The sequence below is a fragment of the Tasmannia lanceolata genome, unplaced genomic scaffold (genome assembly GCF_043159265.1).
Source record: "Tasmannia lanceolata isolate RefF3 unplaced genomic scaffold, GAP_Taslan_0.1 ptg000006l, whole genome shotgun sequence".
NCBI lineage: Eukaryota > Viridiplantae > Streptophyta > Magnoliopsida > Canellales > Winteraceae > Tasmannia > Tasmannia lanceolata.
In genome coordinates, this window is record NW_027518683.1 from 45,668,762 (window position 1) to 45,793,316 (window position 124,555).

The window sequence follows — 124,555 nt, forward strand, 5'->3', positions numbered from 1 at the left end:
AGTGTTTGCAGATTGTCAGAATCGAGTGCTGGCCACGGAAGGAGGTTGGTTGAGGCAAAAAGGGGGGAATGGGGGGGGAACCTGCCAAAACCCCTCTCTCTCTTAGCTCTCTCTCTCTCTCTTTCTCTCTCTCTCTCTCTCTCTCTATATTGCTCTGTTTTTTTTTTGCAAATGGAGGGGGGTTTGGGTCTTACAAATGGGTTTTGGGTAAAAACCGAAATGGGTTTGGGATTAGAAAATGGTGGATGTGGTTGTTGATGGGGGATGGGGATCGGATTCGTCGGCGGTTTTGATATGGGTTTGGAAGTGGTGGGCTTGCCGACGGCGAGGGAGGTGGTTGATGGTGGTGTGGATAAAGCAATGAGGTGGAGGAGAGGGTTTCGGTGGGTTTCGGTGGTCGATGGAGGTGGTGATATTGCAGAGGTTGTGGGTAGGTGGAGGTGACGGCTGATGGGGTTGGTTCGGGTATGGTGGAGGTGCGGCGAGGTGGGAAGAGAGGAGGGTTTAATGGGGGTGGCGGCTCGGTGGAGGAGGATGGGCGGCTGTGGAGGTGGGTGATGGTGGAGGTGTAGTTGCAGAGGTGTTGGCGAAATGGGTTTGGAGAGGGTGGTGGTTCGGTGGAGGTTTTTTTGTTTTTTTTGTTTTTTTAAAAAAAATGGGTTTTGATGTGGTGGCTGTGGAGGAGGGTGGTTTGGGTTTTGGGTTTGGAGGGAGGTGAGGGTGGAGATGGGGGAGGATTTTCGAAGTGGTGGGTGGTGGTGGCTGGAGGTGGTGGTGGCTGGTGGAGAGAAATAAAAATAAGACGACGGAGGTGGTCGGTGGTGGTGGAAAAAAAATGGGTTTTGATGTGGTGGCTGTGGAGGAGGGTGGTTTGGGTTTTTGGTTTGGAGGGAGGTGAGGGTGGAGATGGGGGAGGATTTTCGAAGTGGTGGGTGGTGGTGGCTGGTGGAGAGAAATAAAAATAAGACGACGGAGGTGGTCGGCGGTGGTGGAAAAAAAATGGGTTTCGGCAGAGGGTTTTGTAGGGAGGGAGATGGAGGTAGGGATTGTGGGTGAAAGGGGAAGGTGGAGGTGGAGATTGAAAACGAGTTGGGGGGGTGGCAGAAGGTGGCCGGTGGTGGTGGCTCAAGATAGGCTTGCCGGATTCCGGCAAGCTCACCGGAGAAGATGGTGGTGACTTTTTTTTTTTTTTTTTTTTTTAATGGTTGTTTGTTGGCTGAGGTTGGTGGTGATGGTGGTAGAAAGGAACGGAGGAGGAAGATGGAGGTGGTGGTGGGTTTTGCCGGATTTCGGCCGGAGGAAGAGGGAGGTGGTGGTGGGTTTTGCCGGATTTCGGCCGGAGGAAGAGGGAGGAAGGTGGTGGTGGCAGTAGCTCCTCCTCTCTTTCTTTTTTTTTTCTTTGTTTTTTTCTTTTGAAAATGGATGAGTTCTCCCTCCCCCCTCATGCAAGAACTCCCCTTTGTTTTATACTTAGGGTTATCCTAAGTCTAATCCTAGCCATCTATGTGGCATCCTCTTTTTTTTTTTGTTGAGATGATCTCCACCCTTGATCTCCTCCATTGCCTTTACAAACCCTAGAAAATCTCTTTCTCCCCTCATCCTACCCACACATTTTCTTTGTTGATCCTATGGCTTATAATCATTGCTTCTCAAGCAAGCAATGCGAATATCCAAAAATACCCTTAAGGATGGGTTGATTTCCTCTTTGCCCAAACCCTTATTTTGAAGAATGATATGATTGACCCCCCCCCTTTTATATTTCTTTAAGCTACGCCCGGCTCGAGCTCGAGACACGGGTTGGGATGCGACCTGGGTTGATTCATGAAGTTCGGGTTGAGATTTTCAACTGCCAATCGGGTTAGGCTCAGATTAATTCCATTTATTTTACGCCTGACCCCGGGATTTCATTCAGATACACGGGTTTAGGGCCCTGTCAAAATGGGGTGTCTACAGATGCCCCTCTTTGGCAGAGGGCGCTGGTCGCGCGAATGCCAAAGCCGAACAGACAACACATTTTGACTGGCCCAAGATTTCCAATGGAAGGGATGCAAGGGGGTGACGAGATGGATCGACGAGACAGATTCTCACCGAGAGGGGATGATAAGATGAATTGACGAGACAGATTCTCGAAAAGACTACTGAGATGGACTCTCAAGGGATAGTGAGACAGACTCTCACAAATTGCAGAATGGAATAATTAGACAGCCTCTAATTAAGCTACTCAGGGATTTGGAGATTATAAAGCGGAATGATTAGACAGCATCATGATCAAACCTGATTTAGGATTTGAGAAGACAGCATCTTGACAGATGAACAAGGCGGAATGATTAGACAGCATCATGATCAAACCTGAATTGGGATCTGAGAAGACAGCATCTTGACAGATGAACAAGGCGGAATGATTAGACAGCATCATGATCAAACCTGAATTGGGATCTGAGAAGACAGCATCTTAACAGATCGACAAGGCGGAATGATTAGACAGTTATCATGATCAAACCTAAATTGGGATCTGGGAAGACAGCATCTTGACAGATCAACACGGCGGAATGATTAGACAGTTATCATGATCAAACCTGAATTGAGATCTGAGAAGACAGCATCTTAACAGATGAACACAACAGAATGATTAGACAGCATCATGATCAAACCTGAATTGGGATCTGAGAAGACAGCATCTTGACAGATGAACGGAGCGGAATGATTAGACAGTTATCATGATCAAACCTAAATTGGGATCTGGGAAGATAGCATCTTGACAGATCAACACGGCGGAATGATTAGACTGTTATCATGATCAAACCTGAATTGGGATCTGAGAAGACAGCATCTTAACAGATGAACACAACGGAATGATTAGACAGCATCATGATCAAACCTGGATTGGGATCTGAGAAGACCGCATCTTGACAGATGAACACAGCGGAATGATTAGACAGCATCATGATCATTCCTAAATTGGGATCTGAGAAGACAGCATCTTGACAGATGAACGAAGAGGAATGGGTGCTCTCAGGGAGACTTTAGTGAGGTGCTCTCAGGGAGACTTTGGTGAGGTGCTCTCAGGGAGACTTTAGTGAGGTGCTCTCAGGGAGACTTTGGTTGGATGCTCTCAAGGGTCTTACACAGAAGGAATGCCTCAGGGGTCTTACACATAAGGGATGCCTCAGGGGTCTTACACAGAAGGGATGGATATTTCTTTTGATTTTGATTGATTGATTTATTGATTCAGATTGATTCCTTTGAAAATTGCTTTGTCTCTTGCCGAGAAAATGGGAGTGCGAGTTCTTTGCTGAGGACCAGACTCACATGATCTGCTGAGGTTCTGAGTATTGATCATTTCTTTGAGAGAATTGAATTCGGCAGGGGATTGAAGGTTGTGAGAGCAAATTCTAGACTCCGCTGTGGAAAACTGATTTTCTTGGAGAATTGACTCTTCTGAAGGGTGAACTCAACTGAGGAGTTTAGAGGTTTGGCTTGAGATGTGCTTGTACTCCTCTTATCTTAACTTGCTGGACACATTGGCACTGATTGCCTTTGTGCTTGACATCTTTTATGACACAAGTCATAAAAGATGCCCCTAGTATATTGTGTTTCCCTGACAGGAGTTTTAAGGAGGCAGGACAATGATGGTTGAAGAAAAGATGCTTCGTTTCATGAAAGCTTGAGGTTGCACAGTTTTTTGTGTATGGAGAGAGTAGGACAATCACCATGATGGCTGGGTCTGAGAATCCCTTCTTTCGCATTGCTCACTTTTGGAGGCTTAAGGTCTCTGGTAGGTTTGAACAAGATGTCTCCTGCCCCTTCTGATATCTAAACCAGGATTTACTCTGAATTTTCTTTGCATTTTGGAGGACACGCTCCCATTCTTCCAGCACCCGACAGTTTGGACTTTGCAAGACAAGGGAACACAAATATGGAGGTGGAACAGATTTCCAAGGACTCAATCAAAGAAGATTCTTGTTGTTCGAAGGACTCGATTCGCTTTCGACTCATTCTTGGATCTGATGTGTCATTTTTTAAGGGTATGGCTTAGCCACTCTCAGAGTATTTCGAAGACCGTGTCAAGAGGCACTACTCTCCTTTTTCGGTGTTTCCGTCATGGTTATTATCCCTTTCGGATTGCTCGGTTTCAATGCCCCTAGTTTAAAGGAATGTTAAAGTAAGCTTGCTGGCATTACTTGGACTCCGAGATTTTCCCTGGTTGAAGACTGTTTCTCCATCTCAATGATTCGATTTTTGTTGGAAGTCATTGCCATTGACCAGATTGCCTTTTCAGGTTTTCAATCTGACGGACCGCTTGCCCTAACTTTTGCTTGGTTCGCCCTTTCGGGTTTTCAATCCAGCGGGCTTGATACCCTAATTTTTGCCTAAGCCGACTTTTCAGTTGTCAACTTAGCGGGTGAATGACCCTAAATTTTGCCTAGACCGCCCTCTCGGGTTTTCAGCCTAGCGGGTCTTCAGACTCCATCATTTTTTCTTCTTGACTTTGAACCTCTGCTTGTTCACCAGAAAGACTTTCTAGGCGGGCTTGGGTTCAAAAGGGTTGGATATTTCTTTTGGATTTCAAAGTTTCAACCGAACCTGGATTGGTCAGGTTGCCTAAGTACTCCAAAATGGAGGATCAGGTCCGCGTAGTTCGCTGGGGTTTGGAACATAATGATTTGGCTTTAAGTTCAAAGGTTGAAAGGGAATAATTTGACTTTTACTCCAAAGGTTGACCGAACCTGAATTGATCAGGTTGCCTACGTACCCTGTAGAAAGGGATCAGGTCAGACGTAGTTCGGAACGAACTACCCCTGGTTTGTGGGTGCTTGAAAATAATGTTTGATTTTGTTGAGGCTCGAAGGTGTTTGCAAAAGGATTTTTTTTTTTTTTAACTTGGGATTTTGGCATTTAAGGCTCAGGCGTCCAAGGATGGCCTTCTGGTGTTTTGGCATACAAGCTTCTTGAATGGCTAAGGTTCAATGGCTTTGAACTTTTTCTCTTTCTCTTTTTTTTTTTTTTTTGAGGAGTCTGGCGGCATTTCCTGGCAAGACTTCATCTGCACTGTGCAAGCTAGACTGATTGAATTCCCACTTTTTCTTTGGGATCTCGCACTGATATTCGGGATTCTACGACTCTGGGTCTTCTCTAAATGCTGAAGATTTTGAAATCTTTTAGTCTATTTATCAGCTCTGCTTTTTGAGATTCTGACATTCTTGAGGAGTTGACGTGGGGCATGCTCCCTTCTCCTTTCTTCTCTGGATTCTATCCTCTTTTCTCTTTGTTCATTTTTCTTCTTTTTTCACTTGAAATGCTGGAATGCCCTTACTCTTTGATTACTTTGACTTAGAATTCTATCGGAATGTATAGCCCAAGTATTCTTTTTGGGGTTCATGTTCTATGCTCATGACTTTGTTGTCCGAAAGTCTTCTCTCAATTTTTCATTAACTTCACTTGATGTCTGGTATTCTTCGTTTGAAATTTTCGCTTTTTTCGACCTGATGTCTGAAGCTGAGGGTGACTCACGTTGAATAGTGTCAAGATACGCTTCCGGTTTATCCTCATAGGACCAAACAACACTTATTTGAACCCTCTAAATAGGTTTATCGATTCTTTGCGCTCTTCGGGAGATTTTGCCAATCCTTATTTCCCGAGTTTCGGATTTGGATACCACTATCCACGGTATCGATTTCATCTTCAAGTGGCTTTGCTCGACGCTCTTCCTCTCGTCTGATCATCTTTCAAATCTCGAGGAGAATTTCATCGGCATCCTCGTCCGAGGAGGGTGTCTTAATTTGTTTATTAACATTAGATCCAAGAGTGAACATATACAAGAATACTGACGACACTGGAATCAAATGTTCGTTGCATTGAATGTTTGAAGTACATACATTGATTTTTAACGCGCCACGATAGGCTCTCAATCAAATTCAACAAAAGATTGGACATTGGTTCACAATGAGAGAGACCAATAAACACAACGTACTTAGAATTGATATTGACATGGTTAGACTTACCAACTTTGACAGGGAGGTTGGTATACACACTTCAAAGCAAATTTCAAAGATGTGACACTTCATCGGAGGCAACGAATTGGCGCTGAAAGTTCAAGAACAACGTGCCTTCATTAATGATGATAATGATTGGAGAGAACAATCCTGGAGTTAGAATCTCAGAAGGGAGGGCCTCTTTGGTTTCTGTTGACCCAGCTCAAATTGTTCTTTAGTACCTGACCATGGCAAGGCTTTCTCTGGTATGATGTTTTCAAGGAGTTCAAGCTCTGACATTTTTCTTTTTCCTTCCCAATCATTTCCAGCCCAGAGGTGGTACAGGTAAAGGTGGCGAGATCCATGAAGGGTTGAATGGGTGAAATGGTTCCCATGGTGGGTGTAGAAGGTGCAACACGGTTAGGTGTAGGGTTCTCGGAAGCATTTGAGTTCAAGAAGAATGAGGAGATCCCTGTCTATCAGGTCATGGATATCATCGTCATCTCTCTCATTTCTCTCAAGACAAGACTTTCAGTATACTCAGCCATCTGGGCAATGTGAGAGGTGAAATGAGTGGAGCAGAATTGCGGTTAAGCCTTGAAGATGGGCGAGGCCAAATGGGTTTTGAAAAGGTGAATCTTTCGAGAGCTATGATTAACCAACCGGGTAAGATTCCTGTCATGGACATCACAAATAAGATTCCTGTCATGGACATCACAAACACTAGGTTCAATGAGAAGAAATCGCATGGCAATGTAATGTGCAAGTTGAGACAAAAGGCAGCACAAAGACATCCTTCCCTTGGATAAAAATCCGACAGCATAACAATTGTACATGAAGATGTGGTACGGCAAGTACATGGTTTGTCAATAAGCCTAAAAGGATGATGACCACACTCAAAGTATTCGGAGAAAATTCTACAGCATAACAGCTATACTATGAGATGTGGTAAGATAAGCACATGGTTGTCAACGAACCCAAAAGGATAATGATTACGCTCAAGGGTTCTGAAAAAAAAATCGGCAGCATGACGGCTATACTAGGAGGGTCTCAGCAACTAAATATGAAGAGTATGCCGTCATGGTCAAGATAAAGCAGGGCTCTCAGCAAGAACACACACTTCGGTAATGATAATGGCAAGATAGACTCATAATCGACATGCGGAGTACATCTGATCAGGATCAATCAAATGATCAAGCACATGGGAGATAGATAATGGCCAAAAGAGCCAAGCATCTGATGATAATCCACAGAATGGATAGAGAAGAATAATTGATTAGATTATGAAGGAAAACTTAACTAGGAAGTAAACCCTAATCTAATAACAAACATGTACATATATATACATATATATACATACTAACCAGAGGCACCAACCCTAGTCTAATCTAGCGGAGCCAAGGAGGTCTCAACTCGTGACAGACTGATGAGTGTACTAGGACCGCGCTGTAGCCACGCAAGGTGAGCTACCCTAGTCTACAAATTGGACAAGGCTCCTAACTCTAGGCTTCACATGTGTAAGCAACACATGTTCGTCCTCATATGAATACAATACAGATGTATATAAACACGGGTACTTCCTAGTTGGGTTTCACTAAGTCAGTAAGTATATACATAATATATAAAACAAAGTAGGGCTCCGGACTCAATCTATCGGGTACTATGCGTATGAAACATACTTAACATGTATAACAAAAGTACGCCCAATGTTATACATAGTATGTTTCATTGCCCATCGGCTGCTGTAGACAAAAGTACGCCCAATGTCTACGGCTGCAGCACCGGCGCATAGCTTGGAAATAGATTCAACAGTACCATCAGGGTGTAACAACATCCCAGTCGGGCACGCACTGAATCTATCCCGTGGAGCCAATAATGATGAAAAACAATGAAAGAAATAAAGAATAAACGATATGATAATGCATGATGTGTAGTGTGTGAATCCCTCGTTTTAATTATGCACCTACTTGGTGCCCCTGGATTTCTAACGATAAAGTTCCCATTTACCTTGGTTTTGACCCAAATTTCTTCAGAATAAATTAAAATGGCATTTTTACAGAGTTAGGCAATGTTTCAAAAAATTCCCCAGCAGAGTCGCCAGTCTGTGGACCCCGATCCGAGAGAGGCGGGGGGACGTGCCCCCCTCGCGAGTCTCCGGATCATCCACGTGAAGGAGAGCTCCGCCAAGGAACTCTCGAAAGAGTGCCCCTCACAGCATGAGCGGCGATGTGAAGTGAGATACCTCTCGATTCGGGGACCGGCCCGGATTCGAGACGCACCTTAAACAAAGAAAGAGTCGCCATCCAAGGAAGTGGGCCCTGGATCCCATGCTGTGCTCTGTCGCAACAGATAACCAGAGATATAAAAGGTCCGTGCCTGATGACGAATGGGGAAGGGGTTAGGCGCCCCCAATTCGCCCAAGTGCGAGCACCTGGTCTCTTATGCCATTTATTATTAACTTTGAAGAATTTTGGGCGAAAATCATGTGAAATGGGAACGAGCATCCCCGAGAAAACGTCTATCTAAGCATGCATGACCCGGGGATGGGCAAAAGAAAATAGACGTCCAAATCCTAACTCACCGCATCTACTCCTAACCCATCACATCTAGGAAAGCAATAACATCCGCATGCACAGCTACAACTAAACAAGCAATATCAGATATGGTAAGCAAAAAAAACAGTAAATAGCGCACAAAGAATAAGCAAGCTGAAAATAAACACACAAGGAACCAAATACAAACACACGATAAACTAAAAGATGCAAGGAAAGAAGGGATCGGAAAATAGACGGTATGCGCAAACCCAAAATGCCAGGTAAAAGAAAATGAGACATACGATAGGCTCAGAGGGCGATTCAAAGGAATCAAGCCCAGCGATCCTAATCTGCTGAAGATCGGATAAGTCTCGCGATCGTCATGACCTATCGTTGGGCTCAGCGAGGACAATCCCTGTAAAGGGGCCACGCTACGTCATCGCCCGTCCCAAAACCCGATAAAACGTCAGAAAACCGATGGAAACCGGAAAATCACGATGAAAACCGAAAATGGAATGAAAAGAGGGCTCCGAGTGACCTGGCAATCACCATCCTTGCCCATTTTTTTTGTTTTTTGTATTTTTGGGAAAAGCTTGAAAGATATTTTTGGATATTGGAAATTTTTGGAAATTGTGGAAATATTTAAAAATGGTGACTGCACTCAGGATGCCAGCAGCACGCCTGAGCTGCCTACGTACCCCTCAGCTAGGGATCAAGCCATCCGTAGTTCGGATGGAGAGGTGAGAAAAAAAAGGTTGACTGCACTCAGGATGCCAGCAGCACGCCTGAGCTGCCTACGTACCCCTCAGTTAGGGATCAAGCCATCCGTAGTTCGGAACTGGATTTCCTAACTACTCCTAATGACTCGAGTTTTTGGGATTTTTTATTTTTCAGATGTTTTTGATTTTTTCGACACAAGAGGACAGAATCCTATCATCACAAGGGGAGGACAGGCTCCTGATATCCCGCAAAGGTTGGACAGCATCCTATGCTTTGCGGGGGGGGATGAACAGAGTCACGACTCTGCAAGGGTTGGACAGCATCCTATACCTTGCAGGAGCGGACAAAATCACATGACTTGATGAGAGGGTGGACAGAATCCTAACCCCTATGATGATAAGACAGACCCCTAAAAGACTGAAGGACTGACTCCTATGCTGAAGACTGACTCTGAAAGATGGAAGGACGGAATCCTAAATTTTATGAAGGGATAGGACAGAATCCTAAACTCTACAGGGGTAGGACAGACACCTAAACCCTAGGATGGTAAAACCGACTCCTAAACTCTCTAGGACTGACTCTAAAGAGGAAGAAATCCCTTAACCTGCGAAGACTCTAAGGCAGGAAGGGAAGGGGTTGGCTCAAGATACGTTCCGTCATAGCCTCTTTCATATCCTGAAACAAACAATGAAACCCGAGCTACAATGAAGGCCCTTTTGAAACCCTTATACAGGTACGAGAAGACTGAGCCCAACAAAGATGGAACATAAACATAAACGCCAAGGGAAACATGTAGATGGAGAACAGGACCAATGGGCCATGGGCATTTTAACTGGAAACAGATGAAGTTGATGCGCCCAACAAAACAAGGTAATGCCCGTACTGCTAATGGAGAGGTTGCTATGGGCTAAAATGAAAATGGCGGTTGGGTGTAGTCCAAGATATCATTGACCAATGTTTCACAATAGCAATGAATTCAATTTAGTTCAAAATATCAAAGCAACACATGATCAGGAAAGCCCTAAGATTCGGGCCTAAAGAAAATCAAGTTACAAGGAAAGTGGAACCCGATTTTAAATATTCAAGCAACATGGATCCAAAAATTACATAAAGAAGTGAGATTACTTGGCATATTTCTTTGTAAATTGGCACAAGGGAAACGGCAAAGATGACCAGGTAGGCAATGATAGATTTCCAAGATTGAGAGCTCAAAAATATTCAAACTGAAATAAAACTATTAGGGTATGTCCTCCTATAATCTCTAGAAACTGTGAAGACAGACTTGCAACTCATGATATCAGGGCAAGCATAACGCCTCAAGAACAAATAAACACTCATAGCAGCGCCATGAACACCATGAATTTGAAAGAGAATACCATGTAAAAGCTTGAGGGGAATGAATCATACCTATGGATCGCAGGAAATTGCGCTTACAATGTAGAGTGCCAATGATTGCGAAATTTCCCAGAATGCCGAAAGTGTTTGCAGATTGTCAGAATCGAGTGCTGGCCACGGAAGGAGGTTGGTTGAGGCAAAAAGGGGGGAATGGGGGGGGAACCTGCCAAAACCCCTCTCTCTCTTAGCTCTCTCTCTCTCTCTTTCTCTCTCTCTCTCTCTATATTGCTCTGTTTTTTTTTTGCAAATGGAGGGGGGTTTGGGTCTTACAAATGGGTTTTGGGTAAAAACCGAAATGGGTTTGGGATTAGAAAATGGTGGATGTGGTTGTTGATGGGGGATGGGGATCGGATTCGTCGGCGGTTTTGATATGGGTTTGGAAGTGGTGGGCTTGCCGACGGCGAGGGAGGTGGTTGATGGTGGTGTGGATAAAGCAATGAGGTGGAGGAGAGGGTTTCGGTGGGTTTCGGTGGTCGATGGAGGTGGTGATATTGCAGAGGTTGTGGGTAGGTGGAGGTGACGGCTGATGGGGTTGGTTCGGGTATGGTGGAGGTGCGGCGAGGTGGGAAGAGAGGAGGGTTTAATGGGGGTGGCGGCTCGGTGGAGGAGGATGGGCGGCTGTGGAGGTGGGTGATGGTGGAGGTGTAGTTGCAGAGGTGTTGGCGAAATGGGTTTGGAGAGGGTGGTGGTTCGGTGGAGGTTTTTTTGTTTTTTTTGTTTTTTAAAAAAAAATGGGTTTTGATGTGGTGGCTGTGGAGGAGGGTGGTTTGGGTTTTGGGTTTGGAGGGAGGTGAGGGTGGAGATGGGGGAGGATTTTCGAAGTGGTGGGTGGTGGTGGCTGGAGGTGGTGGTGGCTGGTGGAGAGAAATAAAAATAAGACGACGGAGGTGGTCGGTGGTGGTGGAAAAAAAATGGGTTTTGATGTGGTGGCTGTGGAGGAGGGTGGTTTGGGTTTTTGGTTTGGAGGGAGGTGAGGGTGGAGATGGGGGAGGATTTTCGAAGTGGTGGGTGGTGGTGGCTGGTGGAGAGAAATAAAAATAAGACGACGGAGGTGGTCGGCGGTGGTGGAAAAAAAATGGGTTTCGGCAGAGGGTTTTGTAGGGAGGGAGATGGAGGTAGGGATTGTGGGTGAAAGGGGAAGGTGGAGGTGGAGATTGAAAACGAGTTGGTGGGGTGGCAGAAGGTGGCCGGTGGTGGTGGCTCAAGATAGGCTTGCCGGATTCCGGCAAGCTCACCGGAGAAGATGGTGGTGACTTTTTTTTTTTTTTTTTTTTTTTAATGGTTGTTTGTTGGCTGAGGTTGGTGGTGATGGTGGTAGAAAGGAACGGAGGAGGAAGATGGAGGTGGTGGTGGGTTTTGCCGGATTTCGGCCGGAGGAAGAGGGAGGTGGTGGTGGGTTTTGCCGGATTTCGGCCGGAGGAAGAGGGAGGAAGGTGGTGGTGGCAGCAGCTCCTCCTCTCTTTCTTTTTTTTTTCTTTGTTTTTTTCTTTTGAAAATGGATGAGTTCTCCCTCCCCCCTCATGCAAGAACTCCCCTTTGTTTTATACTTAGGGTTATCCTAAGTCTAATCCTAGCCATCTATGTGGCATCCTCTTTTTTTTTTTGTTGAGATGATCTCCACCCTTGATCTCCTCCATTGCCTTTACAAACCCTAGAAAATCTCTTTCTCCCCTCATCCTACCCACACATTTTCTTTGTTGATCCTATGGCTTATAATCATTGCTTCTCAAGCAAGCAATGCGAATATCCAAAAATACCCTTAAGGATGGGTTGATTTCCTCTTTGCCCAAACCCTTATTTTGAAGAATGATATGATTGACCCCCCCCCTTTTATATTTCTTTAAGCTACGCCCGGCTCGAGCTCGAGACACGGGTTGGGATGCGACCTGGGTTGATTCATGAAGTTCGGGTTGAGATTTTCAACTGCCAATCGGGTTAGGCTCAGATTAATTCCATTTATTTTACGCCTGACCCCGGGATTTCATTCAGATACACGGGTTTAGGGCCCTGTCAAAATGGGGTGTCTACACCAACCCTAACTTATTGGTTTGAGTCTAAACTGATTTGGGAAAATTATAGAGTTTTCTAAAATGATTTTCCAAAATATACGGTTTTCTCAACTAATTTGGGAAAATATAGTGTTTTCTAAACTAAATTTCTAAACCAGACTTGGAGGTTTAAACCAATAATCTGTGAAAAAATTGGGAAAAATTAGGGGTTTAAACCAAACTTTAAGGCTTTAAACCATAGATTTCTAAAAAAATTAGGGGTTTAAACAACTGAAAGGGAGAGACTACCAACCTGTGAGAGGAGGTTCACTCAGAATAAGAGGATACCGGAGAGAGGTGCACGAACCTGAGGGGCATTGTGACCCTCTAATGGACGGTTGGGATCATCCCATGAGAGAAAGAGGGCATTGTGGCCCTCTAATGGACGGTTGGGATCATCCCATGAGAGAGAGAGGGGCATTGTGACCCTCTAATAGACGGTTGGGATCATCCCATGAGAGAGAGGGGGGCATTGTGGCCCTTTAATGGACGGTTGGGATCATCCCATGAGAGAGAGGGGGGCATTGGGCCCCTCTAATGGACGGTTGGGATCATCCCACGAGAGAGAGAGAGAGAGAGAGAGAGAGAGAGAGAGAGAGAGAGAGAGAGAGAGAGAGAGAGAGAGAGAGAGGGGCATTGTGGCCCTCTAATGGACTGTTGGGATCATCCCATGAGAGAGAAAGAGAGAGGAATTGTGGCCCTCTAATAGACGGTTGGGATCATCCCATGAGAGAGAGGGGGCATTGTGGCCCTTTAATGGACGGTTGGGATCATCCCATGAGAGAGAGGGGGGCATTGGGGCCCTCTAATGGATGGTTGGGATCATCCCACGAGAGAGAGAGAGAGAGAGAGAGAGAGAGAGAGAGAGAGAGAGAGAGAGAGAGAGAGAGAGAGAGCCCTCTAATGGACTGTTGGGATCATCCCATGAGAGAGAAAGAGAGAGGAATTGTGACCCTCTAATTGATGGTTGGGATCATCCCATGAGAGAGAGAGAGAGAGAGAGAGAGAGAGAGAGAGAGAGAGAGAGAGAGAGAGGTGACGGTATTTTAAAAATGAGGGTATTTTTGTCCTAAACCCTTGCAAACCAGTCACCATCACTATAGATTGGTTATTTCCAAGTCTCCCCTCTTCATATGTCATAGTCAGTAGAAAGTCCTTTCATTTGGTCATTTTCCCTTCTTTTAATTATGCGCGTCTTATCTCATCAACATTAATTTGTATCTACTTTAAATGATGGGATTTTATTAAAAAATGAGCCAGACCACGACCGAGAGTGTCAATGCCTCAATGAGAACAAGAAAAAGCGCATACAGATACTAGAGAACAATGGGCAAGGAGATAAGTCATCAAAGAACTCTACAAACCAGTCTATTCACTCACTTGCAAGTTAGATGGTCTGCCTCTCTACTCGTAAACCTCCAAACTTGATAGAACAGACTACATGACCCTCTAAGCGGTCTAAAACCTCATTCATGAACTCTGAGAATCTCCAGAGATCACTTTAGTTTGCGTGGCATGGACTCCGAGAGTAGTGAAATAATTAGTCAAGAAGGAGGAGACAAGTATTGGATTTGCTTGAAACTTACCTTAGAGAATAGTGGCAGGTTATATTTGAGAATAGTGGCAGGTTATATTTGAGAATAGTGGTGAGTAATGTTTGGCTGTCAACTGATGCATGAGCAGTCTCTGGGCATTTTACGCCAGCCTCCATGTCTCCTTAGGGTAGGTTTTCTTTTGGTTTCAATAGTATTAGTCATGGGTTGTCGTGTTTGTATTGTTTCTTATTGCCATGTGTCTTGAATGATCATTTGCTTACAAGGGTTAATTAAGTCATTTCATATTGTAATGGGCTAGTATATAAAGTCCTATTATCTCTCATTTTAAGCACCCATTAGTGATTTAGATTTGGAGAGAAATTTTCTCTAGTATCTTCTTGTCTTGAGAAATTGGAATTGCAAGCTATTTATTATAGTTTTTTTTTTCCCCCAATTTCTCCTATATTTTCATCCCTTATTGCATGCAAGAGCCATTGCTGACGATTCCATGCTCGATCTAACCTCTTGCGTCCCTACGTTTGTAGTAAAGATAAAGATCCCTAGATAGCGTCTTATCCCCTAAAAAAAAATCCAAAAAAAAATATATAGATCAAATTTCATCAAGATCTGTGAATTTCCACTATTGCCCTCTGCGTTATCAACCTCGTAGGGTAATAGTAGGGGTTGTCATTACCAATGCGGAGAGAGAGAGAGAGAGAGAGAGAGAGAGAGAGAGAGAGAGAGAGAGAGAGAGAGAGAGAGAGAGAGAGAGTGAGTGAGTGGCTGCGGATAAAGAACCGGGAAAAAGGGAGGGAAAAAGGGAGGGCAAATTTATCAGCCCCATTTAAATATTTCAGTTGTTAGGCCCCCACTAAAATTTCATGGGAGGAGAGAGGTGTACAGGTTGTTGTGGCCTACCTCGTTCAAAGATTTAAATAATTAACTTCCCCACCAAAGGTTAACACGAGGTTATTTAAGAAAAAAAAGAAATAATAGATCACTTCCCATTAACAAACGAAAGGCATGAGGAAGCTACGCACTCAGCAATCAAAATCAAAGTGGGTGGAATTACCAATAGAGAAAAATGTTGAACCTCCTTTCGCTTCTGCACCATTTCACCCTTCCTGATAAGTAAATATTTTTCCACCCAAGGCCGAGGGTGTACATTTCACTACCCCCAATTACACGGAAATGAGAAAATTGCAGTTTCGGACAATATCGTTTGGTCATTATCTATAAATAGACTCCACTCTTCAATAGGAGGAAGCCTCGCGGAAACTTCCTCCCTCCGTATCGTCATTCACGCTTTCATTTGACAAACTCTCCGCAGTGGGATAAAGAACGCCACATTCTGACCATTTTCCTTCACAGAGTTTCTGCGGAAACCTCAGAAATCCCTGCTCCGGTAAGGATTACAAAAACTCCTCTCTTTTTCTCCCGTTTGGATTCCAGAGTAAATATTTCCGCCTGTAATCTTTTTCCTAAGAATTTTTTTCCCCTCTCCATGATTTAGACTTTAGAGGGAACTGAAAATTTAAACCACACCTACCTTAAAAGTGTAGGGATCGATGACGGAATTAACGCCCGGTATCATCTCCCCTGCGAACAGTCATGAAGGAAAATACAACATCGTCGTCATCGGCTAAACGTCGGTACCGTGGGGGTTCAGACGAGGAGTGCGGTCGAGAAATACGAGGGGCAGAGGAGGATGAGGATGAGTACACTTTTGAAATCCCTCCGCCGAAGAAAGCGGCCCCTGAGAGACTCAAAAGATGGAGGGTTGGTTAATGTGCTTGATTTTTATTTTTTTGTTTCTGTTTATTGTTTTTTTATTTCTCTTTTATGTTGTTGATAGAATGATCTTACATCTGCTTCTCTTCTTGTATTGGAGGTTTGCTAGTTGAGCGATTAGCGGATACTTGTTTTTCTAATCGTTGAATGTGATTGCGCTGCATCTAGTTTTGTACAGATGGTGTATGTTCTTTGTTTCGCACAATGTGATTGTATATCTGCTTGTTGTATGCTTGTATTGGAGGTTTGCCGATCGAGCGATTATTGTGTTCTTGTTTTTCTCCTATTTGAATGTGATTGCATTGTATCTAGTTTTGTACAGATTTTTATTTGGAAGCTATGATTAATGGGTTTGGTTGAATTGGAAAGATGTTTTTGCAGATTGGAGTCGTTAGTTTGTTTTGTTTCTCCGTTTTCTTTATTGGAAGAGATTTCGTGTCACAGGCAATGTGGAACTTTCACGTTCGCAGAAGCATTATAACCGTTTCTCTGTTTTGTTCGATTTACGCACATTTTGTTTTACAAAGCGACCGTGATGGTAAAAAAAGGAACGAGCAAAGAAAAGACCAGACCACATCTAAAAACCATCCCTGCCTGTCATCAAGATGGAAGAAAGTCAAAAGTCTCGATTCCCGTGCTTTCAACTCCGTAGTGGGAAATATTATCGGCCTCGATATTATGGTCACTTTAATATGTTGTCTATGATATAAGAGAGAGGAGGTCTCTGTCCTCCACATATTTTTTGATTCATCTCCATTTCTTCTTCATTTCATCCCATCATCGTCATCACTGATCTATCCAAACAAGCGATATAGGTGAGGTTAATGCAGTTGAGATAAGCATATTACGAGCCATGACTTAGGATAAAGCATTTTTATCTCTAGGTATTGGCAATTCATTGTATACTAGTATATGTGAGGAATGGTAAGCCCAGTTGGGTGACTTCCTTGATGATCTTAAAGAATTTTAATGTCGTGATTCAAAAATGATCTTAGAGGCCACTACAAGCATTGATATCTCTCTTTCATAGATGCCAAGGACGGCATTCAAATGAATATTTTATTCTCGATTATGAGTGGGGTTCTTTACTAAGTAAACTTTTGACACAACAACAGCATTTTGTTTCTTTCCTGGAAGTATTGATTGCCCGTGAGGAATTTGATTAAAGAAGACCGAGATGGTCAAAGTACAAGACAATAGAAAAAGCACAATTTCAAGATACATAAGCAAAACATAAATCATGGTGGGAGGGAGCCAAATAATGCTAAAGACTCTCTCAACACCCCTAATCTTGCCATGCTATTGGCCATCTCATTAGCCGAACGCCATACATGTCTAAAGGAAACTGACATAGATCTCGTACAATCACATATCTCATCAAAGAAGCTGTCAAATCTTTATGGGTGTCTTTGGGCTCCTTTCAACCATTGAATAACATTTGATGAATCTCCTTCAACCACCACATTCTCTTCACATCTAGAGGCCAATAGTTTAATGCCTTGATGAGCTGCTCTAACCTTAGCTTCTGCTGCATCTGCCACCCCAATAGGATATGCAAAGGCGCAGACTACTCCTTCTTTGTCCTTCTAGCACACCGCCGATTCCAGAGGGACCCGGATTGCCCAAGCTAGATCCATCAAAATTTAGCTTAAGACAACCTGATGGTGGCGGTTCCCATACTTGTAGAACCTTTTGCTTTTTTTTTCCCACACATGCAAACTTCTTTCCCTCCTTCCCAAAGGTCATAAGCGGATACAAATCTAAAGGGTGGAAGGGTTTTCACCCATGACATTATAAAGGCTATCACCTTCGTAAATAAAAAGGCAGGACCCCTGGAATGCCCTTTGAAAAGTCTTGCATTCCTTTCCTTCCATAAGACCCAAATGGTGGCTAAAAGAGCAATATTCCACAAAACTTTCCCTTTTTTCCTCCAAGGCACCAGCAACCACCCTTGAATAAGCTGAATTAGAGTTTCAGGGAATATCCAATGCATGCCGAACCTTGTTAGATGCTTACCCCAAACCTCCCTGGCCACTTTGCAATGAAGAGGACTTGACAAATATGTAACGATAAGACATGATGGGGCACTTCAGATGATTAGAGCTCCTATATCCCCAAGAGGTCGTCTCTTGATTGATTATTCAGACGCTAAAGTAGAGTACCAAAGCCCTCTTATACAAATAGGGGAGCATGTCACTTCATAAATATCATCTGTAGGACCGAAGTTCTAACATCTCATTTGATGACAATCAGGCATATCAAAACATTATTACATATCACATGCATCCTCGACAAACCTTTAGGCTGTTTTTGAAAATAAGTTTTTTATAACTATTTCAAGATAATGAATGTGCTTGTTCATTTAAATATGTTTGGTATCATTGCTTTCTAAATGTAGGGTAAGCTGGGTTTGGGACTCAAATACTTGCCCTCCTTTAAATTCTGATATTCTTGGCTGTTTTAGGATTTGTAAGCTTCAGTCAGCAAGCGACCCTTGTGCTAAATGCTTCTCGTCGATTTCGGTACACTTTGGACTTGAGAAAGGAAGAAGAAAAGGAAAACATAAGAAGGAAGATTAGGGCACATGCTCAAGTCATACGAGTAATGGTTTTGTAGGCAAATAAATTTGGTGTTTATACAGTTAATATTATTTTCTGTGCTTTTTGACGTAGTCTTCTTACTGCATCAGGCAGCATTTCTTTTCAAAGAGGCTGGGCAAAGAGTTCCACATGGTACTTTACTATATCTTCAAAATTCTTTCGATCAAATTGACCCATAATTCAAATTTAGAGCATATTGTTGTTCTCTTAGAATTAATAGAAGTTATCTTATAGTTAGTCATATTATTTTTATTTTTTAATTATTTTATTTTTACGAGGACACTTTTGTTTGTTTCTCTGTCATGAGAAATTATAATTGCTTAGCCGAACCTTTGTTTCCACTTGGGCTGGTTAAACAAACTCGCAGTTTCCATCACTTGATGTTCTAGACTGTTCATCTCCTTGCCCCACCTTGGATGGGTTGTGACAAAAAGTCTTCCTCAACGGGTGAAACTAGCGTCCGGATTGGTTGTAGAAGTGAACATTTAAGTAAAATATATAGTGTTCTGCATTTAGCGGCAAATATTCCATCGATTGGATGGTTAGGAATAACCTGTTGGGATCTTTCAAAAATAAAATAAAATCGCTCAGTCAGTAGATTTTGAGGCATGGTCTATCTATGCTGCGGCCTTCTTGATGAATGGCTTGGATCACTTATGCTTCGTTTGGTTGCAAGTGAAACAAAATTCCATTGAATTTTTGTGGAAAAAGGGAGGAGACAAGGGAGGGGACAAGCATTTATTAGACAAGGGTGTCATTATGAGTAGAGAGAGAGAGAGGGACGAGAGAGAAAGAGAGAGAGCACCATTCCTTAGAAAATTGCATGGGAGACTTCCAAGGTAATGCTGATGTTACCTCCCTTTTTCCACAAAAATCCAATGGATTTTTGTTTTTTACTAGCAACCAAATGAAGCATTAAAGAGAGGGTCACCTGTCTGGGTGCTCACTGTTTGTCTTGGGCCAACCATTGTATAATTATTGTTTTTAGAAATATAATGTTATTCACGATATTTGTGTTTGTTTTTGTGTAGTGGGTAGTATATTTATTTCAATCTTGCTTATTGTTTCAGGGTATTTTAGGCAGGAAATCCTTGGATTCGTGCATATTTTGTTTCTATGTCGATGAAATAATGCAAATCGAATTTAACATTGAATTTTTGCTTTCTGTTATGATGAAATCCTATGTGTTACAGAACAGAAAAAAACACCTGGGAATTATTGTCATTTAGTGATATTGTATATTGAGTGGCTTTCTTTTTACTTTTGTGCTGTGGCACATGTCCTGTATTCACATTGTACGTAGGCATAATGAGGCCTTCCCATTCACTAATAGTTGGATTTGGATTAGTTTTTTTTATTGTAGTCTCCGTACTAATTAGGGATGCTGGACTACTATGATTCTTCCCTCATGTTTTTATAATTAAAACTCTATCTTCATGGTATCAAAGCCCTAGACTAGAGTCACTGATTCAAAAGACGGTGTTACTTCAGAGTAACAAGTTCAACTCAACGGGTTTGATTGTCTCCACCAAATCTCAGATTAGGGGCTTGATATTCATTTTTTTCTTGGTGTGGTGGTGGTGGAGGATGATTTGCTGCTGACAACGCCAGTATGAACATACTTCTTATGGTAGCAAATTTGATCAGGAAAACTAGAATTTGTTAGATGAGAATTTAAAATGCATTTTGGTGGTTTTATTTGATTTTTTGGTGTTGTTTAAGGCTAGTATTAGAGCTTTTGATGTGAAAAATTGAGAAAGTACCATTTTGGATTTGAGATGTTTGGGTGTCTGCTAAGAGAAAATTACTGTAAGTCTTTAACAATTATAATGGCCAGGTGATTGGAAATTTGGAATTATTTGAAGATTCGTTTTCAAACAAATGCATCTCGCTATTGTTAGCTTTAAAAAATGTCTTCATCAGCGTTTGTATGATACACAAATGTAGATTTGAATTTGCATTTCCAAATTCGTATGACACGGATAGTGATATGGGTGTCCCATATCACGAGACAAGACACGACATGTATACATAAAATATCATAAACTTTACTAGATTCAACTTAGAAGGTGAAACTAATAATAAATTTAAAACTGCATCTATATATGACACATGTTTAAAATTATAATTGCAAATATGAGGCACTAACAAGCAAAAATTACTATAATTAATTTGAAGAGAGCAATACATGTTTCACACATTATAGTTATTTTGTACAATTAAGATATCCATGAAGTATGTGAGTATCCGAGTTCGATTATCGGTTTCATAGTGTGTCGGATACGGTATGTTGAATTATGCAAGCAAGGTTTTAAATTTCGGCCTAAATCCCGAAATTTGGGAAAAAAAAATGAATTACATTTTGAATTCAAAATTTCGGCCGAAATTACCAAAATTTCGAAAAATTTGAAAAATTGTGGAAAAAAAATTCATTTTTCCAAAATTAAGCCAAAAATTGGGAAATTTTGGGTTTTGGGGATTTCGGTTTCGGTCCCAACCGAATTCTGAAATTTCAGCCGAAATTTAAAAACATGTATGCAAGTATCCAGGTATCATAGCAGCTTATTTAGGGCAAGAAGCTTCAGAGTATTACTCTGCTCTAAACTTGATGCTTAACCATGAAGCATTGATGAATTGGAACTTCCATCCAAATATGTAGAGATGGTGAGCTCCGAAACTGAACAAGCCTAGTTATTTGCTGAATTTTCCTCATTAAAGTGATAGTTTATATTAAATTATTAATATATTGTGGTCTTCCCTTGTATGTTGGTACTTGGTGCCCAACAGTCATGGTTAAGATAGTAACTTCAAAATTTGAAATATGACTTCAGATCATTTCATTATTCATTGAGGATGTTTGTGGTAAAGTTTGGGTAAAAATTACATTATTCTTGAATTTTATGTAGTTTGAAGAGAAATGTCTATGATGCCCTTTTATTGCAATCAATAATTTAACATTTTCTACCTCCATTATGAAGTTAGATTATTTTTGGGAGAAATTATATGATGTCCGAGCGGACATGCACTCAAGGTACCGCCCTTAATATTTGATCCGACACAAGCACAATTTTTAAAACGCTGCTGTTTGAATCATATATCAAGGGCGGTACTTCCGTCGTACCTTGAATACGAGCATGTCCGCTTGGACATCATATAAGTTCTCGTATTTTTGGTCTTCATGTCATATTTGTTGTTGGGAATGATTTTCGCACTCCAATGTTTTGATATGTGCCGAATGTAGAATGTCTTTTTGTTTTTGTTAACTTACCAACTTCTCCAAAGCTTAAGCTGTTGGAGAAAGGCGTTATTTATCTTTTATACTTTAACACTCCCCCGCATATGTGGCCCACTTGGCAAACACGTGGCACATGTGGTCCCACTTTTGGGCTGACCATCGCATGTGGATTTTGGCTATCCGGGAGGTTTGAGCTTGAGACCTTTGGCTTTGATACCATGTTAACTTACCAACTTCTCCAAAAGCTTAAGCTGTTGGAGAAGGGCATTATTTATCTTTTATACTTTAACAGTTTTTAATTGGGGTTGTCAGCTTTTTCGGAACTGCAAATAACCTTCTGGCAGCCCTTTAAACACTAAAAGACAAGAAGCTTTCTCCACGTATCAAAAAAGTGGAGTGCTAAAATCATTTCCCTTGTTGTACTGGAGACCTTTTAGGTTACTACTTTCTACTAGTTTAAGATAGTCCTATTAACGTGGTACCATTTATCTAATTGCATGATTCAACATGCCCATTTTGGACACCACGGAGTCGTTTTTAAATTTGCTGCCTACGCCACTATGATTTTACCCTCACTACGCTCAGGCATGGCTTTTCACTTATCTCTAGGTACTTCAGTAGGATTACCTGTGCCCGGTGGTGGTTATGGAATTGGACTAGAGCAACTTGCTGCAATGACTATGGATCAAGATTTTTCTGCTTTACAAGAATATGGGGGGGCAAGTCCACATAACATCTTAAAACTTTTCACTTGTTTCTTCCTATTTTGTTTCCCCACTCCATCCCTTTATGTATTGCTTTTTCTAATCATGTTGCTTCATCAGGTTGAAGGGATAGGGAAATTGTTAAAAACGAACCTAGAGAAAGGATGTGGTGGTGATGATAGCGAGATATTGCGTCGAAGGAATGCATTTGGAGTAAACACATATCCTCGAAAAAAAGGACAGAGTTTCTGGGTATGCTTTGGCCTAACATGGAGTTTCTAACTGCCATTTTCGTGTCTTCATCTATGGAGATTATGTTGCTAAGTGCATTATCACGTCACTTGTTTTATTCATTGTAGATTTTCCTTTGGGAAGCTTGGCAAGACTTAACACTTATCATCTTGGTGGTAGCTGCAGCAGCGGCATAAAAACGGAGGTGAGTGTGATCTTAGCATGTTTTGTCAGTATTGACTATGTTTATTGTTTAATGGCGGCAATCTCTCAATTGGCATGAAATATCTGTATCATTGATGCAACCTTTGTCATGTTTTGCACTTTTGCATTGGTGGGTTAGTGCAGTTCAATCCTTTTGTCCATTCCGGTCTTATTTAATATGTTACTTTGTAGTAAAAATTTGTGGAGCCAACCTTTTGTCTGTTGTCAAATAACCAGCTTATAAATCATGACATAAAGGCCTTTTTTTTTCCTTGCCATCACATGACTTCTTTGTTGGTGTGTGACCCCCATTTTTATTGTAATGCAATGATAGATGCTATAGAGACCAGTGTCTAAAAGCTCATTGACTCGACTCGGAACTCGCCCGAATCGCTCCCTTTTACCCTGGCCGTGTTCCGAGTTGCACAACATCCGCATTCCGCATTTGTCCTACAAAATCAATAAAAACTCCTTTGACTCTCCCGAGTTATGATCGCGTCCGTGCCGAGTCGACAGGGATTTTCCTTGGATGCGTTCTGCGTCACATCTGCTTTTTTAAACACTGATAGAGACTCAAACCCTCATTTGTTGACATTGATTTCATTTGCTAGTCTTAGTAAGAGCTACTTTAATGTGCAACAACATGGCCATTATTGAGTTAGTTGCTAGTATACCGAGTTGTTGTATGCTTTGCTTGAGGACGACACATCACTTTGCACTGTTAAGGCGTTTAAAATGCCAAATAATTAGTTCCTGCTTCCTTAATCTTATCGGCTAGGGCCTTTGAGTCCATGTCCTATGATAAAGGATTAAGAAGGGTAAATGATTGATGCAAAAATTATTTAACGATTTCGAGACAAGTTGGCCAATATAACTACTTTTGTTGAGCTCATGCTTTATTGGCAAGTTGATGATATTATATTCATTCAACATTGTTCAGTCAAGTCTTCCTTATCTAGTAAGTTGTGCTAGTAGGATTGGCATTCTTTATTGTGGTCAATAAATTAGTAGGACGATTATGGTGAAATGTACTGTGTGGAGCTAGTGGAGTGCCAACATACTTATCCATTGTGGAAACTTTATGTTTCTTTCCCAAATGTGTCTCATATAACTACTGTTTTAGCACGAGCACAAGCTTCTACGAACAATTCAAGTGAAATAAGACTGCTGGACAGTTACTTTTGACTTGGACTTTCTTCTAAACTTTTCACATTTTTTGTATGTTATTAAATAGTACCAATGGAATTATATATATATATATATATATATATATATATATATATATATATATATATATATATATATATATATATATATATATGAGGAAAGTGAAGCTACACCACCGGTGTAGCTAACTTAGCTACACCGCCAGCTTAAAATACAATGGGCCCACATTGTTTTGGTGATCCAAACCATTCATTTGATTGGCCCTCACATAGATAGGGTGTCCACCAAAAATCAGCTCCATAGGATCAACCCAACCCTTCAAACTGTGGAGCCAAAATTGGACAAATTTGTGAAGGTTTTTACACGTTCATTTTTGCCTCCACAAATCGTAGGGTTGGGATGATCCTATGGAGCTGATTTTTGGTGGACACCCTATCTATGTGAGGGCCAATCAAATGAATTCTTTGGATCACCAAAACAATGTGGGCCCATTGTATTTTAAGCCGGCGGTGTAGCTAAGTTAGCTACACCGGTGGTGTTGCTTCACTTTCCTCTATATATATATATATATATATATATATATATATAGAGAGAGAGAGAGAGAGAGAGAGAGAGAGAGAGAGAGAGAGAGAGAGAGAGAGAGAATAGAGTTCCTAAGGTGTCACCTCATATAGCTTATATGAGGTGGTGCTCACAAAACATAAGGGGCCCACATTTTTGGGGTGATCGAAACCACTCATTTGAAAGGCCCTTAGATGGATATGGTGCCTACAAAAAATCAGGTCCATAGGATCATCCTAACCCTTCCATTTATGGAGGTTAAAAATGGGCAGATTTATGGAGGTTTATACCCATACATTTCAACCTCCACAAATGGAAGGGTTAGGATGATCCTATGAAGTTGATTTTTGGGCACACCCTATCTATGTGAGGGCCTATCATATGAATGCTTTGGATCATCCAAACAAAGTGGGCCCCTTATGTTTTTAAGCGCCACCTCATATAAGCTATATGAGGTGACACCTTAGGAACTCTATTCTCATATATATATATATATATATATATATATATATATATATATATATATATATGTGTGTGTGTGTGTGTGTGTGTGTGTGTGTGTGTGTGTGAGAGAGAGAGAGAGAGAGAGAGAGAGAGAGAGAGAGAGAGAGAGAGAGAGAGAAGAGTTCCTACTCCCTAGAGTAGATAAGCTATCTACTCCAGAGACTTCATTTAGCGCCTAAAGACTTTCCGCCGTTGGATGAGTTTCATCTGGGACATTCAAATCAAAACAAAAAAGACTCCACGCGAGGGTCTCGCAAATCCAAATCCAAATGCGAGTTCTTTTCTCTATTTGGTTCGAGGGTTTTGTCTCCACACTAGGGTTTCTACTGGTTCAAGGGTTTCCTCTCTCACGCGAAATCCCTCTGTGTTGGAGTGGTCGATTTTTGGGGCGAAAAAAGCAGACGAAAGCTCAATCTCCCTCTCTTGCTTGATTTGGGAGAAATCCAAAACCCTCACTCCCACGTGATTTGGGCGGAAAAGCTCTCTGGATCGAAGTTGCTTCTATCTTCCTCGCCGTCCCTCACCTCTCTCGGATCATTCTCAAAGAAAACATTGTAAGTACGCAAAACCTAAGCTCTTTTTTGTTGTTCATCTATTAGGATTTTTCGAGCTTTTATTTATTTTCTCATTTTATGGTTTAGGGTTTTCAGTTTTTATCATTAGGTTTTAGGGTTTTAATCTCTCTGCTCTTTTTCGCGAAAACCCTAATAGATGAAACCATTAAGAGTTCCGTTTTTGGGCATCCTATTCAGATCTGATACTAAAACCCTTAGTTGTAAACTGTATCAGAGCGATTGAGCTGATTTCTTAAAGAATCCTCACTCTATTGGAGTTTGCATTTGATTTCACTCTGTGTGCATATTTGAAATTTTGGGAGTAGTTCCTCAATCTAACCTTGCTAGGGATTGCATTCCTATTCAATTTTGTGTATAAGACCGCTTCAAACTAAAACTAGATTTGGCCATGTTTACTACTTTTCAATCTTATTGAGAGAGATTGAGCTAATCTCTCTCAAAGTCAAATTTTCCGAAACCAGCTCTGTGCTCCCATCTCCATTGGATTTTGCCCTCCCCATTCCCTTCCTTTTTGATGCCATTTTTTGCTATCATTTCTTCTCTCCTTTTTCCTTTCCTATTTTCCTCCGTTCTACCTTTGATTTCTTGTCTCCTATTTGTCACTCTTCGTAATGGCTCTTCTTTCCTCCCATGCCTGCTACACTTCATCTTCTTCCTATCACATGTTCTCCATTATCAAACTTTCGCGTGACAACTTTCTTCTATGGATTGGTCAACTTCACTCCCTGATGAACTTTTTAAAGTAAAAAAGATCAGAGGGAGAGACTAAAGGAGTTCCCACTCAAATTGGCCTTTTGCCACAGTGGGAACACAATACTGCCTATGATTCAATTAATTCCACATTGTCACCAAGGTTCTATGCTAGGTCCAAGAATTTTGGAGGGCCCTCCACTTCTATCTGGGGCGATCGGAGGCCTGATTTATACAGCTTCAGGTTGCACCACAGAACAACAAAAAGGGGAACTAACCATATACAAATATCTCATGAAGAGGAAGACCCTCTTTGATCTGTTCTCAACTATCCAACACCAGGTTGCAACCATAGATAAGGTCCGATACACACTTCAGTCCGTTGTTGCTGACTATTCTACCTTCACCAAGTCTCTTATGATTAGAAATTCCTTGATGAGGATTTTCGTGCTTTTGGATCTTCTTTTTCAGCTGGAGGGTATGATGTCTGCAACTGAGTTATTGGGTGGCTCCTTTTAAGTCCACGACTCAGATTAGTATGACATGACACCTTGGAGGTGCTCTACTCATCCAGCAACACCACCTATGGATGAGGTTGTGGCTGAGGCAATGGTTAGAGCGTGGGTATTTTCCACCCCAGTACTAGCAACCTACATTTCAGGGTGTATGACATGTTCTCTATCTTGCATGACCAGCATATGGTGGACCCCAACGCCCTCAAGGTGGGATTCTTCGTACTAATCCTCAGTTCCATTGGGCTCCAAGTACACTGAGGCCATATCGTGTCGCTTCATCGACCCCAGTATTCTATGACTGTCAAATATCTGTGGCTACCACAATCATACTGTACTGGATTGATATTATAGCTATGAGCCTCAATCATGAGGAGGCTCAACGATCGCTTTGCTCACTATATGCGAGGCATATCCCTCACTTCTCCATCATACGCTTTGGGCGCCATAGTTGGAGTGCAAACATCACATTGTCAATAACAATAACTCGGGTAACATATCCTCCATTCGTCCTTATTTCGATTCTCTTCGTATCATCACATAGGATCAATCTTCCTTTCTATCACCTTTGTTGGTACTGCATCCATTTCCACTTCTTCATGTTCCTGATTTGTATGTTGTTCCAAGTATTTCAATGCAAATCTCTTTCTGTTTCCGAATTTACATCCCATCTGGTTGCTACTTTATCCTTATCCCCACCCATGCTCTTATGACAGATTTGTGAACAGTGAAGCTCCTCGCTAAAGGTATTGTTTGTGGAAACTTGTGCTTCTTGACGGAAACTTCAGAGTTGCTGCCTTCACATGAGTGTCCTAGTGTCAAATTCTATTTTGCAACAGTCTCCTCACCTTCATTGTTGGTGTAGCATCATTGCCTGCCCCACACCAATTCTAACACCTTATGATTTCTAGTTTCTGGTCGTTTATTTCCTTCCTCATTTTAAAAAGTTTCCAGGTTTCAACTGTCCCAGTTGTCAACTAGGTATTTTAGAACATTCAAAAAAGAAAACAAAAAAAAGTTGTCAACTACTAGGTATGCATTGGGAACTTCCTTGTATTTCCAATAAAAATATTAAAATATTGTTTTCATTCTTGATATGGTTCTTGTTATTATGTTATTTTTGTTGATGATTATTTCTATTATACTTGGATTTAAGATCCCAGTTGCACTAGAAGAAGGTTGAAGTCCCATGATTAGCTTGAGAGACTGGTCTTTCGCTGAATGGAGGCACTCTGGGCTGGGAATCTCCATCATTATACGCTCAAGGAACTGAGGATCGGTAAAGGTTGTGAGATGAAATCCTCTAAATATGTAATGGATAATATAAGTAAGATAGGTTAGAGGAGGGAGGAAAGGAATCATTTGGCGTTTTGTTCTGTAAATGTACTTCATTGGTTACAGGTATACCTGTGCCAATTTTCATGTTATTCTCCTGTAATGCATCCCTGCTTGTCCCGGATGCTCTTTCTGAGAATTAATGAAATATGTCAACTTTCAAAATAAAAATAAAATTATACTTGGATTTATTTTCTTCGTCTCAAATCTGATATCTTTTCAGATTTTTCTTCTTTTCATACACTTGTTACTGAGCAATATGGCACACCTATGTTACACCTATGGTTTTAAACATTTTTTATTTTTTTAAATGGCACATCTATGGTTTTAAACTTCTACCGATACATCAATATCGGGTGACTTGCCAACTTTTGTGGTGATCGAAGTTTGAAGTTTGATTCCTTTCTATGCACTCACATAACCAAAAACCTCATTTATCTAGGAAATAGTGAAATACTAATTCTCATTCCATTAATAAGATTAATAAGCTGAAAAGTAAAAGAAATGACACCATCATCATCTTTCAAAACAAGTGAAATATTTATGTTTAGAGTGAACCTTACTTTTCTTAACATGTGCTTACATTTCATTAGGGCTCTGTTTTCTTGCAGGTATTTACCTCATAGAGTAGTGGTGTAAGTAGTCTACATGGGGGAGACAAGCCTTAGCTTTCCCTAGAGCTTACCTCGTAGTATAGTAGTAAGTAGTGTTTGGTTGTCAGCCTTGTAGAGTAGTGCCGTAGTGGTAGGGGGTGTCATTACCCATTTTGGTGGTTTTTGCTTGGATTTTGTTGGGAGGAGACAAGGGTGGCACATCACCAGACAAAGAATGATTAACCAAGAGACTTTCCTTGCTAGTCTCCAAGGGTTTCCATGCTCTATTGGCAACCAAACAACGGGTTTTGCTGACGTGGCATCCAAATGCCAAGCAAAACCTCTAAGCCATGCCGACTTTTGTGCAACCAAACAGACCCCTAGTTAAGCCATTATGGATGGTTGTCTTTCTTATGTGATGGTTTCTAGGTGTGCATTTGTGCTTATTCTAGCATTTTTAAAAGTACCCACTTCTGTGGTTTCTAAGACCAACATCGAAGTTTGATTCCTTATTTACTTTTACAAAGTGATGGTGGCCGACTACAACTCTCAAGATTTTGATCTTTCTGTCTTACACATGGCATTCACTAGCACCTGTTCCGCCTACATACATACACATGGCATTCGCTAGCCGTCCCGCCTGGTTTTAGTGACATAATCATAATAGGAGTGATAGGTCCGAGATCCAAATACATTCGATAGGAAGGACCTAGTTGGGCTGAAATACTTTCTTGGGAATAGTGATTGAAAGATCCAAGAAGAAGATATGCCTGAGCCAAAGAAGTGTGTCATAGACCTCCACAAGTTTAAAATGATGAATTGCAAGCTGGCTGGTACACCTCAACTATACCAAAAGAAGGAAATCAGTGGAAGAGGACAAGTTTCATGATCCTCACGCGTGTAAGAGCATGGTTGGAACACTCCAATATCTGACCCTCACCAGACCTAACTTAACCTATGCAGTGAATCGGTTTGTCAATATCGAATAATCCCAGTGAGAAGTATTTACAGGCTACCGAGGTACATTACAGGCACCTTGGATCATGAATTGCTCTAGAGAAAACACCATGATAAGACAGTCGGGGTGTTTGACTATTCAGACTGGGCGGATGAACCAGATACACACAGATCAATGTCAGGATATTGCATTTGTAGTGACTATCTAATGTCTTGAAGTAGCAAAAAGCAAAGGATTGTAGCTAGGTAAAGTACAGAGACAGGGTACAAGTCCATGGCATCCGCTACAGTTGAACTTACATGGTTAAGAGCAAGGTTTTAAATTTCGACCGAAATTCGAAATTTCGGTTTTCGGTTGAGACCGAAACCGAAACTGAAATTGGGTGAAATCGAAACGTTACAAAATTTCGACCGAAATTGGTCGAAATTTCGAAATTTCGATTGAAATTTCAGGCCGAAATTTAAGGAATATCTCCCAAAAATCTGATTTTAATTCATTATTTAATATTATCACGAAATTTCAGCCGAAATTACTGAAATTTCATCGAAATTATATACCCTATAAAATAGGCGTTAAGAAGATTTCGTCAGATTTCGCCAAGATTTCGGAAATTTCGGCTGAAATTTCGGTTTCGGTGAGGACCGAAACGCATTCCGAAACCGAAATTTAAAACCTTGGTTAAGAGTAATGTGCTATACTGTGATAACTAGAGTGCTATCAAACTATCTCAGAACCCATTCTTTCATGCTAGGGCAACACATTTTGATATAGACTACCATTTTATATGCGTGAAAAGTCGAGGATGGGGATATATATCCCTATTATGTATCCTGTAAAAAACAAGTAGCAGGTATTCGCAAACGGCCTTATGGTAGTAAACCACGCCAGTTTGAGGGGGAGTATTGAAAATAGATGAATTGTTTAAGGAGGGCTGAAGGGGTATGTTGGTCATTGGACCATGATATGTATAAAAGTCAGTATTCTTGTAATTATGAAACAGAGAACTGTTCTAGACTTCATCTTCCTCCTCTTCTTAATATTCTACTTAATATTGTGTTCATTATAAAGTAATTTTATTTTGAATGGTAATCTACTAATCTTAAAGTAATTTTCACAATATTTTCATGTTGATTTTTTAAATTGTTTTGGAATTAGGTCATGGAAAAACTTTATGCTGGGAAATCTTGGGCGTATTGGATCTTTAGAACATTTGCGCAGTGTAGCACTCATAGCTTGATTATAGTCATCACAATTGAAATTCCTAGCTGTTTTTTTATTGTCACGGAAAAGCTTTATGCCGGGAATCTTGGGGCCATAGGATCTTATAACATTTGCATGGAGTAACACTCATAGCTTGGCTATAGTCATTACAATTGAAATTCCTAGCCTATTTCCTATCCCAGGTTTGATCACCTCTTCTCCTATATATACCAAACCCAATAAGAAGTCAAATAAATTGGATTGGTAAGTAATACTGCTCCTAGATCCCCTAATTTGAATACACGCACGCACACACACACGCACACACACACGCGCACGCACGCATATAGAGGAAATGAAGTATGTGCAGCTGCACAGATAAACTATTTGTGCATGGCTGCACAAACCATAGTGGGGGCCACATTTTTGGGGGGATCCAAAGCATTCATTTGGAAGGCCCTTCCATGGATAGGGTGTATACCAAAAATCAGCCCTTTAGGATCATCCTAACCCTGCCATTTGTGTGTGTGTGTGTGGGGGGGGAGTGGGGAGGTAATGGGCAGAAACAATGTCTGTCCATTTTCCCCTCCAACTTTGATTGGGTTAGGATGATCCTATAGGGCTGATTTTTGGTACACAGCCTATCCATGGAAGGCCTTCCAAATGAATGCTTTGGATCCCCCCAAAAATGTGACCCCCACTATGGTTTGTGAGCCATGCACAGATAGCTTATCTGTGCAGCTGCACATACTTCATTTCCTCACACACACACACACACACACACACACACACACACACACAGATATATATATATATATATATATGAGAGAACATTTCCTACACACTTGTGTAGGTAAGTTACCTACACACTAGCTTAAAATACAGTGGGGGCCCACATTGTTTGGGTGATCCAAACAATTCATTTGAATGGTCCTCACATAGATAGGGTGTCCACAAAAAATCAGATCCATAGGATCATCCTAACTATTCAAACTATGGAGGCAAAAAATGGACTAATTTGTGAAGGTTTATACACGTCCATTTTACCTCCACAAATCGTAGGGTTGGGATGATCCTATAGATCTGATTTTTTGTTGACACCCTATCTATGTGAGGACCATTCGAATGAATTGTTTGGATCACCCAAACAATGTGGGCCCCCACTGTATTTTAAGCTAGTGTGTAGGTAACTTACCTACACAAGTGTGTAGGAAATGTTCTCTCTCTCTCTCTCTCTCTATATATATATATATATATATATATATATATTTTTTTTTTTTTTTTTCTGGTCCGTCGGACCGGATAAGTTATCTAGTCCGTTGACTAGAAATAGGATGGGCCCACTTCCATTTTAACCTCCACAAATCGAAGGGTTAGGATGATCCTATGGAGATGATTTTTTGGGCACACCCTATCTATGTCAGGGCTCATCAGATGAATGGTTTGGATCACCGAAACAACGTGGGCCCACCCTATTTTTGGTCGACGAACCATATATTTAATCTGGTCCGACGGACCAGAAACATTTTCCCCTATATGTCCGTCCGAGTTCTGTCCATGGCGAAGCATGGCTCAACTTGTTTAGGCCAATGACTTTGGTGTGGTCTAATCAAGAATGAAACGATGATTTGTGATTTCTATATGGTTAATTTTACAATTAAATAATTAAATAGAATAGGGAGAAAGCTGATACATACAAGTATCGAATGGACATAAAATAACTAAGAAATGTAAAAATTTGAAAAATTGTGAAAAAGAATTATAATCCCAACCAACAAGGGTTATCTTGTTGAGGAGCTCTAGGTGTTCTCCCAACTGCACTTTATTATGTTCCATTTCTACCTAGTTTGGCATTTTAAATCTCATCCCCACTTTGGTTATGTATATTTTAATTCTTTTCATACTTCATGGTGACAAAATATCTGACTCTGAGATTTTATATTACATTTTCAAAAGAGGTTTATGAAAGATCTCCCTAGAAGATGTCCTGATATATTTTATATTAATATTGATTTTAATTTTATTCATTTATTATTTTACTTCACTTTTTTGAAAGATTCTTCACTTTATTTATTTATATTATTTCTTTTATTCATTTATTATTTTACCTCTTCACTTTGTTTATTTATATTTTTTCTAAAAGTTTTTTCAGACTATTCTAATTAGAACCTCAAAATTTTAAAATATCTTAGGAAATTGCCAACAAAAGATGTTCTTGATAATTATCTATGACACGTTGTCTTCTCATCTCCTTTTTGTCTATTGGTTTTAATGGCTACAGAGGGTTTCTTGTTATGAATCTTCTGCATGATGCTACTTGGTGTTGTATCTTGTATGTTTCTTGTTACAACTGAAGTGTTGAATCTCTAATGATTTTTGTTTTAGGGAATCAAAGAAGCATGGTATGATGGCGGAAGCATTGCGCTTGCTGTTATTATTGTTATAGTTTTTACAGGTATGGAACTTAAGATAAGGATAACACTTGCTGGACCAGTTTGATATGCAATATCGTCCTTTTGATTTTACTGTTCAATAATTAATATTCTTGCATAATTAATATATATATATATATATATATATATATATATATATATATATATATATATATATATATATATATGTATGGCGCATCGATACATCATTATTTTCATTGATTTTGAAGTTTATGCAACTTCGTTCGATTGGATACTACCTAAACAAGTTTTTCATTGCATTACTTTGTCAGCCTACCGACGAGTGCTGGTCTAGTCACTTAATAGCACTTTTTTGTCTGATTGGTAATATAATTGTAATCTAAAGACTAAGAGAGAAGAGAAATGCATCCTAGCATCTTTCATTTGCTATTCAAGCCATACATTTTGATTGGTTGTGGAGCAAAAAACAAAAGCAACTGTTGTCTTGCATTAATAACAATCTATGATCTATGGACATGGACACGAGTGTCATGTGTTGATATGATCACGAAGTGTCGGACACGGCACCCCGCCCCACTTCCCGTCTCCACCAAAACACCAAAACAAAAAAAAAGAAAGAAACTAGAACATGGACTCGGCTAGAAGCAGGGAAAGGGGAAAATGCATTAAAGAGGAAAAAACGAACGAAAATTATATTCCATTGAAGAAGGATTAGAGAAAAAGGGAAAAATATAGAATAAAAAGAAAATGGAAAAGGGGAAAAATAGTCCATTGAAGAAGAAGAGAAACATCCCCTTAAGAACTTCAAGCAGCAACAACAAGGTCCTGCCAAGAAGAGCTTCGAGCATCAGTCTCGTACGAGGCTCCCAACATCCCAAGAGCTAAAACCAGTAGAAACGTTCATTCCCTCCAAGCAGTAACATGGTAAAAGTAACAAAACCAATTCACGTGTAAGACAAAGCCCTAAAGGCTAAAGCTAAAGCAAATGGGCAGGTGAAGTCAGACAAAGTGCTAAAGGCTAAAAGCTAAACCAAATGGGCAGGTGAAGTCAAATACTCTTATTAAATATCATATTAGATAATAATATATTAGGCCCACTTTATTAGGAAGTCAAGTATAAAGAAATAAGGAAACTTGTAGTTATTTTGCTATTTCTAGTGTGGATCTCTAAAATCATGTTCACATGTGTCCACAACAATGTCTCTGTCAACACGACTCCAGGCTCGGTGCAATGAGTGTCCTCGGTGTAGTGAATGATACCATGGACCTTTTCAGGGATTTTACAAAGGATTATTTCCTACCCTCATGCATATTTCTTCAAGCAGTAGGATATGGAGAATTCTTTGGCTCGAAAGGGTGTTCTTCGCATTTATCAATACCTAACTCTTTTTAGTTTCTTGTACTTTTTTTCCTTCTGTGCTGCTTGTCACTTTCTTAGTTTCTATTTGCTTGTTCTTGTCTTATATTTTTTACTTCCTTTCACTAAAGCATTCATCTCTATCTTCCAAGATGAAGAAATTCTAAGCTGTTTGGCTGCTTTGGTTATCTAATGGTATGAAGATCATGTAATTGAGAGAATAACATTGAGCAAACTATTGTTGCTAAGGAAACCATGGTGGGGAAGACTATCTTACATCTTGTCTGATGATTTTTCTTCATGATAGATTTTGATACATGTCAAAAGAATATTGAACACTCTAAGCTGTTGTGATAAAGAAATTGTTGGCTTTAATATACTAATTGTTGTTATTATTTTTTTCCTCGTAGCTACCAGTGATTACAGACAGTCACTTCAGTTTCAAAACTTAAATGAGGAGAAGCGGAATATTCGGTTGGAGGTGTGTGCTCTAACAACGTGAGGATGTTTTACTTGTTTTTTCTTCTTCTTATTAATGTGTTTGCTAATTTCTTTTTTTATTTTATAAATACATGTGCTGTGTCCAATATGCAGGTTATTAGAGGTGGAAGAAGAATTGATATTTCAATATTCGACATCGTTGTTGGTGATGTTGTGCCTCTCAAAATTGGTGATCAAGTAAGTGAACATTAAGTAGTATGGATTTTTTCTATTAAACATTTGCATTTTCATATTATGATTTTGCTGGCTATGTGGAAATTTTTGTCTAGGTCCCTGCGGATGGTATTTTAATTGCTGTCCACTCACTTGCGATTGATGAATCCAGTATGACTGGGGAAAGCAAGATCGTAAGCTCTTATTACTTTCTTTACTATCATCTCATAAAGAATGTGAGAAATGATTCTTAATACAATATTATATTATAGGTCCACAAGGATCAGAAGGCACCATTTCTTGTGTCCGGGTGCAAGGTGGCTGATGGCTATGGTACTATGTTGGTAAGCATTATTACAATAGTTTTCTCTTTATGACATTGCTGACTGATCGCTATACGATCTCGCATCTCGCAACTGTATGGAATATAGTTCCCGTTCCTACAATAAAGAGGGCATTTTGTTACCTACAAACGAAAAAGAGGGCTTTTTTGTGGACTTGTGTTGTCTTTAGACGCATCTTAATCTTGAACCTATGATACCTGCATACCTATTTATGCCCAACATTAACCAGTACCTGATGCTTCATGAATATTTCTATTCATCGAAGTAACTATATTTTGCTTCAGGATGTCATTCTTGTCAAATTAACTATCAATTTTCTTGTTTGTTGTGTTGCTTATTTGAAATTTAAGTTTTGAGTGAGTGCTGTATGTTATAAGATGTTATATCCGTTGTTGTTAATTACTCCTACTTTTCTACACTTACAAAAGTCGCATGTCTTATGTCTTCTATATTCATCACTTTAAAAAATAACATCATCGAATTAGCAAGCACGAGATGGGAGAAAATTGGCGGTGAGGCCCAAAATTAGAATTTAATGGAGGGGCATATTCATCACTTTAAGAAAATGTTAACTAAAAGACTGAAACTCAAGAGAAGGGTGGGAGCCACAAATAAGGGGCTAGGAATATCAACTCCCATATATTTATCTACCTGAAAATTATTGTTGGCATGTACTTCAATTCAAATCGGATGTGAGGGCTTCTTATCCATTTCTTTTCTGGTAGATCACCCCAGCATGAAAACATCTCCTTTTACATTGTAGACAATTGAGACTAATTCTGTGGTGACAAATTTCAGTCCCCCATTTTAATAGTGAAGTGTTTTGTCGAGGTTTAGTTCAGTGTTCTTATATTCAAAATAGCGGTTACAGATCATGTATTGTTTTGTAGTGATTTTTGCTGAGTCATTTAAAGATATTTCTTTAAGACCACCAGGCTCGTGTTGCACTTATTTCCAAATTCTTCTGTCCATTGTATTCTGTAAAGTCTGACTTGGAGAAGGTAGTCTCAATATTTCTTGTAGAAATAAACATTCATAGGTAGATTGAGAAAAGAAAGTGCACATTGTAGCTGTGTTCTTCACATTCATTTACAAGCCTGCGGGTGAGGAGGATGTCTTGCTATCCTGTTGGTTGGTATTTGTTTTGCGCAGTATGTTAGCACTGTGTCATGCTGTGAAAAGTATTTATGAATAATTCAGAAAAGATGTTCCTTCACTCGGACGCTTTGTCACAAATATTGTTCTCGATAATTTCTCGGCAAGGGAAAATCTCAGGATATATTGATTTTTTTTTATTTTTGTGTGTTTATATCTGGAAAAAACGATAAAAATATTTTGATATTATCGCGATATTTTATGATAAAAATGAAAATATCGCTATATTTTAAAAATCTTTGGATTATTTCTGGAGTTTGTCATTTTACCAAAATGTCATGATAAAAACATCATATTTTGAAAATATCGGAGATATTTGTGACATAGCTCTGAAGGGAGATATTTTATTCTCAATATTTCTTGTAGAAATAAACATTCATAAGTAGATTAAGAAAAGAAAGTGCACATTGTAGCTGTGTTCTTCAAATTCATTTACAAGCCTATTGGCGAGGAGGATGTATCGCTATCCTGTTGGTTGGTATTTGTTTTGCGCAGTTTGTTAGCACTGTGTCATGCTGTGAAAAGTATTTATGAATAATTCAGTAAAGATGTTCCTTCACTTGGATGCTATGTCACAAATATTGTTCTCGGGAATTTCCCGGCAAGGAAAAATCTCAGGATGTATTAATTTTTTTTATTTTTTGTGTTTATATCTGGAAAAAACGATAAAAATTCAATTATTTAAAAAATATATAATTATATAAAATTTAATAAAAAATAAAAAAAATAAAATAACGTAATATCGGGATAATATTTTGATATTATCGCGATATTTTATGATAAAAATGTAAATATCGCTATATTTTAAAATCTTGGGATTTTTTCGGTTTTGTTGTTTTACCAAAATGTCCCGATAAAAACATCATATTTTGAAAATATCGGAGATATTTGTGACATAGCTCTGAAGGGAGCAATTGCCTTGACATTAATAAGGTGTGCACCTTCAGTAGATGTCCTCCCTGCCGATTCTGCTCATTTTGATAATAACTGGAGTCACTTTTATCTTATAGATGGACTCTTATTTTTCTCATAGTTATCAGGGAGTATGACCCTGGCAGAGAGGGTGGGAACCTTAGGTAGAAGTCTTCTCACCCTATTTTGATAATAACAGGAATCACTCTATACTTTATGATGGCTGCTATTTTTCACTTGGTTATCTTTGAATATATCTTTTTCAATTTTGTATCTTCGATGATTTTAATGGTAATAACTACTACGTTCCTCTTGTGGTTTTATCATGAAAATATAAACACCTTGGCTGTTCCTGGTGTACTGAAGGTCTCTGTCTATCATGCTTATTAGCTCTTGTCTTCCACAACTGATGAAAACTCTATCCAGGTAACTGGTGTTGGAATAAATACCGAGTGGGGATTATTGATGGCCAGTATTTCTGAGGATAATGGTGAAGAAACTCCCTTACAAGTTTGTTTTTCTAATACTTTCTATTTCCTGTTCTTTTACTATCACTTCCTGTCTTGCTTTATAGGCTTTTCATTTATGTGTTAAAATAGGTCCGCTTAAATGGTGTTGCAAACAGCCGTTCATATCCTAAACCGTGTACTGAGTAAAGCTGTGGCTAAGACCCCTTATGAGTTATGGGCCGGTAAAAAGCCTAAGCTAGGATATTTGCATGTTTGGGGCTGTATGGCTGAAGCCAAAATATATAACCCACAGTTGAGAAAGCTAGACGCTAGGACCATATCTTGTTACTTCATAGGTTACCTTGAACGGTCTAAGGGTTATAGTTTCTATAGTTCTACTCATAGCACCCAGATTGTAGAGACTAGATACGCTGTATTCTTAGAGGATGGTGATCTCAGTGGGAGTTCTGTGCCTAGGTCACTTACTTTTGATGAGAATCGAGTATTTGTTCCAATACCAGTAATCCAAGAAAGAGTAGTGTCGATTCCTCCACCTGAGGATATTGATGCACCAAATGGCACATTGGAGGTTTCGCCCCACATTCCTGATGCTCAAGCGACGATTGTCGCTGAGCAACCTGTGCGTAGATCACAGAGAGAGAGGAGGGCAGCTATCTCAGATGACTGTTGTCTATCTAAACGAGTGTGACTACGGCGGTGAAATGGATAATGATCCACTTTCATTTGGTCAGGCCATAAATAGTGACCGATCAGCTCAGTGGCTTGAAGCCATAAAGGATGAGTTGCTCTTGATGGAAAAGAACCGTGTCTGGGAATTCACTGAGTTACCTAAAGGGGTCAAGCCTGTAGGCTATAAATGGGTCTTCAAGACCAAAAGAGACTCTAAGGCCGGTATTGAAAGATATAAGGCCAGACTAGTCGCTAAGGGGTTCACTCAGAAAGAGGGAATAGACTACAAAGAGACTTTCTCTCCAGTATCAAGGAAAGACTCTTTGAGGATAGTTAAGGCTTTGGTGACTCATTATGACTTAGAGTTACACCAGATGGATGTGAAGACTGCATTTTTAAATGGTGATCTTCATGATGATGTCTATATGATTCAGTCTGAAGGTTTTAAGGTTGAGAGCGAAGAGCACTTAGCATGTAGGCTTAAAAAGTCTATTTACGGACTTAAGCAGGCTTCTAGGCAGTGGTATCTGAAATTTCATGAGGTAGTGTCTAGTTTTGGGTTCAAGGAAAATGTTGTAGATCAATGCATATATCTTAAGGTTAGTGGGAGTCGATTCATCATCCTAGTGTTATATGTTGATGATATACTACTTGCTAGTAGTGACCTAGGCATGCTGAAAGAAACAAAACAATTCCTCTCAAGGAATTTTGATATGAAAGATCTTGGTGAAGCTTCCTATGTCATATGAATTGAGATTCATCGAGATAGGACTCGATGATTGCTGAGATTATCTCAGAAGACCTATATAGAGAAAATCCTTTAAGAGATTCAGCATGGATAAATGCTCCCCTAGTCCTGCCCCTATAGTTAAGGGCGATGTATTCAGTCAGTTACAATGTCCCAGGAACGCACTGGAACGGGATGAGATGAGACAGATTCCTTATGCTTCCGCTGTTGGTAGTCTCATGTATGCTCAAGTTTGTACCTGTCCAGATATTGCATTTGCAGTTGGCATGCTTGGGAGGTACCAGAGTGACCCAGGTTTGGATCACTGGAAGGCAGCCAAAAATGTTATGCGTTACCTGCGAGGGACTTCAGATTACATGCTCACATTTAGGAGATCAGATAACCTTGAGGTGATTAGCTATTCTGATTCTGACTTTGCTGGTTGTCGGGACACCCATCGTTCCACTTCTGGTTACATTTTTATGCGGTCCACTTCTGGTTACATTTTTATGTTTTCAGGAGGACCTATTTCTTGGAGAAGCGTAAAGTAGAGAATGATGGCTTCATCCACTATGGAAGTGGAGTTTATTTCATGTTCGGAGGCTTCGGCTCACGCCTTATGGTTGAGGAATTTTATTTCAGGGCTTCATTTGATTGATTCAATTGAGAGGTCGCTGAAACTTCTCTGTGATAATTCCGCTGCGATTTTCTTTTCCAAGAACAACAAGTCTGGAGACGGCTCGAAGCATATAGATCTAGAGTATCTTGTTCTGAGGGAAAGAGTTCAGAATCAGCGTGTATCTGTGGAATACATAAGCACCGCACTTTTGTTGGCGGATCCCTTGACTAAAGGTTTGTCACCAAAGCTCTTCAGAGAGCATGTAGCGCGCATGGGATTTGTTGACACTTTTGATAGCCTATGATAGTGGGAGTCTGCATTTGGTATTGAGATACACTGTTGTGATCATATTATATTTTATGATTCTGATATATATTATGATTATTTTCTACCGCTCCATTTTGTGCACATTATGTAAATGGATTGTTAATAAGAGGTAGAATGTGTCTGATGACAGTTTTGGACCATGTTTACATCTTATGCATGTATGCTTTTACATTCATATTAGTAAGAATTACTAATAATATAATCATGGGGTAGGCTATTGGGTAGAGTTGGTGACCAAATGGTTACATGGTTTATTGTTGGTAGTTTTTGCTGAACGGAATGTTGTGTTTATTATCTAACTAAGTTAAAGTTATGATCCTTATGTTTAGCTCAAAGATCTTGCTAGCCAAGTGGGAGAATGTTAGGAAATAATCCTAACGGTGGATGTGGCTTTTGCAAGATCGATGGTCGAGATCATTTGGTTAGTTAATTATTTTTGTGAAAAGTCATTAATGAAAAGACTTTATGTGAAAATGTATAAACGTTTAAAAGAGACGTTTGGGGGGGAGAGGGATCGGCACGATGAGGAGTCGCATCTCTTCCCACAAACGCTTATAAAAAGAACTCTTGGGTCCTATTTGCACACAACGAATTTGTTTCCAAACTTTGAGAATCCACGCTTGAAGAGAAAGGAAACTGGTCCCCATCACCGACTATTGTGTAGCAAAGAAAAACCTTAAGAGAAAGAAAAACAAGATTCATGGCCTCCGGTCTGTCTTTTTCTTATTTCAATTTATTCCATATTGTTATCTGTGATTTTCTCAATGTTGAATCGCTAAGATCCGTTGCCGGTGTTCATATTGTATCGAACACTAACAATGGAAACCATTTACCTTCTGCATTTTCTATTAACAGCGTTAATACATGACAATTGTTTCTTGTGCTAAGAGAACCACCAAAATTAATGGCGGATCTAGACAGATATGGAAAAAAAATAATATAAAATTCAAGAAATTCCTTCCACAAAAATTATGGTGACCAGAGTCAGACTCTAAAATCTTCATCCCAATGAAAAGCACGCATATCTTTAAAAAAAATAATTAGTTACGGGTAAAGTGGTTATAAGAAGCCTGTCCAACATTCTAAACATTCAATGTGGGACTATCTTTTTGCACTCACTTCTACTTGCTCTTGTAAAAAGTGACTTTTTCCAAAAGAAAAGTTTTTCTTTTCCAAACGCTTTAAGAAAATATTTTCCAAATGATAGTTTTGACTCAAAAAACAAGATTTTAAAAAATCAGAATTCAAACCTTGATGGAAGGGATCTAGGCACATAAAGGGGATCCATGGACATATTTCCAATCTCCACCGTAATATCCGACATATTTTTGGATCGAATCAAGACGAGCAAGAAAAAACAGTCGAGGAGTCACGATCCAAATTTTTTTTCCACAGATTCCAAAAATACCCTCAGAATATTTATAATAATAGCCATTATCTAAAGGTGTTTCTGTAAACGTTAATCGTATGGCCCTGCCCTCACCACAACCTGGACCTTGTTTGTCACAGCAGCCTTGCACTAGCCACACTACTGGTTTTACACCCCGAGCACGCGGCGTGGGCAGTGGGGTGTACTTTGCACTGTACACGTATGCATCACGATTCGCTGGTGATCCCGAGCGGGTGCCATCCGGGCCGTAGGATCATGCTCGAATAAGTCTAACGGCTAGTGCTGGATCGGGCTAAAAGTGGTGCGTTGGATCGTGCTAAAAGGCTAGTGTCCGATCGGGTATGATCCAGATCGGGTATGATCCAGACTGTTAATTGTGTTGTATCCATTCATGCTCGACGTTCCAAGGCCAATCGGGTGCGATCTGGGCCGTGGGTTGATGATCAGTCTCGAATGAATAGAAAATAATTAGGAGATGAAAGGAGAGGGTGGTGTTGTTTGTTTACGTACAGATGATTGATTAAATAACACCATCTCAAATAGCATAAACTTTTGGATTAACACCGTTTCATATTGTATCGGAGTTAGCAAAGCTTCTTTGATGTATTTTTTTAGATTTATTCACAGATGGTTTCAGGTGAGGATCTTTTCTGTGGCATTGGAAAGGTTGAGAGGCATGCCAAATTTTTTGGCGTCGACGTTGTTGGACTTGAGAACGCTGATAATGATTAACCCCTTTTTTTGTGGCTTTTTTTTTTCTTCAATCTGATTTCTTTCTCTCTCTTTTTTTGTTTAATTTTTTCTTTTTTATTGTGTAAGCCTTCTCGACGGTGGTCTCGCTGAACTCTTCACTTAGAGGCTCTCCTAACTTCACGCAAGGTGACAGTCGTGTTTGCAGAAGAAGATCCATGATCTTTTGCAACTCCGTCTCAATGTTGTTGAACCGTGCCTGATAAATTGCATCAAGTTCTTCTTTGATTTCAGCTTTCAAGGCATCCGCCGTGGAATAGATTTGGAGGTCAGTGATGCCGGAAAACTCTTTTTGATGGCGAGTCAGCATCATGCACTAGGAAAGTGCTCTGATACCAAGTTGATAGAACACCGTTCTATTAGAAAAGAAATTAAGGAAGAAGATGATAGGGAAAAGATAAAGATTGAGTTAATTCGAGGAAACTCAGGCATCCAATGAGTTAATTCGAGGAAACTCGACCTCCAATATGCAAACTGCACTTAATTTGATTATTTCTTGCTCAATAGCCATACGGCATCTACATTATATAGAAATTAGGGGAAGCAAAATAAGGAAACATAAATCAGCAAAATGTGAAAAGGGAAATAAGGAAACTCTAAATATGACAATAACCTAAATAGAAGACAATCTAAACTAACAGAATAGGAAAAAGGAAAACTGATTCTAACAGCCTTCATAAAGACTTCTCCACGATTAGCATCGTTTGTGGTTGTTCTCTCGGTCTCGAGTTGCCATCAGTCCAAATAATCAAGGCTCTGATACCAACTAGCGTAGCGGAGCAAATGAAAAATTGTAGACGAAGCGCACAATTTGCAAACCCTAGAATCCACCCGAGAAGGAGAAGAACAAGAGAGATCAAGAGATATAGAGAAAAATATCTTGTAATTGCAATAATGGAATGAATGCCTCTCACGTTCTCACATTACATATTAGCTCTATTGACATAAAGCAACTAACCAGATAAGGAAAATCATCCTATTGACTTTAAGAAACTAATAAAGTAAGAAACCATTAAAATAGGAAAACAAATCGTACAGACATAGTAACTAAGAAAATAAGGAAAAATACTCCTACTCTTAGTCCAATAAAATAAGGAAATAAATCAAAGCTTGCTATTGACTGTCAAGGCTTGCTATTAATGCTACTTTGTTGCCTTCCATGTGTTGGGATGCTACGTCAATTAGTATCTCATCCTAATTGAAACTCTAATATAAAGATAGGGTATTTTCATCATCCCCACTCCCTTTTTCGGTAAGGCCACTCGTACTAATAGATAGACATCTTTAAGCCTTGTTTTGACAGGGACATCCAAAACTCATGCTCAGTTTTGATAAGAGCACACATCTCAAAATGAGGAATGCTAAAGAGAAGGGTGCCCTTGCAAAAATAAGCACAAGAGCGCTCCCATTGGATCCATGTTGCCAAACCTCATTTATAAGCATTTATGATTCCTTTAACTTTGCCTTTTTCACTGCCATAATAAATACGGTTTTGCAAAATGGATCCAATGGGAGCACCCTTTTCCTTTATTTTTGTAAGGACGCTCTTCATTTTAACATTCCTCTTTTTTGGAAAACATTAGTTCTAAAACAGAGAGCATATACAATCCAACACGGTACTGGTTAGAATCCTAGTTCTTATTTTGGAAAACATTACTTCTAAAAAAGCAGACAAACATGCTCCAATTTTGTGTTAATGAAAATAAACAAATTATTAATTTTGTGGATGGTGAGGTAGAGGAACTGAGAGTAATCCAACAATCCATCCTTTAATCTTCATACGCTCCTTTAATCCAAAAATCGAAACCCCATCCTTTTTCTTAGTCCTTGGCTTACTTTCTTTAATGGTAGAAAATGTTTAAACAGGGAAAGTGGTCGCACCTTTGTCTAGATGACGATTACCAGCAGTTAATTCCGGGGATGTGTTGTATCTTGGGCCAATCTTGGCCGTTGTTCTTTTGACATCGTTCTTTCAATTTAGGACATCCAAAAATATACAAATATCCAAGTGTGGTGGGGAGGCCACCTTCTGGCAAGGATGATATTTCAGGACAGCAACCAATAGTTAAATGATTGAGGGATGTGAGGTTTTGCATCCCATTGGGTAAGGACTTGAGATTTTTGCAACCGCCGATGTAAAGACGGATGAGAGTGGTGGGCAGCCCATACTCATTGTTGTTATCATCAGGGAATAACGAAAAGAGTTGAGGACAGCCACTGATTTCCAACTTTGTGAGAGAGGTGAGGCTTTGCATCCCCTTGGGCAAGGACTTGAGATTAGGACAAGTGTGAATTTCTAGAGTATTGAGCTCGGTGGGCAGCCCATACCTCATCTGGAAACAAGGAATGGGGTTGAGGACATTCACGGATTACCAATTCTTTGAGAGAGGTGAGGCTTTGCATCCCCTTGGGCAAGGACATGAGATTGTCACATGAAAATATTTTGAGGATTTCAATTGTCGTGGGCAGTGCTGACTCTTGCGAGAAAAGCGGGAGTTGAGTGACAATGGATAACTCTACAAGGGAGGTGAGGTTTTCCAGTCGGGCAGGCATGGACTTGAGTTTAGGACAATAGTCAACTTCTAGAGATTTGAGCGTGGTGGGAAGCCCCCCCTCTCCGTATCACAAGGACTTTAGTCGTAGACAGCCAAAGATTTGCAAATGTTGGAGAGAGGTTAGATCTTGCAAAGAGACCTCCTCGAGAAAACACTCCAACTGATCACACCCTCCTATGCTTAACCTTTGAAGAGAGACAAGGCAAGGCGTTGTCAAGCTTAATAGCATCTTCACGCCACATCTATAGAGTTTTAAGTCTGGAATAGATGAGAGCCTCGGAAGGGCACTCAATTCTCCGCAATCATTTATATATAACTCTGTGACGGCAGGAAGGTCAGCGGGCAACGTCGTCTGCAGCTTGGGGCAGTTCTGTAAGGTAAGCTTACAAAGAGAAGGTAGCTGGCAATCAAGAGGAAAGGGATGTTCACAATTTCTACAATCCTCAACGGTAATGCAAGTCAGATTGGAGAGATGTGACATCCAACTTGGAAAACTGACACCGCTGTAGGATATTATACGTAATTTTTTGAGGTTGGCATGGGGTTGGAGGCCTTCCAATACCCCATCATCATTGACTCTTCCATCTTGTGAACTGTCAGATCGGTGCCATTTCAAACTCAACTCATTAAGGTATTTCTTATCTTTCAAATTGCCTTCTTTAGCCTCCTCTATGTTTTGCACGTCCTCGAGGCCCGAAATCTCAAGTCTTCCTTTAATGTTCCTCATGTTCTTCAACTCTCCTATCTGACAACCACTCTCTTTGCACACCTTGAATTTCAGCAATGTTTGGAGCGAAGTTAATTTTCCAATTCCTGGCACAGAAATCGAGCCCCACCGGTCCCAACTTAGAGCAATATGTCGTAGATTAACTAGATTCGTGATACCTTTGGGTAGCCCTTCAAGATTCTCGCAAGATTCCAGACCTAGCGTTTGCAAATTACAGAGACTAGTTACTGATTCAGGCAGCCCATCTATCTCCGTGTAAGAGAGGTCAAGGTAGCGTAGATGTTTCAAATGGCCAATTGAATCCAGCAACTTGTCGATTTTAGAGCTTCTCATATCCAATACACGCAAGCATCTCAACTCCATCAATGCATCACTGAGAATCTGGTTGTCAATGGACAGTCGTAAAGTGCGCAGTCTCTTAAATTTCTTCAAGGTCTCCAAAGACATTGAACCCTCTTTGACGTCAGTCCATGATAAATGACGCGCCATTTCAGGGATGGTTTGTGACGTACCATGTTCCAATATTCTCTTACATTTGTTCAAGGCCTCTACAGACATTGAACCGTTGATGTCAATCCATGATAAATGATGGGCCATTTCAGGGATGGTTTGTGACGTACCATCTTCCAATCTAAAACATTCATCACCTGAGATAGATTCTGCTGGATCATGCATGAGATCATGCATCACGTAAAATGGAGTCCCACACAATTCACTAGAATATTGAAAGAAAGACTTCAGCAATAAATCATCAAATATCTCCCCACCTATATCTTCTAGGAGTGTCCTTCCTTTGGGTTGAATGAAGCCCGCAGCCATCCATCGCCGGACCAGGAGATCCTTCTGAAACCGATGATCTTTAGGAAATGCGGCAGAGTAGGCAAAACACTGCTTTTGATTGGTTGGCAGGTAACGATAGCTCAATCTTAAAGCGGGTAATATATCACTTTTATCATCCTTCCATATTTCGCTTGTCAAGATGCTTTCCCACTCACTCACATTCCTTTTAGAAGACAAGATGCCCCCCAATGTTTTTACTGCTAAAGGAAGACCATTGCACTTTTTCACGATTTGCCTACCAATTTCCTCCAGCTCCGGATGGGCATTTGAAATCCGTCCTGCAAATGCACGCCGAGTAAACAATTCCCAACAATCATCATCTGGTAAACCCTGCAAATCGTGGGAAGGAATTGTGGCCATCGTCCTTGCAACCCTTTCATCTCGTGTAGTCATGATAATTTTACTTCCTTTCGCTCCAACTCTAAAAGGAGCTCGTAGACGGTCCCAATTATGAATTTGATTTTCACCCCAAACGTCATCGAGAACAATTAAAAATTTCTCGGCGTTGAGCTTCTCTCGGAGACAACGTTGAGCGGCATCCAGGTTTGAGAGACCACAGTTGCTTCCGCTTGCAGATTCAATAATTGCATTTGTTATTCTCAATACATCAAAATTGTCAGACACACAGGCCCAGGCTTTTAGCCCAAAATGCGTCTCTACCCTGTGATTGTTGTTGACGAATTGAGCAAGAGTAGTCTTCCCAAGCCCACCCATGCCAACTATGGGAATAACAGAGTACAATTTATGAGATGATGATGATACCAACAATTGTATGATTTTGTCTTTGTCGACTTGTCTACCAATCACATCAGATTCGTCTACCAAAGAGCTAGTTTCCCGTCGCTCTGCTCGATTTGGAGATGCCTCCCTCCATCTCTTCTTATTTCGAGATTGAGGTCATGTCTTTCCTTTGCAATCACATCTAACCTTCCACTAATCTCCCTTATCTCACGTGCTATGTCACGTTTGTTCTGGAAAATAGGGGAGATGTACTGGAAAACCCCTTACCTTCTGTCTCTTGCTTGTTTGACCTTGGTCCCTCAACGTAGATAATTGTAGAGCTTCAGTAGCAACATCGTCCAATACGTCATCAGCGTCGTAAGCAATATTCTTGAGTTCACGAAGCCAACTTCCAACAGCCTTAGAGTGAAATTGCTTTTCCTCAGCATCTTCAATCACTTCTTGAATTACTTTCACTTTCCTCTCTAACTTTTTCAGCTCCTCCTCAACACCAACACCCCATATAGATTTCATTTCTTGCGTCAAATTGCCAAGCACTGCATCAAGAAGATGGGATACAACTTTTTCAGCTAGCCAACTTACTGCCATACTTTCTCCTCTAGAAAACAAGAAAATCCCAAGAACGAACCAGATGTTTGTCTACAGTGAGAGAGAAGAAGAAGTATCAAGTTTAATCAAAAGTAATGAAGCCGACGCGGGTTAGTCAGATTTGTCGGTGGAAGTTGAGTGTGGATGGTGAGGTAGAGGAACTGACCCCTAGTTGTTCCATATTTTATAAATTATGACCAAAATATCACTTCCCAAAAAAATGTACCATATTTTATAAATTATGACCAAAATACAATCATATACAAAATACTACGTCCTCATTAGAAATGACCAAAACATTAAAATAACCAAAACACCCCTATTTCATAAAAAATAGTCAAAAGTCTCTTATCTCTTAGAAAATGACCAAAATGCCTTATCTCATAGAAAATTGACTAAAATACCCCTACCTGATGGAAAGTGTCCAAAATACCCTTGAAAAGAGAGTTTGTTTATCCACTGTAAATTTGACATAGTAAGAAAAACAAATTACAGAGGATGATTATTCTTTCCAACAATGGACCCACTGCCACATTACAGCCTTTGATCTATCAATTTATCATCCATCACAGGTTAGCTTTTAGCCACTTGATCAATGGTGATGGAAATTATATCCACTTAAGATTTATCCATGCCATTGATTCTTAATTTGCATGCTTCAATCCTGAACGTATGATCTCCATTCGGCATGTGACATGGAAAGAGTCGGTCGTCTGCACGCGATGCAACGGGGCCGCTTGAAATCTCTCTCTCTCTCTCTCTCTCTCTCTCTCGACAATTCTCTGCTCTCTCTACAATTTTCTCTCTCTACATTTCTCTCTATAAATAGTGGATTTGTGGTAGAGCCTCTGATATGTGTCTAGTGTTTCACCAACCCAAGTGTTTTTGCTCTTTTTACTACAAAAACTCTGATCTTTTTCCACCATTTTCTTCATCATCACCTTATACTCGTTCTTTTGTTATTCTGTGTTTTTTGAGAGAGATTTAGAGGAGTCATGTGTGGAATACTAGCAGTTCTAGGTTGCTCGGACGATTCTCGGTCGAAACGCGTGCGAGTTCTTGAGCTTTCTCGCAGGCAATCTCTCTTCTTCTGCTTGTTTTTTTAATCTACCAGTAATGAATTATCTTCTCTAAAAGCTTGAGAAATGCTTGTTTCTGTTATTTAGTAATGAATGTTCTTTTGTAAAATCTTGAGCTTTGACTTTTGTTTCATTGTGTTTTCCTCCTCTTTTCACCACACTCAGGTTGTTTGGTGGGTCAGGGTTGAACCTGTGACTTTTCATTTCCTATGTTGGGTGTTCTTCTTTTCTTTTGATTAGTTGGAATTTTTTTAGGGAAATGATATGAGCACGACCACCTTTTGTTATATGCGCTTGTGTTTTCTTTTTTTAATTGGCGTGTGAGAGTTTTTTTGGTAACTGTAATAACCTTTTGTTAGCTCTTTAAATACTAAGAGACAAGTGGCCAGGTTAGCGCAAATATCAAAACATGGTCGCGCAACTCGTGTTGAGATCATTTCCCTCTTTGTATAGTGACACTAGGTTGCCGGTTTTTTTTTTTTTACTCTTGCGACTTTTGTGGGATTTCCTTACAAAATCCACGTTTGGTTGGTGGGCCCAAAATAATCCCAGAACCAAAATAACCCCGCACGAAATCCGAGGAAGGAAAAATAATACTCGCAGGAACCAAAAATAAGCTTGAGAAGAATTTTGTTCTTCCCTATAGTTCAAGCAACCAAGAAAAGCATTTTTTTTGCCCACCATAGTCTGGTCAACCAAACATGGATTTTTATTTTACTGGGATACTTCTTGGACTCTTTTTTCCCACCAATCTCCTTGGATTTTTTTTCTCCCACATAAATCCCAAGAAAAAAAAAAAAAAAAAACCCAGCAACTAAATAGAGGGAATTGTTATCAGCACAACATGTTTTAATACTGGCACAAAGCCAGCTTGGCTTTTCTATTTTAATTGGCTTGTGAGAGCTTTTTGGGCACTGCTATTACCTTTGACTGCCCTTTAAATGCAAAAAGACAAGATGAGTTAGTGACAATATCAAAACATGTTTAGGCTGATATCATTTCGATTTCTTCTATACTTCTCTAATTTGTTGAAGATTCTTACAATTTCAGAAATGCTATCAACATTCAGTAGGCAAATTGTTGAGTAATTGAATATATTGTTATATGATGCATGCAAAAATTTTTGGGGCAGTTTCTAAATGATCCAAGCCATTTATCTGTTAGGCCTTCCTATAATGCTAAGGATTCAGCCTCTACAAATATTAACTTCACGATAGTTCAGGATGAGTAAGATTTTGGGGCATGGCTTGCATATATTGAAATGATATGTTCACCCCCTTTTCCAGCATTTTCACACCCACTTGTTTATTCCCACAAAAAATGGCTGTGTTTTCTTCCCTTTTGTTTGTGCTTTCCAAATATTCTTGAAAATAATCTTATTTCAAGAAAAGTTAAACCAGAAATAGGGTGAAAATCCTGAGTAAAGGGGTTGGAAATACCATTTTATACATATAATTTGCTTTTTCTAGTCATGTTACATATCTGCACTGTCCCATCATGCAAGACCCTACCTAGGATAGTTATCTCCGAAAAAAAATAAGCCTGACTTTCTGATGATGCGATACAAAATTCTTCAATAAACAACAGCCCACAAGCCTAACTATATTATTTATTTAATTTTTATCTACTTTTTCTTTCTTTCTGTTTTAGTAATAATTATGTTGATGAAAAAGCTGACGGTTTGGGAAATAGAATACACTTTATTTTGAAAATCTCTAACAAATTATTTGGCAAGTGAATTGTGTTTATGCTAAAGAAACTGTAATCTATGATGTGGGCATGGAGTAAATAATATAATAACATAAGACTATGAATTTGATCTTATGTTTTTGTATGGAAATCACATGAGTTGATGCAGATGGTTTGTTGTGGCAGATTGAAGCACAGAGGACCAGATTGGAGTGGGATCTACCAACATGGGGGCTTCTTTTTAGCCCATCAACGGCTAGCGATCATCGATCCTGCTTCCGGAGATCAACCGCTGTTTAATGAGGACAAAGTCATCGTTGTGACGGTATTTGGAAGTTAATTATTTTTGCTTGTTAATGTTGACGATTGGGAGATGTTATTGTTTCCTCATGGAAAAAATGCTTCAATTTGTTCTTTTTTGTTTTTTGCTTTTTAGAGTTCTTTTCTCAATATAATCACAATTTTCTTCTTCTTTTTTGTATTTTCAAGTGCTCGATAATTGACTAAAGGACGATGATGTTTAAAATAGGTGAATGGAGAGATTTACAACCATGAAGACCTTAGGAAACGATTGTCTAATCATGAATTCCGAACCGGTAGTGACTGCGATGTTATTGCCCATCTGGTGAGTGTTTCTGATTCCAAAGTTGATGAATTTCTAGGACTTCAGTTATCTTGCCTTATCTCCACCCCACTACTACAAAGTTTGAATTTTTGAATTCAAATGTACAAGCCCAAATGATGAATGATTAGAAGAATGGATTCAAAGTTTCAAACACAACAGTGGACCTTTCGGTTTTGATTTGGGGTGTGGAATTTTCACTTTCTTATTTGATTTCTTGGTCTTTTATTGTAAGTAACTTAGAATAATGTTCTTACTGATAGTATGAGGAATATGGAGAAGATTTTGTGGACATGTTGGATGGGATGTTGTCATTCGTGCTGTTGGACACACGTGACAACAGCTTCATCGTCGCCCGAGATGCGATCGGGATCACATCCCTCTACATTGGCTGGGGACTTGATGGTAATTAAGCATATGTTATTTCATTGCTTTGTCTCTGATCTATGTTGAGTGTTTTCTGTTTCCGAATCAAAATTCCAATTTTGACAAAGTTATTTCTCTCCTAACCTACTATGAGTTGTGACTTGTGACTGTTAACAAAAGAGCTAGGAACATAATTTCGTTTCCTCTTTCGATTCTTCATTTCTTTACAGGTTCTGTTTGGATTTCATCTGAAATGAAGGGACTGAACGATGATTGTGAACATTTTGAGAGCTTTCCTCCTGGTCACTTATATTCAAGTAAAGAAGGTGGCAGAGTTATCCCTGAGGAGCCTTTCGAGATGTTTGATTGTTTATTGAGCTCTATTTTTTGGTAACTGATTCTTTGAAATGAATGCAGGTGGCTTTCAGAGATGGTATAACCACCCTTGGTATTCAGAGGCCATTCCTTCAACTCCATACGATCCACTGGTTTTGAGAAAGGCGTTTGAAGATGTGAGCAACTCAAATTCCAATATTTTTTGAAAGATTTTCCACTGAGAAACCTTGAAATCAAATTCCATTATTGCACAAAAAAAGTAGTTAGCTTCACATATTTAGAGAAACCTAAAGTGCCATAGTAAAAAAAATTGCATATATTAATCTTGTTATGATAATAGAAGCCTACATAATAGAAATGCATGGTGTCCTTTATACATATATCTCTTATATGCTTCCTTTCTTTTTTCTTCCATCTTTGTGCGATGGGGTTTGCTCAGTGCATTCCTTAGTTTTCATGACTCTTGTTACTAAAGAAATGAATTCTTCTTGTACATTTCACAGGCTGTGATTAAGAGGCTGATGACTGATGTACCCTTTGGTGTGTTGCTCTCTGGGGGGCTTGATTCATCATTAGTTGCCGCTGTTACAGCACGTCATTTAGCTGGGACCACGGCTGCCAAGCAATGGGGAGCACAACTTCATTCCTTTTGTGTTGGACTTGAGGTTAGCATAACATGCCTTGTTATACCTTTCCCCTAAGTAGAATTTCAACTAGGGATTTACTACAAATCCAATTTCAACTAGGGATTTACTACAAATCCAATTTCCTCTGTTTATTACTCAGGGTTCACCCGATTTGAAGGCTGGGAAGGAAGTTGCAGATTATCTTGGGACCGTTTACCATGAATTTCACTTTACTGTTCAGGTACCTGAACTAGATTTGTCTTCAAGTTGTATAAAATGGATTTCATGTACATTTCTTTTTCCTTGAAGTTAAGAAATAAGGTTTTGTGGTTTCGGTAAAATGGCAGGATGGTATTGATGTCATTGAAGATGTTATCTACCATATTGAAACATATGATGTAACCACAATCAGGGCAAGCGCACCCATGTTTCTTATGTCTCGCAAGATCAAGGCCTTAGGAGTAAAGATGGTTCTCTCTGGTGAAGGTTCCGATGAGATATTTGGAGGGTACTTGTATTTTCACAAGGCTCCTAACAAGGAAGAGTTCCATCGTGAGACATGTCGCAAGGTGCATATCTGGTTCAACTCTGTGCTTTCACGTGACTGTTACATTAGCAATAGATTTTTGTTATAAATGGCGCAACTTAGCATCCCCGTTTTCATCTGAAGTAAATTCTGAGCTTGGGCTTATGTTTACAATTCTATATCTTAGCTAATGGTAGTGTAAATATTGGTTAGCATTCTCACGGTCAAATTAAGTCCCAAATTTTGCAAAGATTACTCTAATTTTGGCCTCCTTGTTGATTTTTTATTGAGATTACTCTTATTTTGGCCTCCTTGATTTTTTTATTGAAACCTTTACATTTTAATCCAATTTTCAATTGTTTGTTGCTACATTCTCTAGAAATTTGTTGTGGAATTCCTTACACGAGAAAGGTCCTTTGATGCAGTCTTTGATGTTACATGGATTTTGCAATTATGTCAGAGATTGCAATCATATAATTTTTATAACTGTGGTTAATAGACTGTTAATACTGCTGTCTCACAGATAAAGGCCCTTCATCAGTATGACTGCTTGAGAGCTAACAAAGCAACTTCTGCATGGGGTTTGGAAGCTCGTATACCATTTTTGGATAAACAATTCATAAATGTTGCAATGGATATTGATCCTGAATGGAAGATGGTACGTATGGAACTTGCATTATTATATACCATTACACATCCTTAAGAGAAACAATTGTTGGACAGTGAAAACTTTTTATCTGGGTATAGATCGTTGGTTTATATAACTAGTAAATTTCCTATAAAACTAGCAAATTCCCTATAAAACTAGCAAATTTACTGTTTCTTTTTATATCTATAGTCATTACTTCTAAATGTTTCTTAAATACAAATTTACTATTTTTATATATGTAATCATACCTTTTAAAAGCTTTTAAATGCATTTCTGTGTATGTGATTTGTGTCAGATAAAACCAGATCTTGGACGGATTGAGAAGTGGGTGTTGAGGAAAGCTTTCGATGATGAAGAAAATCCTTATCTGCCAAAGGTCAAAATCATTTTGCACATACTCATGTAAACGCTAATTATGTATGATAATCTAAAGAAAAAAGGTCTATTCCACAAGCATTGACACTTAAGATGTGATCCATGCATTATTTATTGATGTATGTGTAACTTTATGAACATAGCTAACAACGATACCTTTTTTTTTTGTTCTGCAGCATATTCTTTATAGGCAGAAAGAGCAGTTTAGTGATGGTGTGGGCTACAGCTGGATTGATGGACTCAAAGCCCATGCAGCTCAACATGTAAAGTCTCTCTCTCTCTCTCTCTCTCTCTCTCTCTCTCTCTCTCAATACTCTGTTAACTCTTTCTTTTAACTCTCTTTTATCTTTTCCAGGTGACAGATAAAATGATGCTCAATGCAAAACACATCTCTTCCCACACAATACACCTATCACCAAGGAAGCATACTACTACAGAATGATCTTTGAAAGGTTCTTCCCACAGGTAATTAGCTGAAACTAGGTTTGATTATATAGAAATATGCTATGGTGGAATTATAAAAAATTGAATTCACTTTTCTTTCAATACAGAACTCGGCAAGCTTAACAGTCCCAGGGGCTGCAAGTGTTGCTTGCAGCACAGCCAAGGCTCTTGAATGGGATGCAGAGTGGTCCAACAACCCTGACCCTTCAGGTAGAGCTGCCTTGGGAGTCCATGTCTCCGCATATGATCTGATACCTTCGTCAATTCCACTTGGGAAGGTCTCTTCTAAGATTGTTAACAAGAAGCCAAGGATGGTTGAACTGAATCCCCCATCCCTCACAATTACAACCTAGTATCTTCTATAAAATTATGTTTTAAGTTGTTAATCAAACTTGTCATGTATGAAGAAAGTATAGTTGTTTGTATACCAGTATGTACTCTTTATGTATATTTGAAATTAATTATCTAATGCATGAATGGTTTCCTATTTTCATATTGCTTACGAATATTAATAAAATAGTTGATTCCATGTATCGGGCACTCCAGGCAAACACCAATGTATGCAGTCGGTGTAGTGTTGTGGGTCTGATTTTGGCTCCTCTGTCAATTACTTCCCTTGTGATTCTATGTAAAACGATGCATGTCTGTCTATCCGGTTCTCTGAGAGTTGTGTTATGTTGATGGAGGAGACAAGAACCTTCATTTTATCAACTATACTCATCACCACATTCATCTGTCGATCGAAGCCCATCGCATAAGGCATTTCGTGGAATGGCTGTTGCACTAGAGTGCAGCCACCTCAGATGATTTAAATGAATAAGACAAAATCTGAGCCTATGTGGCTGCTCTCTCATGCAACAGCCGTTGCGTGAAATGTCTTATGCGATGGTCCCTATCAAGTCCCTCGTGGCCACGTTTGAATACCCACAAGATTTAGATTTGGATTTCTCACTTGCAGTTGAGATTTGGAACTCGATCAGATCCTTAGATTTCCAAATAAGCTACAACAGTGAAAAAAATCCGATTTTCAAATCTGTTATGTAAGACATTATTTGGAAATCAATATTTGTGGCAATTACCTTCACCCTCACTGTTCCTTCACCTTGCTGCAGCAGCAGAGTGAGATTACTCTCTCTCTCTCTCTCTCTCTCTCTCTCTCACACACACACACACACACACACACACACACACACACAACATGAGCATGAGGATGATTGATGAATTTTTGTATCCAAAACTGAAATCCAAATCCAAATACAAAAGCATGAGGTATCCAAACGTAGCCTATATGAATTGAAGGCCCCGCTTTTAAACTTCGTAGGTTTGATTTTCAACATCTAAGACGAATGGCTTAGTTATTAGCGTTATTTTACTTTCAAAGGATAACAATAATAAGTAAAGAAAGATTTGGTATGACAACCATTGAAACTTCTAGTACCACAATGCTTGGGAAAGAAAAATGTACAGGAAGAAGAGACTACAAATTATGGGTCTTGCTTCCTTCTCATTATTCAGAGACAAGTTTTCATATTATGTGAAGTCCTGTGACAAGCTTTGGCAGAACACAAAATTGAAGTTAGTAGATAAACAGTTTGGACCTGCTTCTGAATGGAAAATGCTACAAACCATGTTCCGCCAAATGTCATTGAGAACACCTTCATTGGATGATCCAACACCCTTGATGCATAAGCCTCATTTATGTTACGACCAAGAAATGATAATCCATTGATTTTTGTAGTTCTTTATCTTGGGCATGGGATGTCATTTGGGATGGGACCACGACCATGTGGGTCACCTCATGATGCCCAATGATCTTTGATTTCACATACATGTCCATGTGTGAGACCCAAAAATTGCTTGTTACCATTCACCGCGAAAATGACTTCTACCTAGTCATTTTTCGTGAAAAATATGGCATTCATGGTTTTTTTATTCTTCTTCTTGGTGATGGAAAAATGAGGTGGAGCTCATCCTTGTATCTCTTCTACTCTACCATGAGGAATGTTAGTCTTTTTATGACGTAGGACAATAGATTACTATTTATTTGGTTTTTTACTCTTTGGAAAGCTAGTAATGAGTTAGTTTATTAGGATTTGTTTCCTAAGTGTAGTAGGATTACACTTCTAATTATAGGTGTTCTAATTTTAGGGCTTTCTTTTAAGAAAAGTTTACTAAGTTGGAAATTGAATTTCTTTTATATAAGACATTGTACGCTGTAGTTTTAAATGAATCATGGAATAATATCAAAGATGTTTGTCTCTCTCTATCTCTCTCTTCTTCTTCTTCCCTTTCCTAGTGGATTCTAGGGTTCTTCTTCCTCTTCCTATAGTGGATTCTAGGGCAATTATCGGATTGTATGCTTCGGATGCGATTCCACGTTTGATTCGCTGCGTTATTTTAGTACCAACTGTGGTAGTAGTTATAGTTTTCTTGGTGGGTTGTTTCCGCGTAATTCATCAACTGCTGGAAAAGGGATGCTAAGGAAACTCATCAAAAATTGCCTAGTTCATCAACTGCAAAGGAAACTTGCCCAAAATTACCTATAGAAAGTATTTCAATTTCTTCATTTCACATCCCCCTCTACATTGAACCCTTCTTCCAGCATATGGGATTAACTTCAACAGAATCTGAGCCTAACTTGGGCCCTCATACAAAGTGGAGCCTTGGAAAAGGTTCCCACAGTAAATCAATCAATCCAGGTTGAGTGATGGAGCTAATCCAAACAATCACACATTTTATATAATAGGATAGGACATGTAAATAAAAAATAACCCAATACAAAACATGAGGTAATCATAAATTACAGAAAAGATAAAGAGAGCGTACAAAATACCACTTGGAGGGAAGTAAACAGTCCAACAAAAAACTCCACCACAAAACCTACGTTTTGAATGTTGAAGCTAAAGGATAGAAATTTCATCTTCTTAGAAACAAAATAAAGTTCAAATCCACTTTCATGAGCCTATACTTTGCCTTTTTTAAACCTCACAAAATCGTTAACTATTACATAATAAATTAGGAGGCATAAAGATCTCTCATTGAACCTTCATACTCTTAACCCTCTATAATATACTACTGTATTTTTACATAGAAACTTGAGTATGTTGTGATGCTTTCTGGTTCACTAAAACAAATGTAAAGTTCATCAAAACTTGTATTTGACTTGGGAACCAAATTTGTTACATTGTTCACAACCTTTAGGAAGTGTGTTCAAATTGGAAAATACACTGGATCCTGTGAGAATACTTCTATAGCCCCAGCAATGTAGAGAGCATAAATCAATAACTGATGGCTTCATGAAGCCAATTTCTTCCCTTCAATGTCTTGCCATTGAAAGAGTGGCATTTTTTTTGGTTAAACTCACCGCCTTTACCATGCTAAGTGGGTCCAGGTATGGGATCTAATTCCATCAAATGTAGGCAGGATTTTGTCTTGAAGGTAATTTGTTAATACGATCAACATGAATATGGTGTTGGATGCCATCTTACTGTTGGATAATAATCTTGGGGTCAAGTAGATTAGTTCAACAATTTAAATGAAGTAAATCAAGTAACTAATTGGAATCACATAAGAAAATGAAATTACCGGTGGTGATCTTAATTGCGATCCTCAAAACCGTTAGCAAGATTCAAAGCCAAATATAATGGAAATGAAATTGAAGTTGCACGTTACGGATTAACGCTACCCTTAAGATAGATTATCGCCCCACCACGAACGGTATGCAATCGGGTTCTCTTGCGACCTATCTCCAGGATACAACACCACTATCTTTTGTCTTTGACGGTGTGCACGCACAGGCTCGGACCTTGCGAACAATGGTTGATGCCAAATAATTTGCCCACTTGAAAAGAAACTTGCAAAATCTTGAAAAGCTTAAAGCTTGTAAACATGCAAAGTCTTGAAAAGCTTAAAGCTTGTAAACACAACTTAAGAAACAAGAGAAACCAAGGTGAGGAATGGAGATGATCGTCTTTGTGTGCGAAAAGGTGTCTCAAATATACACCTTTATAATACACTGTTCATTACAATCCATATGTCTACCGTTGTACAACGGTTACAATAGGCATTGCAAACGACTAAAATTTTGTAAACGCATTATAATATTACAATGTGAAAACGCATAAAGCTTTTAAGTTGAATAAAATATTATAAAGAAGTAAAACGGTAACATTATAAAATTATAACCTTTGAATTTTCATTCACATACAGACAAAAAACTTTTAAGACGTTAAATGCTAAAAAATAAATAAATAACTCCAACACTTACTACCCAACCCAAAATGATATTTCACCAGAGTTACTTGTCTTCACAGTCTGAGTTTGAGATGTCTGTGCATGACTTCCAGTATGAGACTCTTGGGCAAGCCCCAACACCACCAATGTTGACCTAATATAATATTCACATTTCCAAACTCCAATATATCAGTATTGAGGGGGGAGTTAAATTGGACAAGAAAGAAAAACAGGGTCCGCAAGAACCTTGGTAATGATGATCGCCGTTTGGTTGGTTCAATGCATTTTCAAGCTGTGATGCTGGTAACTGGTAAGAACAAATGATATTCCAATGTCAAAATATACATGAAACAATCTCAAATTGTATAATGAGCAATATGACAAGTCAGACTAGGGGATTTAGATAAAAAAGAAACATCAGACCTTGTTCACTGTGGATATTTTACATAGTTGATTTCCTACATTTTTTTCAATAGTGATAGCCAAAAATATCAACAATGAGAACACCATACGATCAATGTAGAAAGTAGAAACACTCTTCAACTTAAATGGACATAAAAAAGATAGGACCCATATAGCCATTTGATAGACATCGAGGATTAGGGAAGCATGCATGTAACACTTGATAGCATTTTGGGAGTCAGATATACCCCTCGGTCCGAAATGGAAAGTAAAGCCAAGATGTGCAAATACATAATGACTAAGTTACAGTGGCAACGGTTTCCCCATCACGAACAACAAAGAACTTCATGAGGGTTCAAAACACTGGAACCACTATTTAAAAACTTTGAATCAATCATTGACTCGCCCAGGTTGATTCGGTTTTTGACCCAACTGCGTTAATTATAAACTCCCTCGGCTCACTGGAGTCAATAAAAAATCGGGTTTACTTTAGGAAAGTTCTTGTTCAAGGATGAGAAATATCCAGATTTAATCTACCACTTCCATCAAAGTTTAATATCCAATTCCAAATACTTTGGTCCTAGAGAAGAACACTCTGGTCTCATTAGGAGTCACTGTAGAATCAACCCAATTGGCCCATGTCTTCAAACCCATCCTCCTATAAGCAGTCGGTGCTTCAAGCTCCTCAAACCCTTCTTCTCCATTCGAAAAACCTAAAATGATAATTATAACATAAAACAGATCACTTAGTTCAGAAAGTTTAAGCATTATGATCTCAGAAGTCTGACGAACTAATCAGTTATGGAAAAAAGTCATGCTGTGCTGCAATTGATTAGCATCATCTAAATAGCTTACACTATTTGGCTGCATCATCAAAAAACTTAAAAAACTATACTCAATTATAGGAGTTAGAAGAACTTACAACGACTTTATCTTTAGGCCACTCATCCACCATGCATAAGTATTAAGCACAAGGATATCCATCCCTATCCAGTTCTTTGCATGCTTGGAGATAGAATCTACTTTCAGTATTCTCATGTTTGGGTTCCTATTATATAAAGATCATAATTGGATTCGACAAGGTGCCCGGTATAATTTAATTGAAGCATTGTACTCCTGTGGGTGCATTGGATAAAACCATTATTAGCTTAATATTCAGAGAAATCCAAGATTTTGGGCCTCTTTGGATTCAACTAAGATTGATTCTTTGTGAATAAGACTTTGAATTTAATAGAATTTGCATAGTAAGGCCTCTTTTGCAGCCATTAACCATATCATTTCTAAAACTATGATAACCATTATTTGCAAATAATCATATTTAACTTCAAAACCATTTGCATATAAGATTATATGCAAATAAACTTTATCCAAAGAGGCCGTCAATCTGTGGAGGATTGGGGTGTTAGTACCTTAGCTTTGAATACAGATAAAGATCGACCGCATCTTATGGAATTCTGGTCTGCTGGTATATGAGCTTGTACCATACAGACAAATGATTGTCATTGCCCTCTTTGAAGGATTTTGGTCTACTGGTATATGAGCTTGTACCATACAGACAAATGATTGCCATTGCCCTCTTTGTAGTGAATCACTTACAAACATTAGCCTCTTTCCTCTCAGTCTTTCTGGGGCGACTTTCGCATCAAACCTGGAAGATGAAGTCAATACTTATGGGTTTTCAATTATAACATAAAAACCACGCTTTAATGGGGAATGAGATTTGTTTACAAGTTGGTATATGCTTTGTCTGGCACTAAGTGATATGTACATGATGTAAATATGAATGTTGAACTATCATGCAATTTAAAATGTCGGGTTCTTAGATAAATTGACATTAATCTATAGTTTTGTACTAATTCCAAACTTGGGAGCCGTGAAGCTACCAATTACTCCAGTAGGTTAAAGCTATTAGAGCTGGTGTTGTTTGATCATTTATACTTTAACACTCCCCCTCACATGTGACTCCTCTTTTTTTGGGTTCGGTGGATTTTAACATCACGGAGTTGTTGGGTTTTGAATCCAGTACTTGGCGCGAGGCAATAGCTCTGCTACCAAGTGAAACAACCAATCACTCCAAAAGCTTAAGGTGTTAGAGTTGGTGTTATTTAATCATTTAAACTTAAACAGATATTACTACTGATAGAATGAAAGAATTTTATACAAGAGTTAGCTAACCTCGGAAAGTTGCATTCGTTCGGCTGCCATTCCCAAAGCTGATAATCATTGTCCAGCCTTCCATTCTTTACACTTGATACTTGTCAATCCAAATACAGACAAGTCTGCTCTGAATACAAAGGCTTGTTGAACTGTTGAACACCCACTTCCCCTTTCCAACATTGCACTTATCTGCATCGAACTCCATCTTTTCTGCAACAAAGTCCTCTTCTTCAGAGGAATCCACTTTCTCCTCTACACAGCATTCAAATAGTTCATGTCAAAATCGCAAAATATTAGTCGAGTAGCAAAAGTGGCCAAGGATAATTACCTGTTGTAACCTCACTTATCAGATCTTGTTTAGAACATGGTGTAAGCTTGAGAATGGAGGTACGAGTGAGTGCGCAAATATCTTCTGCGTAGAGAAGACCGGCAAAGGCGAAGGTGCAAACTATGACAGCCATGATAGAGAGGGGAAGTTTCACTTTCGATGGTTTCATTAATAGCTTGTGTGAAAAGCATATCGCTGTGAGTAGAAAATTCAGGCAAGGTGTGAGGGTAGACCTTCTATTTTAAAATATAAAGAGATTGAGTGATTAATAACATGTGGGTGGTATTTTTGAAAAGAAAAAAAAACATGTGGGGGTGCAATAGAATGATGAGAAATTAAAGAAATTTTGTGGGGTAATTTTCACCATTGAGTAGGAGTAAGGTAAAAGTCATGTATAGAGGGTGGTGGTCTCTATTATATTGGGGGGTTAGAAAAGGTGGCATGCCAACATCTTCACTACTTTCTAACCCCATTTGGCCTGCTTGATTAGGTGGGGGAAAAACAGAGAAGGGTGCTCTCTCTCTCTCTCTCTCTCTCTCTCTCACACACACACACACACACACACACACACACACACATGTGACCAGCTATGTGATTATCTTTGCCATTTGTGTAGCATAAACATCCTCGTCTTTAATAGCTATTTGTTTTAGGAAACACATTGTTGCATAATTCTGTTTATGAGAATGATTTGGAGACAACAGTGATGATATTAATTAACGATCTAGGTATAATGACCTCTTTAAGTAATTGACTGGGCCTGATGAACCTTTCCTTTTCATGAAAATTTGAACTCTTCTGCTTCTAAAAAAATTCGAGAATCATGAGTGTCTTACATTTTATATCGAGAGGGGATGAAAAGATGTTGGTGGTAGGTCTGAAAGAGAGGCCGACTGTCTAGGTCGAGTGTGGGCTTTAAGTGTAGGCCTGATTGTTGTAGCGCCACATTTTTGACCCATTGAGAAATTGGGCCTGTTGTGCCTGACCAAACCCAAGGGGAAGAATTTGCAACCATAATTGGTGGAAGCATTGGGACCTACACGTGTCCAACAATTGAACCCCACATCATTTCATGGAGGCTCTAATAATACGAAGCCCTACATATTCTCCCCCTTTCCTCTCCAAGCCACCCTCAAGTATTTATAACCATGGTTTTAAATTTCGACCGAAATCCAAAATGCACATACCCGAAACATGTCATTATTTCGTACGAGATTTCAAAATTTCGGTCGAAATTTCGTGTTAAATTTTAGGGATTTCGACCATTTTTTTTATTTTTTAATTATTTTATAATTATCCCGAAATTTCGACCGAAATTTCACGGATTTCGATAATGAATAAAATATTCTTTTTATTAGTCCATCGGATTTCGAGCAAAATTTCAAAATTTCAGTCGAAATTTTGATTTTGCTACCGAAACCGGTTCCGAAACTGAAATTTAAAACCATGTTTATAACTACTCTTTTTATCCCAAAAGAGGTGGTCTAGGAATAAAAGGGGGCAACTGTCAGATTTACCTACATATACGGGTGATATTTAAAATATCATGATACATATATAGTATCTAGGACAATAGATTGTGATATTTAAAGCTCTGATATATCAAGATAGTTTAAAATCCGATATTAAGATATTTTACAACCGTGGTCAATGGCCTATGTAGTTAGTAGTTGGTTCCCATTGTTTCTACCAATGGGAGCTGTTGGGTAAAAAAAAAGGACAAAAATATCTATTTTGTGAAAAATTCCCTCATTTCATTTTTAGATATTTAATTTGTGTAATGTTCTTGGTTAAAAATGTAGATGCAAAATTGTCCCAAAATAAAGCTAAACACCTATTTATATGAATTCAAATCCAGGTTTTTGAACTGCTTAGGTTTGACTTTCAACATCTAAGACGAATGACTCAATTATTAGTGTTATTTTACTTTCAAAGGATAACAATATTAAGTAAAGAAAGATTTGGTATGAAAAGCATTGAAACTTCTAGTCCCACAATGCTGGGAAAGAGAAATGTATAGGAAGAAAAGGCTGTAAATTTTGGGTCTTGTTACCTTCTCATTATTTAGACACAAGTTTGCATACCCATGTGAAGTCCTATGGCAAGCGTTGGGAGAACACAAAATTAAAATTAATTTTGTTGTGTTCGTCCATTGGCGCAACAGTAACGTTGATTATTAATTTTAATGATTCCAGAGTTAAATAGAAAATCTTCAGAATATTACAAGAAAAAAAAAGAAAACATGAAGAACAGAAGAACAAACAAAAGCAGACAGACATGGTCCAATTTTGTGTTAATGAAAAAAAAACAAATTATTAATTTTGTTTACCGGTCGTGGTTGTGGATGGTGAGGTAGAGGAACTGAGAGTAATCCAACAATCCATCCTTTAATCCAAAAATCGAAACCCCATCCTTTTTCTTAGATTCCTCCGTTCATGTTTCTACATCTGCCGTGTTTTGTACAGAAGGATAGTCCTTGCCTTACTTTCTTTAATTTTTCTTAAAATCATGAAGATTTAATTAATAATAATGCAATGGTAGAAAATGTTTAAACAGGGAAAGAGGTCGCACCTTTGTCTAGATGACGATTATCTCCAGGAAATTAGGGGGATGTGTTGTATCTTGGGCCAATCTTGGCCGCTGTTCTTTTGACATGATTCCTTCAATTTAGGACATTCCCGAATATACAAATGTGTAAGTGTGGTAGGGAGGCCACCTTCTGGCAAGGATGATATTTCAGGACAGTCACGAATAGCTAATGACTTGAGGGATGTGAGGTTTTGCATCCGATTGGGTAAGGACTTGAGATTTTTGCAATTGAAGACGAAAATACGGACGAGGGTGGTGGGCAGCCCATACTCATTATTTTCATCATCTGGAAACAAGGAATGGAGTTGAGGACATTCACGGATTACCAATTTTTTGAGAGAGGTGAGCCTTTGCATTCCCTTGGGCAAGGACTTGAGATTGTCACATGAAAATATTTTGAGGAATTCAATTGTCGTGGGCAGTGCTAACTCTTGCGAGAAAAGTGGGAGTTGAGTAACAATTGATAACTCTACAAGGGAGGTGAGGTTTTCCAGCCGAGTAGGCATGGACTTGAGATTAGGGCATCTGTCAATATTTAGAGATTTGAGCGTGGTGGGAAGCCCCCCCTCTCCATATCCCAAGGACTTTAGTCCTGGGCAGTCAGAGATTTGCAAATGTTGGAGAGAGGTTAGATCTTGCAAAGAGACCTTCTCGAGACAGCACTCCAACTGATGACACCTTCGTATGGTTAACCTTTGAAGAGAGATAGGGCAAGGCGTTGTCAAGCTTAATAGCATCTTCACGCCACAACTATGGAGTTTTAACTCACAAATAGATGGGAGCCTCGGAAGGGCACTCAATTCTCCGCAAACAGTTATATATAACTCTGTGACGGCAGGAAGGTCAGCGGGCAACACCTGCAGCTTGGGGCAGTTCTCTAAGGTAAGCTTACAAAGAGAAGGTAGCTGGCAATCAAGAGGAAAGGGATGTTCGCAATTTCTACAATTCTCAACGGTAATGCAAGTCAGATGTGACATCCAACTTGGAAAACTGACACCGCCATAGGATAATATATGTAATTTTTTGAGGTTGGCGTGGGGTTGGAGGCCTTCCAATACCCCATCATCATTTACTCTTCCATCTTGTGACCTGTCATATCGGTGCTGCCATTTCAGACTCAACTCATTAAGGTATTTCTTATCTTTCAAGTTGGCTTCTTTAGCCGCCTCTATGTTTTGCACGTCCCCGAGCCCCGAAATGTCAAGGCTTCCTTTAATGTTCCTCATGTTCTTCAACGCTCCTATCTGACAACCACTCTCTCTACACACCTTGAATTTCTCCAATGTTTGGAGCGAAGTTAATTTTCCAATTCCTGGCACAGAAATCGAGTCCCAGCAGTCCCAATCTAGAGCAATATGTCGTAGATTAACTAGATTCGTGATACCTTTGGGTAGCCCTTCAAGACTCTCGCAAGATTCCAGACCTAGCGTTTGCAAATTACAGAGACTAGTTACTGATTCAGGCAGCCCATCTATCTCCGTGCCAGAGAGGTCAAGGTAGCGTAGATGTTTCAAATGGCCAATTGAATCCGGTACCTTTTTTATTGCAGATCCATTCAAATCCAATACACGCAAGCATCTCAACTCCATCAATGCATCACTGAGAATCTGGTTGTCAATGGAAGATGGAGCCTTCAGTCGTAAAGTGCGCAATCTCTTAAATTTCTTCAAGGCCTCCAAAGACATCGAACCCTCTCTGACGTCAATCCATGATAAATGATGCGTCATTTCAGGGATGGTTTGTGATGTACCATCTTCCAATCTAAAACATTCATCACCTGAGATAGATTCTGCTAGATCATGCATGAGATCATGCATCACGTATTCTGAAGTCCCCAAAAAGTTTTGACCAGAATATTGAAAGAAAGACTTTAGAAATAAATCATCAAATACCCCCCCACCAATATCTTCTAAGAGTGTGCTTCCTCTGGGTTGAATCAAGCCCGCAGCCATCCATCGTCGGACCAACACGTCCTTCTCAAACTCATCGTCTTTAGGAAATATGGCACAATAGGCAAAACATTGCTTTTGATTTGTTGGCAGGTGACGATAGCTCAATCTCAAAGCTGGCAAAATTTTATTATCATCATCCTTCCATATTTCGCTTTTCAAAATCCTTTCCCACTCGCTCACATTCCTTTTATAAGACAAGATTCCCCCCAATGTCTTTACTGCTAAAGGAAGACCATTGCACTTTTTCACAATTTGCCTACCAATTTCCTCCAGTTCCGGATGGGCATTTGAAATCCGTCCCGCAAATGCACGCCGAGTAAACAATTCCCAACAATCATCATCTGGTAAACCCTGCAAATCGTGGGAAGGAATTGTGGCCATCGTCCTTGCAACCCTTTCATCTCGTGTAGTAATGATAATTTTACTTCCTTTCACTCCAACTCCAAAGGGAGCTCGAAGACTATCCCAATGAGAATGAATTTGATTTTCATACCACACGTCGTCGAGAACAATTAAAAATCTTTGATCCTTCAGTACCACTTGGAGATGCCCTTGGATGGCATCCAGTGTTGAGAGATGACATTTGGATTTAGTTGCAGATTCAATGATATCATTTGTTATTCGCCGTACATCAAAATTGTCAGACACACAAGTCCAGGCTTTTAGCCCAAAATGCGTCTTGACCCTGTGATCGTTGTAGACGAATTGAGCAAGAGTAGTCTTCCCAACCCCACCCATGCCAACTATTGGAATAACAGAGTACAATTTATCATCATCATCTGATGATGATACCAACGATTGTATGATTTTGTCTTTGTCGACTTGTCTACCAATAACATGAGATTCGTTTATGAAAGAGCTAGTTTCTCTTTGGAGAGGCCTCCCTCCATCTGTCTTATGGAGATTGAGGTGTTTTCGTTCATTTGCCATCACATCGAACCTCTCTCTAATCTCCCTCATCTTACGTGCTATGCCACATTTGTATAAAAGTGGGTTATTAGAACTGAAAAAAGAGGAGATGGAGTGGACTATCTTCTGCCTCTTGCTTGTGTGAATTTCGCACATCAAAGCAGATCGTCGTGCTTCGGTCGCAACATCATCCAATAAGTCATTAGCATCATAAGCAATATTCTTGAGCTTTCCAAGCCATTTTCGAACAGCCTTAGAACTAACTTGCTTCTCCTCAGCATCTTCAACCACGCCTTGAATAAGTGACACTGTGCTCTCTAACTTTTCAAGCTCCTCCTCAAAACCCCATAGTGATTTAATTTCTTGTAATGCCGATTCCTTCAGATTGCCAGACAGTGCATCAAGAACAGGGGATACGAATACTTTTGCGATTTCTGCCATACTCTAGCGAAGAAGAAAATCCGAACCGGACGTCTCAGACTCGGTAGAGATGGAGAAAATAATGAAGAGAGAGAGAGAGAGAGAAGAAGAAGTATCAAGTTTAATCAAAAGTAATGAAGCCGACGCAGGTTAGTCAGATTTGTCGGTGGAAGTTGAGTGTGGACAACGACAATCGGATAATCTCAGCCCTTCATCTATATGCCTCATTTATTGTTCCGCCTACAAAAGTCTTTACATTAATTAAAAGGAAGCCATGTGGGGGCACCGATCATGTGGAGATGGAGAAAATAATGAAGTGAGGGAAGAAGCATCAACTTTAATCAGAGCTTCTGCAACAAAGTAATTAACTTTAATGGTGAAAAAGTCAATCGAATAATCTCCGCCCTTGATCTATGATGCCTCATCTGTTGTTCTCCTTGGCTTAAAAAAGTCAATCGAATAATCTCCGCCCTTGATCTATGCTGCCTCAAAGTTGCAAGCAGTGCATCAACAACAGGGGTTACAAACATCATTGCCATACCTTCTTCTCCTCTAGGAAAGAACAAGAGTGGAGATTATTGGGTGACCAGCTAAATCAATCGGATAATCTCAGCCCTTCATCTATGATGCGTCATTTATTGTTCCTCCTAGAAAAATAGCATGCCATGGTGCGACGATCATGTGGATCACATCATAATGGTATAAAAGATCAACGGTCTCAATTTTACATATATAACATTTTCAAGGACCCGGAAATTAAATGCCATTGTTCACCAACCTGTCGATTTACATGTATTTTCCTCATTTATTGTTCCCCTTAGAAAAGTCTGTACATTAAAAGCACGGTGCAACGATCATGTGGGTCACATCATAATGACAATCAGTGCATCAAGAACAGTGGATACAAATAATTTTGCGATTTCTGCCATACTCTCCCAAAGAAGAAAATCTGAACCAGACGTCTCATTGGAGATGGAGAAAATAATGAAGAGCGAGAGTTTAATCAAAAGTAATGAAGCCCACGCGGGTTAGTCAGATTTGTCAGTGGAAGGTTGAGTCTGGACAGCGACCATAAGTCCATGGGATGATCTCGGCCCTTGATCTATGATGTCTCGTAGCTCTCACTTACCCTTCCCCATAGAAAAGTCTTTACTTTACGCATGCCATGTTTGGGAGGGATGGGAATATGGGATGGGACAACCTATCATGTGGATCACATCTTAATGGTGCTGTATTTTCTTCTACGAGAAAAAAAAAAAGTATAGTGGGGCCCACCTATTTGTATGATCTGATTCATTCATCTGTTGAGATCCGTGCAGTTGATTAGACTATATCCGAAAAATCTTCTGGCTGGATGATCTTAACCCTCCAATATATATATTAAGTGTGAAATGGACAGGTAGTTGAAAAATAAGGATAGATTTTCCTTATCCCTATTTTACGATAGAGATTCCATTCACACGATACGCAGACTAGTCCAATTTGTCGGCCAATGTATATCGTGGGAAGATAAGATGGGTTTTACCCTCTTACCATGTTCTTACTTCCTGGAACAAAGTATAAGCATGACTTTATCGGTGGACTCACTGCCATGAAAGTAACTCAGGGTCCAACTTGGCCGGGTTGGAACCCAGCCCGGGTCTTGGGTTGGGGATGGTCAATCCTAAACCATTCCGCTTCTAAATCTCTCACTCCTAACCAAACCCATCTAACCCGAAATCCAGTCGGGTTGGTTCAGATTCACCTTGGGTCAAACAAAAAATACAATAACCCAAAGGAAATCTAGATAAAATTAGAGGACGGAGGTCGGGTTGGTTTGCTAAGGCCTCAACCCTGACCCAACCCAAAGTTAAATTGGGTTGGCTTTTCATAACCCTAACCCAACCCAACTCGAGCCAAAATCAACCCGTCGGGTTCGGATTGAGCCCGACCCAAGTTGTCATTATAATATGGGATTCCAGTTGTCATTATATATATATATATATATATATATATATATATATATATATATATATATATATATATATAGAGAGAGAGAGAGAGAGAGAGAGAGAGAGAGAGAGAGGAAACTGTTGGTGAGCTTAAGCGCACCAAACTTATGGTGCGCTTAAGCTCCCCAATCACATGGGTCCCACATTTTCTGTGGTGATCCAAACTATTCATTTGCAAGGCCTTATCATAGATAGGGGGTGTACCAAAAATCAGCTCCATAGGATCATCCTAACCCCTCCATTTGCGGAGGACAAAAATGGGCAGATTTGTGTCTGTCCATTTTTGTCCTCCACAAATGGAGGGGTTAGGATGATCCTATGGAGCTGATTTTTGGTACACTCCCCATCTATGTAAGGACTTTCAAATGAATGCTTTGGATCATCCTAACAAAGTGGGCCCCCATGTGATTGGGCGCTTAAGCTCACCATAAGTTTGGTGAGCTTAAGCACACCAACAGTTTCCTCATATATATATATATATATAGGATTCCCCCACCCACATCCCTCCCGCCATTTTACTTGGGACAGCCCCCTCTAGTGTAAAAGAAAGGGGTGAACGTATCATTCCACTTTTCAATATAAGAGTAAGTGCTTTTTTTTAATGGCAACAAAACCAGTGCTTATGAAAATAGTCTTTATAAGTAAAAAGTTAATTGAAAAGTGGGTGTTTTCAACGTGGTGTAGAAACGGACATATATGTGAGAGATGATGTGAAATCTAGACTATTGATTATGTTAAACATCACGAGGCGATCCACATGGTCCTAGTCCCATCCCAAATGCTCGCCCTGTGGCTATGATAAAAAGACCACAGTTGCCGGAAACTCCTTGGGCGGATGGGAACCGTTTCCCCTAAAACGTGTTTCTCGCGGTTGCGAAACTCGTTTCCCCTAAAATGAGGGAAACACGTTTAGGAAACGTTTCCAAAATATGATACAAAATTGGAGAAATGTTTCTGAAACACATGGGAAGCATATGGAAAACTTCTGTAAATAATGCATACACTCGTGATAAACGTATGAAACACTCGTAGAAAACACATATGAAATGTGTAGGAAACATGTGTGGAACTTATGAAAATCATTTTGGAAAAGACACATCATTTCCTAAGATGTTTCTCGTACGATTTTCTATTATTTCTCATTTCTCGTTCCCCCTGTATATTTTTGCATGCGTTTCCTGTTTCCGTTTCACATTTCGTTTCCCAAATTCTATTTACCACCCTGGTAACTATGAGAAGGACTACAAAATGAACAGTTTAGGGTGCATTCAGCAAGGCTTCTCATTCTCTCCCATAAAATGGGGGGGGGGAGATTAATGAGAATCTATGGAACCAACTCCGCTCCACAGAATTTGATACTGTTCGGATCGGCGAAACACAATCCTCATGGTTGTGGAGGGAAACAAGCAATAGAGTTCTTGCAAAATGCTTAAAACCTTTTCTTCTTCAACTAAAACTCCCATTACAGATTTTTGCTACTCTTTAAATAGAGAAATACATGAGAGAGGAAGTTCAAGCTTGCTCACTAACTAGTTTAGGGACTTACAAACATAATAAATAGCCTAGGAACTCAAAACATTGACTAGTCAAGGCTAGCAAAACACATTTTACTAAAACTGACATTACTTTCTAACCACTGCTCCAAATTTTGACCATGAGTACATGTTGGAAGATCTCAAAAAGACCTAAAACTTTGTAGTTTACTGTTTTTCATAATTCTGTCATTTAATAGCAAAAAATCGTGGTTGAAAATGGTCCAGAGGCTTGTAGTGGGAATTGCACCTGCATCATTCTCCCCCGGTTGAACCTCAACTCGTCCCTGAGTTGACCTGGTCACTTTCATGGTATGGAATAAGATAAAAAAAAACATTGAAAGTAGTTGAAACGCCATAATCTTCGGGTGATTGAACTCGAAACGGACCATCCGCACGATCTTGAAGTTCGCCAAACTTCCATTGTTCAAGAAGACTCGTCCTTGAGTTTTGAAGTGTCGAAGAATGTTAATCATCTTAAACTCTTGAGGAGCAAATCCTACTACTTAATTCCAAAGGCAAAAATAGAATATGTCTCCATTTTGAATATGCTTGAATTCATGAATAAACACTATAGCCTTCGATGTCGGATCGAATAAAAAAGGATCAATGTAATTGGATGAAAAAATTGATGTAATTATTTTTCATTCACCCATCTCTTCAATATCCATCGGTTCACCTAATATGTTGTCCAATCCAATCCCTTTGGTGATGAATTCATTAAATTGTTGTTGAAGTTCCATGTGCTCCTCATTAACTTCAACAACGAGTAGAGCACAGGACATGCCATTTTCCTTGGACTCTTGATCAAATTCGGTCTTGGAAAGAAAAAAGTTACTCCCCCCTTGTCAGGTTTGAGTCTCTTTTCCATTCTAGAGAGAGCCAAAGTCACCTTAACTCCATCCTTAACAAAAGAGTAGGTGTTCTTGAAACCATCATGGATGACTTTGCGATCAAACTCCCAAGGGCATCCCAAAGCAAATGACATGCATCCATAGGTAGTATTTCACACCAAATTTCATCTGTAGACTAAGAATCAATGGAGAAAGGAACAAGCCAACACTTTGAGACCTTTACCTCGTTTTCATGACTAATCCAAGATAGATTGTAAGGATGTAGATGAGGTTCGGTCTTGAGGTTCAATTTCTCCACCATCACCTTTCCAATAATATTTTCGCAACTACCCGGGTCGATGATAACATTGCAAACCTTGCCATGAGAAGTACAACGGGTGTGAAAAATATTGTGGCGAAAGCAAACATCTTCCTTTGAACGGTCCATATTCATAGACCTTCGAACCACAAGGGCCTCCCCTTAATCGCTATAGGTGACCTCCTCTTCATCTTCTTGATGCTCGGTCGTTGGTTGTACACCATCGCTCTCATGTAATTCACCATCCACAAGAGTGATAACTTTGCGATTGGGGCACTCCGATGCAATGTGACCAAATCCTTGGCATTTGAAACATTGAGGAGATGAAGGATTAGGCCGTTTAAAAGATGGAGTCAAATCATGATTGGACAGTCGTGAGAAGTCATTAGAGGGACGTAATTGAGATGTACTCCCCCAGTTAGGAGTAGACTCATGACCTAGATTCTGAGTTCTAAAAGAACCGTTGGCCCTTGATCTCGCCGTAGCCGGTATTATTTTTCCACTTTGCTTGCCAAGCGAACATCATTGAAGGACCAATAAGGTTAGAGTTGCACATTTTCTTTAATGTCATGCCTCAACCCTCCTAGTTAACGAGCAATTGAAATACAAGTGTGACAACCCAAGATGGGGGTGAATTGGTCAATTAAAAATTCTTGGCTCAATTAGATGGATTATTAAAATTACTTTACTAATTAAGCACAAATTAATCTAACCCTTGTTCAAACAAGCAAGATAATCAATTTTAGGGTTTAGATATTCCTATCATGTGTATTTACTAACCCTAGTTCAATAAATCACAAATACAAGTTAGGGTTAGAGTTTACCAATCACCAAGTGCAAAGAAGGGAGAAGAGAGAAGCCATGCCACAAGGAACACACAATTTTATAGTGGTTCGGTCTATCACAAGACCTACTCCACTCTTCCAAATTTACCTCCTTGGGTGCTCCACTATAGTTGAGATTCTTCAATGGCGAATCTCCAAGCCGTACAAACTCCAACTCCAATTCCGAAGGGGACAAACCCTTTCTGCACGAAGCCTTGCGAGGGGACACTCCCTCTTACAACCGATTCTCCTTTCTTACCAGGCCGAATCGTAGACCCTCAATACAAATGAAGAAACAAAAATAAAACTCTATCTTTGCCTCTTGATAGGCGGATTACAAACTCTTAAGCTAACAATCACTCCAAAGAATAGATAAAATGTAAAAGCCCTAATGGAGTTCCTCTTGATAAATGTAGAATCACAAGTTCAAAGCATAGAAGAAGATACAACCTTGGATTTGAAAGTTTTAGCTCAAAAGAATCATGGAATAGGGTGGGAGAATGGGTTGGGATAAATTAATAGCTTTTGGGTTATATTTTGCAGGCTTTATGATCAAACTTTAGGGAAGAGAGGGATGCTATGGGGCTGATTTTGTAAGGTGAAAACAACCAATAAGCTAGGTTTTGGCTGATAGGTTTTGGTGAGTTTTGAACATGGAACAAGAACCTAGTATTAAGAACAAGAAGGGAGAAAGGTGCTCGGGTAAGATGGGCTCTCAAACAAGCAGCAGATGGCTTGTTTGTTACGGCAACGATAGCTCCGGCGGACTTCGCAGCAACGGCAACAGCAACTCGAGAAAGGCAATTGAAATTTTTATTCACAAAAAGATAATGAAAAAGATTACATGAATGCCAATTTATAGGCTTTTGAAAAGACTATTCCTAATCAAACTAGACTTCCTAATTCTACTAAAACTAAAAAACATGAAAAGGCAAGCAAATCCTACTTTTCCTAAAAAAATCTCAAATATGCTAAAATCCTCCTACACATGGATGTCCAACCAAGATGGGGATTTCGTCCACAATAAAACTCAATCCTAAAGTATCTCTACTACTTCCTAAAACTTCTCTCCTATATTAACTCAAACTACTAAAAATACTCTCAAAATGACTAACTTAAATTAAAACTCTTGACTCGTCAACCTGGGCCGTTGATCTCCGCAATCTGTTGAGATGCACCTGCATCATACCCGGCCCCTTTCTCGAAAAGAACTTATCCACGAGTTCATCAAGGTTTATAGAAACATAGGAAGTAAAAATTGGTATGTCGGATGTGGTTCTTGCTCCAACTTCAAATTGGAGGCCTTCCCAACGAATTAGATACTTCCACCGGGCAATTATTCTAGCATTCTTCTACTGGCTGTGGGATTTGATTTGATAAAAAAATATGCCCTCAGTGTAGTCTTTGACTTTTGGTGGCGAAGGCATAAAGTAGCTTTCACTTAGATCTGGATCAAGTAATTTACAATCGGCAAGGAGGGGCGGATCTTCTTTCATCTCTGTGGTATGATCTTTTGGTGCCAGCACGCTTCTAATTGATTCATTATCAACAACTTCATCAATTTTCTCTTCTTCTTCAAGTGAATTCTCAATGAAATTTTCTAGCCTCTACGGATCTTCGATGATGTCAAGTTGAGCTTGTACTTTAAGTGTCTCTTGTTGGCTTTTGAGTTTCAATAACTCCGTCAGATTTTTTAGTTTGTCGCTTTGATCCATCTTTGGAGCTTGTCGTAGTGAAACAAGAGAATGTGCTTGGCAAGCATTCTCTTTATATAGTTGTTTAGCCTGGAGCCTTTGGAAAGCTTTTGGTGTAAACACTTTCAAAAATTGATCACGAAATTTTTTTCCCTGGTGCTTCACTAAAGAATTCTCGAGACCAATTCATATGTTTCCACCAACGTTTGCCACGTCCTCTGAAATATCTTCGATGCACTCGATTATCTCTACCTGACTCAGATCTTCTTCTTCAATATACTCATCGATGGTGTCGATCCAATCAAGACACTCATCTTCATCTTCGCCGTAGAAGAAGGGTATGTGAGATCCGGAGGTGTGATAATATCGGGCTTTCCTGGGCTTCTTTTCTTGTCCAAGATTACAAGAGAGATAGAATCCCTTGTTTTCTTAGCTCTGATACCAAATGACGGGCGGATATAGTGGAAGCTCGGAAAAGGAAAAGAAAATAAAGAAAGTGGTTTGTGCTATCAAAACTCAAGAGGTTTGGGAATATAGGAAAGATGGGTGACTAGTTGGGAAGGAGAGAGAGAGAGAGAGAGAGAGAGAGAGAGAGACGAAACATGTGAGATTAGATGACTATTCTGTGTCGATTTTAGTGACCTAATTAAAGTGCTAATCGGATGGGTCTCATGGGACAGAGGATAATAAGGCATGAGGTTAAAAATCATGGAATATGGTGGGAGAATGGGTTGTGATAAATTAATAGCTTTTGGGTTATGTTTTGCAGGCTTTATGATCAAACTTTAGGGAAGAGAGGGATGCTATGGGGCTGATTTGGTAAGGTGGAAACAACCAATAAGCTGGGTTTCAGCTGAAGGCTTTTGGTGAGTTTTGAAGATGGAACAAGAACCTAGTATTAAGAAGAAGAAGGGAGAAAGGTGCTCGGGTAAGATGGGCTCTCAAACAAGCAGTAGATGACTTGTTGGTTACGGCAACGACAACTCCGGCGGACTTCGCGACAACGGCAACTCGAGAAAGGCAACTGAACTTTTATTCACAAAAAGATAATGAAAAAGATTACATGAATGCCGATTTATAGGCTTTTGAAAAACTATTTCTAATCAAACTAGACTTCCTAATTCTACTAAAACTAAAAAACATGAAAAGGCAAGCAAATCCTACTTTTCCTTAAAAAAAGTCTCAAATATCCTAAAATCCTCCTACACATGGATGTCCAACCAAGATGGGAATTTCGTCCACAATAAAACTCAATCCTAAAGTATCTCTACTACTTCCTAAAACTTCTCTCCTAGATTAGCTCAAACTACTAAAAATACTCTCAAAATGTCTAACTTAAATTAAAACTCTTAAAGCGTCAACGTGGGCCGTTGATCTCCGCAATCCGTTGAGATGCACATGCATCAAAATATGACTTAGCCGTTTTTCAATTGAGACAATAGGTTAAAGTTGTGAAGGGATGAGATGAAAAAAAGGTCTTCGGCGGAGGAACATGATTAAGATTTGAAGAAGGTGTAAACAGCTAAAATTTTAAAAACAAAAGTTGCTTTAAATCAAAAATTAGAAAATCTTGGGAAATTTAAAATTATTATAATATTACTAAAATAAGTTATTTTCTTCCATTTAGTAAAATACCTAATTAAGTCAAAGTTGAAAATTTTCCTTAACTCTTTATTAGCCAACCATGTCTTTCTCTATTTTATTCAAAATGTCTCTCCTTTTTTAGAAACTCAAGCCTTTCCATCCCTCTCTTTCCAAAGAAACACCAAACAAAATCCAAAGACGAGAAATCTTCTCCAAAATTTCTCTTTTCAAATGCAAACCAAAAAGGGAACTCCCACTCCAACGTCTCTTTCTCCCCCTTCTCTTCATAAAAAGACAAACTCTCTCTCTCTCTCTCTCTCTCTCTCTCTCTCTCTCACACACACACACACACACACACACACACACACACACACACATTTTGCAATTATTTCTTTCTTAAAAAAAGGGATCAATCGTTTGGATCTCTAGAATTGGCAATCGGTATCAGTATCAAATTCCAGACCAATTCCAATTCCCTCTGTAAACGGATAATGATTCCAATTCTAGTGTTTGTGTAAGGGCCGAAATTTATCTAAGGAATCAATCGTGATTTCCATTCTAACGTTTAGTACCGTCAAGACTCCATACCAACGCCAGAATGGAATCAAATTGTCAATAATTATTTCATCATTCTAATGAAAGGTAAATAAAGTTATACACAATTTGGGAAACCATTCCGAAAAAGGAGAAATTATATGGTGGTCGACCGACAAGTCACGTGAAGGTGGTACGATGGAAGTACCATCCTTGATATTTGATCCAACGGCAGCCTCTTAAAAAGTGCACTGCTGTGGACCCCAATCCTGAGGAGGCGGCGGGGAATGAGTCCCCGTCGGTCCTTTGGATCTCCACATGAAGGAGAGGTCTACCAAGGAACTCTCAAAACAGTGCCACCATAGCATGAGTGACGATAAAAATGAGATACGTCTTACTCCAGAGCCAAGGCTCGAAATCAAGACGTACCTAAAATAACTCAGAGTCGCCATCCAGGGAAGTCGGCCGTAGAACCGGAAAATAAATCCTCTGTGCAATGGATAACAAGAAATATATATGGGCTCGTGCCTGATTACAGATGAGGAAGGTCCAAAGAGCATCTCAATCCGCCCAAGTGCAAGCACTTGGTCTCTTATGCCATTTTTCAATTAACTTTGATGAATTTTGGGCGAAAATCATGTGAAATGGGAATGGGCATCCCCTAGAAAACGTCTACCTAAACATGCAGGACCCGAGGATAGGTAAAAGAAAACAAATAAGTCATAAAGAGAAATGATATCAGTGTCAAAAAGGCAGAGAAGACTAGAACCCATCTAATATCAGATAACCCTGCTATCTATCTCCATACATCATATCTAACATCCATACATAAAGAGAACTAGTATCAGTATTATCTGTCATTAGAATGATCACTAGAATCCACCGTCTCTCAAAGAGGCAAAAAAGTCTAATGTCAAACCGATTACAGATAACCCTGTTACCAATCTCTAAACATATATCTAATCCTAACTCAACACATCTAAGAAAACAGTAAACATACACATGCATAGCTATATAAACTAAACACGATATACCTGCACAAGAAACAAACGTCAGTAAATGATAGTAAAAATGATAATCAATAGTAATAAAAACTATAGCTAAACATATGAGCAGTAAACAGTATATAAGCAGTAAAGAGCTACAGCTAAACATGTGAGAGCTACAGCTAAGCATGTAAGTAAAACTAATGAAGAGATGATCACAATCTAAAGTAAAACACATAATCATAGTTATAAGATAGAAACAATGATAACAATAAACACAAATCCTAAAACACTAATAACAAGCCCTAAAACTCTAAACTTTTCGCCCGATTCTTTGATGGTCTGGTTTTCATCCAAAGCCGCCTACGTATCCTCGCCTCCACGAGAATCAAGGCAACGTAGTTCTTCGCGCCTATTCTAAATTATGATTCCTAAGACATCTAGACCACTAAATTAGACTCGAACTAAAAGACCAAACTGGTTATTAAAGCTTCTTTCGCGATTATTTAAGTTCAACTGAATTATAAATTTTAGGACTCCTTATATGCCCTAACTAAATGCAAATTTTTATCCTTAAGCTAATGCAGGTGGTTCATATATCCTATGTACACTAGGTTGTGTGTCTTAAGGAAAACAATGGGCTATCTAACGCATCCTAAATCTAGTCATCAGTCAGCGATATGGATCGCCAACTGACCGAACGGAAGCGTTCCTAGCTAGGACAAACTCCTAACTCTAACACAAACACACAACAATCAAAACACTCTATCTAGGACAAACTTCTAACTCTAAAGGAAGATCTTTTTGAAAATGAATTTTGAAATAGTTTTGTGTTTTTGAAAATTTTAAATGGTTTATTTATAAAATTTGACTGGACTTGAGATAAAAATCCCGAGCTACCTACGTACCTCGTGGAAGAGGATCAAGCCAACGTAGTTCGGAAACAAACTTTCCTAAATTACCTCTAAAAAAACTTTTTGACTTTTCTGATTTTAAATGTTTTGGAGGTTTTAAAATGTTTCAATGTTTTTGAGATTTTTCTGATTTTCAAATGTTTTTGAGCTTCAAATTTCTAATATTTTTGGATTTCAAATTTCTGATATTTTGAATTTTAAATATTTTAACCCTTTTAGCCAAAAGGAACAAAATAAGAAAACACACTCTGTAATCCAAATCGCGGCAGAGTACAAACACCATAAGGTAAAACTCCCAGAGCTAAAAGGTAAAAAACTGAAAAAGTAAACTGGTGACCCAACTATGAAAAACGTGAAAAGATCCCAAGTAGGTAAGGCTCTAATAAGACTAAGCTAGTCTCTAAGGGAAAGACATATTTATGGCAAAGGATAAACTATTAAACTAATGACACTAAAAAGGAGGTGCAAGTAAGTCACAGACTCTCTAATAATGCTACCAAAATGTAGGGCAAATAAGTCGAAAGATGACAACACTCTATAAGGGGATGCAAATAAGTCAAAGAATGACCAACACTCTATAAGGGATGTAAATAAATCAAAAAGTGTCTACTAAACACAAAGGAGATAAACAAGGAAAAAGAGACAAAGCATGTCTCCTATGAAGGTACAACTAACTCTAATGAGACAGTATATGTCTCCTATAGGGGCTCCAAGTAACCTTATCATTGCCTCTGCAATGATAAAGAGGGATAAGGTTTCAATAGACTAAATTAGTCTTCAACTAGTAGGGGGTACAAGTTGGGGTACAACTTAGAGAGGGTTCTATAAATGAGGCCAAGCATGCCTCCTATGATTAGCTTTCTAATGTGACCAAAGTAAACTCCCTAAGGGTAGGTTCTAAATGAGGCTTGTCTCCAAAGGAGAATCACCTCACGAGACAAAGTTTGTCTCCTAGTGGGGCTCTAGATGACTCCTTTATTGCCCTTGCAATGAGAGGACAAATTCTAAGAAGGTCTAAAAGACTAAACAAGTCTACTAAATAAAAGAGAGGAGTGCTACTAGGACCGAGCTAGTCCCCTAAGGACGGGCTTGGACTAACGCCTTCATCGCCCTTGCAATAAGAAGGGATCTAATGACTTGAGGTTGTCTAAAAGACTAGGAAAGTCTCTAAAAGGGAAGAGGAAATGCTACTGGGACATGGAAAGTTCCCTAAAATGATGGGCTTGGGCTAACGCCTTCATCTCCCTTGCAATGAAAATAAAATTGAAATGAAAGGAAGAAAGAAACTAACACGAGATTAGGTAAATCTCAAAATAAAATAAAAGAAGTGATGGTGCGAGTAGCAATCAAGTTGGAGAGGATGAAATAATTGAATGAATGGAGCTTATAGCATCAAAAAGTAACTGGACCGTTTCACAACATCCAAAATTACCCAATCTCTTCTTCTCAGCCCCTACTTCAAATCACATAAGAATTTCCACTTGATACAGCATCATGCTTCTAACCCAATCCAAAGAAAGAGGACAAGATAATATAATAAACTTTAGGTTAAACATAGACTACTCATCATATCGGATACTCCATGATAATTTCTTCTCAAAATTAATGGCCATTCTTTATGAAAACATTTAATAAACAGTATACAGGTAGCTAATAATTTCTAATACAAATATTATTCTATCAAACCTGGAAATGAATACATGGCAATTTAAAGCTTAGACACCAACAAACAGACTCATTTTATATCAATTATTACTATGTTAACATGTAATTCTCTTACAAGTCAATTCGTCAATGATAAAGATGAAGAACCCATAATTGTGTAAACCCATCTATAAATTCCATGCACTTGCAAAATCTTTCAGATAATACCGTCTAAATCAAAATGAAACTTGACACAAATAAAAAAAAACTTACACACCCACACTAAACAAACAGAAGAACACATCCTTAAGGAAAGGACATGTACATAACTATGATATTTAGTAATTTCACATGAATATGGGGCCAAGGACAGATATAAACTTGGTTTCTAATCCAATGAATGGAAGAATTTTCACAATTCTTATGCAACCTGAATCATGTCAACCTACATTCAGTTCTTATGAACTTTAGCACATAGACAAATGAATATGAATGCACAACAGAAACACCCCTGCTTCAACCAGGGAATTCACGGCAGAAACAGAATATGAATGTAAAAAAAAATTATAAACTTTCTTATCACCTTGGGCCATTTTAGAACTACCTGGGATATCTAAATTAGGTGCTCTGCCAATTACAATCAATAAGTGTTCTCTTGGTGAATTTCAAATGATATGAAGTCAATTCAACAGAGATTTGCTTTGAAGAAGAAAACATCACAATACTATTGGATTCAAGGCCTACGCTACTACTCTGTATTTTCAGGCCTCCTTACTACTCGTTACTGCTTTCTTAACATGTTAATGATGATTCTAATAGAAAAGAGAGTGAATGGAAGTGCAACAAAATGGAAAAGATGGGTTGTCAAGTTCCATGGTGGATGAAATCTATGAAAATCAACGATGGAAACAATAAGAAATGGAAGTGATGTTAAATCTAAAAATAGAGGAAAGCCAAAATAGTAATAATGATAAAATTGAAACAAATTAAAGAAAATGACTACCATGATGAAGAAAAATCTGCTTAGTATTGGTTAAAATAAAACAATAGATAAAAATGAAGAAAACCAAAGAATGAGATATCAAGAATGAAAATGGACTAGTAAAAACTGAGTTCTCTTTCTTCTTCTTTATATAAACTCCAAGAACCTTCTTATTACACTATCTAATAATGAAAATTAGTCAAGATCATCACAGCCGACCATAATATTCAAGTCGTTCATCAAATTCAAAATTAAATATAATTTTTGGATAGTATAATTTCTCATCAGATACAATCATGCCAATTAACAACCCAAACAACTTGAATTTCATTTTTCTTGTGGTTCAAATGGAATCAGTTTTCTTAGAAATCACCACACAACACAAGACAAAACATAGAATGCCAATACAAATATAACTAGATTACCAAATAACGGTAAAATCATTCTCCCTAACAACAAAAGGAAACATTGTAAGCTCTTCAAGTAAAGTGAAAATTCAGCTTTTGGTATTCATTCAAAATGTATTGAAACCATTCAGAAATCAGTGTGTGTACTCATTGTTATGCTCAGAAAATCCTATTAGCTGCATAAAGTAAAAGACCTAGCTATTAAGATACACATTATGACCACAATCAAAATAACTTTAGTAGTAATATTAAACTCTTTAAAAAATATTATACTCATTTAATAGACACAAGAGTATTATTCCCTTCATTTCAAACAGAACTTTCAAGTAAAGCATAACAATTTCTCAGTCAAATAACTTTTATTACAAAACATCTTTGAATAATAGTAACCTACCTGTAGCATTTCTTTTGATTCCTTAAACCTCCAAACCTAATGACTAGTCTGAACCCTACCCTTAACTTACACCTTAAATTGTCTATGCTTCACATCTTAAACCAGTACTTCAACATATAAAATTTACTTGTTACAGATTATCTACACTACAGAGACAATAATCTGCTATCTGTCCATCCCCTCACAAGCTTCATCCACCAGCAGAGCTTTATATGCCATACAAATTTATCTTATATTAACTTTCTACAAACCTAATAACCTAATTAACCTAGCCACTTGTTATTCAGCCAACAACAGAGCTTGATATTTCATCTTTTGAAAGGTAGTTAAATGGCCTTGACAACTCTTTAGTCACCAAAAGAACAGAGGGTTGGTGAAGTTAATCAATGAAATGGTATCAACGCTATTATGTTTTGATACTTCCACCCAAACACCTCATCTTTTAATGGCTAAAAGGCTGTCAAAATATCATTACAGCTCCAAAATATTATAAGCCAATTGAAAAGGGAAAACAAACTATGGATGAGTAACTATCTAAACTAAAGTGCTGGCACTGTTTCTTGTATCAAATAGAAGAAGAGAAATCTCATTTAAACCAATGATATCACTACAGCCATGTTTCTATAATTGTACTTACAGGTCTTTTTCTTTATTATTTGAAAGAAAATTAGATATTCTAACAGTTCTTGGGGTTGTCACCATCCAATCAATGGGAAGCAAAAGGGCAAACTGAGTTGATGTGATTCTTAAAACATAATAGTGCCTACATCAGAGTGTAGAGAAACAGTCACACACACACACACACACACACACACTACTCTATTTTAACAATCACCTCAAACTCATTTTATATTTCCCTTGATCCAATTATAACTTTCCTGAAACTTACATGATTCAAACATGGTCCAAATTATATGAGTTGAATAATAGAACGACATTAATGCTACCCTGCTCAATAATTTCATTCATTCACTTCATTTTTATAGTTGTGGCAGCATCTATCTAGATCAACAAGGGATAAATGATATACAAGAGGGTACTACGGTCTGTTAGTATCAAAAAGTGCTAGGGCTGCTATTATCAAAATGAAGAGGTGGCTGCCATAATCAAAGTGTGTGGGGGCTACCATTATCAAAAGAGTATGGGGGCTGCCATTATCAGAATGAAGAGGGGGCTGCCATTATTAAAAGGGATTAGGGCTGCTATGACAGAATGATGTTACTGACGGCATATACTAAAAAAAAAATTGCATTTTGCTCTTCATGTCTGAAGCTCTAGTAGCCCTATAAAAGCTTTTATAAATCATTCAATAGAAAATGAGTGACAAATTAGTGCAAGTGCATAAAAAGATTTCATGACATTAACAGAGCTCAAGAAAATGACAGACAACATTTGATATTTACACATGATTAATACTTTCTAACCAAAACAATCATTCGAAACCTTTTCCAGTCATAAATAATGTGAACCACATAAAAGGATGACATAATTAAAAATGGTCAAACCAAATACAAAAAGTCTACCTGGACCCAAAGTAAAAGGAAATAGGTATCTAAATTATGTAGATGGCTATAAGCTGAACCTTTGACTTTAATGAAAACATTTATGGTATATGACAAACGATCACTGAATATAATAAAAAAATCATTTGAGCAAACAATCTATAAGTAACGACCAATAGCATATTATTACCAAAATATGATAGTGCAAGCATTTTTCTAAAAAATAAATCTCATAAACTTAACTTGTTTAAGCAAATCATAGGTATTTTTTACAGATCTTATGGTATACAGACAATTTTCTAAAAAAAAAAATCATGAACTCAATATGACAAACACGGATCTCACCATTTTTTAGAGTCAATTAATGAAAATGTCTAAAGAAAATATAGCAATATACAATAGAGATCCATAAGAATTTACAATAGAGATCCATAAGAATTTATATCGATTCATGTATAAGCAAATATCTTAATAAACAACAAATCACTTACCTCTCGTCGAATTAATCCCTTTCGCTTCTACTTCCTTCTTGAGTATAAACCTCCAGTATTAAAGACAACAATCGAAACAGATCTACACCATAACAAAGGGAGATTGAACTGATTTGATGAAAACAATCAGATTTGTGCTCAATCAAGAACTAATTAAGGAGCTTAGGGTTCAGATTTTAGGTTTAAAGAACACAAAGCTTCGGATCTAAAATTCAAACTAAATTTTGGAGTTTCTAGCTAAGAAAGTAAAAGATCTAGAGCTAAAATGTTTGGATCTAAGGTTTATGAGTGAAGAAATAGGGTTTTAGTAAAAAAAATCACAGATCTAGGTTTCCAAGAGGTATGGCTGAAGAAGAAGAAGAAGAAGAAGATAGCACAAGGTAGAAGGCTTGACCGGAGTACGATCGGAATACAACCGGAGTACGGGCAAAATGGCCGGAGGAATGCCCGGAGAAGAAAGCTTGATCGAAGTTAGGGTTTATATTTTTCCCCTCTTTTCTCTTGAGAAAGAGCTCTGCTAGGGTTTCAATTTGAGCCCTAAAAATTATCACAAATGAAACCCCTCTCATCTATTTATAGATTTTTTCAGAAAATTTTTAACCCCTTTAAGTTGTTTTAGGATACCCCCATCTGTGATATTTACACTTGGTTCTAAAATGATAGGGTGGTCCACTAGAAAAGTGTTTAATGAAAATAAAAAGTTAATCCGTGCCCTTTTAATTGTTCAGAGACACCCTCCTACTACTATTTGGACAATTAATTAATCTGACAAGACAACCCTCAAACTGGATAAACTACGCCCAGCTCCTACACTATACAAAACCACACTACCTATCTCGCTCATTTCACTAGGCAAACATAAACGGATTCCAACGAAAATATAAAGGGACCTAATTGGGACCCTAACCTATTATAAGAAGAAATTTGCGACATTAGATCATTAATTTGGAAAGGTTTCATTCAAACACACCTAATTAGGGTTCGGTCAAAATGGGGTGTCTACAGCTGCTGTTGGATCAAATATCAATAGTGATACCGATTTGAAGGTACTTGGCGGTTGGGCACCTTATTAAAACTCCGGAAAAAGAATCGGTTAAAAATAATAAATATTAACCAAACATGCCACTAATGGGGATCAGTTCAACAAATTTTTTTAATGACTTGCACAGGCCTACAAACCACAAACGTTGCCAAATTATATATGTAAGCTTGCAGTTCAACATGAAACCAGCTGACTACCAAACCCACTAACCCTTATTAGCGTATGCACTCAAAGTAAGATTGTCTCGATTCCGAAAAACAAACTACAAGTGCATGTTGCTCATACTGCAAATGTTGACCAATGTTATGAATCCACTTGCTCTCTGTGTAGTAGATAGGGAGAGACCCATATCTGGGTTTCAACAAAGAATTAGAGAGACACTTCAAAAACTGAATGAAAAAACATAAATTTCAAGAATATAATTGAAAAACATAAGTTTCCCATTTGACAACTAATTGAAAAACATGAATTTCTTCCCTAAATTATGTTTACATGCAATCAAGAATACAATAAAACGAAATAAATTTTCAAAAGCCACTTTATCTATCAACAAAATTTCTAAGAAAAACGAATTCAAATCAAGAACCAAAAAAATTCTAAACCAAATTTCTAAGGATACAGTCAGACTCGTCTGTGATTTGACGGAAAGAACAATGAAAAATCCATAGAGAGAGAGAGAGAGAGAGAGAAAGAAGCCCATTTTTTATTAGAGAGAGAAAGAAACTCATTTGTGATTTGACCAAAGTACAGAGGATGAGAGAGAGACATATCTATGATTCGAATAAAAAATAGAGCGAGAGCGAGACATCTCTGGGTTTCAACTAAAAAATAGAGGGGAGAGAGAGAGAGAGAGAGAGAGAGAGAGAGAGAGAGAGAGAGAGAGAGATTTGTGTCAATTTGCATAGAGAAGAAGAGGTGAGAAGACGAGACAGAGGAGATGAGAGAGGTAAGTCAGTGAGAGAAAGAGGTATTTTTATAATTAGGAAATACATAATAATAGATTAAAATCGATTTGAGATTTGACGCAACTTTTTTCGCTGTTTCCCGGAATCAGAATACCACCCCCTTGGGTGGGTATCAAAAGACACCTAAAATTCCACCATTTATTCCACCGGGAGTCAAAACTCAATACCCAATTCATTTGGAAAATTCAGCCAAACACTTGAATTGCCTCGATCGTTATCAAATACCGATACCGATACCCCGATTCCAGTGATCCAAATGCACCCTAAAAGATTTCGCATTCTCTTTCACCTTCTAAAAGGCTACTCTTCCTCTCTTTCACAAGAGACAAAAAAAGATCTCTTCTTCCAAGAGACCCACTCTCTATCTCTCCCTCTCCAAGACTTCATCTCATTTTCTCGAAAGAAAAGATAAAAGAGACAACAGCTCCTCTCTATTTCATCTCCAATTGTTCATTTAATTCACTTTTTACAATTTTCCATCTTCTCCGGGGCAACACGCGCACATCCATATCAATCTTCACATAGGGCTCCCGCGGCCGACCCTCACATCTCATCCACTTTCATCCAGTCCATGATCAACACTCGGATCGGGAAGTATTAAATGTCTTTTATCCATTTATGTTATCATTATCTCTTGCTTGCTAATAATTAGTTATTTCATTCGATTAATCATAGTTAACATTTGTTTAAAGTCCATCTAAATCTTATTTCTCTTTTATTTCTTTTATTTGTGATTTTATATTTCATATATTAATCAACTATATTAATGCTTACACACAAAAAAATATACAATTTTTGATTTTTTGTGTTTTCAATTAGGCACACCCGAGCTCTCCACAATCTTGATTTTTTTCGTTTAATTATTACACTATTTATTCTAATAAGCGTGTATTTATTTGCTTTCTCATTACGCTAGGCATTGCATAGTTATCGGTAGTCACTTATAACATATTTTTCTCACACAAACATTTTGATCTCTCACAAGTGCACAACTCTCAATTAATTATATATGACCACAATAGCTCTTCCAACTCAATTTATAACATCCACATCTCATGATAATACTTTTGCATCTCTTAAAGATTGACTCATTGCACTTGAAGCCGAAAATAAAAAAATTGCGAACTCTTCTACAACTACACGAAGCCTCGAATGACGCTCTTCTAACACAACCACAAAACGTTATTCCAAGCATTGTTATAGAGACAAACATAGTATCTCCACCTCAAACTCCCACCACCTCACAAATCGCCTCTAAAAGAATACTTGAAATACCCTTACCCACAACACATTTATCTGTTGGGCATCTTAAACAAACTATTAAAGATATTATAAAAGAACAACTTGCTAGCCATAATCAAGATGCTCAATCATCTTTAATTCATGAACTTTGGTCACTGCCATATCCTCCTTCTATAGCATCGATTTCCTTTCCCAATAATTTTACCATACCTCAATTCACTCAATATAATGGAACTAGCAACCCACACCCCCACTTAAAATCATTTTTAATCAAATGCATGCCTATTCAACATAATGATGCACTTCTACTTCAACTCTTTCCTCAAAGTTTAATCGACCTTGCTTTCACCTGGTTTATAAACCTCCCTAATCATTCTATCACTTCATTCGCCCAATTATCATGTCTTTTTATCTACCACTTCACATATAACATAGATATTAAAATTACGCTTGACGATCTCTTAAACACTAAATACAAAGATGATGAAACATTCACTAAATTTTACGCTAGGTGGTGAACGGTATCCAATTGTGGGACCTGATCCCGCGAGGGGGGCGCAAACCGCCTCTCTCTTGGTCTCTCGTACCCACGCGACTGGCGTGTGCTTTTTATTATCGATATAAATCATCATTTCCGTGAACTTGGGATCACAAAAGAAATCTGAATTTCACGCAAAAGAGGATGATCAGAGTCGCCACCTAGGTAAGAGACCTAGGACCCATAAGTGACACTGCAATGATTTGCGATCCCAAAAGTCAAGATTCGTTACCTGATTACGAGAATGGAAAGTATGGCTAATTACCAATACATGCACCATTCTTGCCCGATAATTCGGTCTTCGATTCCAAAGATTAACTCATTTAAATTTCTTTTAAAATGCTCATTTAAACTCTCTTAATGTGATCTATGTGATATGCATCCTTAAAAATCTAATTTTAATGTGGTCCCTAGATGCATCTTTTGATTCTCTTAAATTGGTTTGATTTAATTTATGTGAAAGTTCTCCTAGAATCTAATTTCATGAAAAATCCTAAGTGATTTAATTAAGTTAATTTAAGGTTTGAAAAATGATAAAGAAACAAACAAAATAAAACCCTAAAAACCCTACTAAAGTGTGTAGGGCCGACTCGTGCAAGGAATGCCATCCAAACATCCAAGCTGTCGACATACCCAAGCCTCACTGGGATCAGAGTCGACGTAGTTCGGTGGCCTAAACTACGCTACATGCCTAAGACATCTAGGACATCGATCTAGACTTGACAGACTATTTCAACAGTTTAGGAGAAATTATTTAATTCAAGTTGGGTAGATTTTCAAGTTGGGTAGATTTTATTATCCTAAGACTCCATCTAAGATGTTATATGGTCCTATCTAAGTGCAAAACATTTCTTAGACTAATGCAGGTGAGTCCTGCATCCTAGGTTAACTAGGGTTGTCCTATAGGGAAAATATGATTAACTAGTGAAACTAATCTAAGGGTCAATTGCTAATAATAGCAACCGGCCGTGATGAGGTTGGACTCCTAACTCTAGGACACCCTAAAACCTAGAACACAACGTGACGTAAGTGTTCCTAAAGGGGCTCTAAGGGTTCCTACGAGATGGGACCGCAATCCAACGGTTCCAAGAACAATTTGAACTTGGGTTTGCCCAACCCAAATTTATTAAGTTAACGATTTTTTTTATTTTTTAAGGGTTCCCAACACCTAAAATTCAGGAAAAATCTAAGGCTCTAAAGGTTGATTAATTCCATGCTTAGGTTGAATTCATGGAAGGGAATCGTGTTTTCTACCCTTACGTTTTTCGGCAAATAAACTATGATATATTGTCGCCTGGCATTTTTCTCAGAATTTTCTTCCCATATGAAGATACATGATGCGTTTAACGTCCTCCATTTGACACCTTATATGGGAGATTCCACTGATGATGATACCTTGAATTCAGAGACGAATTCTTTCAAACAAGGGGGGAATGATGCAGCCCAGACCCATGAGGTTGACAAGTTTGAAGCCCAGATGAACCATCCTAAGCAAGTGAGAAGGTCAGCCCGCATCCAAGCCCAACACAAGGCCCATGTCCAACTTGAATCCATTGAGCATAAAGACCACCATGGACACGCCGATCGCACTGGATTCCCGCATTAATGAGTCTGACCACTTTTTGGAGCTCATTTTTGGACCTCTATATGGACGCATCAGAGAAAATGTTTAACTTGGAAGTTATAGTTCTTTGAATTATCTTTCCAACGGATATTCATGGTCTTAATTTGGCTCAGTGGTTTAAGAGTTATGACTATTTTGGTAGACTGTGTTTGCGAGCTTTGACTAATTAATGTGTTTAGAGTTCCTAAGCTATTAATGATGTATGTGAGTCCCTAAACTAGTTAGTGGACTAGTTTGAACGAATTTTCACATATATTTCTCTATTTGAAGAGTATCAAACATATGTAATAGAGTATTAGTTGAATGTTGAATGAAAATTTGCTTAGTGCATTTTCCCTTGAACCTAGAAGAGTTCATCCTTGAAACCTAGAAGAGTTTCACTCCTTCCTTGAAGAGTGGGAGTTTTCCCTATCATTTGCATCCTTGAAGAGTTGTAACCATCAATCTAGAAGAATTGATGTTACCCACCTTCCTTAGCAACCTTGAAGAGTAGCCATTGAAGTTGTTATCTTTCCTATCATATCCCACTCTGTTTTTCAGAATTCTGTCCATTTGATTTTGTCCACTTCAAGTAATTTTTCGAGCACCCTATGATGCTAATCTGAGAAAATATTTGTCAGCAAAGTGTTAGATCTTTCTGTTCTTGAAATTTTGGCTTTTGAATCAAGTTATTCCGATCTATATCAAGGGAGATACGCTCATTTTACTGAGCTTGCATAAATCTATTTTTCTTGTATCCGAGTGGTTGAACATTTGAGTGTGTGTCTGTCACTCTCCCGATCCTTAGTCCAAGAAGCCTAGGAGAGGCTTGCATCATTTTGGTATCAGAGCTTTGGAGGAGAGGACAATGCCTCCAAGACAAGCCCGACGTCGAGGTGGTAGAACAATCCCCTTGGATGAAGTACACACACTTGCTGAAAACTTGCGGCAGCATATGCAACAACAAATCAATGATTTGACTCGAGAAGTTGAACGTCTTCGTGCTGAAGCAAACAATCATCCACCCATTCCAGATCCGGAAGAACCAATGGTGATTCTTCTTCTTCAGAAAGTGTTCAATCTTTGCGACAAGGAAGCCGCCCCCCACTCCATACACAAGGTGTTCGAGAACCGGATTGGGAAAATGAAATCAAGAGAGACATTCCAGGATTTCTAGGAACTGATTTCCCTGATGAAATCATTAATTGGTTAACACTTGTGAATGAAGTTTTTGAGCATAGTAATGTCCCGGAAAAGCGTCGTGTTAGCATCATTGCCATGCGATTCCGAGGCAAGGTCATAGCTTGGTGGAGAGGTGAGAAGTAAACCCGCCACTCCGCAGGCAAAGATCCTATTACTCGATGGAGAAAGATGGAGGACAAGATCCGCAAGTACTTCCTTCCCAAAGGTTATAAGAGAGATCTGTACCAACGGTACCAAAATTTGAGGCAAGGAACGCGAACTGTAGACCAATACACCAATGAATTCAATGAGTTGGTAATTCGCAACAATATTCAAGACTCGGAGGAGCTGCTTGTGAACAAGTATTTGGGAGGCCTTCAGGTTCATATCCAAGACACCCTATGTTCTTGACATCTGGGATTTGGGAGATGCACACCAAAGAGCTCTCAAAGTGGAGCGTTCGCGCTCTCGGAAGCCACAATCCACAACTTTCACAAACCGAACAATTCAAGGTTCGGTTGGCACCACCAAAGCTAGCAACACAAGTGCACACCCCCACTAACATCAACAAAGCCCCTACTCAGCCTAAGGTTTTTAATCAGCTCCCTCTTACCGGTCAAAGCTCTACAACCGGTATACATTGCTATTCATGTGGTGAGCTAGGACATCGTGCTAGCAATTGTCGGAAATGACAAGCGGGTAAGGCATTACTTGTGGAAAATGAATATGATGATCCGGGTGAGGAAGACACAGATATTGACCCAAAGGATGATGAAAGTAACTCAGAGGATGAGCAAGTGCTTAATGCCGATACCGGTGAGCTCCTTATGATGGAAAAAATTTTCTAACTCAAAAACAAGAAGTTGGAAATCGTTGGCTTCGTAACAACATTTTTCACTCGGCATGCACCGTTTCTGGAAAGGTATGTCGATTAATCATTGATTCCGGATGTTGTGAAAATATAATTTCTGAGGAGGCAGCAAACAAGTTGAAATTGGAGTTGAAAGAACATCCAACCCCTTACAAGATGTCTTGGTTAAAGCGAGGTATGGAGGTAACCGTTTCCAAACGTTGTCTTGTCAATCTTTCTATTGCTTCCATCTACTTTGACAAGATATGGTGTGATGTTATACCTATGGATTGTAGTCATATCATCATTGGTCGTCCATGGCAATAAGAAAACAATCCATGACGGGTATCGCAACACTTACTCTTTTGACTATGGAGGAAAGAAGATTACTTTAGCACCTAGTAAAGAGCCAATTCAAACTCCTTTGGTTGAAAACTCCACATCATCTAATTTTCTTGTGATGAAAGATGTAAAGAGTTCTATGGAAGGGGTTAGTGTTATATACATCTTACTTAATAAGTCCGATATTGGAGATGTGGTTGCACCAATCATTCTGAACCAAGTCAAGCCTCTTTTGGAAGAATTTAAAGATGTATTTTCATTAGACCTTCCCTCTGGCCTTCCCCCCTTGAGAGACATTCAGCACCAAATTGACTTGCTGCCCGGTGCATCTTTACCCAACCTAGCTCACTATCAGATGAGTCCGGTGGAGCATGAAGAACTACAAAGGCAAATCATGGAACTATTGAACAAAGGTTTTATAAGGGAGAGTCTCAGCCCATGTGTCGTTCCAGCCCTTTTGGTGCCTAAGAAAAATGAAACTTGGAGAATGTGTTTTGATAGTAGAGCCATCAACAAAATCACCATCAAATACCGCTTTTCGATCCCTTGCCTTAATGATCTCTTAGACCAACTTTCTGGTGCCACCATCTTCTCAAAGTTAGATTTAAAGAGTGGATATCTGTAGACACCCCATTTTGACTAAGCCCTAAACCTTCCTGGTTCGTGCCAAATCCATCCGAATCTCGGCATTAGGGTTCTAAACTTCACTCTAAGCTTGATTAAGGCTTTATTTTAATCTCTGCAAAATTTCATCGAGATCGGAGTTCATTTGCTTGGCAAACGGGCTGAAATGGTGTGTGCAGTGCAAAGAGAGGGTGGCCCACACTGTTTCTTTGATTTCCCCAAAATCCATGTATTTCAAGGAAAATCCAAGTCAAATCAAGACCTCAAATACCCATGTATACATATTTGGAAGCCTTGGGATCTCAGAAAAACCCTTGCAAAATCCCAGAAAAATTCGACAAAAAATTTCGAAAAAGACAAGCGGAGTTTGTGCTGTTATCAAAAAGTATAGGGGGTGATTTAGCCTGGTGGAATCGCGCATGTGTGCGCTTATCAAATGAGTGCCAATATCATTTTAAAAAAAATATATAAATACCGAGCTTAAGCTCTCATTTTAAAAAAAAATTAGCTTTTCCTAATTTTTAGAGAGAGAAGCTCTGAGGAGAGAGAAACCACATCTCGTTTAAAACCAAGCCCTAATTTCCGATCGTCCCTTCCGACAATCTCCGGCGAGATTTCGACTGAGCTCCGGCCGACAAATATCTTCTTCTCTCCTTCTCATCCTCCTTTTGTCTTTGATTTTTTTGATTTCTTTTCAACAGACCCTATCTTCCCAAACCTTAACTGAAATTCCTTCTTCTCCGGTCATTTTCCGACCGTGCTCCGGCTAATCCTTGGCCGGCGTTTTCTTTTCCCTCTAGAGCTTGTTCTTCGTATAAGTCTTTTGATTTCTTGCTTATATTTCTTCTCTTCTTTCTGTTAAACCCTAACTTTAGAACCTCTAAACCCTAGATCTACATTTCTTTAGTGAAAATCCTAGCTTAAACGTTTTAACTTTTGGATCTAAGCTTTAAGCTTTAAATCAGAGGTTTTGTCTATGAGATCTATTTGTACGGCGAGAAATTGAAGATCGAACGTTATCCATAATCAAAACCTGAGCTTTGATTGAGACATTGAAGGAGTTTTGCATCAGTTCATCAAGGTAAAAGAAAAGGAAGAAGAAGAGTTTTGATCATAGCAGTATATTGAGGTAATTTCTCTTTTCCTTACTGTAATTTTAGTAATAGAATGTTTATCTCAATGTCTCTGTGATTGACTAAATATCTAATACGAAAATTTGGTGTTGATTTTGTCTGATCTTTGGATTGTATAGCTTAGAATGATATGTTAAATTCATTTTTTGTTCCTTACTTGTATATATAGAGAATAAGAACATGTTCCTTTAACTTATTACAGTTCAAAGTCACGTACATGTTTTGTTGACTGTGTGTTCTCAGGCTTTAAATCTGTGTTTGAATAAGTATTTTAATTTGTCATATATATGGTCCATAGCTTGAACGAGACTACCAGTGTTGTCTTCTTTTAAATAAATTTATTCTGTGTGTGGATCTGTGTGTAGATAAAAGATATGCTGTTTTCTAAAGATATATTCTATCCAATGCTTTTGTTAAATTGTTTGTTAGAAAATAAAAATGGTATAGCTGTAATTTTAAAATGTATTTCAAATTTTTTTTTTAAACGGTAGGGTTATGCTTTTGGCGATGGATTAAATGATATGAATCATTTTTTTTTTAACGACAGATATTATTTTCATGTGTATCGTTAGCCATTATAAGGAATTTTATGATTATATACTAATTTGCTCTGCTTGCTATGTGATAAGAATTTCACACAGACAAAAAATTTTTATTCATTCTTGTGAATAAGTTTAACTTGCTGTTGTCCATCATAAAATTTGTACAATTGGAACTTAATATTACTCTTACATATTTGCCCATGCCTAAATTCAAAGAAGAGAAGTTTAACTGTAAAGGAGGTCTTCAAATCTTTACATCGAGAGTTAACCAGCTATAGAAAGAATTCTCTTTTTTAAAATTTAAACTTCCGTTGAGAGATTGATTATTCAAGTATTAAGATTCTTTTGGTATTTCGGTTGAACTGCATGATTGTTTAGGATGTTTCATAACAGTTTCACTTAGAGTGTGTTGTGGATATTTTTTAAAATTCTCAGACACATACCCCTTCCCGTTTTGGTCTGAGAATGGGAGTCCTAACTGTTTGTATTTCATAGTCTTATGCTTAAGGAAATTTTGTTATGAATCATTTTGCAACTTATCCTTGTTGTGACCTATAAGGATAATCATAGCTTTGAGCATAGATCAAATGATTTCGTACAATGAATAAATACAGTGATATGCTAGATCAGTATTATCAGGCTGATAATTTCCCTTAATTTTGGGTCTGTTCTTTCCATTTCATTGATTGCATGGAGTGCTCATATCAGTTCCTCTTTAAATAAGTTCATTTGGAAGAGAGTATAACTCATTTAGCCTTGGAAAATCTTAGGACGGTCACACAAGTTCAATTTCCCTTCTCAGTATAAACATTGCATGTATTAATAGTTACACAAGTTGATGCTTTGTTATTTATTAAAATTTGTACAAATTGAAAATATCATTTAATATGTTTCTATAATCTATTAGAAATTTGATACTTCTCTTTGAGTTAGGGTTTGAAGACGGTAATGAATAGATTGGCCAGGTAAGATTATCTCAAAGCTTATTATACTTTTATTTATTTATTTAAATAAATTGTTAATAGGAAGAAGGAGATCAGATGACTACTCTGTTCGATATTATCGACATGAGTACTGTCTGATCTCAAGGCGGGATTAGAAATATTATTATGTGTATGTGATATCAGATGATTACTTTGGCATCATCTGATTTCATTGGAGTCCCCGTATTGGGGTTTGTGGTTGGTTTAGAAGTGTTTGATATTGTTTTATTTTACTTTATTAGGCTATCCAGCGGCTGGTCTGGACTAATTAATGTTAGTTATCATTTTATGATTATAATTAAATTGTATATTCTTCTTTGCTTAGCACTTGATTTGTTTTTTAGAATAAAATTTGCGATTATCTGGTAGCATTTTCTTCTCTTTTTGAGAGACTAACACAGTCTTATAGATTGCTGTTAATTCTCTTTAGATATTAGAATCCCCTTTTCTTGTAGGGCGATGAAGGCGCTAGCCTAAGCCCATCTCTAGGGGACTTGCACAGTCCAAATAGCATTCTATTTTCTCAAAAGACTTGCCTAGTCTTTTAGATCCAAATCTTTGGAGACAGGCATTGTCTCATTAATGAATCAACCTGAGTTAACCTCTAGAAGACTACCTCTAGTCTCATAGGTCTTAAACCCTCCTCTTTGTGTATCATTTGGTTTTGGGAGAACATCCTACTCGGCTTGGCTTCATACCCCTATCCTATATGGGTATCTGGTTGCACATTTGTTGCACCCTAGGGCTAGGTAGCTGTCCGGCCCGGCTGGATGTTTTACCTTTGCCAAATATGCACAAGGTCTCTTTTTCCTTGTTAGTATTTTCTCTATCCTACCTCTGTGTCTAAGAGACTTACCTAGTCTCATTTTCTTGCTAAACCTCCTCTTTGTGTATCATTTGGTTTTGGGAGAACACCCTACTCGGCTTGGCTTCATACCCCTATCCTATATGGGTATCTGGTTGCACATTTGTTGCACCCTAGGGCTAGGTAGCTGTCCGGCCCGGCTGGGTGTTTTACCTTTGCCAAATATACACAAAGTCTTGTCATTTTCCTTGTTAATATTTTTCTCTATCCTACCTCTGTGTCTAAGAGACTTACCTAGTCTCATTTTCTTGCTAAACCTCCTCTTTGTGTATCATTTGGTTTTGGGAGAACATCCTACTCGGCTTGGCTTCATACCCCTATCCTATATGGGTATCTGGTTGCACATTTGTTGCACCCTAGGGCTAGGTAGCTGTCCGGCCCGGCTGGATGTTTTACCTTTGCTAAATATGCACAAGGTTTTCCCTTATTACTTGTGAGTTTTATCTCAGCTTGATAGTCTCACTAGCACCCTTCTTTATCTCTTTTTCTTTTAGGAGACAGGCTTTGTCTCATTAGCACCTCCTTCTTAAGAATCCTATTTTCAGAGTCAGTCCTTAGCCTAGGAGTCTGTCCTTAGCTAGAGAGTCTGTTTTTCTTTCAGGAGTCAGTCCTATCATCATAGGGGTTAGGATTTTATCCAACCTCTCATCAAATCTTGTGTTTTTTTCTATCCGCTCTTGTAAGGTATAGGATGCTGTCCAACCCTTGCAGAGTTGTTATTCTGTTCATTTTCCCTCCGCAAAGCATAGGATGCTGTCCAACCTTTGCGGGATATCAGGAGTCTGTCTTCCCCTTATGATGATAGGATTTGTTTCCCTTGAGTCAAAAACACTTAAAAACATCAAAAACATCTAAAACACCAAAAATCTCAAAAATCTTGAGTCATTAGGAGAGTAGTTAGGAATTCTGTTTCGAACTACGTTGGCTTGATCCTCTTCCACGAGGTACGTAGTGCAGCTTGAGATTTTTATCTCAGGTCCAGCCAAACCTTTGTAAATAAATCATTTACCCTTTTTAAGAAGAAATACCAAAAATCTTCAAAACTTTGTTTCAAAAAGATCTTCCTCTAGAGTTAGGAGTTTGTCCTAGATAAAGAGTTTTAGAGTTTAGAGTTTGTCTTTGATGTGTTGTGTGGTTTGTTTGTGTTTGTGTTAGAGTTAGGAGTTTGTCCTAGAGTTATAGGAGCGCCTCCGTCTAGTCAGTTGGCGATTCATATCGCCGACTGAGGTTTAAGTCTTGGATACGCTACTGATCCCATTGTTTCCCTTAGGGCGTACAGCCTAGCTACACATAGATTATAGGAACCACCTGCATTAGCTTAGGGCTAACCTGCATTTAGTTAAGGCATATAGGGTGTCCTAAAATCTACAATCCATTGGAACTTAAATAATCACACAAGAAGTTTTAAGAACTAGTCCGGTCTTTTAGATCGAGTCTAGGATAGAGGTCTAGATGTCTTAGGCATCATAGCTTAGAATAGGTGCGAAGAACTACGTTGCCTTGATTCTCGTGGAGGCGGGGATACGTAGGTTTCTTTGGATGAACATCAGACCATCTAAAGACTCGGGCCTAGGTATAGATTAGAGTCTTAGGGTTGTATGGTATCGAGTCATTTTTCTATGTTTTGCAGTGTTTTCTTACTTTATTGCGCAGACCTTATACTTTTTTGGTGTGTCGTGCATGTGTTTGTTCATCAGAACTTAGACACCCATTAGGCATGTCACTTATAACCTAGTTTTTCTCAGGTGACACTTTTATTTCTTTTATGTGTGTTTATTATTCCTCCGAGACATGCATGATTAGATAGACGTCTTCTCGGAGATTTGTGTTCCCATTTCATATGATTCTCGTCCAAAACTCTTCAAAATTATTAAGTAAATGGCATAAGAGACCAGGTGTTTGCACTTGGGCGGATGAGGTGCTCTTTAGACCTTCCGAATTCGTAACCAGGCACGAACCCTCTTTTATATCTCTGGTTATCCGTTGCGACAGAGCATAGTATGGGATCCTTGGACCCTTTTCCTTGGATGGCGACTCTTCTTTGTTTAAGGTACGCCTCGAATCTGGGCTAGTCCCCGAATCGAGAGGTATCTCCCTTTGTATCGCCACTCATGCTGTGAGAGGCACATTCTTTCGAGAGTTCCTTGGTAGAGCTCTCCATTCACGTGGATGATCCATAGAGACGGTTAGCGTGTGGAATTCGTCCTCCACCGCCGCCTCTCTCGGATCGGGGTCCACAGGCTGGCGACTCTGCTGGGGATTTCTTGGAACATTGCCTAACTCTGTTAAAATGCCATTTGTTATTAATTTTGAAGAATTTTGAGCTAAAATCATTATAAATGGGAATTTAATCGCTTAGAATCCAGGGGCACCAGATAGGTGTTTAAAACAAGGGATTCACACATTGCACAGCATACATCATTTTGTTCTTCATTTTCTTTTATTGATTTTCTTATTATTGGCTCCACGGGATAGATATAATGCGTGCCTCATGGGATATCACTATCCAGATGGTGCTGTTGTATCTATTACCAAGCTATGCGCCAGTGCTGCAGTCGTAAACACTCGGTGTACTTGTGTTTACAGCAGCCGGTGAGCAATGAAGCATACTGTATATAACACTCGGTGTACTTGTGTTATATACTTAAAGTATGGATCATATGCATAGTACCTGATTGAGTCCGGAGCTCTACTTTCATTTTACATATATTATGTACATGGATATATATGTTGATTTAGTAAAACCCAATTAGGATCTGCATGTGCTTATATATATATTGCATTCATATAAGGACGAACATGTGTTGCTCACACATGTTGGAGCTTAGATTTAGGAGCCATGTCCTATTTCTTAGATTATTGTAGCTCACCTTATGTGACTACATCGCAGTCCTAATACACTCAAATGCCTGTCTTGAGTCAAGCTTCTTGACTCTATGGAATCATATTTAGGGCTGGTGCCCCTGATTAGGATATATATGTATATATCTATATTTTGATTATCAGATTAGAGCCTACTCATTAGTGAGGCTTCCTTATCTAATCAAATTAGTCATATCAGTCTGTTCTTCGGATCTAGACCCGACCAGTGGCTTTTACTTGCCCTCTCATGGTCGTGGCCTATCTTTTGCTCTGGTCATGGAGATTTTGTCCATATATCTTTTGATTATAAGTTTAGGACCTACTTTCTAGTAGAGATTCCTAGCTTGAATCAATCAATCGTGTATATTCATTTTCCAGATCTAAACCTAGCTAGTGGCTTCTACCTGTCACACTCATAGCTATGGTTTATTCCTTGACCCAGTGATGATAAATATTACCTGTTTTCATCCTTCAAATGCAAACTTCATTTATCCATTCTTTTGTTGTATTACTCAGATTATTGTTCGTCCTGTCTTAGATATGGTCGATAGCTTGTCTGCTGTCTCTATGACCATAGTCTATCATTATTGATCTTCTTGATCGTACATTTTTGTCATCCACCTTTCAGATTTAGATCCGGTCTATGATCTACTTTTGTCATTTTATGACCGTGGTCTCTTCCCTGAGTTTCTGATCATCTTTGATCATCAATGGAACATTTGATGTCGCCAATTATATCCTTCTTGTGATTATTGGTTAAGTCCATCTTTACTCTTTGTTTATTCCAAGTTATTCTCCATTCCCTAATTATCCCATCCTATTCTTTGTGTTTAGGTTAAATCATGGCGAATAATTTGTTGAAAGGCTGGATAAGCGAGACTATTGGGGCTCTTCCGCTAGAATCCTCGGATAGGAGTATGGCTGATCGGTTCATTTGTGCCTTCAGTCATTTGAGTGTTTCCGATATAAATTGGAAGTTTCTCCAAGCAGCCGCTAGATTCTGGGATCCTAATCTTCATGTTTTTCGATTTGGATCATTCGAGCTTTGTCCTATATTTGAAGATTGGTGTGCTTTATTAGAGCTCCCAACAGATGGACTTTGGATACAATCTTCGAACATAGATTCCTCTCATTCCATTTTTTGCAAGCTATTCAAAAATCAAACCGTTGATGCACTTTCATGCTTAACGGATACGTGTGTGCAAGTTCAAAAACTCATCACCCTTTTTTCTGAAAACGTCGATCCTACTAGCTCTCGTTTTCAGAGTTGTCGACGCAATGCTTTGATTTTTAGTGTCTTTGCGCGATATGTCATTCGGAAAAACCCTCGTGTTGCTCCGTTAACCTTGTTAACTGTGGTAGACCAAATTAACAAAGGGAGGAATCCCATTCCTACCATGTTAGCAGAGACCTTTTTGGGACTAGATCTTATTGCTTCCCAAAATATCAAGGATAATTTCTGTGGGTGTGTGAAGTTGTTGTATGTCTGGCTTGGTGAAAAATTTCAAATTCTTCAGCGACAAAAACAAAATCCGTATACCCTGAAGAATTTCCATACATGGAAACCAATAGCCAACCAACCTCAGTCCATTGATGAATGGCACAATTGGTTACAACATGTAGAGGAGAGCCAGTTTCGCTGGGTAAGTCATTCATGTTTTCATGTTTTTACTAGCACTTACCCACATTCATTTGTTTACCTCATGGGTACCGAGAAATCTTCTTTTTATGCACCCATTCGAATTCTCCATCAGATTACGGGAATTCCATGTCCTCCCGGAATCATAGTCCCTCCTCTTTGTGAAGATCTTACTCCTGATCTCGTCCGATCCATTGTGGCTGCTTGGGGAAACAAAAATATAGAAAGGAGGTTAGGTCTATCTCGCAAATTCCGACGTGGAGAAATATCGGAAGAGCCCACAAGCCGGAGAGCTCGGATTGAGGAACCTTGAAGATCCATATCATGTTTTGTTATTCCGATTTCTGCATTTTCCATTCTTGTCAGTCTGTTTATCCAGCTGTGATCAGAGATTAATTTTTTTCATCCGTTGTAATCACAATTTGGATTTTATTAATGAAAGTGTGTTTTTGTTTTTTTTGTCATTGTTTGATCAAGATAGTTTATCTCGATTATCAAAATTTTAATCTAGTGATTATACTTCCATTTCAGGATTCTTGTTTGAGCAGCCATTGCTCCTAAGAAAATCCTCGTTTCAAAACCAACCTGGTCCCGTCAGACATCTGATTCCAGGCTGAGCCGACAATCCTTGTCACCTTTTTCTTTTACTTCTCCTTTATCACCTTCCTTGAATTTTCAAGAAATACTTTCACCAGTCCAACCAACCCCTGAAATGATGGCAGAGAATGGGCAAAATAGTATGGACACCAATGAGATGATGAAAGCTATAATGTTACAATTGAGTACCATTAATGAAGAAATAGCCCGATTAAAGAATGACAGAGAATCTACTACCAAGAATCCTGCACCTCAGCAAACCCCAATCATGCCTCGTCCACCTCCTACGATGGCTCAGCCTCCTGTGTTGCCAATCTTTGACAATTCTGATGACGAGCAGTATGAAGAAGAGAACTGTCGCCCCCATCTGGATAAAGGCAAGGGGATAGTCGATAGGTTGGATAAGATGGCCCAGGAGATGGAGAGCATGAAAATGCAGGGTCCGAAAAAATTAAACATGGCCGAGTATATGATAATACCGGGAGTTGTGCTACCTCCTAATTTCAAGATGCCGGATCATGATAAGTATGATGGGACAGGATGTCCCAAGAGTCATCTGAAAGCCCTTATTCCTCTCTTACAGCAGCATGGGCTTACTCCAGAGCAGATTGCTCTTCTTTTCCCTAGATCTCTTACTGGAACAGCAAAGAAATGGTTTTTAAGCTTGAAAACCGAAGAGATCAGAACTCTGGAGGATATTGCCAATAGATTTGTTGAGCAATTCTCCATGGAGGAGGGAATAGATGTGACAAAAAGAGATCTGAAGGCGCTGAAACAAGGGCACAATGAAACCTTCACTTCTTTCATTCGCCGATGGAGGCGTAAAGCGGCGCAGATGACACATCGATTATCAGATGCCGATCAAATTAAGATTGTTGTCAAGAACCTATCCCCGCAATACTATCATCACATGGCTATTCAGTATTTTCTGGACTTCAATCATCTGATAAAAACAGGGACTCAAATCGAAGATGCTTTGTCCAAGGGACTAAGATCAAGATCTTCGTCTGATGTGAGAGAGGGAAAAAGACCTATTGTGGCACCGAAGGAGGTGCACAATCTTAACTATACCAGGCCTTCCAGTTATGCCAGACCACCGGGTTATGATCAACCACCATCCAGAACGGTGACTGAAGTCAGGAGGCCTATTGAAAAGAAGGTTTTTCGTCAGTTTGACCCCCTCCCTTACTCCTTATCAGTGGCTTTGAAGAAGTTGCTGAGAGATAAAAAGATTACTTTGTTGGAACCTAGAGAGCTTCCTAACCCTTTGCCCAAGTATTGGAGGAAGGACCAATACTGCGATTATCATCAGAATTCAGGGCATTTGACTGACAAATGCATGGCTTTAAGACACAAGATCCAAGACATGATAGAAGCAAAGGATCTTGCCGTTGAAGTACCGAACGTCACTCGAAACCCATTGCCTACACATGCAATGCCTCCCCCGAACGTGTATGCCATTTTCACTGAAGAAATCCTCTTAGATCACTCCCGTATTTGTGCGGTTATTTCTGATAGACCGTATATTCTGAGATGGGATGAAGAAGACGAAGCGATCGAAAACAAGAAACCTTATGTACTATCCCCTCTAGATGAAGGATTAACAGGATCCTCTGAGTGTTCTTGTTCTTATGTCCTCAAGAGTGAGGAGGAGGAAGAGATGAAAGAAAAGATCCCTTATGTTTTAAGATTGGAAGAAGAAGACTTGTTGCTTCTGGAAGATCAGTGTGACGAGCTCCGCCATGTCACACGAGGTGGTCGTGTCTTCAAACCTGCAGAACTCAGAGCAGAAAATCCTGCCGAAGTTGTAAGAGCTGCAGAGAATCTGAAACAGAAGCAGACTGTGGATGAAGAGGAAGAAAATTTGTTAAAACAACTGAAGAAGACACAAGCTAACGTGTCCATCTGGGGTTTACTAATGGCATCACCGAAACACAGACAGGTTGTGCTTCGAGAATTAAATGCCTCTCAAGTATCAGTTGAAATTACCCCCGATGAGTTGGTCAATCTCGTGGCAATGGCCAGGGTTTCTAGAACATTGTCATTTACTGATGAGGATCTGCCTCAAGAAGGAAGAGATCACACAAGACCTCTCCGTATCACCATACTGTGTAACAAGAGGAGAGTCCCCGAGGTATTAGTGGATAATGGGTCGGCTTTAAATGTATGTCCTTTAAGCACCGCCACTACCCTGGGATTCGGGCCAGCCGATTTTATCCCGTCGGAACAGGGGATATTGGCATATGACGGGACCAGAAGAGATGTCATCGGGACACTCGCCACAGAAGTCGAAATAGGAGGTGAAACTTTCGAGATAGAGTTTCAGGTTCTTGACATCAAAACATCTTTCTTTCTCCTGCTTGGCCGGCCGTGGCTTCATAAAGTTGGAGTCGTTCCTTCCACACTTCACCAGAAATTGAAATTTGTCCGAAACAATCGGGTGATCACAGTGCGAGGCGACCCTGAGCCGGAAATTGGTCAAATAACATCTGAATTGATCACTGAAAAATCAAGAGATGTTAGTTTAACTGGCTTTTCATTAGAAGTCTCTACTATTTCCTTTGGGGAAGCAATGAATGAAGAAATAATGTTTCTCTCGAGCACAAACACCCAAGTAGTAAAGATAATGAGAAAATATGGTTATGTCCCAGGAGCTGGCCTGGGAAGAAATCTACAGGGCCCTACTGAGTGGCCAGAGTTGAAAGCAGTCGGCGGATTATTCGGGTTAGGGTACGAGCCAACTCCGAAAGAGGTTCAAGAAATGAAGCGTTATATGATGAAGTGGGCTGAATGCCGTCGTCGAGGTATAGAATTTCTGACAGGACCGTACAGCATGATTATGAACGGCCGATTCAGAAGAGAAGGGGCAGACTGTCCGTTCTATGGTTTTCCTGAGACCTGGTGCGATAAGACTGGGAAGAGGCTTCCAGGGTTAGAGATCTTCTTCACAGATGAGTTGTCAGAAGATTTCTATAGTGAGCAGTTTGCCTTGGCATCGATAGCAGAAAAACCAGCTGCAGATTGGGCAGAAAATATTGAGCCGCATCTCCTAGACTCCCTATATCAGGTTGAGGCCCCAATCGTCGCTATGATTGGAGGAGATGTGCCCTTCACGAGCCCAAGGGATTGCATTACTCCAGCCACTGGACCTTTAGACAATTGGACCGCACAGGTTATACCCCAAGTAGTCCTCCAGTATAGTCCAGTCCTTTCAAAAGAGTCAGTCATTTCAAAAAATGTGTCAGTTTCTGAGTTCAACCCAGAGTCTGTCATTTCTAACTTTTCTTTTGATGCAGGTACCATAGAGGTCGGAGTAGTTCTCGGAGGTGGTGAAGAGTCGGTTCCTGTCGAGTCTCGGTCAGAAGATGTTTTCACTGATTCTTCATTTGTACATAATCCTGTCTATGTTGATACTGATGTCAACATGTCATTTCATTTGAATTCAGAGTCTGTAACGCCCGATGTGGGTGAATCATTCGATGTAATCATCAATTCTGCAAAAGAAATAAAAGATTCATTTGTGTACGATCCTGTCTTTATTTCTAATTCTGTTTCTGATTCTGCTTCAAAGCCTGATCAAATAACTAATAATAATAATAATCAAGACTCCCCCTCAAACGAGGAAGCCGACGAAACTCCTTTTGAAATCAAATACATGATTCAACAAGAGGAGATTCGCCGAGCAAAACCACTCGAAGAAGAAATTGAAACCGTAAATATAGGTGATGAAACTTTAATTCGGGAGATTCGGATTGGCAAAACTTTATCTCCTGAGGAGCGCGAAGAATTAATCACTTTGCTAAAAGAGTTTAAGGAGGTTTTTGCTTGGTCTTACGATGACATGCCGGGATTGAGTGAGGACATTGTGCAACACAAATTACCTCTAATTCCGGGCATCAAGCCGAAGAAGCAAAAACTCCGAAAACTCAAGACAGAATGGGAGTTAAAGGTTCATGATGAGGTGAAAAAACTACTTGAGGTAAAATTCATTGAAGTAGTGGAATATCCCGAATGGCTTGCAAATATAGTTCCTGTGCCCAAGAAAGATGGAAAAGTCAGGATGTGCGTTGACTTCAGAGATCTGAACAAGGCCAGTCCGAAAGATGATTTTCCTCTTCCGAACATCGATATCCTGGTAGACAACACTGCTGGACATGCTCTGTTATCTTTCATGGATGGGTTTTCAGGCTACAATCAGATCAAGATGGCGCCTGAGGATATGATGAAGACGGCATTTATTACTCAATGGGGTACGTACTGTTACCGAGTAATGCCGTTTGGCCTCAAAAATGCTGGAGCTACCTATCAGAGGGCTGCGACTACTCTTCTTCATGACATGATTCATAAGGAGGTCGAGGTCTATGTCGATGACATGATTGTCAAAGGCAGGACTCGGCCAGAGCATACAGTCGCTTTGAGAAAGTTCTTTGAGCGAATCCGAAAGTTTCAACTTCGCTTGAACCCAAATAAATGTGTATTTGGGGTCACGTCAGGGAAGTTGCTGGGATTCATGGTCAGTGAAAGAGGAATCGAAGTGGACCCTCAGAAAATCAAGGCTATCCAAGAAATGCAACCACCAAAGACGGAAAAGCAAATTCGTGGATTCCTTGGCAAGGTGCAATACTTGAGGAGATTCATATCTCATTTAACTATGACATGTGAACCCATCTTCAAATTATTGAAAAAGAATTCCTCCAAGAAATGGAATGAAGAATGTCAGGAAGCATTTGAAAAGGTCAAGCAGTGTTTGTCTTTGCCTCCTGTCTTATCCCCAGTCATTCCTGGTCAACCATTGTTGATGTATTTGTCCATCACAGATACAGCAATGGGTTGTATGCTTGCTCAGCAAGATGTAGGATCTAAGAAGGAGAAGCCTATCTACTACATCAGCAAGAAAATGCTAGAATACGAGATAAAGTACACTATCTTGGAAAAGACTTGTCTAGCATTAGTCTGGGCGACTCAAAGGCTTAGACATTATCTATTATCGAATAAGGTATTTCTGCTTTCACGGATGGATCCGTTGAAGTACTTATTCGAGAAGCCCGCCCTTACAGGAAGAACTGCAAGGTGGTTGCTATTGTTATCTGAGTTTGACATCACATACGTCACTCAGAAATCCGTCAAAGGACGGGTTATTGCTGAGCAGCTAGCTGATGCTCCTGTTGAGGAGAATGCTTTTCTGAAGGCTGAATTTCCTGATGAAGAGATCATGGAACTTGAAGAAGAAATTCCAAGTACCAGATGGACAATGTACTTTGATGGAGCCGTTAACAATCGAGGACAAGGAATAGGAGCAGTGCTTGTATCTCCCAAGAAAGAATACATCCCAATATCCATCAAGTTACAATTCGAATGTACAAATAACATGGCAGAGTACGAAGCTTGTATCGCAGGACTTGAGGCAGCTTTAATTTTGAAAATCCAAGAGATTGATGTATTTGGAGATTCAATTCTGATAATTTGTCAAACCAATGGTAATTGGAAGACAAGAGAATCGAAATTGATCCCGTATAATTTCTATCTCGAATCTCTGGCCAAGAAATTCAAGAGTATCACATTTACCCATCTGTCGAGAACCAAGAATCATTTTGCAGACGCCTTGGCTACTTTAGCCTCGATGTTGGATATTTCTGAGACAATGGAGGTTCAGCCTTTAGCTGTGAGGTCGCAATGGGCTCCAGCGCATGTAAATGCCATTGAAATATCAGCGCGATGTCCAGATGGAAAACCGTGGTATACTGATATCCGAAATCTCATTTCAGGCAAGGGGCATCCCCCTGAAGCTTCCAGCAAAGAGAGAAAAACTCTTCAGAGATTCGCCGCTAACTTCATCATTTGTGGTGAAGAATTGTACAGAAGATCCTTTGATGGGATTCAGCTTTTGTGCGTTGATGAAGATCAGGCTGCGGAGCTCATTGAACAAACACATGAAGGTGTTTGTGGTCCTCACATGAATGGTAAAATGCTATCAAGGAAGATCCTTAGACTCGGTTTCTATTGGCCCTCAATGGAAACAGATTGTTTCGCATTTGTGAAGAAATGTCATAAATGCCAAGTCTATGCGAATCTTATTCATGTGCCTCCGTCAGAGCTGCATTCTATGACCTCGCCATGGCCATTTTCAGTATGGGGGATTGATATCATTGGCAAAGTCTATCCTAAGTCGTCAAGTGGGCACGAGTACATCTTGGTGGCCATTGACTATTTCACGAAGTGGATAGAAGCTGCTTCATATGCTTCCATAACTTCCAATACAGTTGCGAAGTTCATCCGTGCAAACATCATTTGCAGATATGGAGTACCTCATGAGTTGATTTCTGACAATGGATCTCACTTCAAGAAAGAGGTAGTGCACCTGTGCGAAGAATTTAAAATCAAGCATCACAAGTCATCTCCTTACAGACCGCAGACAAATGGTGCTGTAGAGGCGGCAAATAAGAATATCAAGGTCATAATCAGCAAAATGACTGAAACTTATAAAGATTGGTCGAATAAACTCCCGTATGCTTTGTGGGCTTACAGGACGTCGATCAGATCCTCTACAGGTGTAACTCCGTACTCTCTAGTTTACGGAATGGAAGCAGTCCTCCCTGTTGAAGTGAGAATCCCGTCTTTAAGGGTTATGATGGAAGCGAATCTGCCAGAGTCTGAGTGGGCCAAAGCCAGACATGATGAATTGCAGATGATTGATGAAAAGAGGCTCAGAGCCTTATACCACATCCAAGGTTATCAGAGAAGAATCGAAAGGGCATTCAATAAGAAAGTCAAGGTTCGAGACCTGAAACCAGGAGATCTCGTCTTGAAGTCTTATCGAGCACCGGTGTTCGATCCCAGAGGAAAATTCAGGCCAAACTGGTCTGGTCCTTACATTGTTGATGAAGTCCTGCCTGGAAAAGCCGTAAGACTCCTCAATGAAAATGGTGAAAAATTAACAGAACCTACAAACCTGGACCAACTAAAGAAGTATTATGCTTAAATACACCAGGAGGCCATCCTTGATCGATCAGAGCCAAAAGCTAACAACCCAAAAGTCAAAATACCGTTTGCAAACCCTTTGGGCCTATAAAAAAAAAAAAATCCCTTTTTCTTGACAAACACAAACCAGGGGCATCTTTTATGACTTGCGTCATAAAAGATAGTAAGCTTGAACTACGTTCTGACCTGATTCCTTTTTACAGGATACGTAGGCCACCTGATTAATTCGGGTTCGGTCAAATTCTTCAAATCCTTCGAATCTTTCAAATCCTTGAAAATATGAAAGAAAGAACAAAACAAAAAATCCTTGAAACCCAAAAAATGGGCGAACTACGCGGACCTGATTCCCATTTTCTTTGGGGATACGTAGGCAGTCTGGAGGGCCAGATTCGGTAAAATACATGAAAAATCACCAATATATAACCTGTTTGAACCCAAACCTACCTAAAAGTCCTTCTGGTGTATTTTAGGTCCAGGTTTGTAGAGAAACAGAAAGAAAGAAAAAATGATGGAGTCTTAGACCCGCTAGACTGAAAACCCGAAAGGGCGGTCTAGACAAAAATTAGGGTCATTCACCTGCTAAGTTGAAAACCTGAAAGGGCGGCTTAGGCAAAAATCAAGGTGCAGGGCCTGCTGGATGGAAAATCTGCAAGGGCAGACAGTCCAGGCAAAATATAAGGCATGCGGTCCGCCAAATCGAAAACCTGAAAAGGCGATTTGGTCATGGCAATGACTTCAAAAGGATAAAACCTCTGAATGCCAGCAAAACTTTTATTTCTTCTGAGGCATTACTCTGAAGTCTGAGTAAGCGCCAGTAGAGATTCTTCTGACACTCTATAAGCTAAGGAGTTAAGACTAAGCAAACCAAAGGGATAATAACCATGACGGAAAACCTGAAAAGAGGAATGAAACACCTTTAAATACGGTTTTTGAAAGATTCTAAGAAGTGGTAGACTATACCATTTTAAAATACTTATCAGGCTGAAAAGCAGATTCAGTTTCTCTTAGAATTCAAGTCATGGTCGAAGTCCTCCTTTGTTGTTAGCCACAGTTCAGTCCTTGTCAAAGTCAAGGTTAAACTCCAAGGTCTTGTGTGGGGAGTCCTGTGTGGTCAATGTCTCTCCAAGGTTGGAGTGATAGAAAAATGATGAGGTTGTAGATTCTCGAAAGTGATACAGAGCAGAGCAGAGTTCAGAAGGATAGTACTCAGACCATTCGAAGTATTGGCAGCGGACAGAAAGAGAAGAAGATTATCAGATTCAGTCTGTTGTATTTGAAAAGATTTGTAACTTCAAAAATTCAGGAAATGAAAGCCTTTGCTACAATGTTCCCTATGTTTGTTCTCCTATGAATTTGTCATGGAAGTAAATTCGTACTAGGGGCATCTTTTATAACCTCTTCAGGTTATAAAAGATATCAAGTGAACTCTGATAATTGAGATAATTAATTTCATTAAATGAAGATAAGAGGAGCTTCAGTAGAGTTTTTGGTCAAATTCCTCTGAGAGTTTTTCTTATCATCTTATTGAAAATCTATCTCATAATCCCCAGTGGAGTTTCTATCCACAAAATGTAAATAAACCAAGCATTCAAATTAAATCATCTGCATCTGTGCATAAACCATTTAGCCTCCGAGCTAAAAATCAAGCTTTTATGCATAAATTCCTTGCCTCTGAGCATAATTCCCTGCCTCCGAGCATAAAACCCTGCCTCCGAGCATAAAACCCTGCCTCCGGGCATAAAATCCTGCCTCCGAGCATAAACCCATTGCCTCCGAGTATAATTCTCTGCCTCCGAGCATAAATTCCTTGCCTCCGAGCATAAATCCGTGCCTCCGAGCGTAAAACCCTGCCTCCGAGCATAAAATCCTTGCCTCCGAGCATAAATCATTGCCTCCGAGCATAAATTCCTTGTTTCCAAGCTTAAATCCTGCCTCCGAGCATAAATTCCTTGCCTCCGAGCATAAATCCTTGCCTTTGAGCATAAAACCTTGCTTCCAAGCGTAAATCCTCGCCTCTGAGCATAAAACCATGATTTTGAACATAGAAACAAGCCTCTGTGCAAAGACTCAGGCCTCCGAGCTAAAATTCCCTAGCATCTAAGCTAAAACCTTTCAACCTCCGTGCATAAACCATTTTGCCTCTGAGCATAAAACCATCCGCCTTTGAGCAGAAAACCAACATTCCTAACAAACCAACCCTTTTATAATCCAACCTTCACCAAATCATTTTCTCCATCCTGTTCTCTAAATCAATTTTGGGGCTAGTCAAAATGTGACGTCTGTTCAACTTTGACATTCGCGCGACAAGCACGCTCTGCCAAAGAGGGGCATCTGTAGACACCCCATTTTGACTAAGCCCTAAACCTTCCTGGTTCGTGCCAAATCCATCCGAATCTCGGCATTAGGGTTCTAAACTTCACTCTAAGCTTGATTAAGGCTTTATTTTAATCTCTGCAAAATTTCATCGAGATCGGAGTTCATTTGCTTGGCAAACGGGCTGAAATGGTGTGTGCAGTGCAAAGAGAGGGTGGCCCACACTGTTTCTTTGATTTCCCCAAAATCCATGTATTTCAAGGAAAATCCAAGTCAAATCAAGACCTCAAATACCCATGTATACATATTTGGAAGCCTTGGGATCTCAGAAAAACCCTTGCAAAATCCCAGAAAAATTCGACAAAAAATTTCGAAAAAGACAAGCGGAGTTTGTGCTGTTATCAAAAAGTATAGGGGGTGATTTAGCCTGGTGGAATCGCGCATGTGTGCGCTTATCAAATGAGTGCCAATATCATTTTAAAAAAAATATATAAATACCGAGCTTAAGCTCTCATTTTAAAAAAAAATTAGCTTTTCCTAATTTTTAGAGAGAGAAGCTCTGAGGAGAGAGAAACCACATCTCGTTTAAAACCAAGCCCTAATTTCCGATCGTCCCTTCCGACAATCTCCGGCGAGATTTCGACTGAGCTCCGGCCGACAAATATCTTCTTCTCTCCTTCTCATCCTCCTTTTGTCTTTGATTTTTTTGATTTCTTTTCAACAGACCCTATCTTCCCAAACCTTAACTGAAATTCCTTCTTCTCCGGTCATTTTCCGACCGTGCTCCGGCTAATCCTTGGCCGGCGTTTTCTTTTCCCTCTAGAGCTTGTTCTTCGTATAAGTCTTTTGATTTCTTGCTTATATTTCTTCTCTTCTTTCTGTTAAACCCTAACTTTAGAACCTCTAAACCCTAGATCTACATTTCTTTAGTGAAAATCCTAGCTTAAACGTTTTAACTTTTGGATCTAAGCTTTAAGCTTTAAATCAGAGGTTTTGTCTATGAGATCTATTTGTACGGCGAGAAATTGAAGATCGAACGTTATCCATAATCAAAACCTGAGCTTTGATTGAGACATTGAAGGAGTTTTGCATCAGTTCATCAAGGTAAAAGAAAAGGAAGAAGAAGAGTTTTGATCATAGCAGTATATTGAGGTAATTTCTCTTTTCCTTACTGTAATTTTAGTAATAGAATGTTTATCTCAATGTCTCTGTGATTGACTAAATATCTAATACGAAAATTTGGTGTTGATTTTGTCTGATCTTTGGATTGTATAGCTTAGAATGATATGTTAAATTCATTTTTTGTTCCTTACTTGTATATATAGAGAATAAGAACATGTTCCTTTAACTTATTACAGTTCAAAGTCACGTACATGTTTTGTTGACTGTGTGTTCTCAGGCTTTAAATCTGTGTTTGAATAAGTATTTTAATTTGTCATATATATGGTCCATAGCTTGAACGAGACTACCAGTGTTGTCTTCTTTTAAATAAATTTATTCTGTGTGTGGATCTGTGTGTAGATAAAAGATATGCTGTTTTCTAAAGATATATTCTATCCAATGCTTTTGTTAAATTGTTTGTTAGAAAATAAAAATGGTATAGCTGTAATTTTAAAATGTATTTCAAAATTTTTTTTTAAACGGTAGGGTTATGCTTTTGGCGATGGATTAAATGATATGAATCATTTTTTTTTTAACGACAGATATTATTTTCATGTGTATCGTTAGCCATTATAAGGAATTTTATGATTATATACTAATTTGCTCTGCTTGCTATGTGATAAGAATTTCACACAGACAAAAAATTTTTATTCATTCTTGTGAATAAGTTTAACTTGCTGTTGTCCATCATAAAATTTGTACAATTGGAACTTAATATTACTCTTACATATTTGCCCATGCCTAAATTCAAAGAAGAGAAGTTTAACTGTAAAGGAGGTCTTCAAATCTTTACATCGAGAGTTAACCAGCTATAGAAAGAATTCTCTTTTTTAAAATTTAAACTTCCGTTGAGAGATTGATTATTCAAGTATTAAGATTCTTTTGGTATTTCGGTTGAACTGCATGATTGTTTAGGATGTTTCATAACAGTTTCACTTAGAGTGTGTTGTGGATATTTTTTAAAATTCTCAGACACATACCCCTTCCCGTTTTGGTCTGAGAATGGGAGTCCTAACTGTTTGTATTTCATAGTCTTATGCTTAAGGAAATTTTGTTATGAATCATTTTGCAACTTATCCTTGTTGTGACCTATAAGGATAATCATAGCTTTGAGCATAGATCAAATGATTTCGTACAATGAATAAATACAGTGATATGCTAGATCAGTATTATCAGGCTGATAATTTCCCTTAATTTTGGGTCTGTTCTTTCCATTTCATTGATTGCATGGAGTGCTCATATCAGTTCCTCTTTAAATAAGTTCATTTGGAAGAGAGTATAACTCATTTAGCCTTGGAAAATCTTAGGACGGTCACACAAGTTCAATTTCCCTTCTCAGTATAAACATTGCATGTATTAATAGTTACACAAGTTGATGCTTTGTTATTTATTAAAATTTGTACAAATTGAAAATATCATTTAATATGTTTCTATAATCTATTAGAAATTTGATACTTCTCTTTGAGTTAGGGTTTGAAGACGGTAATGAATAGATTGGCCAGGTAAGATTATCTCAAAGCTTATTATACTTTTATTTATTTATTTAAATAAATTGTTAATAGGAAGAAGGAGATCAGATGACTACTCTGTTCGATATTATCGACATGAGTACTGTCTGATCTCAAGGCGGGATTAGAAATATTATTATGTGTATGTGATATCAGATGATTACTTTGGCATCATCTGATTTCATTGGAGTCCCCGTATTGGGGTTTGTGGTTGGTTTAGAAGTGTTTGATATTGTTTTATTTTACTTTATTAGGCTATCCAGCGGCTGGTCTGGACTAATTAATGTTAGTTATCATTTTATGATTATAATTAAATTGTATATTCTTCTTTGCTTAGCACTTGATTTGTTTTTTAGAATAAAATTTGCGATTATCTGGTAGCATTTTCTTCTCTTTTTGAGAGACTAACACAGTCTTATAGATTGCTGTTAATTCTCTTTAGATATTAGAATCCCCTTTTCTTGTAGGGCGATGAAGGCGCTAGCCTAAGCCCATCTCTAGGGGACTTGCACAGTCCAAATAGCATTCTATTTTCTCAAAAGACTTGCCTAGTCTTTTAGATCCAAATCTTTGGAGACAGGCATTGTCTCATTAATGAATCAACCTGAGTTAACCTCTAGAAGACTACCTCTAGTCTCATAGGTCTTAAACCCTCCTCTTTGTGTATCATTTGGTTTTGGGAGAACATCCTACTCGGCTTGGCTTCATACCCCTATCCTATATGGGTATCTGGTTGCACATTTGTTGCACCCTAGGGCTAGGTAGCTGTCCGGCCCGGCTGGATGTTTTACCTTTGCCAAATATGCACAAGGTCTCTTTTTCCTTGTTAGTATTTTCTCTATCCTACCTCTGTGTCTAAGAGACTTACCTAGTCTCATTTTCTTGCTAAACCTCCTCTTTGTGTATCATTTGGTTTTGGGAGAACACCCTACTCGGCTTGGCTTCATACCCCTATCCTATATGGGTATCTGGTTGCACATTTGTTGCACCCTAGGGCTAGGTAGCTGTCCGGCCCGGCTGGGTGTTTTACCTTTGCCAAATATACACAAAGTCTTGTCATTTTCCTTGTTAATATTTTTCTCTATCCTACCTCTGTGTCTAAGAGACTTACCTAGTCTCATTTTCTTGCTAAACCTCCTCTTTGTGTATCATTTGGTTTTGGGAGAACATCCTACTCGGCTTGGCTTCATACCCCTATCCTATATGGGTATCTGGTTGCACATTTGTTGCACCCTAGGGCTAGGTAGCTGTCCGGCCCGGCTGGATGTTTTACCTTTGCTAAATATGCACAAGGTTTTCCCTTATTACTTGTGAGTTTTATCTCAGCTTGATAGTCTCACTAGCACCCTTCTTTATCTCTTTTTCTTTTAGGAGACAGGCTTTGTCTCATTAGCACCTCCTTCTTAAGAATCCTATTTTCAGAGTCAGTCCTTAGCCTAGGAGTCTGTCCTTAGCTAGAGAGTCTGTTTTTCTTTCAGGAGTCAGTCCTATCATCATAGGGGTTAGGATTTTATCCAACCTCTCATCAAATCTTGTGTTTTTTTCTATCCGCTCTTGTAAGGTATAGGATGCTGTCCAACCCTTGCAGAGTTGTTATTCTGTTCATTTTCCCTCCGCAAAGCATAGGATGCTGTCCAACCTTTGCGGGATATCAGGAGTCTGTCTTCCCCTTATGATGATAGGATTTGTTTCCCTTGAGTCAAAAACACTTAAAAACATCAAAAACATCTAAAACACCAAAAATCTCAAAAATCTTGAGTCATTAGGAGAGTAGTTAGGAATTCTGTTTCGAACTACGTTGGCTTGATCCTCTTCCACGAGGTACGTAGTGCAGCTTGAGATTTTTATCTCAGGTCCAGCCAAACCTTTGTAAATAAATCATTTACCCTTTTTAAGAAGAAATACCAAAAATCTTCAAAACTTTGTTTCAAAAAGATCTTCCTCTAGAGTTAGGAGTTTGTCCTAGATAAAGAGTTTTAGAGTTTAGAGTTTGTCTTTGATGTGTTGTGTGGTTTGTTTGTGTTTGTGTTAGAGTTAGGAGTTTGTCCTAGAGTTATAGGAGCGCCTCCGTCTAGTCAGTTGGCGATTCATATCGCCGACTGAGGTTTAAGTCTTGGATACGCTACTGATCCCATTGTTTCCCTTAGGGCGTACAGCCTAGCTACACATAGATTATAGGAACCACCTGCATTAGCTTAGGGCTAACCTGCATTTAGTTAAGGCATATAGGGTGTCCTAAAATCTACAATCCATTGGAACTTAAATAATCACACAAGAAGTTTTAAGAACTAGTCCGGTCTTTTAGATCGAGTCTAGGATAGAGGTCTAGATGTCTTAGGCATCATAGCTTAGAATAGGTGCGAAGAACTACGTTGCCTTGATTCTCGTGGAGGCGGGGATACGTAGGTTTCTTTGGATGAACATCAGACCATCTAAAGACTCGGGCCTAGGTATAGATTAGAGTCTTAGGGTTGTATGGTATCGAGTCATTTTTCTATGTTTTGCAGTGTTTTCTTACTTTATTGCGCAGACCTTATACTTTTTTGGTGTGTCGTGCATGTGTTTGTTCATCAGAACTTAGACACCCATTAGGCATGTCACTTATAACCTAGTTTTTCTCAGGTGACACTTTTATTTCTTTTATGTGTGTTTATTATTCCTCCGAGACATGCATGATTAGATAGACGTCTTCTCGGAGATTTGTGTTCCCATTTCATATGATTCTCGTCCAAAACTCTTCAAAATTATTAAGTAAATGGCATAAGAGACCAGGTGTTTGCACTTGGGCGGATGAGGTGCTCTTTAGACCTTCCGAATTCGTAACCAGGCACGAACCCTCTTTTATATCTCTGGTTATCCGTTGCGACAGAGCATAGTATGGGATCCTTGGACCCTTTTCCTTGGATGGCGACTCTTCTTTGTTTAAGGTACGCCTCGAATCTGGGCTAGTCCCCGAATCGAGAGGTATCTCCCTTTGTATCGCCACTCATGCTGTGAGAGGCACATTCTTTCGAGAGTTCCTTGGTAGAGCTCTCCATTCACGTGGATGATCCATAGAGACGGTTAGCGTGTGGAATTCGTCCTCCACCGCCGCCTCTCTCGGATCGGGGTCCACAATATCATCAAATCCGAATCAAGTCCAGAGATAAATGGAAGACGGCATTCAAGACCAAAGATGGACTATTTGAGTGGCTAGTCATGCCATTTGGATTGTCCAATGCACCTTCCACCTTCATGAGGTTCATGACACGGGTTCTAAAGTTGTATCTTGGATGTTTTGTTGTTGTTTATTTTGATAATATTTTGATTTATAGCAAGACTACTAATGAGCACTTGCAGCACCTTCAAGATGTGTTACGCTTGCTAAGGCAAGAACGCTTATATACAGCCCCTGAAAAGTGTTACTTCATGGTGCCACAAATCTTATTCCTTGGATTTAACATTTTAAGAGAATGGATTTCAGTTGATGATGCCAAGATCAAGGTGATCCAAGAATGGCCAACCCCAACAAACGTGCATGAAGTTCGAAGTTTCCATGGCCTAGCTTCCTTCTACCCACGATTCATTGCACACTTCAGTTCTGTTGCTGCCCCACTCACTTCTTGTATGAAGAAAGGTGTTTTTGAGTGGACCATTGAAGCCCAAAGAAGCTTTGAACAATTCAAGGAAAAGTTATGTACAGCCTCGGTCCTGGCGCTTCCCAACTTCAATCTCATTTTTTAGGTTCATTGTGATGCATCCGGGACCGGCATAGGAAGAGTTCTAAGTCAAGGAGGACGTCCCATTGCATTCTTCAGTGAAAAATTGAATGGTGCCAAGATCAAATATAGTACCTATGATTTGGAGTTTTATGCCTTGTGTCGCACACTTGAACATTGGAGACAATATCTAATTCAAAGAGGATTTATTTTGTACACTGACCATGAAGCATTGAAGTACATTTCAGGTCAACAAAAGCTCAATTCTCGGCGTGCAAAATGGGCAGATATGCTCTTAGCCGAAAGAAAAGCTTGCTCAATACCATGCGCACTATCGTGCTCGGCTTTGACTCCTTCCAACAACTGTACATGGATGATGAATATTTTTCCAAACTCATATCAGATGCTCAAGATAAGAAGCTTGCTGACACACCAAGGAATGGATTCCTTATTTGTGGTCGTTGATAGAGTTTCCAAAATGGCACATTTCATACCTTGCCGAAAGACTATAGATGTCTCGCGCATTGCTAGCTTATTTTTCAAAGAAATCTTCAGAATGCATGGAGTACCAAATACCATCACTTCAGACCGAGACACGAAGTTCCTTAGTCACTTTTGGCGTCAATTATGGAAGAGTATTGAGACCACACTGCAGTATAGTATTGTGTTCCACCCTCAAACTGATGGGCAAACCGAAGTTGTAAACCTATCATTGGAAAATTTGTTGATAACCTTGATTGATGACAATCCCCGTTCTTGGGAAGACCGCCTATCACTTGGAGAATTTTCTTACAACAGTTCGGTGAACCGTTCTACAGGTTGCAGTCCTTTCTTGGTTATCTATGGGCGACAACCCAAGTCAGCACTAGATCTTGCACCTATTCCATTTGCTGAAAAGCCCATTGCCCAAGTTGAAGATTTTGTATCTCAAATGAAGCTTATACATGAAGATGTTCATCGTAAGCTGGAAAGTAAATCTGAGACCTATAAGAAGGTTGTTGATAAGAGGCGTCGTGAAGTCATGTTTGAACTCGGAGATTTTGTTTGGGCTTACTTGCCACCGGAACGTCACCCCGTTGGAAGCTACAACAAGCTTAGTGATAGAAAGCTTGGTCTACTTGAAGTACTTGAACGCATCAATCCCAAAGCATATCGTCTCAAGCTTCCTTCCTATATGAAGATACATGATGTGTTTAACGTCCGCCATTTGATACCTTACATGGGAGATTCCACTGATGATGATACCTCGAATTCAGAGATGAATTCTTTCAAACAAGGGGGGAATGATGCAGCCCACACCCATGAGGTTGACAAGTTTGAAGCCCAGATGAACCATCCTAAGCAAGTGGGAAGGTCAGCCCGCATCCAAGCCCAACACAAGGCCCATGTCCAACTTGAATCCATTGAGCATAAAGACCACCATGGACACGCCGATCGAGCTGGATTCCCGCATTAATGAGTCTGACCACTTTTGGGAGCTTATGTTTTGACCTCTAGATGGACGAATCAGAGACAATGCTTAACTAGGAAGTTGTAGGTCTTTGAATTATCTTTCCAACGGATATTCATGATCTTAATTTGGCTCAATGGTTGAAGAGTTATGGCTATTTTGGTAGATTTTGTTTGCTAGCTTTGACTAATGTGTTTAGAGTTCCTAAGCTATTAATGATGTATGTGAGTCCCTAAACTAGTTAGTGGACTACTTTGAACGAATTTTCACATGTATTTCTCTATTTGAAGAATATCAAACATATGTAATAGAGTATTAGTTGAATATTAAATGAAAATTTGATAAGTGCATTTTCCCTTGAACCTTGAAGAGTTCATCCTTGAAACCTAGAAGAGTTTCACTCCTTCCTTGAAGAGTAGGAGCTTTCTCTATCATTTGCATCCTTGAAGAGTTGCAACCATCAGCCTAGAAGAATTGATGTTACCCACCTTCCTTGGCAACCTTGAAGAGTAGCCATTGAGGTTGTTATCTTTCCTATCATATCCCACTTTGTTTTCCAGAATTCTGTCCATTCGCTTTTGTCCACTTCAAGTAATTTTTCGAGCACCCTATGATGATAATCTGAGAAAATATTTGAAAGCAAAGTTGTAGATCTTTCAGTTCTTGAAATTTTGGCTTTTGTATCAAGTTATTCTGATCTCTATCAAGGGGGATACGCTCATTTTACTGAGCTTGCATAAATCAGTTTTTCTTGTATCCGAGTTGTTGAACATTTGAGTGTGTATCTGTCACTCTCCCGATCCTTAGTCCAAGAAGCCTAGGAAAGGCTTGCATCAATATACCACTATAATATTATTTATTTTCATGTACGCTCATATGAATGAGTCTTGATTTTGCATGAGTTCCTGTTATAATTATCAATTCTTACTTATTTGTTTCTTTTCTCATGAACTCTCTTGCTCTTGCATTTCATTCATTGTCTTTGCGTCGTACACCTTTCTCTTTCATTCAAATACTGCAAATTACACCCTCAATTTTTTTTCTTTTTGCGAGTCATAATAGTCACCTCTCATATAATTAGGGGCAATCTTATTACAATCTTTTGTCCAATTTATTTCATTTTACACTTTTTCCTTCACTTTTCTCACTATTTACTTACATTCTACTTAATTTGATATCTTATTTTTCTTATACATCTGTAAACTTTCATCATATGGTTTCATAATTTTGCTTTGCATTGATTAAAATTTTTTTAGCTCCATTTATGTCGACTTTTCTTATTCAGTTTCTCATTATAATAATGGCATTTACAATGCAAGCATAAAAGATCGAGACAATTCGAATAGTTGTTCTCACCTTTAACGCTTGTCACATCAATTGAAGATTACAATTTACTGGATGTCCATGTGTTGTTGCCCATTTCCTTCCCATTTCCTTTTCACTCGATTAATTCACATTGCCTACCAATTATTCATTTTACTTTTTATTATTTCCGCGCCCTTTGTTAGCCCATGTTTGCACATGGGGCATCCAAGAGGGGCATCTTAAGGGCGTCACTTTGCTCTAACCTTATTTTATTCAAAACAAAGATTATAATTATCTCTGTGTTTACTTCTTTGCCACTTGTTGCATACAACAAGCGACAAAGAGGTGCAAATGTAAACACCTAAAATTTTAAAAACAAAAGTTGCTTTAAATCAAAACTTAGAAAATCTTCGAAAAATTTAAATTATTATAATATTACTAAAATAAGTTATTTTCTTCCATTTAGTAAAATACCTATTTAAGTCAAAGTTAAAAAAATTCCTTAATTCTTTATTAGCCAACCATGTCTTTCTCTATTTTATTCAAAACATCTCTCTTTTTTTTACCAACTCAAGCCTTTCCATCCCTCTCTTTCCAAAAAAACACCAAACAAAATCCAAAGACAAGAGAAATCTTCTCCAAAATTTCTCTTTTCAAACACAAACAAAAAAGGGAACTCCCTCTCCAACGTCTCTTTCTCCCCTTTCTCTTTATAAAAACCCAAAAAAATCTCTCACTTACACACATACTTTGCAATTATTTTTCTCTTAAAAAAAGAGATCAAGAGACTAAAAGATTTCACATTCTCTTTCACCTTCTACAAGGCTACTCTTCCTCTCTTTCACAAGAGACAAAAAAAATCTCTTCTCCCAAGTGACCCACTCTCTCTCTCTCTCTCCAAGACTTCTTCTCATTTTCTCAAAAGAAGAGATAAAAGAGACAAAAGCTCCTCATTTCTATTTCATCTCCAATTGTTCATTTCATTCACTTTTTACAATTTTCCATCTTCTCCGGGGCAGCACGCGCACATCCATATCAATCTTCACACAGGGCTCCCGCGGCCCGCCCTCACATCTCCTCCGCTTTCATTGTGTCAATGATTAACACTCGGATCGGGAAGTATTAAATGTCTTTTATCCATTTATGTTATCATTATCTCTTCCTTGCTAATAGTTAGTTATTTCATTCGATAACTCATGGTTAACATTTGTTTAAAGTCCATCGAAAACTTATTTCTCTTTTATTTCTTTTATTTGTGATTTTATATTTCATATATTAATCAACTATATTCATGCTTACACAAAAAAATATATATAATTTTTGAATTTTTGTGTTTTCAGAAGGAAAAATAAGTTAGAATATATTAAAGATCCATGGATATAAACAGTGTTTTAGAATCCGAGATTAGGGTTTTAACATTGAGAAAACAAACATATTTTTAAATGAGATGTACAAGGGTGAGAAGAAGGTTTTGTTTCAACTCCGGTGCGACTGTAGTGTGTCGTCGAAAATCAAGTTTGCAACTTGTTGTTTTTGTGAACGGCTAATATGGATATCACTAAAAAAACCAATTTTTTTAATCTCGACCCTCACGGAAAGGCAAAAGGCTCATTGCCGGGTGAGTGAAACAACGCACTTGAAGGTCATATCTCACGAATTTGAGCTCACATTGGATAGAAGGGCGCCCCCATTGGATGCATATCACCATCTTGCTCGAATCTAATCCATCTTTTCCTTCTAATGCTACATTCTAGAGTTATCATTACTCGTCGACTCTGTTCCTATCTAATGAAACACCTTTTTTTAATGAAACGAAGCATTTGATTCAATCTCGTTCATTGATTTAAATTACAATCATTAGTCTACCAGGTGTTTCTGAGAAACCTTGTCGGGAAGATCTTAGGCCTTTCATCCATCAAGCCTCGCTTTAAAGCTTCACCAAGAAAAGCTAAATCATTGGTTTGTGTAGTCCTTTATCTTTGCATGGTTCGTTCAGGCTAAGGCCAAGACCATGTGGCTGACCTTATGATGTTATGCAAGGTCAATGGCCATGATTTCACATACTTTTTTGTAGACAAGTTGGGGTTTGGCGGACCCTACTAGTATATTAATGAAAAGAAGAGTATATATATTACCATTCGGAATAATGTTCTCCCGATCTATAAGTAGCTACAATGTTAAGAGGCAAGGAGGGATGATTGGGATAGGAATGTTGTCCCCTTTACAAAGGGAGTCCACTTTTGACAAGTAGTCCACTGTTGAGTTTGCTTCTCTTCAAATAGGAATGATTTTCCACAAGTTGAAGTTCCGAAGATTGTCTTTAATTTCTTCTAGCAATGGGATTTTCCTTCAAGGGCATTTGTAGGTTCATATAATTACATTTGCATGATTTCACATATACGTACACTTGTGTTCTAATGTAGGACCCAAAAGCCACTTTTTTACCGTTGATTGTAAAAGTACTGACTTTCAATCGTAGTAGCTCACTTGTAAGTTTGTAACTTAGATTTATGCCACTCAATCCTCAAATATTCCCCTTCGCGCGCAGAATTGGAACAAGACAGCACCCTAAACAGCAAACACATCCTTAGATTTTTTCTTTTTTTTTTTTTTTTTTTTTTGAATGATACATCACTAGATATTTTCAACTCATCGTCAACGTTAAAACACTAGGAAAATTTTGTTGCGCATAAAAGCTGATGATGTGTTTGTGTTTAGATACAAACTACTAGTGCTGTGAAAGGAAATGATATTTCCACCCGGTTTATACTAGGGGTGCAACTCGGGTCGGGCGGGTCGGGTTTTCCAAAACCCTACGCTTCCCGAGAATTATCTCGGGTCGGGTCGGGTCTAATTTTTTACAGGAAAACCCGAGATTCCTAAACCCGACCCTACAAGGTAGTTTCTCAGGCTGGGTCGGTCGGGTTTTCATTTTTTAGTGTAGGATAGTGGCTAATTTTAAAGATTGTATAAAAAACAAATCTTCATACCAAAAATTTCTAAATTTATGTCATCAAGTGTATAACTTTAAGAAGGACACTATATTTTCACATAATAGACATTATCACCTCAATCAAAACAATTGTATCAATATATTGGAAACTAATTTTCTATGTTATTCAAGAGATATTTAAGAAAGTCACAGTGTACCCATATGAGTCGGGTCGGGTCGGGTTTCAGGCTTTTTATCTTTAAACCTGGCCCTACCCAAGATTGAGTCGGGTTTTCCAATTTAGAACCCGACCCTACCCAAGACCCATGATTTCTAAATCCGACCCATGTTATTTTTTGGGTCGGGTCAATGCGGTTGCAACCCTAGTTTTTACAATATATTTACCCCACTTTTGTTGTTCTTCCCTAAAAAAGACTACATGCCCACCCACTTTTGTTAGTCTTCTATTAAAAATGAAGTCACTTGTAAGAAAAGACAAACAGTAAGGGATGTGAATATCATTTGCCTATTATTTCTTAAAATGCATCTTTTCTTTAAGAGGCAGTTAATCTACATTCCATTTAGAGAAGCTTGGAACGAACAAATCAAAGAATGATTGGAATCCTATGGGGATTGTTGATTTGGTGATTATGGATTGGTTCTAAGCTAACTATATCGTAAAAGCGTATCCCTTTGATTAATAGGATCAAACAAGTTTCTCGGTGCAATTCTTTATTTCAGGATTCTAGTCTCTTTTTCTTTTTCATTTTTTTGGAGTTATATTCGAGTCAGAGGTATTACAATTTTGAATGCCTAAAAAGTGACACCAAACCATGTAACTTTTGAAATTCACTCCATTGCCAAGTTACATGGTCAGTTAACCCCCCACACCCCCTGGCAAAAAAAAAAGAGTAGCAGCAGCAAGTGAGTTCCTTGGTACTATCTGGACGGATTGGATATACGCTCCTAATTCATATAGTGACCAGAGTAGAGTGATAGTAGAGGAGTTCCTAGGAATGCCATTTCCTACATGCCCTACATGTGTGCCAGACAGTCTGTATAGTATGACCCACATTTAGGGCATCCAAGGAGTGGAACTCTTATGGACGCCGTCTCCTGCCTTCAAAGCAGCTTTCACCTAGACTTAGCCCGCATATGTGTGGTTTTTTAATATTAAAGAGTTGGTACGTGTGGTTTTTTTAATATCAAAGAGTTGCTGGGTTTTGAACACAGGACATGCCGATGAACAGCATGGTGGGATCAGTTTGCAATTGGAGTGGCCTCAACTCTTGATGATAACAGGCAAAATCATGACAAATTACAAGACAAAGAAAAGACAAGGAAGAGGGAGAAAGAAAAAAGAAAAGGAGAAGATAAAAGAAATTTGGAAAGTCTTGCACAAGATCAATCTCCAACCTTGGGGACAAGGTTGAAATTAAGGCTGGGGGAGTGTTAGAATCAGTTTTCCTTTTTCCTATTCTGTTAGTTTAGATTGTCTTCTATTTAGGTTATTGCCATATTTAGGGTTTCCTTATTTTTCTTTTCACATTTTGCTGATTTATGTT

General features: G+C 38.9%; 4 protein-coding genes and 1 pseudogene across 13 annotated transcripts; 3 read left to right on the plus strand and 2 right to left on the minus strand.

Annotated features, from left to right (window-relative positions):
* Positions 1-10,961: 10,961 nt before the first annotated feature.
* LOC143879087 (calcium-transporting ATPase 10, plasma membrane-type-like) lies at positions 10,962-35,662 on the plus strand. Its single transcript, XM_077381277.1, has 10 exons — positions 10,962-11,127; positions 18,460-18,596; positions 18,685-18,727; positions 22,440-22,549; positions 22,655-22,786; positions 22,894-22,970; positions 33,450-33,519; positions 35,253-35,333; positions 35,430-35,513; positions 35,606-35,662. The coding sequence occupies exons 1-6, from the start codon at positions 10,962-10,964 to the stop codon at positions 22,960-22,962; spliced, it is 657 nt and encodes a 218-aa protein (XP_077237392.1). The 3' UTR covers positions 22,963-22,970; positions 33,450-33,519; positions 35,253-35,333; positions 35,430-35,513; positions 35,606-35,662.
* Positions 35,663-35,760: 98 nt separating this feature from the next.
* LOC143880367 (asparagine synthetase [glutamine-hydrolyzing]-like) lies at positions 35,761-55,508 on the plus strand (annotated as a pseudogene). Its single transcript, XR_013251665.1, has 15 exons — positions 35,761-35,833; positions 38,327-38,410; positions 51,258-51,396; positions 51,601-51,696; positions 51,957-52,098; positions 52,290-52,385; positions 52,477-52,571; positions 52,899-53,060; positions 53,182-53,262; positions 53,369-53,590; positions 54,071-54,205; positions 54,492-54,572; positions 54,748-54,834; positions 54,927-55,036; positions 55,123-55,508. The product of XR_013251665.1 is annotated as an asparagine synthetase [glutamine-hydrolyzing]-like (transcript).
* LOC143878095 (putative disease resistance protein RGA3) lies at positions 44,751-48,303 on the minus strand. Its single transcript, XM_077380420.1, has 4 exons — positions 47,983-48,303; positions 45,547-47,850; positions 45,181-45,465; positions 44,751-45,122 (listed from the first exon to the last, which is right to left on the minus strand). The coding sequence occupies exons 1-4, from the start codon at positions 48,301-48,303 to the stop codon at positions 44,751-44,753; spliced, it is 3,282 nt and encodes a 1,093-aa protein (XP_077236535.1).
* Positions 55,509-59,161: 3,653 nt separating the features above from the next.
* LOC143880365 (putative disease resistance protein RGA3) lies at positions 59,162-68,142 on the minus strand. Of its 9 annotated transcripts, none has more exons than XM_077383289.1 (8): positions 64,707-68,142; positions 62,136-62,330; positions 61,826-62,059; positions 61,060-61,298; positions 60,573-60,766; positions 60,224-60,363; positions 59,495-59,555; positions 59,162-59,402 (listed from the first exon to the last, which is right to left on the minus strand). In XM_077383289.1, exon 1 carries the CDS (start codon positions 68,024-68,026, stop codon positions 64,724-64,726), a length of 3,303 nt encoding a protein of 1,100 aa, XP_077239404.1. In that variant the 5' UTR covers positions 68,027-68,142; the 3' UTR covers positions 59,162-59,402; positions 59,495-59,555; positions 60,224-60,363; positions 60,573-60,766; positions 61,060-61,298; positions 61,826-62,059; positions 62,136-62,330; positions 64,707-64,723. The 9 variants fall into 9 exon arrangements, with proteins under 9 accessions (XP_077239404.1, XP_077239401.1, XP_077239400.1 ...); XM_077383286.1 differs by adding an exon at positions 64,465-64,582 and having other exon boundaries at positions 59,495-60,363; XM_077383285.1 differs by adding an exon at positions 64,465-64,623 and having other exon boundaries at positions 59,495-60,363.
* A 33,621-nt stretch (positions 68,143-101,763) lies between these two features.
* On the plus strand, positions 101,764-104,950 carry LOC143879088 (uncharacterized). Its single transcript, XM_077381278.1, has 2 exons — positions 101,764-104,817; positions 104,942-104,950. The coding sequence occupies exons 1-2, from the start codon at positions 101,764-101,766 to the stop codon at positions 104,948-104,950; spliced, it is 3,063 nt and encodes a 1,020-aa protein (XP_077237393.1).
* The last annotated feature ends 19,605 nt before the right edge of the window (positions 104,951-124,555 follow it).

Bases quoted from the DNA above. Each gene is read 5' to 3' on its own strand.
- LOC143880365 (XM_077383292.1), bottom strand. From the start codon at position 68,026: ATGGCAGAAATCGCAAAAGTATTCGTATCCCCTGTTCTTGATGCACTG.
- LOC143879088 (XM_077381278.1), top strand. From the start codon at position 101,764: ATGGCAGAGAATGGGCAAAATAGTATGGACACCAATGAGATGATGAAA.
- LOC143879087 (XM_077381277.1), top strand. From the start codon at position 10,962: ATGGGGATCGGATTCGTCGGCGGTTTTGATATGGGTTTGGAAGTGGTG. The intron at 11,128-18,459 runs GTAGGTGGAGGT...TGGCTGTTTTAG, and splicing joins TGATATTGCAGAGGTTGTGG to GATTTGTAAGCTTCAGTCAG. The intron at 18,728-22,439 runs GTACTTTACTAT...ACTTATCTCTAG, and splicing joins TGGGCAAAGAGTTCCACATG to GTACTTCAGTAGGATTACCT.
- LOC143878095 (XM_077380420.1), bottom strand. From the start codon at position 48,303: ATGGCAGTAAGTTGGCTAGCTGAAAAAGTTGTATCCCATCTTCTTGAT. The intron at 47,851-47,982 runs GTAAGGGGTTTT...CGAAATAAGAAG, and splicing joins AAACAAGCAAGAGACAGAAG to AGATGGAGGGAGGCATCTCC. The intron at 45,123-45,180 runs GTATGGGCTGCC...CCTAATCTCAAG, and splicing joins ATTCCTTGTTTCCAGATGAG to TCCTTGCCCAAGGGGATGCA.